General features: G+C 39.0%; 2 protein-coding genes across 3 annotated transcripts; one reads left to right on the top strand and one right to left on the bottom strand.

Moving 5' to 3' along the window:
- Nucleotides 1-42,697: 42,697 nt before the first annotated feature.
- Nucleotides 42,698-121,033, bottom strand: NUBPL (NUBP iron-sulfur cluster assembly factor, mitochondrial; the record flags this gene model as incomplete). Its single annotated transcript, XM_084207620.1, has 11 exons — nt 42,698-43,618; nt 52,169-52,251; nt 56,051-56,171; nt 61,690-61,775; nt 72,549-72,642; nt 93,666-93,756; nt 93,847-93,886; nt 105,475-105,565; nt 116,328-116,362; nt 119,786-119,933; nt 120,893-121,033. The coding sequence occupies 11 exons, from the start codon at nt 121,031-121,033 to the stop codon at nt 43,556-43,558; spliced, it is 993 nt and encodes a 330-aa protein (XP_084063746.1). The 3' UTR covers nt 42,698-43,555.
- A 12,698-nt stretch (nt 121,034-133,731) lies between these two features.
- DTD2 (D-aminoacyl-tRNA deacylase 2) lies at nt 133,732-141,270 on the top strand (the record flags this gene model as incomplete). Of its 2 annotated transcripts, none has more annotated exons than XM_084208026.1 (3): nt 133,732-133,853; nt 138,895-138,964; nt 140,945-141,270. In XM_084208026.1, exons 1-3 carry the CDS (start codon nt 133,746-133,748, stop codon nt 141,268-141,270), a joined length of 504 nt encoding a protein of 167 aa, XP_084064152.1. In that variant the 5' UTR covers nt 133,732-133,745. The 2 variants fall into 2 exon arrangements, with proteins under 2 accessions (XP_084064152.1, XP_084064153.1); XM_084208027.1 differs by having other exon boundaries at nt 133,745-133,811.
- Between the last annotated feature and the right edge of the window lie 2,909 nt (nt 141,271-144,179).

Genomic DNA, 144,179 nt, shown 5'->3' on the forward strand with positions numbered 1-144,179 from the left:
ATGCTCATACACATTGATTGTTCTGAGACTGTTCTCAAAGAGTGAGCGTATTTATGAGCTGTTGTCTAATGAAGCTCACATGAAATTAACCAAAACCCAAAACTGATCACAAAGTTGACTTACTTTTGCAGAAGAATCTAATCTCTTTGGCCATAGCAAACTTACCATGTGTGCTGGCCAGCTTTATTTGTGTCTGAGCTGTGTGCACAGTGATCTTTTCAGAGCACAGCAGCTGCCCTGCCCTGCTGACACGTGCAATGCCCAACATGACTGTCTGTCCTGCTCTGAACGCTTCGCTGGGTTTTGATGACACAAGAGTTTATTGTGATCCTGACAGACTGTGCTGATTGTTTTGTTCTTCGCAGAGGTGAAATCTGAAACAGAAATTCTATTCTGAACCTCAGATAGATAGCGGCAAAAGATCTGTATTAAGATGTTATGTTTCACATAACTGAAGGCTGTAAAAATGAGGCTTTAGAATCCTCCTCTCAGGCATACAAATTCCTGCTTGCAGTTTTGTTTTCATTTTAGTAATCCAAACAGTTTCCAAAATAAGGACAAAGCTGGAAACAGAGTGCTTCTGTTTAACACTGTAGGACTTTTTTTTAGGCAGCTTCTTAAACAATGGCAGATATGTACATGAATATAAGGTTTCTGGACGTAACACTGCTTTATCTATCAATACTTTAACCATGAAAGCATTTGGTATGAGTGGAGAAAAGAGGAGAGACAGAGGGCATCAGGCTTTTCAGACAAGGGGCATTACACATTTTAATGCAACCAGGCTAAGGAGAGGGAAAGCTTCCCCGAGTGACAAAAATTTTTACAAAGTTCAACCTTTCGGAAATAAATTACTACTGTGCTTCACTTTAAATGACTGTGTAAATTTTACAAGGATGTTTTAAGGCACCTTGTTCTTTATTTCCTGTGGCTGTAAATGCCACTTCAAGAACCAGAAAGTAAAAAAAATTCTTGGTAATTTTGCCTAAGGAAACACTGTTTTTTATCCAGCACACCACTAGAGAAGAGTTTAGTCTTTTCTACTGTGTTTTAATAGTGCATAGGCAGGAATACATCTGTGAGGGTTTTTAAAACCAGTTTATACATTTAGAACTAGACTTGCTAAAAGTCTTCAAATGCAGATATGTCAATGAAAACACCAGTGTCACATGGACATGCAGATCCTTGATAGGTCCAGCTAAAAAAGGACAAAGCCTTCTCACTGTCCAGCAGTGCTCTGCAAAACAAGGCCAAATCCCCAGGGCCTAACAAAGCACCTCCCTTGTGGCTGGGAATCCACAGCACTGATTCCCACAGCCCCTCAGTGTGGTGGTGTGTAGCACAAGCTGCTGCTCACTTCCACATTCAGTGCGTTTCTGAAACTCCCCTGCTAAAACAGCACCCATTTCAATGTCCAGGGTAAGAATTTGCATTGCATGTAACCTATTTAACTCTCTTCTTCTGTGTATGTGTCTGAAGCAAGGCCAGGCAAGTGGAAAGAAATGCTTTTCCTTACTGAATCCATTTACAGCACTGGAAGAAGCAGAAAGCAGTTTAGCATCTAAGTTGTTTTCCAGACCCTGAAAAAGGATTTCTGTGGTGGAGACCCTGTATGCTTTCTTTCTGTTCTTAGACTACACCAGCAGCATTACTGCAGCAGAGCAGATACATCATGTACAACATAAACAGAGCACACACACAGAACAACTAACTGCACTGAAAGGAGGCAGCCTGAGAGGTATCCATTAGATACCTGCCAATAATATTAAATATATTCAATAACAACATTCATACAGTTCTTCAAGGCCTGCGTGTAGGAAAGCATTTCTAGAAACTCAGAAACCTGAATGTCTAAAATCAGGTGTGTGTGGTGATATTTATTTACAGGTTTCTTTGGTTTCTTGCAAGTTTGGAGGGCCTGCAAGGACAAAGCTGCAGCCTTGCCCAGGTCTTTAAGCAGCCTGCAGAGCAGAGGAGGGGAGAGCCCTGCCCATGCAGACCACAAAGCCACAAGACAGCTCCTGCACCCTGCCCTGACCTGCCTTTCCTCCCTCTGCAGCCCGGGAGGAGCCCTGCTGCTGTGCACAGGGAAGGAGCTGCTCCAGAGGCAGAGGGTCCTGGCAGCCCCTGCCAGCAGTACCAGGGGTACAAGGAGAGCTGGTGTCACTGCTGGGGCAGAGTGCTGTGTCTGAGCTGCTCCAGCGCTCAGGAACAGGGGCACAAGGGGAGCTGGTGTCACTGCTGGGGCAGAGTGCTGTGTCTGAGCTGCTCCAGCGCTCAGGAACAGGGGCACAAGGGGAGCTGGTGCCACTGCTGGGGACAGAGTGCGGTGTCTGAGCTGCTCCAGCTCTCAGGAACACAGGCAGGGCTTTCACCTCTTCATCCGATTTGTCTTTTCTGAGACGGGCTGAATGCAGCTGAAAAATGTGGGGTTTGGGGTTTGCATCGAGGCTAATACAGAGCTCAGCTTCTGAGAAGTCAGGATGAGGAGATTTTATCTGTACCCACACAATTCCTGCACGAGCACATACAGATATGATAGAGCATGCTGACACCAAATGTCAACATTTGGCTATTCCCCTCGTAAAGAAAACCTCTTTCAAACACACAAAATATCTTCTTTACGAGCTTTTATTTTTTTTCATTTTTTTTTATGATTCAGTTAAAGAAATTATCAAATATATTTTCTTTCCTTACTCTCTTCCTTCTCAAGTACTGTTCTTATTACCAGTGTTCCCTCATTATCAGAGGAGATATGAAGGAAGCACTGTGAATAAACAGAAGGGAATTTGGACTTCAGGACACACTTTACTGCAGGCTTTTATCATCCAATATAGTTTGCTAGAACGCATCTTTTATGCCACTGTTCCTTCCCCAAAGACATTCCTCATTACTGAATGCTACATGTTGCCCTGTTGGTCTGGAAGAAACATTTCATTAGCTACAATATCACTATAGATTGCATCTAGTTGCCATAGAAACTTTAGAGAAGAAGCTTGGGTTTAACCCTTGGAATAGACTGGATTTTTCATCCTTACAGCATTGTAACTTTAAAAGATACCATGTCTTTTATTGACCTATATTTTTCAGTATAAAAGCTGACAGCTGCTGATAATTCATATAGGGCTGATGACTGTGAAGTATTTTTATTACAATATCTACTCTTTAACTGGGACAATACATTGAGGGACAAAATTGCTGTTGACTTCTCTGCAACTGTGATTTCAACCTCAGCCACTCAAGGTCGAAGGCAGCTGTAAAAGCCACAGAGAAAACTCCTTTTACTGCTGTGTTCTGGGGTCAGAGAGAGCCAGCCAGCACATGTGGGTGCCAGGCATGGCTTTACCACAACTTCTGCTGGTCACAATTTGTTTTTCAAATGGGTGTAAGAATACTGCCTATTTCTGAGGTGCTTAGAGATCCTCAGGTGACTGTTTATGGACACTAGTTTGTCTTCTTCATAAGGATGGAGGATGCTTAAAGAGATTTTTTTTTCTTCTGCAAGTAAAAACTGCCCTTCAGCACAAAGCTACACATTAATCCATACATCAGGCTTTGCAGCTTGCTAAGCAGCAGCACTGCTACTAAAATGGGGCTTTTTTTAACCAAGACTCCTTCCCAGTGTGCACAGAGACACTAAACTTCACAGTATTTTCACACTGGAGCAATGCACTGCTGTGCTCCAGATCACACCACTTGATCTGATAGCTAAATAGCTTGCTCAGTGGAGAAACAGTTCTCTCTAAAGCTGGGGCCACAATCCCATATCTGTCTGTACTTCAGACCTGAGCAACAAAGCTTTTTTTCTTTACTGGTTTCACTCCTGTAAAATGAAAAGCCTGAATGAAGATTATGGCCCTATCCCGCTCACATAAGCGTACAGGTAAATTGTGCAGTGGATGCTATTCTCACTCAATAAAGAGTTTCTTCTGCCCTACCAGGCTACATAAAAATGTGAAAAGCCTAGTCTCCAAAAGGTCTCAAGTTCTCCATCTCCCTTTTTCTTGTGTTCTCATTTCCTCTCCTATTAGAAATACACCAACATCAACAAATGATAGTTTAAGGTTACAGCAGTGGAAGGGCCTGGCTTCCTCTCCTGCCAACATTCTTTGCAGGGTGGCTTCTGCACACTAGCACTTTTGTTCTTTTTGCTACTAGCTCCTTTCAATTTGCAAAAACTCAGACTCTAGTTACAGCTGGTTTTGTTCCGAAAGAAAAACTGGAGGGGGATGTGTGTGTTGGTGTGGGGATGGGGGAGCTTGTCCCAGGCAGTTTTGTGACTATTCTATGGCAGGGCTGTGGTGGGGGTTATATTTAGCTTGATAACAGAGGTTTTGTTATTAAGATCCTTTTAACTACATTGCACAGCCCTTACTCATGTTGGTGGACCAAGCAGTATCACTGAAGTCAATGGGCCTGTGGAGCTTTATTATTTCAAATCACATAAAGATCACTGAAATAGGAATGACCATAATGAAACACTTTCATCGTGAAGTCAATGGGTCTATTTGTACAAATGTTCACAAGCATGAATGAGAATTGCACAATTTAGGCCAATAGATACTATTTTCTGACAAGTTCAGTATCTTTTCTTGATAAAAACTCCATGAATAGCACTGCCCCACATGTGCAAACTACACAATGAACCTGGTTCTGCTCAGAATATCTAATTTGTCTCAGTAGCATTTCTCCAGAGGAATGCATTTAACTCTTTGGAGACACTATTGGATTAGGACAAATCTGATCCTTTTAGCTGATTGACTAGGGATGGTTCAAAATAAAGGATCTTCTGTCCTTGAGAAACACTGACTTTAAATAGTGCTATGTCATTTGCAGTGTCTTGCAGCTGAAGCAGTGCCTTAAAACCCTGCACCTATGGAAATTCACATGAAGGAAACAAGATCCAGTACGAGAATTCCTATTAGAGGACAATTATATAGCTTGAAATAATGAAGTACCACAGTGAAAGCCAGCCAAGGAATACAGAACTATTTGCAAGTAGCTTCATATGTAATTGGCATTCAGTGCTTTGAGGCAGGAAGACAGCTTTCTACCCAGTTGTACTTTCAGATTCAGTATTACAAACACCAGCAAACCCAGTAAGAATTCTGTAGGAGCTATCCTATTGAAGGTAGCCCCTGCATCATGAATAGGTAATTTGGCTGTGACAGCAGAACTGTAAACAGAGAGCTGCTTATCAAACATCCTACTCCGGATGAGGCAGATTCTTAGGTTGTGACAGACATGCACCTCATTTTTCCAACAGCATTTCCCATTACACACTGGATAATTCAATATACTTCCTTTCTCCTTTTCTACTGGCAGCTAGATTTCTTCCATCTCTTCTACTTTTTCCTAAAATGACAGGGCTTGAACAGAAACTCGTAGTTGCAAAAGGGAAGGACAAATGATTGCAACAGGCTTCATGTTTTGAGCAAATAACCATCTGAGAGGGACTGAGGCAGCCTCACACCTGGCCCAGCTGGAATGGGAGTGCAAGGCCCAAAGGACTGAGACTACAGAGGAGCAAGTCCTTCCACACTCGTTAAGGAGATTCCTTCCTCTGCTGGAATGTGGGACACAGTGCCCTTGTTTGCTTTGGAAAGGTAGCAGCATCAGTCCATGCAGAAAAACATGACATTATTTCTCATCTCTGACTGCAGGAGGTTCATCTAAAGAGGTCCAAACAGCATGAGGAAACCACATTGTTTCTTTCATTAGTGAGCCACAGTCTAATTCTTTGCCTGGCTGCAGTATGTCTGAGTTACTCTGGATGTGTTTGGATGTAAGAGGATGACTTAGGCTATTTTTCTGGACATCTGGTATCCTGGTTGAAGCAGATAAGAACTAAACATGATCAACTTGACTCTAAATGACTCCAACAACTAAATGTATGCACAGTAAATCTGACAATACCCAGAAGCTGGATTTATGGCACATGACATAAATGTTTTCCTTGTTGAAATCGTGGACAGAAATATGAAAGTCCCACATTTTGGAGAGAGGTATATTCTGTAGGGTGAAACTTGTAATATCTGGAAAAGTGAAAATACTCCAATGGCCTGCAGATGCCAAAGATAACTGGATCAGTATTTGTGATACTCTCTGAGTCAAACACAAAATCATTCTCTGAACCAATAGAAGTTCATCCCATTATCTCCCTGTGTCATCCTAGTAGGACAGAGCAGCGAGAACAAGCACTGTTGTGACCTTTCCCATGCTCATCCATCCCTACAAAATCACCAACAACCCTGGAGCAAGCAGTCTCACAGCCAGGCAATTGTAAGTACCTCTAGGACTGCTTCCTCTGGCTCAGCAGTTCTCTGTTTTGTCTTTGACTTGAGCCTGCTAGAAAACTGTTCAGAGCCTCAAGAACTAAATGTTATATTAATGATTAGATTAATCTGTCCTTTTACTTTCAAGATGCAGCAGAAATATCTAAGAGAAAAATCTGACCTGAAAAGTCCTTAAATTCTCACACTCAGTAGGATGTACATTTAATACTAGACAGGATTTGTGAGTTTATAAATCTGTTGTCTGCTACAACTCTAAAACTTAGCATACCTAAATTATCTAGCAGATGCATTTCTACAGCAATTCTACCTGCAGACATCCTGCCACAGAGAGACCAGATGTCATTTCTACATCAGAAGGAACATCTCTGAGCCCCAGAAGTGCAAATAGCTCTTATATAAAAAAGGAAGAACATCTGTCTAAACAATCTTACAAAAACACTACAGCATTCTAGAAAAAATAGCCCAAGAGCATGCAGCAATTACAGAATTCTCCTACAGAATACTATAGGCTATTATTTTCAAGTTACTACTGGTTGGTTTTTCTAAAACCTGCACCTTTTGAAATATACTGAAGCATCTTTTCGCAGTTCATGCTCATCCCCATCAAAGCCTGGTACCCCAAACTGTTATCAACCAAAATCAAGCCATTTGTGAAAATCAATTGCTTCTGGAATTTCTTTTTCTTCAGGATAAAATTATTTTACGTACGTGTGTATTTAAACTAACTTTAATAACAAATTGGTAGTTACCTCTAAGATATGACAGAAGAGAGCTTGCATATGGATGATGTTTGCATTGAATTTCATTTAAGAGCAATATATACACCAGTAACTCTGAGCAGGGTAGTCCAGTATCAGTTAGATGGTGATGTCCCAACTTTTATAGATTTGCAGGTGTGCTGCTGTACAGCAGAAGGCACTCAGATCTGTGCTCCCATTTCCCACACAAAATAGGGTGAGGTTTAACTAGGCATGCCCACTAAGGTGCAGGAATGAGAGTGTACAGCTGAAAACCTTCCACAGAAATGAAGTGCTTCAGAACTAGAATTGTATTACTGGTGCTAAATTGAATTAATGGAGTTTTTTCACTCAAGATATCCCCAGGTATGGAACAGGTATTTTTGTCTCACCCTACCTTTAGACTTGGACTTTGACAGCTACACAGAGCAAGTATCTCAAAAAGGAAAATTAAGAAGTTAGTAATAAATTCTGAGGTATGTAAATTCCACTAAAACGGGTATCTATGTGTATTTTCTTAGAAACTGGAAAACAAGTAGTTAAAATTGAATCCTCTTTCATTTGCCTTTTTTAAAATTCTCCTCTTATTGACTAATTTGCACAGCATAGACACCCAACTGTTGTTTGTAAATAAATGGTTAAGGGATTAGAAACATACAGCAGTCACCCTGCCAGATTTATTGATGAGTCCTCAAACACGCAAGCCCTTGTAGAAGGATTTCAGTAAACAAAAAGTATTATGTATCTATAGAGACTGAGACAAGAGCTAATTGCACTTGCCAGATTGCAAACAGCACCGTGCAGAGGAAATAAATACGTGTTTAATTTCTAAAGGTGAATTGGGTTCAACATCTCAACCATCCTGTTGCCTAGTGACTCCTGGTCCTAAGCCCACTGCTGCATGTTTCATAGAGAGAAATAGGAGCTAAAGAAAAGGGTTCACAGACATCAGCTGACAGTCCAAGCAACAACCTCAGCTTTCCAGCAAAAAACACTGCAAAGGCTGGAGCTTGAGTGCTCATGAGCTTTCTAACTTGCCATAAAGCCTCACATTTAGATCCTCTTCTAGACATCAGCATCCACGTCACATTACTCTGTCTTGCACATCATAAAAAAAATCATAAAACTGGTCAGGCCTTCTGATATTTCACAGAGTGGCTGAGCTCAGGTGAGCAGTCAGTAATCCAGAAGGAGCAATCACAGCAAGTGCCCTTGCTTTGCACTCTTCCCTCCACCACACACCATTCATATCAAGCTCTACCCAAACAGTAGACTGAGCAGATGGAAAAAAAAAATAGAAAGTAGGAGTAACTTCCACCTACTTTTCGCTACCACCTACACTAACTACCCTCTTCCTTCTCAAAGCCTTCTCTGGCTGTTTAGCAAAACTGTTTCCTGCTGCTAGAGGAGATTGAATGAAATAGTCTGAATAAAGCACTTAAATGTTCAGTGGGACAAAGAGCTTAAAAAAACAGTCTAATAGCCTTAGTAAAGACACATCCTGGGAAAAATGCGCTTCAGTTTCTCTTCTGCTAGGGATATTTTTATGCAGAAAAGCAACGTTCAAAGCAAAGTTCAACAGGTCTGTCCTGGACTACAGATGTACAGACAAGTTACGTTCACTCCGTGCCTCTACACAAGCCAAAAGAAACCACAAAAATTAATGAACAGATTAAGCAACGTCTCCAAGTTTTCCACATGGTGAAAGATTGCCCTGAAACACTGTCAGGGATGTACAATAGCCATTAGCAATCCCCCTGGAGCTTTTCCCTGCAGGGAGAACAGCTCATCCCAACCGCACCCGCGGGCTGCCCTGTCGTGACAGAGGTTCTTCTCCAAGGACATCCGTGCTGTCCCACGGTCCTTGCTCCAAGCAGCACAGAGCCTTGCTCAAACAGCTGGCAGGGGGCTGTCCTACCCTGGGTGCTGGTGAGCAGCATCCTGCAGGAGAGTCAGTGGGAGCCCACAGTGTTCACCAGATAAGCAGCCATTTCTTGGGGGGGGAAGACAAAAAATGCTTCGTTGTTCCTATTTCTTTATGATTGGGTTGAAATTATCTATTAAAATACCTACAAAGGTGAATCTTGATTCACCAGAGGGGCAAAGATTTATTCACAGTGGTAGGTTTTGTTCCACGCTTCTCCTTTCGTTGTAGGGCAAAGAACCATTGCCACTCTTGCTAAATGATGGAATTTCCTGTTCTGGTTAGTACTACAGTTAAGGCTTTAAATTACCCCTCAGCTGAATGTTTTCCTGGTTTAATTGCCAGGCTTTGGAAAGAGGCCTAGCACCCAGGCCCTGACAGGAGTGCAGCTATGCAATATCCAGCTGGCTGCAGTCCCAAAGCAGTTAGAGCAGCCTCTGAGGAGAGAGATTTACACTCCTGTGGGATGAAATACTTGGAACCTCTCTCCCAGAGCTCTACCATCCCCTGCTACCGTAACCCGCCCTTTCCAAGTGACCGGGTTTGTTTGTGAGCCTTGCCAAGCCTTGGGAGAGCTGGACGGGCAGCTGGCTGCTCTGTCAGTCTGCAAATGCTGCTGGAGGGCTGGATAATGCTGGGATCTGCCCTACATGCAGCCTTGCCTCATGCTGGCTGAAAAATGTTTGCAGCTGAGTTTCTTCGTGAGGAAGGGTGCAACCCCTTCCTCAACAGAAACAACAGTTTCTGATTTTATGTGGTTTAGACAAAGTATTCCCACTACTGCTAGTGCATAGAGCTCACTTGCTAATCTACATCCAGAGAAAAAGAATTCACTTCTTATTAGCATCAATGTGATGGCTAATGTGCATTCATTCAACTTGATTATGATGATGGTATAAAGCCCCTGTTACTCTTTTCAGACTGTTGCTTTTTAGGCACAGTGCTTAATTCTGTCCCCAGCTCATTTGATCACTGTTATTTTACTCCTAAGCTGAGACTGAGGTAATTATTAGCCACCATCTTTTATTTTTGAAAATGATCAGTAATATTAGTCTCCTTTGGCTTTTTTTTTTGCTTCTCCTGGGTTAGAAGGGGTGACAGAGAGAATCAATTATTCACATGGAAAGGCTGTAGCGTTATTCCTCTGTAGTGCATCCAGGACTGTTGTGCCAACATCACCCATGTCCTCCTGGCCATCATTGTACTGCCCCATTCCCTGAGCACTCTCCTGAGGAGTTTTCAGGGAGCTACTGGCAAAAATCTCCTGTGCAAACTGTGCTGAGTACAGACCCCAGGTATAAAACTCAGTTCCTAGTGATGTACACCCACTCCCAACCACCCCCCTGGTTTATGAGCAGCAACCTAGAAGGTCGTGGCAGCAATCCATCAGGTACAGCAACAGCCACAGTTGTTCTGGGGGCCAGTTCCATAATTTTCCTGGTGCTTGCACAGACTCTGACTATCTCCCAGAGCTGGTTTTACCAAAGAAGCTGCTTGGAGTTTATCATAGTGATAGGGCAAGAAGAGTCAACGTCAAGTGACTTAAGCCAGAAGCACCTCTGGTCTGCACATCAGTACTTACACCTGGGACTGAGACCAGATCCTCAAAGCACTACACCTGTTGTTCAGCCATGCAGCTAAGCCAGGATGCCTTCTCTCCAGCAGGCAAAAAGGAAATCTCCCAGCCCTCAGAGGGCTGGAGGCCCTTATTAAGACAATCTGACCTTGTCCTCAAAGGCAATATGAATGGAAAAGTACAGGGGTGTCAGTGCCAAGCTCCTCAGTTTGCTTGGGAAACAGCTGTAGCAGGTCAAGAAGAAAATATGTCACAGCTGCTCCAGACAGTAAATTCCTAGTGTTTCAAAGTGATGAGAAGCAGAAGATGAATGCAGGAAAACACTTTAATAATTTCACTACAAAGTTTAAGCATTACCAAAAGGACTTAACCTAATCTTTCTGACTTGGCATTGGAGGACTAATCCAGTCAGTCCAAAATGCTCCTCAGCTGAAGGCCAGGAACCAGTAGCTGAGAGTTCAAGGACACAGCTAGGAGGCAACTGCAGCCCATACAATATGCCCTGAAGATTTTGAAATAGAAGCACAGCCGTGCCTTGGATTGCTCTTTTAACCATAGGCTGCTCAGACAATTTCAAAGGATGATGGGAATGGATGCAGGGCATTCAAAAGCTCACTTTGCCACAGCCCTAATCCCAGACCTATGGACATAACAATGTCTCGAGGTGTTGCAGATTTATGTCTTTTAAAGGCTCTTACCCAAGTGATTTATTAGCCTACAAGGTTAATATATGTCACAACTGATGGCTAGGCTTTTAAAAGAAACATTTTGGGTTTAGGCATTTAAATTGCATCGAAGTTAACATCTTGGGCTTTATTAAACTGATTATCTGACATCCAAGCAAAATATGGACATGACTGAAGTAGGCTTATGGCTATCTGCCGTTTGCTGCATTTGTCTTTTCTTATGAAAAGAGACAACCAGAGATTTCTTCAAAGAACACGGGGTGTGAATAAAATAGAGGAGATCTTGTTCACCTCAAGTTGCCTTAATTGCTGAAGACACTTCTGGTGAATGTTGCCAAAGAAAATGGCACAGAAGATTACATTGAGACACAAGATGTCCCAGAGAAAATACTGACAGATGGGAACTCAAAGTTTTAGATGCGGAGCAGAAGCAAGGCAGAGGAGCGTGACTTGCTATTTGTGCATTACTGATTTTGAAAAGCAACTCATTGACTTTTTTTTTTTTTTTGCAGGCCACATTGTTGCAGGCTGTTACCCTGACCCTTGAAGAGCCGGGTAACTCAATGAAATGCCACTGCAAATTATATTTTTGTCAGCTCTCAAGAACATTGCATTCTTAAAAGAGGAACTGGCAGAGTTCAAGATGCAGTTAGTGTGGGGGAGGGCAGAAGCAGTGACCAGAAGGGAAGCATCTTGAGGCACTGGTTCCAGGGAAGAGTCTGAAAGCAAAAAGTGCACCAGAAGAGTAAAGCTCTAGGCAGTGCCTGCCAGGAGACAGACCTCTGTTGCAGAAATACTTTTTGGCTTTTTGCACCACTGAAGGAAGATGCTCTTCATTTTATCCCCTGGCTGCTCTCTCAGAGAAATAGCAATGTATAGAACAACATACATGCGTAGGAAGGAAAAACTTGGATTCCACCTTGGAATATTTCTCTTTCAGCTTTGATGCAAAGTCTTATATTTGGCAGCAACATAACTGTGATGCAGTATTTAAATCCCTTGAGAAAAGGAAAACCTCTGGACAAAGAAACAATTTCAGAAAAATTTTAGCTGTGGGCTGAGTTTACTGTTTCTCAACACCACATCAGAGGAACAAACAGTGTTCTACATTTTGCTTAGCTGGATTTAAAATGTGCATAGAGTGAATATATCCTGTATGTTCATTCCTGCTTCAGTATCACCACAGCATGCAGCTGTGGGTCAAATTACTATTAGCTGAAATACTTAGGCTGCATCAGGAAAACAAGGGAAGGATAGAAGGTGAAGCTTAGAAAGAGAGAGGTCTGTGCATGATGAAGCAGTGACCAAAACCCCACTGCACACAGAAAACACACTGAGGAAAATGAAAAGATCTACAGCTTTGGGAAAGGATGGGACAGGAGAAATGGGATAGTATGGGGAGTGGGGATCCTTTTCTGATGGTGTTTGGCTTTCATGGAGAACAGTGACCAAAGATGTATAGTCAGGGAATGCTGTATTTCTCCCAGCTAAACAAGGTGATTAAGTATAATTAATACACCCATTAAGAACAAATACAGCTGCCTATACTGAGAAGTTATGAAAGGTAGGAGTGACTCAGGCAGCAGCTCGAAGGCCGTTAATCTCATCCTTGCACAAGCCAAAATCCATGACAAATGAGCCTCCATGAAAGGGAAGCAGCTGAGCAATATGTAGTGCAATATAGACTCTAATGTTCAGTGATAAGAAAGCACAAGCATGCAGGATATACACAACTCGTGGGGAATGTCTGTGATATGATAATAAGTTTGGCAGCTCTGCACATCAGTGAAAAAAGAAGTTTCTCTTGTTTCTGTTAGAGCTTGTGCAGTTAACACATTCCTGGACTGACTGGGCAATTCATTAGGGAAATGGATATTATTTGCACGCAGCCTTTGCGCCTCAAAGCTTTTGTTATTTATTCAACTCTGATCACTTCTGAAGTAGATGGCCAAAATTCCCCACAAAGGCAGTTCCCAGCGACCCTACTGATTTGTGTGTTTCCATACTCCTTCCCTTATACTGACAAATGTCTCTTACTGTGACTTTTTGCCCTCCCTGTTACATCTAATGCAGATGAGGTCCAGAAGCTTGTACTATTAATGCAGCTCATCAAATCAGATCAATTAAGTTAACATAACCTTGCTGTCATGTGCTTTGGCACCAAGACCATTGCATCCCTCTTACAATTGAAATATGAACAGACACGGACCATGTGCACACATTTACCAGTCACAGGCTGGAATATTTCGCATTGTTCTTGCCCTTGCCTGCTATAAGCAGTACAAGCATGCAAGAGGAAAAAGGGGCATGTAAAGCATTGTTCCAGAGGCAATCTGGATTAGAGGTTTGGCTTTGACTTCTGCCCTTAACTTAAAGACAAGGTTTCATCTAGGAGATGGTTCTGAAGAAGATTAAGAAAAGTCTCTGACAGCTCTTTGATTATTGTATACCATTCTTTCATTGCAAATTGTTAAAAAACAAAGTTTAAACCAGAATGTAAATATTTGTATATCTGCAAATAATGTAAATATCTGTATATCTTTTCTATTCAGTGGCATCTACAATTGTAGGAAAACAATCTTGTGCTTATTTCACAAATCATGTCATATTTGTACAAGTTACCCCTGCTTCAAGTTAGAAAAACAATTACGAGAATATATATTGGGCAAATGTATAGACCTTTTAAAAAGTATTTATACTACGTATTTCTAATCTTTAGTCAAAGTATATCAGTGCGAGTTTCTCCTGAATTAAAAAGTTTTAGTATTTTTTTTATTCAAAGTCTAATTTTGTTTATTACTTTTTATTATGTATAACAATAGAGAAAACTCTCTGCTCAGCTTTCTCAGGTATCAAATGGGTGACAATTATGTTCCTGCAATGAACATAAAGTCTGCCAGTTTTGATGCCGCCGTCACTGTGGGCAGGATAACATGTCTGAGCCTGTTTCCATGAGACAGCAGAGAAAACTTCCCTCAATTTTCATGGCAAAGAATGAAGACTTTTGAGGATGACCCACATTGTGTGGGTGTCAGATCTTTATTCAGAAGTCTCAGAGAGTTTGAAATGGACTGATTTGGTTGGCTTGAATCAATTCATTAGCACATTTTCCAGTCAGAAGTACATACCCATAAGGTTTTTTAGGATAGGATACCTCTAGGATAATGTGACATCTTGAAGGATGCCACCTTTTTCCAGTGACCAACTAATGGTTAGCACTGCAAATATAATTCTTTAAAAATCACATGAAGCAAACATCTCATTAAGAGCACAGTGTGTGCAGCAGCTTTCTCATTTAGATCTTGTAATAGCAGCACATTATGGGGTTGTTTCCTTTGGGTTTTGTGTTTGTTTTCCGATTGCTAATGCAGGTACTAAGTCCTGCTATTGGGCCAGTGTTTGAAGAATTGGTATGCCTAAGGAGAGAGATGAGAGAATAACAGATAAGAGCACTTGGATTCATGCTGCATTATTTTAGAGAATTCCAGTCTAAAAACACAGGTGACATTGCCTAATGATTGAAGGTGGAAAGAAGATAGGCAGTTTAAGTGCAATTACTACAGGCAACATTTGTAAAAGTACAAACATTAACCTCACTTGTGGAATTTAACCCATGCTCTGTTTATCTGTTATCAGCATTCCTGTGGAGATGAGAAAGGAAAATCTCTTATTAAAATAATGAAAGCAAAAGTGAAAGCTTGGCATTGCCCACATCCACTAATCCCATCTGTGGCTCAGAAGGGGATTTTTCTGCTTATCTGGCAAAGAAACAATCAAAATTATTTTTATTAATAAAAACAAAGATGGTAGTAAAGTGGAAGCAATGTAACTCTCCTAGAGAAACAACCCCTGTCACATACTAACTCCTGCATTCTGCAAAACCCAAGAATAAGTGAAATCTACTTACAGGCACCTTAAAACATCTTCACATAGACAGCTAATTAAAAGCAGATAGTTTAACTAATCACAGCAACCAGCCTAAAGAAACACAAGATTCAAGGGAAGCTGTAAGAACATAGGAGAGTTGTAAGCCTTGGCAAACTTGGTAAAATCAGCTGTTTGCAGTAATTCATGATAAGGTCAAGAAAGCATCAATTCCAGTGAGGAAGAAAATCTCTGTATTCCCTACTGGCTCTCAGCTTGCTGGTTATGGGTTGGCAGATCCTTACAGACAGGCCAGGAGAAGCAAGTACAGATGATAACTTTCAAGTGGAGGAGTTGTTTAGGTTACTGAATGTCTCCTCTAAATGCAATCCAGTGGGTTTTTCCATCAAGTGAACTTCTCACTATCATCTCAACAGATTTATAACTTGTCTAGTCTATAAAAAGTGCTGCCATAAATAATCACAGTAAAGCAATTTTAATCCACGTTCATTCCTAGAATCTCAGCTTGTGCAAATTTTCACTGAATTTAACAGGACTTTCTTCTGGGTAAAGGTGAAGCACAGAGAGATCATATATCTGCTTAATACCAAGCCATTTTCCTTCTGGCTTTAATTGAGTGCCCATACACCTGCAGGAGCTGGATAAAGAAATGTGCTGACACACCACAGACACAAAACTCCTGAAGTGTTCCTTGGGGTTCAGGTGCCTGCAGCTGAAACCTGCCAACACACACCTCACACCTGTGCCTCAGGGCACAGAGGCTGCAGGACTGCTGTGAAACTGGGCCATTGTCTTCTGCTGTACTGTGGTACCTCCTGAGTGCACAAACAGTTCCCCAGCAGTGACACAGAGGACCATGCCCTAACTCCAGTGAAAAACCTTCTTCTCTTCACAAACATTTTTGTCTGCTCTCTATACAGAGGGGAAACCAAGGAGACTTCCTGCACAGAACTGCCATCTTCTCCAGCTGACAAGACTTTGAGTGGGAACATGGAATATCAATGTAACTGCTAGCCAGGGTGGTAGCACTCCTATTCTGCCAGGAGGAAAAAATAAAGCTTTTTTTCTGGCTCCTGACGGAAGCCATGTTTGAAACAGTAATTATATCAGCACTGAACTTTTCTGTATTGCTCCTGATTGACTTCCAAGGTGGTTCTTTTTTCCCCCATTCCTGGCATTACTGAAATTTTGTAGTATTCAAATAGGGTTCACAAGGGGGTTTTTTCCCTCTCTGCACTCAATTTTCTGTTTGGGACCCTTGCTTCCCTTTCCAGAAGTCCTAGAGGTTCTCCTGAGTCTCCACATCTCTGATGTTGACTCTCAGCCCTGTCCTGGCCTCTTCCAGCAGAACAAAGTGTGTTGATGGTTCCTTAGGAGACTCAGAACTGAGAACAGCCCCTGAGAACAGCCACTCCTGAGCACAGAAGGGCTCCATGGAGGAGCAACACTGAGTTCTCAAGGTTGTTGCAAACCTCCCAGGTTGGTAACACTGCCTGACATCATGCACTGCATTTCCATTTACTGATGCCAGGTGCAGCTTTGGGGGAACCAAGGAGGGTTGCACCATTCCTTCTGCGCTGGGAATGGCTGGAAATTGCTCCCATCCTGGATCCTTTATGTTTTCACCTTACAAGGGCATCAGAATGAAGTCTCCAGACATGACAGGGGAAACAAACTGGAAAAAACAATAGTAGTGAAGAGAAACCTATCCAAACACAGGGTTTGCACATATTAGCTCTAATGGAGAAGCCTGGAGCTGTGAGAACACATTGCATTGCCTCCTTCCTCTCTCAGTTTGTTCCTGGTTTGTTATTTTTCCTGACTGTTACTGCATCAAAGCCCTCACAGTGAAAAGGGCCTGGCATGACATGTCAGGAACAAGATTATGCCTAGGCATGAGGCTTTGATCTTGAAGATTCTTCAGCTGTGTTCAGTGCACAAAGGTGCAGCCCTGGTACACGCTAGCAATAGGAAAAGAATCCAGAGGGGAGTTTTGTCTGGTGAGTGCAGAGTTAGTGCAGGTCAGTAGTAAAGGCTGTGTGTGCAGTTTTTTTGTTGCTAATGCAGTTTTAAAACACTGAGCATATGCAGAGGAAGTCCTCACATGGTGGTAAGTTGCTGCATGCAGACTTTTTTTCCTTATCTTCCTATGTATTTTTAGATATGTACAAGAAATTAAATCCTCAGCCAGTAGGAAGTGTGAAAAGAATTTTCATTGCAATATGTGTTTGTAAACCAAATATATAGAGAAAATAAATAGATAAGAGGTAAAGAAAAATGTTCATATTTTTTGCAGACTCTTCCACATGTATTACTATCCAACTCACAGTGAGGAATTTTTCTCTACTCACTGTTTCAGTATGCTGTGCTTTCAATACTTCTTTGATCTCTTGATTTACAGCCATGGGGATGAAAACCAAACAAATACTTTTCCTTTGTTTTGTAGAACTCCTTGTTTTGCTCCATTATAAAAACTAACCTGACAGACTTTTATATCACAGACTTTAAAAAGGAGATACAGAATGTACTGTGCGAACTGTGAACTTCTCTAAGGATAGGTGATACCTTTGTGAAGTAAACAAGCACATGCCCCCCAGGGAGGTGCAGTATACTTAGGAAAGGCTGGAACCTCACAGGGAATTTTTCAGTAGCATGAGTGTGATGCTATCTGTGAGCAAAATCTGGCACATATAATCCTTTCTTTCTTCTGCTTTTTATCTTGTGGTGAAGAATGGACAGAGCCTCAACAGGTGTTTTTAGACCATCACCAAGAAATCAAACTAAAACAATAGCTACAAACCTCACTGTGCACATCACTTCAGTATTTTTGTCAAAAGCAGATGTGTACAAAGAACAATATAAGTTAAGCTTACAGGATGAGAAATTTGGTCCTGTACACTTAACTCCATAAAGGCTACTCATGTATCTTAAGTCTTAGAATAAGATTTTTAAAAGGTAAGGCATCACTCTATTTTTGCATTGGACAACTTCCACCTTTACAGTTACAGCTATAAGGTGACATTTTTTTCTAGATTAGAAAACATTTTACAAGTTTGAAAAAAAGAGAGCATAGCTGCTAGAAGTGACAGTGTGTTAATGTCGACATCTGATGAATACAAAATGCAGGGGGAATAGTTTGTTGCTGAAATACATTAGATCACAGCAGCAGCAAAATGTAGCAGTGAGACACCACCATCATCATTTCAATGTCTGTTCCATATAATTGCAGTGACTGCGAGCTAGCAGGGAAAGCTATCTGTCTTTGGGAGTCTTGTAAATGACATGCTATTTAAAACAAAACATCAGGACTCTGAAAAAAAAAACCATTCAGAGGCTCTTCAACATCTATTGAATTGTGCACAGTCTTCATGGAGCATCATAAATGCAGTTCTCAGAGGAAGTAAATGGTTGTCTGAAGACACATTGCTACCAATGCCATTAGCACAACTCATCAGCTAACAAGAGCATACACGTCTGTCTAGACACAAATGATATTAGAAGAGTAATCACTATAGATCATATTCATGTGCCAGTCCTGGAGGAGCTTTGTGTGGCTTCATTCTGTCCCTGCCCTGGCCAGAACATCCCTGCTCACAGGTAGTGTCAGCCACACAAGCTTTGCATGAGCAGCAGAGCTCCTGCTGTCCAGACCTGGTGAAGTGTCTGTCTGGTGCAGATAGAGAGCTCATTGCCAAACCAAAGCTTTAAAATGCTAAGGAAATAGCTCCTTGTCTCTCCTTCTCCCATGACACTACACACCATGTTTAAAAGATTAGCTTAGATTAAACACACACGTTTTTGAGAGGTGAACAAAAAGGACATGATTTTCATTCAAGCTGTTAAAACTCCGGTCAAATACAGGAGCACAAATATTTGGTTTTATATATAATGTTCTGTTACCATAATGCTCCATCAATCAACATCATCAAGCAATGCATTCTGCTTGAAATTCATGTATATGTTTAATTCCCTTCTTAAATTTTGTTTGCCTTCTGTAAAAATTCTGCCCTTTTCATTAAGAATCCCAAAATCACATGGCACCTTGGTGAAAAAGTTTTTGATTTCATCTGTTATTTTGCCACTTTTTTCCCTTTCATCTGTGCTCTATTGTGAATGTGATCTCTATTTAGTGATCATGAACATAATTTTGGCCCATTTTCTTAATTTTGTTATGCAAGGGATATCATCCATCTAGAGTACATTTGTCTTGCCTTGCCATATAATGTAGCAGATTCAGAAGTGGAAATAGTCCAAGTCTCCTATTGAAATTGAACCTCTAATAGGGCAGTAGGGCACTACCTTTTTTCTATCAAAAGCACATTATAGAAACAGCAAAGATTCAGGAAAATTCAAATTTATTGAGGACCAGATTCATTGCCAATTTTTTTATGACTTTGAGCTTAGCCTATGGACAGGACCCTTGGAAGACTAAAAAGCAAAAACCTAGAGATAGAAATTATGGTACTCAAGCAACTTTATGTAACCAACAAGTTGAAAGAAGACTTAAATTTCTTTTGCTCAAAAAAGAGAAACATTTGTCTCAGTATCTGAGACACTGTAATGGTTTTGGATACTCAGTCTGTGAAATGTCTGCCACAAAGTCTGGTAAGTCACATGCCCATCCCGCTACAGCTTAGAAAAATACATTATATCATGTCTGTGCACCTTCAAACATTGTGCCAAGTATGTTAATATGTAATAATGGTTCTAGTGATTATTTGTTCGAGCCCAGCTTTGTGTGACAGCAGACTGAGGTAATGCCTTGTGAATATGGAACACGAATCGTGCACAAGCAGTGCCATTGCCAAGTCTTAGCTGTCCATGAACAGCTACAGTCAGAGCACATTTCATAATAGCCTCCTGTCAGTTTTGGTTTGAAAAACACAAATACCATCTTATAATACATGGAATTATTTTTGCCTTTCTTTTTTTATTTAGAACTCACCAATTTTTTTTTCCCCCCAGAATTTTTTTCAGTAGTATTTTGAGAAGTAAAATATTTACAGTTGAAAGACTTATTTTCACTTAAATCATATAGCTTTGTAAATAAGTATGACACAATTTAGTAACATTTCCATAATAGGGCTGGAGCACAAGCAGATGATTTTGATACCTACCTTCTTAACGTCCAGAGGGTGAATATTTTGAGTTACAACAGAGAACAGTAGAGAGCAATAGAAGTTTCTATACAAATTATGCTTGTTTATTCCAACTGTGGAAAGATAACCCTACAGTTCAAACACACCACAGTGCTTGGGGTGATTTTGTGTCTACTGAGTCACCGCAACAGAAGAAAAAGAAGAAAATGTTTGGAAAACAGACTGGCTCCTCAGAAAACTTCTTCATGCACAGCTGCTGATGGGTAACTGTATTTTGCCCTCAACTGAGACTCACAAAGATGGATGGAAAAAATTTGCTCTTACAATCTACATTTTATAGAAGAGAAGAGAAAAAGGTTACTGTAGGTGGCTAAACAAATCCAAATTAAATTAACACGCGTTAAATAACATTTTCTTTGGGACAATTCACGAACAATTCTCAAAATGCACCATTGCTGTGTTATCCAGATCACAGCATCCCATTCAGAAGGAGATAAGCCAAGGTATCCAGTCCCACATGGAAGTCTGAGATCTGGGAACAGAACTCAGAAAAGCTGGAAGCACAGAGTCTGCCCTCAGTGTATCTGCCGTCACAGGAGCCAGTCTGCGATGTCACACGGCCATGGGGCATTTGTCACACGGCCAAACGACTCTGCCTTTAGTAGGGAAGGAGAAGCAGGACAGCCCTTCAGCTCAGCACCAGTGCAGGGTCAAGGGGACATGGCCCAGCTCCAGTCAAGAGCTCACTAAGGTACCAGTGCTGTGACTCCGTCAGGATGCTCGCTCCAGCGCCATCCAGAACAGGCACAAGCAGCAGAGAGAGCTCTTGTGAGGACAGGAAGTTTAAAGAAATCAAACTTTGACTGCCACCAATACATTTCATATGCTTCTGAAAAGCGAACTCCACCTGTTCAAACTGTCAGCTGCTAAACTCCTGCCATTTTAGGATATTATTCTTTTAATATCCTCATTACTACCTCAGAAAGAGACTGCATCTGTTCCCAGATCCGAACTTAACATATCCCACAGTTTTCTCCCTCTCCTGCATTTAAGAGTCTAGACAACTATGTATATACTCACCACCCAGAACAGTATCCTCTTAAACCACTAGGATTTTTCCATAACAGGAGAGACATTAACAATAAAAATAATAAAAAAAAAAGGTTCCAGGCAGGCAGATTTTGAGTACTGCAGTAATCTTTTATTGGCAGGCAGCACAAAACATCATGCACTAAACTTGAGAGTGAGCATTGAGTCTGCCCCCAATGGCATTGATCTCATTATCAAACACACAAAGCTGCTTCTGGCTCAGAGCCAGCACAAGCTGCACAACATGTTCCCAAAGTTATTTAGTACATCACAGACCAGAGAGTAGACAAAGATGGACAATGCTGTACTCGCCTTCACATCAAACACCAGATTTCAGGCACCCCAGGTGAAAACAGCTTCATTACAGATCATTTATTTCTAAGCAGCATAAGTATATCCAGAGGAAAGAAAAAGATTCTTTTTTCAGTGTTGGTAAAGAGCTCATGGGTTTGTCACCTTCAGAGATTTCAAGTAAACAGAAGCAACTGAGCTGCCAAAGCTCCTCTCCTCATTTGTGTCCCTAAAATTAGTATAGGCATACCAGAGTCTGGTGCTACATAATAGTCCTGCTGGGCTCCTGCTATCACACAAAATGCCAAGGAGGACTTCACTGCAGACCTCATCACTAGTGCAGCTTCCAGCCCTCTGGTAATTAGAATCCCAGCTCCACAAACAACTCCAGTGCCACCACAATAACCTCAAAAGCAGTGGCTCACTCTCAGCCTACCAACAGGCACCACAGCTGAGGGCACCTGCTGACATCCTGACACTTTCTACCTTTGCCTGGACATGCTGGGCTTTCCCTGTTCCCACATGGATTTTCACAGTTTTCTGACATCTCAAGAGAGAAGAAAAGTGAAATGTGAGAATAATGACAGAAAAATGAAGACTGATACAATCTGGAAGATAAAAGAAGCCTCCAAGTTTATCCTGCGGCTTTGCTGCACAGTGAAAGAGTCTTCTCTTCTGTAGTGCTGCTGCCTGATCTCAGTTCCTAGAATCTCCTTTGAAATGATAAATCACATCATCAGTCCCAAGCAACAACATGCAGCAAAGCTGGACCTTAACCAGTGCACACAAAAGACCCCTCCACTGCAGAGATCACACGTAGCTCAGTAACTCTGAGTTCTGCCAACTCTGGCTCTGCCAAACCTGTGTCCTCTTGTGCATTTGAACTCCTGTGTAGTCATATATTCACACATCTCACACACCTGTGATCTCATGCATCTCTTCAGAATGCTTAAATTAAAAGTGGTGCTGATCCCCTCATCTCTCTGTATCATAAGCTCTTCACCATTTTCCAGAAAAGAAGGAAACATACTCCAAAGTGTAACGTTAGGGCACAGAGGAATGGATCTAAAATGAAGGTGGAGCAAAATCAGAAAAGGGCTGGGTGAGATACAATTAGGAAGAAACATCCCAGGCAAGAAGAGTGTATGTCTATAAATAGATTATTAGTAAAAAGACGACCAAGATAAGAGTTGGTTTGATGGTCACAGGGGAGAAAGCTGCCAGTAGATATATAAGAGGCCAAAGAATTGAATTCATGGAAGGAGTTTGCTACCACTAGTAGTAGCAACAACAGATGGGTTAATACAGCTGCCTGGAAGAGCAAAGAAGACAGAAGAGAGTGGCTGGATGTTTTCAGTCCAGCTGGCCAGGCTAATTTCATCATGGGATACTCGAAGGAATAGGTGATACAGCGTCATGAGCATTAGCAGTTCTCTCTCAGAACTCAAATATCAAATGATGAGGTCTAGGAAAAGGGAAAAACAGTGATAAAATGCTCTTATTTAAAAGAGGTGAAGGGAGGGGCTAGGGAATTTCAGACCAGTGTAAGTACTGTAGCAGCAGCAGGGTTTTGTATCTTAGACACTGTAGAGATACACACCAGAAAGGGTTCATAGGGAGACACAATGAATTTCATAAAGATAAAGGATGTAATACATAAAAAATTCTCAGAGATGGTTTCAGGAGGAAAAACCTTTTAATGCGGTCAGGAAAAGCAGCAAATAAACAAACTACTTCAAAGATCTTAGAAGAGGAAGCAGGAGAGGGAGAGAGAGAGATGAGTAAAAGCCAATAATGGATTTGTGAAGAACAAGTCATGCCAAGGTATTGTAATTTCCTTCTTTGTCAAAGAAGCAGGCATGGCAATAGAAAAGAATAAGAGCACATCATCTTGACTTATCAAGGCTTTTGACACTGTCTCTTGTGATATTCCCTAGCACAAATAGGCTAGGGAAATACAGCCTAGATGATGCTATTGGAAGATGGGTACAGAACTAGTTGGGGAAAAGCCTATACCTTGAAACCCAGCAGAATGTCACTGTCAGAGTGGAGGACACAGAGACTGGCTAGTGAGATCTGAGCACTCTGGTTTCACCTCAGGTCTCCTCCTGCTGAATAATTTTCTGGGCAGCCTGAACACGGGAAGGTGAATTTATTGCACCCACAGGTGACAGAACTCTACCAGGGCACAGGCTGTTTGGGGAGCAGAGTGAATCAGACCTGAACACAACCAGCCCACCTGGCTAGCACACCCCAGCCATCACTGCAAACACCAGGTCCTCCCTGAAGGGCTCAGCAAGGCCTTCTGAGCAAAATGTGGGGAGGGATGGGGGGGACAACAGAGCTGATTTACGTGTTTGAGGTCACTTTAGGTTCAAGGAAAGCTGTAAAACACATGGAATGCATTTCAGAAAGGTAGGTGTTGAGAAAAGAGATAGGAAAAAAAAATGAAAGTGGAAAAATCAACCAAATTATTGAAATGACTGCTACTTATAGTGGTCATTTTTCCTGTCCTATCCCAGCCAAGAGGTATGATGGAGCTCTTCTTTAGAAACTGAATAGCAAAGAATAGACTGCAGACAAACACAGCTTATTTGCTCTTATCTATGCAAAATCATAGAGACATTATTTTTAAAATATTTTTGTCCAGTAAAGGATAAAACCTAGCCTCTGTTCACTGAGCAAGCAAGCTTTGCTCACTAGTAGTTCGGCTAAATTTTAAAAGTGGAACAACACAGAAGGAATTCCACTTAAACTTGGGCAGGGACGCTTATCTTTAAAGTACACATTATCTAATTATGATTAAATAATTTACCTGCAGCATTCACCCCCAGAAGCCACTGCCTCCCACAAATGAGCAGTGAACATCAGTAAAACAGACACGTGCATTTTGCACTGGATTTGGTGAAGCAAATGAAGGAAGCTAATGAAGTCTCCTGCCTCAAGATTGCTTTTACTGTTCACATCCAGTTGAGTTTACAGCACAGCAGCGAGCAAAGGGCATAACAAAAGACTTCCACATGGGCAATTTGAAAATGTAATTGGTTGAAGTCATTGTCAGTGCCAACAGGGGCACAAGTTTATGGGACAATTGGTAACAGAACACAAATACTACTTGTGTGAAAACTACTGTGCATTTAACTACATGGAAATTAGCGTGTAGTGGCAGGCTGACAACACAGTGAGCACCATATCATTACAAGATTATAGCCTTCTGAACCACAAGGCAAGAATACAGGTTATATGCTAATTAGTTTTGGATCCTCTAAAGGTAATTACATGGTAATCTCCACGTAGTTACATGGTGTTTAATAGGAAACCCTATTAACTAATCATATAATTAAAGAGTAATTGCAAGATACTCCTTCCTTGTGACAACCATGGTGGCCAGATAAATTAAAAGTGATAGAACTTCACAGCATAACCTGTTCCTGTCACCAGACCTCAGGGCAGTATCATGCCTCTCAAGACACTGAAATAGATGGGAAAATGCACCAAAAGTCAGGGTGCTTGACCTTCATTCAATACACAGAAAAGAGCACCCAGAACCACTGTTTGTTTCCACAAAATTACTAGGAAGGGAACCTCAGCATATTCTTGGTTTTTTTGGTTTTTTCCTCACATGATTTTCTTCTTTCCTTTTTCTCCCTATTTTTGTCAAGAATTTCAGTTTCTGTAGCTTCTCAGTCACACCCTGTCTTTTCTCTCAGCATATTTAAGACATATGGAGTCAACTCTTCGCTCCATTACCTTCACTTCTTTTCCCCTTTTCTTCCTCTAACAAACTTTTCAGTACTTTTTCTACTTTTTTTTTAATGTGAAAGCTCCATCGACTCTTTACTTTTTTCTTTCCCCTCTCCTGCTTTCTTCTCCTAGGGCTCTCATTGTTTCCTCTCCTTTTTGCAGAGGATACTGCCATGCAACCGATAAATAAAGTCATTGAACCTCTCCCCTCAGACTTCCTGAAGCCAGGACTGCAGCCAGGGAGGCTCCTCCACCTTTGTTCCATGATCCAGGCACCTTTTCTGCCTGGCTCCTGCAGAAGGTGCTCACTGCTGCCACGCTCTTTTCTCCAGGCTGACACTTAGACAACCTTCCTAGCGCTTCCTGAGAGGTCACACCAGTGAACACAGGGAAGGCTGCACAGCACAGCCAGCTGGAAAGAGCTGGACAAGCAGTGCAATTCCAAAACGCCTCTCACGTGAACTACTTCAGCTGCAAAAATGGCTTCATTCCAGAGGAGACTGAAAAATTGGAATTTCCCACAAGAGAGCATTAAAAATCCAGTAAATCAAAACACTTCATTCTTGTTTTCACCTTTTTTTTTTCTTTTAATTCTGCCTTTTATCTTGTACCAACTAAAATCAGAGTTATATAATAGAATAACCTACAGCACTGGATGCTGTTCCATCCTCAGAGCAGTGAACAAAATAAAGATGGGCATGAATTCCTAAGAGAAGGGAAGGAAAGCTCCTGCAAGCTTCACAATGGTAGAAGCCCACACCAAGGTAAGAAAACTATGGGTGAGTACAATGCCACAGGAACACTGAGACAGGATTAAAATCCTGTCCACAAAATCAGAGTAGGCAAAAGAGAGCAGAAGTGATCATCAGTGGTGTGAGTCAACGCAACAAATGCTCTAGTCTCACCTTCCATTTTTTTAATGTCACATTTGTTCACTGCTTTTTATACAGGTCTGGAGCTGGATTTATGGAACAATAAGCAAGGAGCCTGGGGAGTCTGCTGTGATCCCAGAACTGCCCACTGCAGCCATAAGAGTGAGTTGTGCCGGGGAGAAGAGACCAGGTAAGCGCATGAAAATACATCAACCTGGTCTTTTTACTATGCCCAGCTTCTCTGACACCTTGGTGGGAAGGTACATCTGCTTCTGTCCTCCCACATGAGGGGGTTTGAAGATCAGGTCCATTGTGCCAGTGAACCAGTGATGCTAGGAAGTGCCATTCCTTTCAGTAAACTTGGCCCACAACCTCTAACTGTGCAGCTCCTAGCAGGGAAAATGCAGTACCTGAAAAGTTTGAAGGTAGAGGTAACATCTCTAGTTAGACCAGCTGGCAGAGCTGGAAAGGCTGGCCAAGCTTTTGGCTTCCCTCAGTTCTACAGCAACATCAGAATGGTGACTTCATACTTGTGCTTCTGTTTCTTGAATGGCTGTTCCTCGATCAGTTTTTCCCAGCTGACACCCTGAGACACTCCCTCCACCTGCAAACTTCACCTGGCTTATATTGCTGGTCTGCCACAAGCAGAGGCAGCCTCACCTTGCCCTGCCAGCTCCCAGATCTGAGACAGCTGGATGTGCAGGTTGGTACCAGTCAGGCCCAGCAGAACCCCCTGGGCACACCCTGCTGTGAATTACAGTCACAGGGCAAGGGGCTGGGTTTGTTGAGGGTACCACACTGATGGCATTGCACTGTTAGCACGACTAATTACACCACCTGCCCTAACTACAGAATCTGGGGGGCTTACATTTCTCTTTCAGCTAAGCTTACCTATATTTCAGTCCTACACCTGGTATAATCCTTCAAAATACAGGTTTAGAGGGCACTGAGCAGCTAAAGAGAAGGGGAGGAAAGTGGGAAAATACCTGCTTTCATGGCCACTGCTACCTTGGCATTGGAGGGGAAGGGAGGCAGTGGGCAAACCATACAGAGCCCTCCCCAGTCTCAGGCAGGTTTTCCTTCCCAATCTCTGAGAACCTCAGGGTTGTTGAGAAAGAAGAAAACAAAAGCCTGTGTCGGGATAGTTCCCTGAAAGGGAATGTGACACTGAAAAATGATGTCTGATTGTGAGGTGTTGTGGCAGTGAAAGGAGTCTGCTGGGCCAGCACAGTCACAGCCCAGCTGTTCCCACGTGCCCAGCATGGCATGGGCAGCCTGCTCACCAACATCCCCAGAGCAGGGAACTACCAGCAGCTGGACTTGGCTTCCAGGTTAGCCACTGCTGACTCCAATGTCTGCACAATTAAGTAAAGCTAAGCAGGAAGCACGAGTAGCTCACAGCATTACTTCAATTTGAGATAACAAAGACTTATTAATTAAGAACAGCAATTACTCCAGTAAAAGAGGTTATGAACTCCTTTTTTCACTATAGAAGTCTGGGTACAAGCCTGCGTGCTGTGCTGACATTGACACTTTCCAGAAAGGCAATTCCATTTTATTAGCATACAGAAATAAGTTTCCAAAGCAGATTGTGGCTCAGTGCAAGACACTGGAGTGCAGAGATTATTCTCTCCATCACTGCTTCTCTTTCCATGAGCACTGGGAGCATTATGACCCAGTCTCACAACACCCATTTCAGCCCCAAAGTTGTGACATTGGTGACTCCTTTCTCCTCACCCTGTGTAGCTCTGGGTCACTGCTTTAGCAGCTGTGGAGCTGTTGGAAAGCACCTCAGGCTATTATTCCAGATGCAGCTTGGGAGGGAGCAGAAGAGAGGAGCAGCACGGCTCCTCACAGGCACAGAGCATGTCATTCTCTGAGCTCCCAAAACAACTTTTACCCACTGATCTGAATAATTTCAAATACCCATTATCTCATCATTTATTAAATAAATAAAATCTCCAGAAACCCTGGGGATACTGTGACTAAGGAGCAGCCAGCAGCTGGAGAAATGAAACAAGTAAGGTCAGAACCAGGTGCACAAATGTCAAATGGAAACCTGCTGGAGATTTGGAAAACTGGTGCTTTTCTAGTCTGTGAGAAGGCTCAGTCACCCTGGGATCTCAGGCTGGAAGGGACGTACATATGAAGGGCACAAGCACCTGAGGATGAACTCTGAGAACTGCACTGAACTTAAGATCACTCTGAGTCAATATCAGCTCTTGATTTTTTGTTTTCACCTTCATTTTCATTTGCCTAGAGAGGCAGCCACATTAAGAAATATGTGGTTTAAAATATTCACCTTTTTGAGACACGTACCTGCTGCATTTTAGCCACTCTGACCTCTTTTTCCCCCCTAGAAAAAACGTCAGAAAAGGCCAGTGATGACTGAATTCTGTCTTTATAGCATCAGCTGGTGCCAGCTGAAGTCTGTGAGAGCTGCTTGAAAGGTGTCACAGGAGAGGAACCTTATGGTATCTGAAGTCATCTGTTTTCAAGCTGTATAAAAGTGTTTTTGCTCTTCACAGTCATTTCTCAATTCTTACTCAGCTTTAATGATCCCAAATTGTGCAAATACACCAAGAACTCACACCGTCAGCTCCTTTGTCACCCACTCACATCCCTCTTTTGACAATCCTCCCTCTGCAATGCTGCATAAATCAGCAGGTTAGAGAAGATACTTCAGGATTTAAAACTTTCCATGCATTCACACTGTGCAGAAGAATCAATACTCAGCAAATGTCCAGGCGCCCTGACAGGCCATATGCAGACTGTGCCAACTTGGTAATTATCATTTCTTTAGTAGATATGCCATGCACATAAGGAGGTGTATCATGCATGAAAGCATACTGGAAACAAAGAGGCTGTAACTTCCCCATCAAAGCTCCAAGTCACAAGGAAGTAACCTCGAAACACAAATCCAGGAAGTGAAAATGTAAACTCTATGAAATGTAAGAAACCACATCTCAGCATGGAAAAGAAAAAAGTATTGCTAACAGACATCAGAAAAACCTGGATGAAAGGACTGCAGGCTAAGGCCATTGTTCTAATGCAAAATCATAAAGCAAATCTAGGTACTGGTTTTGACTCTTTAAATTATTCACAGGATTGGGTTCCCTGTTCAGCATTCACTGTCTCATTGTATTGCAAAGGTCAGGGAAAATATCTCTTCAAAGTTTTGTCCACTACCTGGTTTCCTGACCGAAAATATAGGTATCTATACAGCAGATATAAAGGAAAAAAAAAAAATCAAACTCAAAGGTATCGTCTAATTTCTCTGAAAAAAGTATGTGCTTATTAGTAAGCTACAAAGCAAACAGATGCAGAAGTCACTTTCAATGTGTTGTTGAAGGTGTTTATGCCAATGAGACAAGCAGAAGAATTTTTAGATTACTGTTTGCATGAGATAAATACTAAAATAAGGGCATACTAAGCAACTTTGGACTAGAAGTGATGGATTGTTCCCTATTGTTCTGAAAGAACATCTGGCAGTATTTGTTCATACGCACTTAAGGTGACCTTTCCTCACTAGAAGTGATTTCCACTCCCAGTTTCCAAACCAACTGCTTGACAGCCCCTTGTTCTATAATAATTACATGAGTCACACCTAGATAGCTGAGTTGATATAAACAACATCATTTTAATAGAAGGAGTATCCTAATTGTTATATGAAAACAACATTAAATCACCAACTTATTTCTTCTTTTACTATCTCTTGCATATGAGAAAGAGTAACTGAGCATTCAACCCACAGGAGTCCACTGTGGTAATGGTAGTGAGAAAAGGAGCCAAAGGAATAGAAAAATAGAACTCTTCAAAAGTGGTGAGTTTTAGCCTTGATTTACTTGTTTCAGCTGAAGAAGGTATCTCTGACCTTACAGTTCTTTTGGAAGTACATTTTGTTCCCCAAGACAAACCCAGGGTTGGCAGGGGGAGTGGGAGGGACAGCAGAAACTTGTGCCCCACGCGGGGCAGGCAGTGACACCAGCGATGCCCCCGTGCTGGATGCACAGCCAGGCCTGTATGCAGAGTAAATGTGACAGCACAGAGGCTTCAGGTGGAGCACTCCCAGGCACATGCACAAATAAATGTACCAGGTACTGTGTCCTTACACAAAAGCAGCTCCACAACTGCCTTGCTGCCGTGTGTATGCTGGAATCACAGGCACAGAGCGATCCGGGCTGAAAAATCTTCCCATTTTGGTAGCATGGTTTGCATTCCTTCTTACAGACAGCTTTACATCCCTTCACAGGCATTCTGTTAGTTCAGACCTGCTCTTTCCCTGGAGCAGAGATTCTTTGGTATGCCAAATTAGAGTACGTGGGTATTTTCAGTAGAAACACTATACCTCCACGATATGCAGGCACCAAGCATTCAGGATGCAAATGAAGATTACATCTCTGTACAAACTGTATTCAAGGCAATCATACTGGAGAGCAAGATAATTCCAGCCCCTTTGTCTGTTTTTTTAACATTATAAAGTTGGGCTAAAGCCCAATTCTCCTCCTCTGAATGCCAATTACCTGAGCCAAGCCGTGATCCGTGCCATCTCCTTGTATTTCATTTTAGCAATATAACAGAGAGGATTTCTCAGCCAGGAGTTTCCTTGCCTCTGCTGCTAACATTTGTGACAAACTTATTTGGTTTGTAGCTCTCAGAGGAAGACCCCAGGGGCATCTAAGCCAGCCACCTCCAAACTGGACAAAAAGAACAGAGGGTGCAAGGCAGATCTCTTATTCAGTGCCTTACCATGCCACACCAGGTGTGCTTTACAAAGGGGGAGGAGGATTGCTCTCCTCTCTTTTCCTTTTCAAACTCACACTATTAATATAAAGTGGGTCAAAATAAGGTTATAAATGTACATTGTACTGTTTCATGAAATGTAAACTGCAAGCTTGTAGAAGAGGATGTACATAAATAAAGTCATAATCAATTTGTTGGATTTAGAAGCAACTATACATGGTATATATGCTATTACTATACACTTAGAAAAAGATCTGAGGTAACTGCACATCTATTTTTTTTGCCATAGGATTTTAAATTAACACATATAATTTTAACAATGGCCAGGCATACAATACACCAAAATTTAGAATAAAAATCCTTAAGAAATAAGATGCAATTCATTCCAGTTTGAAAATCATAGCCTTCATATTACCAATCCTGTTTTGAAAATGTAAAGAAAGTGCATATATATTTTAAAAGAACACATAAATGTCTTGAAAAAAGCTTATCTTAACATATTGTATGGGTAAGCATATAAATATGAAATTACCAAGGAACATAAGTTTCTTGGCATCTGTCATGCAGATTAAGCCAAGAAAAATAAAGGTATTTCCTGGTAAAGAACAAAATTAATGGAATTGACCTCAAATGACTATACTGCTTTGGTTGGTACATTCTGAAAGTCTTCACCCAAATGCTGTCAGTTCCAAAACCTCCTGCTATTTAGAACTTAAGACCTAGCTCAATGCTCTCTGTTGAACAACTGAGGCATTTAAAGAAAACAGAAAAAGTAAGAACCAGGGATGTTTGTATGAGTTTTTCTTTTTTAATGAAAGCAGAAGTCAATGAAAAGGAAGTAATTGACCTTTTCATGGGGAAAATTTTTCCTGAACAAAAATCTTCATGTCTCATGTACCTGCCTCTCTGTGAATGCAGTTTACATGCTTTGTATGGTAAGCTACAAAAAAGCACTCTAGCAAATTTCTAAGAAATATAATCTGATTTTTAAAATCCTATTCCTATCAGAGATTATCAAGAGATAAACTGCTATGTGTTACTTGATTCTGTTACAGCCATTTAAACAATCTCTTGATGGAGCAGAAGAAGCAGGCAATGGTAGTCACCCCTCCACAAAACTGTTTGCACTGAAGAGTTCAGCCCTGTGACTTTGATGTTAAAAAGGTGACTCTACATGACACAACTGCTCAAAAGCATAACTCTGATTCCTAAGGTGCTTGCAGTGCAGAACAAATCTTACAGGCAAAATCCCTGCCCCCAAGTCACTTACTTCCTTTTATATTAATAAAGGCTGTTCTTTCATCCCCTAATGGAGTAGTGATATTAAAGTTATGAAAGGGAACATATCGTTTGGGGAAGTTATGTTGAGAAGGATGATTCTCACAGTCATTGTGAGAAAAAAGTCACATTTCTCTTTGTAAGGGAATAACTAGGTCAGATGCCTAGCCTAAAGATTTACTGCATTAGTTACATGTGTGAGAGCTTCCCTGTACAACCACAACTTTGCACTTTTGCTGTCCCTCTTCCTTGCCTCCTAATGAAAAACATGCAGCTATTGGGACATTTTTCTTTAAAAAACCCAGCAGTTAGTTTGCAAACACACACACACTTCTGTGTATCTCTGTATTTCTGCATGCTCCCAGTACTCAGCTTTGCATGCAGAACTTCACTCCCTGTTGAAACTGTCACCACATTCCACCTGGATCCAGTGTCCATACCTGACACACACACCTTGCACCGTTTCCATGGAAGGGGCAGGAAGTGCTGGGTGGGACACAAAGGGATCTGTAACACCTGGATTTGATTTACAACTTCCATGGCATTAAACAGTGAGACCCACATGGAGGCAGCAGGGCTGGGCCATGCCCTCCCCATGGGCTCTGGGAGATGAGTCTGGCACAGCCTGACACTGAGCACCAGGGCTGTGGCCCATTCCCACAAGCTAATGTCTCCCAGGGGATCACTTGGTTAGGAAAATTTCTCATACCAAGAAAGCCTAGGAAAAGCATCTCCATTTTATAGCTCTTCCTCAGTGAGCTAAGGAGGCTGATTTTTCCCTTTCAAGAGGAGGTCTTGTGTTTGGAGCACAAGGGAAGGGGCTGGTCAAGGTGCACACAACAAACACCAAGATGCCCACAATGTCTTGCAGTCCATATGAGCAACCCTTCAGCAGGACCACCCCCAGGAGTGAGGAGCCAGCACTGCCCACACACACTCTGTGTGGAGCTAGAAATACATTTCAACTGCACCTGACCCTCTGAAGGCAGTGTGATCTTCTGGTGTCAGATCACTCCAGATTGCTTACACCAAAACAACAGCAGAAGAAAACAAAATGACAAGCACTGGTAATGAGCAGCTAATACAAGCTCCTGGATGAAGGCTTTGACAGAATTTCTGCTCTTGTGGAACCTCTGCTTCACAAAACTATCTTCCAGTGTAGCTCATTAAAAGAGCAAAAATGCTCCAAACAGCCTTCAAGGAAGCAAGGCTTAAAGCAGGCAGGCAGAGGTTTCCTGGGTGAGAGGATGGATCAGTACAACTGCAATGCATGCCTCCCCCATGCACACACAGAGCTGTGCACCTCGGGCTGCAGGTCAGTCAATGACTTCTGGACCATGCGCCAAAATAAACTCCCAGATGTCTTGTGGGAAAAAATCCCTGGAGGTTAAAATTCAGGAGTTTCAAGGGCTGAACCAGATAGGTTGTGTACAGTCATAACAAAACAAAAAAAAAAAAAAAATCGATCTTAACCAAAATGAAACAATCCCCTGGAAGAGTTTGGCATTTATTGCTAGGAAACTTCACTGCTGCTGTCTAGTCAAGCTGTTAACTGACCCTCTACAGGAATAGAGTGATCCAGTTCTCCCCAACACATCACAGGAGTGAAATTAATTATTTTTTACAACTAGGGATTAGTAATAATTGTATTTCTAATTTGCAGAGACATCACTACTAAGAGCTTGGCTCTAAGATATAGGCAATTTACCTTCTCTTTGCTAATATGCAAACAACAAAGCTACCTCTCTGCAAATCATTTGACCCCTTCTGCTCCACAGATGCCAGGCTCTATTATTTTATATTTTACTAGCACTAAGAGAGCAGAGGTTGTAGAAAATATGCATTGCATAGGGCACATAAGAAACTATGAAACTGTATCATAAACAATTTTCTGAGTTTTCCTTCTTAGTTGAACATATTAAACACTGCTGCTTTTTAAAAGAAAACAGTTCTTTTAAAGATTATTAGTTCACTTTGAAAATAACTTGAAGATCAACAGAAAATTAGAAACATCTTCACATTTTGCTCCAGACCATGCTTGACAACTGCAGATTAGATTAGTAAAGCTTTATTCAAAACCTAAGAGTTACTTAGAGAGAAACCAAACAAATGCGTACTTCTATTTTTGCAGTTGAACACCAGAGGAAATCAGGAGAAGAGTCACAGCACACGTCACAGTTGAGATAGCCACAATACACAGAGTATCACCACACAATTTCAGAAGGCTTTAAGCATTCAGCCATGCAGATTAACACCAAAACTCACCAGAAGGCTTCAGGCACCTGCCCATGCAGACATCACAACACTCCAGAAGGCTGCAGGCATCTGCCCTTCTTGTTCTTCAGCCCAGCCTTTCATACCCTGCTGTTGATGCATGGCACCTGTGTGCCTCTGCTCCCTTTGGGGTTGGTCAGTGCCCCTGGGCACTCCCTGGCTCATTGCTGTCAGTGCTGCTCACCTGCTGCTCACAGCTGTGCCCACTGGGGATGGGGCTGGCCCAGCCCCACTCCAAATCACCACCAACTGTGTGCCTACAGAGAGGTACTGATTCCAAGATGAACCTGCTTCTGGCCATGGCCAAGCTGTCAGTAACAGTGGTAGCACTTCTAGGATGATGTATTTAAGAAGGGGAAAAAAAGTTATTGAGCAGAAGCAAATTGAAGCCAGAGAACAGAGGAGAATATGTGACAGAACAACTCTGCAGACACCAAGGCCAGTGAAGGAGGGGCAGGAGATGCTCCAGATACCGAAGCAGAGATTCCCTTGCAGGGAGAATTCCCCTGCAGGGAGAGATTCCCTGTGAGGAAGACCACGGTAAGGCATCTGTGACCCTGTCGCCCACGGACACCCAGGGTGGAGCAGAGATCACCTGCAAACTGTGGAGGACCCCAGGCAGGAGCAGGTGACCCTGCGGGAAGCCCAGGCTGGAGGAGGCTCCTGGCAGGACCTGTGGTGCCATGGAGGATCCACACTGGAACAGTCTGCTCCCACATGGAAGGGACTCCCACTGGAGCAGTTCATGAAAAGCTGCAGTCTGTGGGAAGGACTCACTTTGGAGAAGTTTGTGGATTACTGCCTGTCTCCTGCTGGAGCAGGTGAAGAGTGTGTGGAGTTCTCTCCCTTATGAGGAAAGAGCAATAGAGACAACGTGAGGAACTGACTGGAGCTCCCATTCCCAGCCATCCGACGTGGCTGCTGGGGAGAAGGTAGAGAATTCAGGAGTGAAGTTGAAGAGGGGAAGGAAGAATGAAAAATGCTTTAAGATTTGGGTGCATTTCTCACCATCTTATGCTGATTTGATTGGTAATAAATTCAACTAATTTTGACAAGTTGAGTCTGTTCTGCCCATGACTGTAACCACTGAGCCATCTCTCCCTTTTCTTGAGTCACAAGCCTTCCATTTTATTTTCTCTCCTGTTTCCTGTTCAAATATAGCATGGCAGGCAATTTCCTCATACCACTTTGCTGACCCTTAGCTGTCTCTGTGTCCCAAAAGGCCCAAATAAGCCCTCAATGAGAGGGGACAGCTCTGCCACACTCTCCCAGTGCCCATGCAGAGTTCTTTCCAAAGCAGTAGAGTCACAAGGGTAAGGTGTCATTTCCAGAGGTCATTCTCAGTGAAGGATTTTATCTTGGGAACAGTAACACTTGGGAATTAGAGGGTGAGGCCCTGCCTACAAAGAATGCATCATTACTCAAATGCAAAGCAAGTCAAAGCAGAGATCAGAGCCTGTAACAACTGCAAGGTCTGCTCCAGGTGCAGAACACGAAGACAGCTCCCGAGGATCACACACAGCAACTGTCCCACCAACAGCACAGCAGCAACTCCCAAACACTGCCCAGCACCAGCCCTGGCAGGGACATTGTACAGCCTGATAAGGAACATCAACACACCACGGAGTAAATAGATGCCTGTTTTCCCAGGGAGAGTAGATAGCAACACGAAGAACAAACACTTCACTGAGTCACTTCCTGTGTCAGCAAACCTACAGTCTAAAGGTTCAATGCTGACACAGTTCAGGGTGTGACTTTTCTGAACTGCAAATGACAGAATAGCCTGGAGTTCACGCAAGAGGCAAAAATTGCTCTTTGAATGCTGCTGGCTCCTCCAGAGCCAAGAACAGCAAGAACATGCTGCATCTAGAACCTGGGTTCAGCAGGTATATTTTCATGATCCTTAACCATGACCATTAATCCACGTGGTTTTCAATTCTAAGGATTGTATTTTATCTGCCACAGTTCTTTATTTTTTCCATGCCAATGACACTAAGGTTAAATAAAGAAATTCATATCCTCAAAGAAAAAGAGCTTCATGTTGCTTGTGGGTTTGTATTCTCAAAGTATGATTAGCAACTGGTTACAAGAGCTCCAATCTGACTATCCAAAATTATGCCCAACTGGTACCTTTCCTTTTGGTGATTGTAGTTCATAAAAGCTAAACAAAAAATAAAGAACAACCCTATAACTGACCATTTTGTTTTAAAGAAGAAGGTATAATCTCATATCAAAGCATGAAATTCCCTCCAGGAGCCCTGGTACATAAATCTTTTTGTCTTTATCTGAGGAACCAACATTAGTGAAGTGCTGGCAATGGAAATGTGAAACCTTTCTTACAGAAAAAAAATCACTGGAATAGAATGAAACCTCAAGTTACTGCCTGTTAAGCTCAGGTACAATAATTCAGCAAGGCACTCAAAATTTTCCTGACACACCTATGTGTAGGGTGAAGTGCTTTGCAGAGATTATAGATCTTGTTATTGCACTCACCTTCAGCTCCTGTGGTAAAGACAGCTAAAACAGCCAACTTTAATAAACCATCACCCTGGGATGGCACATTATCCTATGTGAAACAGACTGACCAAGAACTGAGACATCCCATCCCTCAAGGAAGATTCTCTATCAACTGTCTTCAACTATTCACTTTTGAATACATTTTTCAGCTGCTTCCCTAAATTACAGAAATAGTGTCCCGATGCTCTGCTGAGTCCTGTCACCTCTCTGAAGCACCAGGACCAACACAACCCCAGGGTGCCAGGCATCCCAGCTGATATGGGATGTACTTTTCTGTACTTTTCCGGCAGAAGTGGGAAAGATACATTTCCTGTTTTATTTCTGATCATATCATGTTTTATTTCCTTTCACAGGCCAGTCACATTTACCAGCTAATTAGACATCCCCTGCTTTGCCCTGACCCATCTGCCTTTCCTAAAAATGCAACTCTGCTTCTAATTTTTGCTGTGCCAAACAAATTCCCATTGCTTCCTGGCATGAGGTCATTCCAGGCAAATACTGGTACGTCATCTCTCTTCCCTCCTGTCACCTGCTACTGCAGATTCATACTTAGGATTCTGTAGACAGGCACTGATGGAGAATAATACATAACTTCTCTGAGTCATACTCTTTGTGAAAATGGCAGACCTTTTCAGGCAGTGGAAAGCAATCCATTTCAACAGCAGAGACCTTGTCCAAACTTCTTAAATACCATTAGTTTCTTAGAAAAACATATTTTAAAAAAATCTATAAATGGAAGTATTTTAAATAAATTTTCCTCTGGAGAGTGATGTTTTCAATGTTCACGAGCTGCAAGCTCTAAATCATTAACAGGCATTTTATCAGCAGTTTCATTTTGTTTTAATGAAGATGTATATCCCATCAGGGTAACAAAATCAACCATTCACTGAGACAGTGACTATAATTTCCCATATTAACCCTACAAGGAAGAAAGTATTCAGCATCAAAGAGCTCTGTTGTTTCTTTCTCTAGAGGAGTAACTTTTTGGGTGCATTACCAATAGGCAAGGAAAACTGTTTGAAAAAGGGAAGTTTATTTACACTGTCAAGAAATTAAGACAGAAGTGAAGTAGCACTGTCTGGGTTAGTAAGAAATGCCTTTTTCAAAAAGTGCTAACAGGCTACAACTCACAGATTTTCTAAAAGCTTAGGATATGAATGTATTACAAAAGAGATGCCAGTAGTGCTGGCACTCATAAACAAATGTGGGGTTGGTTTTCAAAGCCGAGGTGTATTTTCCCAGCCTTTTAACACTTGTTTTAGAAACTAACTCTCTAAAATAGCCATTGGGCCCCATTATCCTGCAGAGGGAAGTGTGGAGTGCAAACCCAAAACCTCCTGACTCCATCTGAAATGTAATTAATTAGAGGCCTCAAGGTACCACAGACAAAAACCCATTTATATGGAAATTCCTCCTCTAAAAACAGGCATGTAGAAACTTCCAGTTCAGCAAATAAGTCAATGTGGAAACTCATCCTTGCCTGTCTGACCAGCTACAGATTCATCTCACATCACTCTCAAATGCCTACTGTTGAGCAGAAGAGTGCTCAGGCTCCTGAACTTCACTTAGCACTTTAATGAGATAAAAAATATTTGCAACATTTACACAGTGGACAAACATCCCAAAATTACAACTACTGAATGTGGGTTTGGCTAAAAAAGATAGTTTCCCACCCTGTTTATTCTTCCTAAATATGCAGCAAAACTGGGCTTTAAAAATATATTACAGCATTTCATCCATAACTTTTTGGGGGGAAAAAATTGTCCCTAAAAGTAAAAAGTATCATTAGAAAGTCATAAGCTAACTTTTCAGAAAAAGTAACCAGAAGTTTGCTATTTTGAAAACAGGCCTTGTTTAGTAACAGGATGCATACATGGGGTAGGCAAGTGTGGGGAGTCTCCTGCCTTTCTCCCAAAGAAAAGAAAAAACCTCTGGATCACAGGAAATAACACAAATTTTAGAAAATCCCAGTGGTATGAGGGAAAACACTTCAAATAAATCTGTAAGCCCTCAAAACAATGTTAAAGGACAGCAGATGTTCTTCCCCCCCACCAGCTTGTTCAGAGACTCACACACTCCCTAGAAGTCCTTTATTTGCATTGATTAAAGTGGGTATTCAGATCCAGACTCACACAAATGGAGAAAGTGAGACAAATAGGTGCATAAGGAAGGACAGGCTGTGCCCATCCTCTCTGAATACACAAAGATAATGGAAAAATACAGACCTTTGAATACACTTTTTCTTCAGATTTTAGTAGCTTTATAATGTAAAACAGAGCCAAAAAAAAAAAGGCACATCTTAAATTTAGGCTGAAAACTACTTAGGGAATTCATTTTTTCTTTTGCTGCTTTGTGATATGTGGCTGACAAACCAATGCCTTGGCTGAAACGCTGCCAAAATAAAATGTAATCATCACTGTAACTCCTGCCATTATACGTCAATTCTGAAATTAAATCAGCAATTCAGATTCACCTTATGGTAAATTGTTCTTAAGTAGGAGGCTTTCCCCCAGCCATCTCCACCAGGAAGGATTTCTGTTAAATAAAAATGACAACAACAACATGGGCCCAGATGTGGGCATGAGGAAAAAAACGATACGTGGGTATCAAAATCCAAATGCAAAATGCCAGAGCTTTATCTCAAATTTGTAAGCATCTAAAATGCCAGGCACTAAATTAAGAATTTATAATTTTATTCATAGCCTCATTAGTTAAAAGCAATCAATAAGGCTGGGAATAAGGATCAAAGAAAGCCCAGCTCAAAAAATAAAAAAAAAATCAGCTGTGATTAGCACTTCTTTACTTCCTCCACAAGCAACACAGCTTTATCAGGAGTGATGAACACCCCATGATGGTCCTGAGCAAAGACTAAGCCAGGTGACTGAAGACCTCTCCCAAGTTTAGGAGCTATGGATTTGAATCTTCATAACCAATGCTGGGTGTAGAACAAGTTTCTTGTGTCTTGGACAACTCCTGCATACCATGCAGGAAAACAAGCATGGAGATGCTATCCCCAGCAGCACCTGGAAGGACAAGAGCAGCTCCTGTGACTTGGGCAGCAGGGTACTGAGCTCACGTGTCAGCGTCAGGACTGGGGAGCTCTGAAAGCAGCTTTGTGTGTAAGCACCAAACTCCCAAAATGTAAATGGTCACATAAGGGTCAGTCAAAGTGAAAGCCACACTTCTTATGGGGAAGATGTTAAAGGGGGTTTCATTTGCTGAACTGGATCTAAGTGAGTCCAACTGTATGAAAACAATTCAGAATTACAGGAGGTGTTTCCTTAATACACTGAAAATGACCTGCTTCTGCCACTTCTCCTCTGCATTATTATTTCATAACCACGATCAGAGCAACTTAACAGGTGGTAGTTTGAATTCTAATTGAATTAGTAGACAAAAAGTAACCTGCAAACTACTTTTTTCTCATAACTTCAAATAACAGACTTTTTCTGTTGTGAGGATCTAGCACCTAAGTATTGCAGAAACCATGGTCTCAAATGCTTAACAATTCATTAGTTGAACATAAAGTATAAAATTTATAGCAAAATACTTTACTAGCACAAACAATTCTATACCCTCTTTCAGTTTAATTTTCATTAAAACAAAAAACTCCTGAGAGCCTAGAAAGGCACTGTGTTAAGAAACAGCCCATAGGCTCCTCACCCAAGAAACTGCAGGGATAATCTGCAAACACAAGAACTGTGGTCACTACACAAAGGGCTGTGTTGTGAACACAGAACTATGTCTGACAGCAATGCAGAAGGGTCTTGGGAGCCTTGGGAATCTTGCTGCTAACCTACACAGGAGATAAACTGGGACTGATAATTGCCCCTGTCCCCATTCCTGCCTGTTTGGTCCTGTGTCTCCCTAGCCTTCCTCTTTCTTTCTCTTTCCCCCTCTGTGGGATTTTCCAGTGTGCAACTCACAGTGCTACAGACTTCAGTAATCCTGTGCTGGTAACCCAGGAGCACAGTAACTCTCCCTTTCTGGTGAGCAAAGAGCATCTACCCATACAGCTTGGAAAAGCCAGGGCCTCCTGCTGGCATTAGCATTTTTAGATCAAAAACATATTAGCACACTAGGAAATATCAATTAGAATAAAGTGAAATATTGGAGCTGAAAAGAGCAAACAGCACCGTGTGTCATGTCTATAATTTATATTAATAATCTACAGTTAAATACCACCTTCTGCTAAATCTCCAACCAATCCAACCAACTCCCCCATTCAACAACTTACATCAATGATTTTATGAATACAACTTCAAATGTAGTATGTTGACTGGAATTCATTACTGTGTATTTAATAGTGTACTATATAATAAAAAAATACAAATATGTATTTCCATAACATTAAGAAGCAATAACACTTTGCCAGTGCCCTTCATTTACTTAGCAGAAGAAGGTCTAGGAAACAGTTTTTCACTCATGAGAATGAGGAAAATCAAGCAAGTATGTTCTCAATTTAAATTTAGGTTGACTGTTGGAATCCTTACACACAATTTTCAGCCTGGCATAGAAACTATGCTTAATCATTATAACATAGTTTCTTGACAAAGGCATTCAAAATAATTCTGCAGCTGAAAGTTTCAGCAGAGCAAAACAACAGTACTTAATTAAAAGGGGAAAAAAGGTTAAAAAAAGTAAAATAAAAGAAAACTTGAAAGCAAATTTCATCCTTCAACTAACCCAAGAAATAATAAGAAACAAAAGGGGGGCTGAACAACCACCTATCTGTATACTGACTGTTCACCCAGGCTCAACATGAACTGGCTGTCAGACATTCAAAAACTTTTTAACAGAATGAGAATTACAAATATGAACACTCAGATTATATCACTGTCTTTTGCTAAGTAACAGTCAGAAATCCCAGTTGTTCCACTGAAATGTAAGATTACACTAGCCAAAACCACCACAGGATTATTTACAGACATGTATACCAACAATTATGCTATGCAAAGCAAAGCTAAAAAATATGTAGGGACAAAACTTAATTTAAAAAAAATGTTATCAATAAAGTATGAACACTAAGCAGTGATCATAGAGAGAACACTAGGCCAGCTTTAAGTTTTGTAAAATATATCAGACAACTGAAAGGAACTGAGTATTTTGTCAATTCCACACACCACAATAATATGCTACTGAAAAAGTTGACCTTGACCACTGATATAAGATTTTATGAGGGAAGGTGCAGGGAAGGAGGTTCAGAGATTGATTTGATGTAAAAAATCAACGGTTTTGGACTACATAAATTACGTAGTTAGAAAATCACCTAAGTTTGAAATTCAACTCATCACTTGTATCTAGATTTTTCATCTAAACTCTGGGTGAGAATTTTACTTAAATATTCATAATGTAAATGCACACCATTTTTTTATGTTGTATCACTTCAATAAGAAAAAACTACATCCAAAATCCTGACTAAGGACTTGGAAAACAGGGAAAAACCTGGTCTCTCAGAGGTCAACAACAGAACTCCCTAGTGTGGTTAACTTCACTCTCTGGAAGGGTTACGATGTATGTTTAAGATACGGATACTTGACTGTGTAGATGGAAAAGCCTAAATGTCAACTCCAAGATCTAATTGTAAATGAAAACTCACTCCCTGAAGGCATAATCTTTCACTTCCACACACCAACACAGAGATCACAGGCAATGAAAAAATAAACAGAAGGCCACGCAGTTTGAAGACCAAATATTTCTTTACTTCAAAAATACATCTTTATATTCAAATTCCAACTTGCTGCGCTGTAGTAGGAATATGCAATCATAAATTTAATTTATCTTGATCATTTGCATTCTGTGGCAAACTGAGCTCAGGAAAAACATCTGGTTTTCAGTGAAGACCTCTGTTACCTTGTCTTCTGTCTGGGTTCATTATAATGTAAAAGAGTGGAGAAATAAGCCCCAGGGTCACGTAATCCATTCTCCACTGAACTGTGAATTGCCTCACGATCGAACTTTATCCAATAACGAATGAATTTGTTCATCATCCATCACAAGAACTCTTCAGAGTGTATGTGGAATTTTTTAATCTTCTTTTAAGATGAACACAGAAAAGTACAGCAGTTACAGAACTGATTTTGCTTCTTAAAATCTTGCAGAACTTAAGGTCAGTTTGATATCTAACCATGTAAAAATCTGAAAAAAAACTGAAGGAAATTAGAATATTGAAAATCCTGCTTAAAAATTAAATTTATGTCTTGGCATACCATCGTTCTCCTTGCATGGAGAGGCTGTTTTTCATTCTTGACTTTAAAATAGGGCACATGGAAAAAATGTACTTCGTCCCTTCTTGCTTGATGATGTTACAATTCAGCAGTTAAATACTGTCTATCATCATTTGCAAACTTGAATCCTTTTGGGCATGGCCAAACAATGATGTGAAAAACAGTAATTATCACAATCATAATTTAACCTCTGGTAAATTAATTCCTAAAGAAGTTCTCAGAACTAACATATGGCCTCCATGTATTTAGGCAACAGGACTCTTCTGCACTGGCTGCATCAAAGGTCACTCTTTTGCTAAATTTCAGTGGCAAATGCTTCAAGCAGGAGGTACTGGTAGTCTTCTTAATATTTCCATAGCTATCTTTTGATAGGCTTTAGCCTGCAAAAACAGAAACATACATTGAGCACTCCATTGTCTATAGAAAGGAATATTTCACAACCAACTAGGAATTTGTTGTTTTACACACAAAGAGAAAATCAAATATGTTTAAATAAATGGGTTAAATTTAGCCTATGTTTGGGAAAAACAATGCACTAAAAGATTAGGCAAAGAATTATAGCTACTATTAATTATAAACTTCCCTCATCCTGACAACCAGGATGCACAGGATAGAGAACATGAGAAAACAACAGCATTTAAAAAATTTTTTGGAAACAATTAATTCATTACAGGCTAAACTATCACTATGGAATTTCCTATTCACACCTTTCCAAGAGACTGAAGAAGGTCTTGGAAAGGATTAATTCCACAACACTGAAATCCACAGTTAAATCTCTCTTTCACACCAACCTGTGGCATATGGTCAGACACCTTGCACAGAACTGCAGACTATGGAGAGCAACCCAAGTAAGGATACCTATGTTACCATCTCTAAAAACCATGACACAGCTAGGGCCATGATCAGTCCACCATCAATTATTAACAAATCTAATGTCAAGGAACTTTTATAAAAGCACTGTATGAAGTCCAACACAGAACAAACCCCAAAATTAAACCAAATTATTCCTGTACCAAGCTCAGCAAGTTGTAGTCAAAAGGAAATATCTTTTAAAAATCTCAAAGATTTATACAAGAATGCATAATTAAAATAGTATTTTTGTTTGTATATATATACACACTGCACATTGTTCCAGAGGTTGATTACTTCCATTGTTAAAATGTAGCCCTTCCTATTATTTGAATTTGTCATACTTCAGATTCCAGCTGGTTCCTCACATTCTCTGTCAAGTACAAAGCAAAGTCCCCTAACTGAGCTTGCTCTTCTGCAAGATAGTGACCAACCTATTCCATCTTCTCCAGTAAGTCTGCATACACAGACCACACTGACAACCCCTCCTGCTCTCCTCGAACACATCTCCACAATAATCCCTACCACACTCATTTCTCCTGTCTCCTCCAGGATGGCTCTAACCATGAATTAGTCCTTGTATCCCTGATGAGCCTTTAAAGCAGCAAACAAAATGACACATGCCAGAGGCCAGAGCTTGGGAGGCAGGAAGAGAAGGTCTGTCACACCAGGGCCACCAGCACTCACTGTCACTGCTTTGAACAAGGTGTCAGCCTTTTGCAGGGCCATGCACTGCTCATGTCTGTCTTCTCTTTTTTAGGGATTGCTCCTGGCTTGTAGGATTTTCTTTTCTGGCCTTCTCACCCTCTACACCTCATAGTCTCCGTGCTCACATCCCCTCAAACTAAAGCCAGAAAATTTTCTGAGTTTGTAAGGAATGCAGACAGTAAGACAGTATTGTTTTCTCTCACGTACATGACTTTGGGGCAAGAATGACAGAATTAATTTAAAACTTAATTCACAATCAGGAATTTCAAACTTCTGTGGCTACAGTTGCAGTGCAGTTGGGAAACAGCCTGGGTGCAACATCCACCTCACTCAGCTGTTAATGCCCTGGGTGGTCCCGCTACCCCCCAGCTAAGCACTTGCCCAGACAAGATAATGGACCCACCTGAAGTGAGGTGACTGAAGTCAAGCTGCCCTTGCAGTTCAGTATTTGACTAACTGGTGTAGGAGCACTCCGGGTGGGAATTTCAAACTACCCAGAACAGTCCCACAGGCAGCTCCCACTTTGCACAGACCAATTCATGTGTTTTAATGGGTCAATTAACAACCTGCATACAATACCTAGCCCCTTCTAAAGATTGCCCAGGCTGCTTGCCTGCTCCAGAGTTGACCAAATTGTACACAGAACTATAAATTCACCATAAGCAGACACAACTGCTTGTATAAATGTTACCTTATGTCAGGAGCCCAATAAATTTAGATACTTTTCCCACAAAATGCTGTTAATGAGCGTCTGAACAGCACGTCCCCAATGTACACTGACCCTCATTTGCCAAGCAGCTGATCATCACTTTGCAACAGGAGGCTCCTGATGCAGCTCTTTGTGGCCAGCATTCCAGCATTACTAGACACTCTGTAGTGTCTTGACTGCTGACCTTTGGGTTTTTTGTTTTCCTGGATCACTACTCTGTCTTTTGAACAGACCAGTATCTCATATGTGTCTTACAGAACTCTACCAGTCACCTGGCTTTGGCAAAATTTGAGCCTTGGTTTCCTGTCTTTGAACAAATCATTTAGCCATGAGTGAGGACCTGTCTATCAATCAACATACCTGAAAGGTCTAAATGGAATCTTGGTGACATGCACTACATAAACACAACCCTATGTCTATTGAACAGCTTTTCCTACGCGTGATCTTTTCAACGTGCCATCCATAGACAGAGAGCACAGCTCAGTTCAGCTGTTTAATCCATCATTACCAAGCAAAAGAAGCTGGGAGGCAAATGAAAATGAACAGGGTTTACTATTTCCTTTCTGGGTGGAAAGCCAGCAGAGAAAGAATAAAGGATCAGTTCTTATTCCTCACCCATAACCTTTTTCATTTTAATAGGAGAAAAGCAAACTTCTCAGGTCAATTGCTCCCCTCATGTTTGAAAGCTCTAAATGAATGGTTTATAGATTTTCTGAAAACTATTTTTTTGCTGACAGACAACTTTCTATTTAACAACAACATATCAATTGTCATTCCTCCCACTTCATGAGGATGAAGAAGCACACAGGAAGACAGAATGCCCTAAACCCAGACCAGACTTGTTTATTATGAAAACTGCCTAGATGGGATCTGAGAGCAGCACTAAGACAGGCAGAGGTAGAGGTGGAAGGTGATGCTCACAGAGTAAAAAAAAAAAACAACTGGGAAACAGCCAGGTGAGACACTGCTCACCTCTCAAACAGTGGCAGTGCCAGAAGGGCACAGTTCTTAAGACCTCAAGGGGACAGCTGATAATGAAGTGATAGATGGTGGAGTAGGAAACAGAGAACCTGTAAAGAAGTTCAGCAGGAAATGGAGTGAGAAGTCCAACTTAGCATAAATAATCAGAACATCCTGATTCATCACTCTGTAACGGATCTGTATTATCATGGCCTAATACATGTTGGGTAGATTTAAACTGGAGGACTTTTTACTAGCTCATCTAATTAAGCCCTACAGTAATCCTAGGGAAATATTAGCCTTTCAGTTATGGCATTTCATTCTCCCTAAAAATCTTACCCGTGAGGGAAGTATGCATCATTGCTAAGATTACTGCAGACTGTACAGACTGTAAGATTACTGCAGACTGCACAGGTCACGGCTGACTCTGCCCTGTTGTCATGGATTGGACTGGGGACTGGTGTCGCCTGACCTGCTGGTTTGCTTTCACTGGAGTGCAGATCTTAGCCTGCCAACAGCTCACTACAGTGCCTGCCAGTATCTGGTGACAGTGGCACACAAACACAGAACTCATCTTACAATCAACAAAGTAAAAGCAGGTAGGAGCTGATATCACATTTTCCTTCACTCAAACCGCTGCATACAAACAACTTCAGACCAGCAACTCAGAAACACACACTGATCCCATTACTCAGTTACAGGCCTCATACACCATAGGATACAAATCCCAGTACTGACATGGTTTCTAATGTCTGTTTCTCATTACAAGACTCCAGGACTATTAAGCTGCTTTATCCAGCCCAGCAATCCAAAGGAGTATCTGCGCAAGTCCTGACTGCCTGGAATATCAAATGCTGTGGATGCTAGTATACCTGTAAAGAAGGAAAAGGAATCTAAACCTGCTCCACTGACCTTTTAGGGTTTACAATTGCTGAAGGAAACTAGCCACCATGAGCAACTAATCAAACAGTGACTATCACAAGGACAAATACCAGTCTTAGCTACCATCTACATGAAAATAAGCATAGCCAGCCTGTCATTGATAACTTTGATTCTTAGCACTCTGCACAACCATGTTCCATTTGCTAGTTCAATCACTTTTTTTTTTTTAAATAGCTTTATTTTCCATGGAAATTGCTTGCTACTTTGACACAACTCCAGCCCTCAGTGCATCACTGGAGCTGCCTTCCAATGTCTGTATTTTACTACAGTCAACTCAGAAGGCGCTAAAAACATGATGACAAATGCAGCATTAAATAAGTCTACTTCAGATATAAGCTTCATGCCACCCACCAGAGCAATTCTTGGTTGCTACAAGAGGTCCAGAGACTATCCCACTCTGTCCCTCCTCTGGGCAGCTCCACCATAAGATTCTTCTTTGCATGTACTGGCAACTCTTGCCAAATGACAATGAAGTCTCAAGTCAGAAATGCAAATTTACTGAGACAGTAAAAGTCAATCCATACATTGTAACATGAAATGGAGGAGATGAGTAAAATGCCAAACTAAAATCTCAAAGAAAAATCCTCAGAGCTCATAGGAAACTTCCTATTAATCCTATTTATCAGCAGTTGCAACAGCTAAACCATTCTTAGGGGCAGCCCCAGCAGGGTAATACTGCTAACCCAAGGTGCCCTTATAACTAAATACACCTCCTGCCCAAAAAACATGGCTAAGTACAACAGTGCAAATCAAATGCAGTATAGTAACATCCTTCCAACAGACTATCCTACAATCGGCATTTTCTTCAGCAGACAGAACCAGAAATGAGGGTCTGATGATGCATTGTACTGTCTACACCCTGAATGAAGGATTTGAACCTACATGTACCAAATGCTACTGTGATGATTCAAAGGAAGCTTTGATGATAAGGGTATATAATAAATCATACCATGCAGCCTTCTTTAGGATTTGCTTTTCTCTTAAAAATATCACACCCTGGATTGGCCACTCATTAAATGAAATTACTGATGACAATTAAACCACAAAACAGGATTCTATGACTTTTTGCTACCAGTACTTAAATTTTTCTCCAACTACTTCTTGCAATCTTTAAAAGGCTGAATGTTTTTATCCTACTTATATATCCCCCTTTCATGAGCATTCTACAGAAAAAGTGTTTCTGAACACAAATTTAAATTATCTCTTTGGATGACACCACAGCAAGCAAGGTTTGTAACATTCTGATTTAATTGAAAAGGGATTATTAACCAGACTTATTTTGCTCTGTTCCATCAGACTGCTGATGCCTTGTGCCCCTGCTTTCCACTTGACTGGGCTTTTTCTCTTCTCTTATAAATCAGTGTGCAATTTACTGGACTCAAAATCCTTCACCTGTGTGTACAGGATGTGAATGGACATACTGGCACACCAAATGTATTTTGTACTTGTTTGAGGTGGGTGTTTGGTGCTCCATAAACACAGACAGCCAGTCTGTTCTGCCAAGGTATTGATAAATCCACTGTGCCATCCAGGCTGTGATATACCCAAAGTTTCTAGCAGGAATTCCTCCCAAGATAACCACCAACTGCTCCGTAAGTCTCTAGGCTTTATGCTTATAGAAGGAAGAGCTCTCAGGAACCTCTATTTATCTTTCTCCCAGTATGATGGAGAGTTCATCAGGCATTTAAGCAGCTCCTTTGATGGAAGAATAATTCTACTGCAATTAATCATGTTCTAGATCTCTTGCTGTGCCTCTAGTCCTCTTACCTGCAAGCTTCAGGATGCCCCTTCCAAACACCTGTTTTGCTGCTGGCTCCTTTCCCATGGTCCATAAGAACATCCAGTACATCTGAGCATGATCAATTTCACCTGATTTCAGTGATTCCTCATTAGTTTTCCCTATTCTACCTTTTCCCCTGCCTTTTTTCCCCAATTCTACCATTTTAGCAGCATTCCTGATTTTAGTTTACCAGCTTTTGCTGTCCAGTGACTCTTGCATCTGTCTGAGTGAGCAAAAAAATGGAGCCTTGGCCAGCAAACCCACCTCCACAGTCTGATGGAGGAGAAAAATGCCCAATTAATCTCCAGAACCGTCTCACTCCAGAAAGTAAGCCCTGACTGTTGATTAAAGAAATTATAAGCTTGTTGTAGAGAATCTTGGGTCACTCCCAGCTGCTGCGTTAGGCTGACCAAGCAAATACAGCAGCATTCCATTCCTACATCACAAAGTTTTATCAATGAAGAGTATTAAGAAAAAGCCACAATTTAAACAACTAAGCTGACAGAAGCACTAACACAGACAATATTATACCAAGAGCAAAATAATTTTAGCAGCACTGTTACTTCTGCCAGGGGACTGCCTCAAGCTTCACCAAAAGATAACTCACTCCAGCCATCAAACCTTCCTATCCTTTAGCTATATTGTCAATACTTTCCATAAGCAGATTAGTCTTGTGTATTCAGTGCCTTCCCTGAGGGAAGAACTTTCTAAGTTCACACATGTTCCATTCTACAAGCAATTTCCTTTTTTTACTTCTTAGTAATTTCCTTGTCATTTGTGAAAAGGAAACCCCTTTTCCACCGACTACATCTAAGCTTTAAAATAATAAATTTAGACAAGTTTGCTCAGACATTTTGAAATCCTAGTGTAAAGTCAGAGGTAAACTTTTATATATCTGCAAGGCAAGATGAGCCCCATGGCAGATGTGTAAGCAAAAATGTATTAACTGACATATTTTAGAAAGCATTTTATTCTAGGCTTGAAAGAGCTCCAAAGGTGTGACAACATGCTGGGTTTCTAAGAAGTCAATCACCATCCCTATTCCCTACCGTTTGAATCTGCTAGGTATTATTTCAGGTCTATGATTCTGTATTTGATTTGTAAGTGTGTCCTAACAAAATCAGCATAGAATTTTGTATGAAAATCCCCTGCAATTTAAGCGACAAGAGCAGAGAAATTCAGTAGACATTGTTCTCAATCTGAAAAGTTGTTAATGCATGAATAGCCACAATTTCAGTTTATTTGAGAAACATGGTGATGACTGTCATGCATTAAAGATTAGAATCTGACCTTATACGCCCTCTCCCACCATCAGTTATGTGCTGAGAATTTTATTTTTCTTTGAAAATATAAGAGAATGATATTTTTTCTATCTTTAAAATGAGAAGAAAACCAGGGATGAAGGAAAATTTTTCATTCTACAGAGATTTGTGACATTTCTAAAAAACACATTCTCTGAGGAGAACTATTATCTCACAGACACAAAGGCAGAGAAGGATATTAAGAGTTTTCCCCAGAGTCACACATATTTGTCAATCTTTATTCCTCTGCATATTTAACTTAATTGCCACAAATGGTGATTATAACCCACCCTTTTGTTATCAAGAACATAGTTAAAGGAGGAACAGATGGCAACACAACAGACTTTCTTGCCTTTTTATTTTCAGAATGCTATCCCATACATGTCTGAATTCTTTGCTCAATAGTCCAGCAGGCTACAGACTCTTGGTTATCACAGATTTCAGATACTGTGAGCCTTCCACTTTAGTTTCCCAGCTGTTTTACTTCAGCTTTGACCAAAGCCATACATCCATTCAAACCTTCACACTGCTGATCAAACTTCCCAGAGAGAAGCTACTATATGGATTATAGGGATTCTTTTTCAGATAGACCTGGGATCAAGGCACCATGGGCCTTGCCCAAACCTAGCAAAAACATGGCATTCAATTAGAAGTCAACACGTCATAGTCAATGCTACTCTTTGTTTCAAAACAAAATTACAATTTTAAGATGTCACTGTTCTTCCAGAATCCTGTTCAGCATGCTAATAACACTGGATTAACAATGTTAACGCTCTCCTCCTCCCTTTTTTTCCTTCTAAAATACTGGGAAAGAAAAAAACACATTTCAGCATGTGCCTAGCAATCCTGATAAAAAAAGCTACTAATATTCAAATGTTCCATAGGTACAGTCTACCTTATTGTGAATTGATTCTACTATCTGTTATCAGTATTATTAATTTTTTTCACTATACATCTTTACCTCTAAGCAGCAGTGAAGAGTGGGGCTGCATTATGCCATATACTGTGTACAGCATCCTGCCCTACAGAGCCTGGCAGACAAAGTCTAGCAGAGAAACAACATAGCAGACAGGGAAATCTTACTCTATCAGCAATAATAAAATTCTTTATGTGCAACTACTTTTCTTTACAGATTTGCGTATTTGACTCCCACCACCTCACCAACTTGCATTTTCCACTGACAATAGAATGTTATGGTAAATACACTGAAAAAAACCATTTCCTCTTGTGTGCAAATTGCTCCACTTCCTGATGAAAACAACCCAGGTACTGACAATATGAAGTTTTGTTCCAAACATCTTTAGGTAAGACCTTTTGACAGTTTCCAGGCTCAGCTACCAAAGGCTTAACTGACAGTTTTAGAGGACCTACATTAACTGCAAAGTCTCATGAGGCTTGACACTGACCTTCCTCCTCTTAGCATGCCAGGACCTGGATCAAATCTTCTCTATTCTGAATGATTCAGCCTAATTAAACAAAACCAAACCCACAGAAGCAGAACAGATGACTAGCATTACAAAATCAAGGGTCTGAGTTACTTGCTGCTACTACCTTCTTTTACTGTATTTCCTTACTTCTTTCAAAACCCCATTTTTTTCCAAACAGCAATAAGAAGCAGCACTCTCCCTTCACTTTCAGAGGAGAGCTCTCTGTTGTTCTAAGTGCAGTGCACCAAACTTACAGCATCACTTTGAGGCTGAGAGATCACAACAGGCTGTCCTGAATCACACGTCTCCCGTATACTGATGTGCAGTGGAACGTCTCCTGCATCAAAAATACCAAGACACACACATGTGAAGACCTAGTATTTCTTAAATGTTTCTTTAAAGTAACCCTAAAGCAACTTGAAATCTAATTCCCATTCAGTATACTCTTTGAATTGCTTTAGCTCCAAAAATTAGCATTTAAAATTAAAATTGTCTGTGGTATGGTTTCATTACATCCATAATGAATAATGCCAAATATATTTTGGATATCTCATTCTCTGAATAGAAAGGACCATGCTTTAGTCATTTATTAGAGAAGGAAGGGCTTTTTGCCTCAAACACAGAAAAATACAGGCTGAGATACAAATTATTTTGTTTACATGAAATAAATTGCCTGAGTGTTAGGCAACTGTTCATCATGCAACTTACTGCTCAGCCCATCTCCTCACTGTAAGTTCTTTTCAGGGCTGTTTTAAGATTTTAATCACTATTCAAAGACTTCTTTGAATACTTAATTTCCAAATAATAGCATTTGTTATTGTCCTTATTAGGCCCTGGATCCAATTAAAAGGTGGACAACTATTCAGTTCATTCTTCTTTCCAACAGAAATCTTCTTTATATTCTGCTTTTATAATGAGCAGGGAACTGCCAGAGAGGAAAAGAACATTCTAAAAGAGAATCAATTAGCAGCCCTGTTCCATTCTGAGACACACTTTCTGCAACACAGATTTCATCACTACAAAAAACTCGGAGATTCCTATGTTTACTGCTAGATAAATAATTTTGAAGTGAACTGAAGACCAACTTTCTTTTATTGGAAAACATAGCTACATTTTACATTATGGATAGATGAAGACAGAACAGCCTACCTTAGTTCAATCCTGACACATTAGAAATCATGTAAGTTTAATTCATACACTTTAGCACCCTGATTTAACTCAAATCGAGGCCATTGTAAATTACTGAGACTCAATGCATTCAGAAAATGAAAGAGTTTTAAAAACTGTATGAAAATTGACAAAGTTTAAGAAATAAAAAAAACCCAAACCCAAAGCAAGTAGGAATACAAACAAAAACAAACAAGTAGTAAAACACAAAAGCAGTGGCTCCAGGATTAGTGCGTTGAATCTTTGAACAACCTTGTTATTATTTAGGATAATTACAGTCCATTTCCTTCAATTTTTTTTTTTATTTATTTCAGTCATGAATACATTTAGGTATAATAGTCTGCTCATGTATTCATTTTTAAAAAAAATCAGGGAGTCCTCTGAAAGTTTTCTAACCATAAACATTCTTAATTGAATAACAGTAATTTGTAAATCTCCCTGACATTCACTTCTCTTATTTTACATTAAGGCTAATCTTCTCTTTTTTCCTTAGGATGTTTTGTTAACGAAAAAATACTTCAATATCAGCTTAATAATAATCTCCAATAATTACAAAATAGCAGCCTCTCCCTTCTCCTCCTCAGACTTATAAACATGTGCTGGAACTCCAGGAGCATACAGGACTTAGTAAGAACAGAAGTGCAGTCAGAACATAAAGAAAAATACATTTTACTTTTTAAAAACCAAACATTTATAATTTAAACAGAAGACATCAAAACCATCTGCATAACTGTTTGGGTGGTAAGAGTTTGAGGAAGATAAAACTTTTGCACTATTCTTCACTACCCAATGTGATGGGAACTAAACATCTTAAGTTTTTCTGATATTAACAACTACTGTTTTTCTGGCAGTAATTGCTGATGATCAGGAACCAGACAGTGTTAAAAAAGTCAGGAATTGCAGCGGTCAGGATGGTACACACAGAAAATATCATCTCAGTATCATGTATACCAATGGCATAGCTTTCGGGTCACAGTTACAGCCCTCGAACTTCAGGAAAAAAATTTCAGAGACAGGGAGAGAAAAATCAGCAGCACAAAGTCTCTCCACAAACCTTGTCACATATTTGTTTACAGAACAGTAAAAATATAAGACAATCAGAAGTATACAAAATACCAGACTTCACTTGAAAGTCTCCTGGCAACTGCTAATTGTCTTCTGTCATAAACAAAAATAAGGTGCTCAGTCATACTAATGACAGCCAAGTCTGAGCAAGCGGAAGGACCACACTTTTCAATCCTGCACACTGTTAACTTGCAGAATTTGTCAGATGACAACAGTGTGACAAACATCTTGTTGGGTTTCCAAGAAGGACTAGGTGCTTATTGAAACAAACAAAACAGCCATAGGTGTCAGAAAATATACGCAAAATAAACTTAGAATTACTAATTTTAAATATATGCACTTTAGAGATATAGATGTAAAAATATGTTCTCAAGATTTTGGGGCAGAATTCAAGTAAGACTGAGATAAAACTTCCGTTTGGGATGGATTACTGTAAAATCCGTAAGCAGTAATTCCTACGATGCCATATGGTATTATTATGTAATGGTCATCCCTGGAAGGAGGAGCATTCTAATCAGATCAAGTACTGTAACCCAAAATTTAGCCCTTGGGGCATTATTCTTCATCTTTGTCTGGTTTTGCAATGACAGCTTGAAGTTAAACTTCACTCTGCTTTGTTTTCTACATCTCATCTATGCCCTGCTAAATCTCTACATCTCTCACATCACTCCTAATTAAATCCAATCACAATCAGTTCTGCACTCTTAGGAAATAACAAAAACCACCTATGGGACCAATGCCATGGTACATCACTTGCGCCTGCGTATCTAAATTCACGTTTGATTCAACTGCTTGCAGAGCATTTGCATCCATCCACATAACCCAGGGCTGTAGAAGTCCCCTTGGGCTCTGATCACAACTCATTACATATTCAGGAAGCTGAAAGATAGCCCAAAAGCATGTCTTTAATTATGTGTTGCCTTGCTATCTCAAGTCTATGTCAGACCTTGATGTTTCTGTGTTGATCTTTCTAAGTGAGCTTCCTGGTTCTTTTTAATGAATTAGCTATGGAAAATCATTGAGATAATTAGAGTAATACATGGAAACACATCATTAGCACATGCAATTACCCCATTTACCAACTTAATTACGCTGTGTTATATTCTCTACTTACAGTGCAGGTTGAACCATGCCTTTTTAAATCAGTAATGTATATTTTAAAGATCTGTGTAGATTTCAGCCTACAGGCATGACAGATAGCTTAATCATAGCTAATCACAGAATGATTTCAGTTAGAAGGGACCTTAAAAACCATTTAGCTCCAAACCTCCTTCTGTGGACAGGGACACCTTCAAGCAGAGCAGGTATCTCAGAGCCCCATCCTCTAGACAACCTGCGCCAGTCCCTCACAGTAAAGAATTTCTTTCTAATATCTAATCGAAATCTACCCTCCTTCAGTTTAAAGTAATTCTCCATTGCCCTGTCATTGCCTGCCTCTGTAAAAAGTCTCCAGCTTTCAGACCCATTTACATACCAGAAGGCTGCTATAAAGCCTCCGCTGAGTCAATATTTAAGCAAAAGTAATTTAAACAAAATAAATGAGAAAACATTTATTGCTATTATTAGACAGAGTTTAGGTCCGTCCTAAGTTAAACAGAACTCCTGGTTATTTGTAATAGTCAAGCACATAATGAATTTCAGGTAATATAGCACATTGATATTAAAACAATTCATGTTCTGGATTGTTTATAAATACAAGATGCAATTCAAGAATTTTCATATGCAGTCAACATCACCACTACAAGACTGACAGGGAACAGATCATACTACTTATTAGTTCCATTTTATCTGAAAACAGTCTGAATCCAAAGTCATCTAGGATTATGCAGTTTCATCATTCAGTTAATGCTTCATGCACACCATTAGATTTTTCTTTAAAAATAAAACCATTTCCATATTCTTACCCAAAATATCCAATCCAAGAGTTTTTGCCAGATCTTTTACGCCATCATTTCCAAAAATATGTGTCTCATGCTTACATTTGGGACATTGGAAAACACTCATATTTTGAACTAGTCCTAAAACCTGTCAAAGGAAAGGAAAGGAAAGATTGCTCAAACGAAGCACTGGTATTTCCATAATAATCTCTGATAATATAGAATAGATTATCTACTAAGAACCAACACAGAGTGGTTATTTAAAAGAGGAATCAGACTCATTAATATCATTATCAGCTCTTATTAGTCATCTCAGTGGCACCATCATCTGTGCATTATTGCAATTTCTTCACATTTATGCCTCTTGAAAACTACCAGCCTTATTTGCAACAAAAAGTATTTCTTGCACAAACCTAACTTGCCAAGAACTCCCCCTGCCAGTATTTCATTTTCAAACTGAATACTGGAAGAATTTTCATGCTGCGTTTTACAGTTTTGTCCTTTGCGGTTTCAGGAAAATGAAAATAAAAACATACCATTACAAGAAATTACACAATCAGACATGCTTTTAAGGTATTTTTATAAGTTATCCTGTAGGGAAATGTTTTCAAAAGAACCAGATTTGTTACTCTTCTGCAGAGCAGAAACAGATTTTAAAGATCAAACAATAGAAATAATTATGTGAAACTAAGAGGCAAAATCCACAGCATAAAAATCTAACACACACATCCTGGGTATCCTTCCATTGATGCCAGGCTTTCAACGTAAAATCTAACACACACATCCTGGGTATCCTTCCATTGATGCCAGGCTTTCAACGTCATCCTTATAAAACACGTCAAATAAAAATTTGCCAAGTCATTCACACAAAAAATCTTCCCTCACAATGTGAAATAACGATAATAATCTCATTTTATTCACATAGTAAACAAAACTCTACATTGAGGAGAGCAAAATTTCCAGAAGTGATGAAAACAGTGTTCAAATGCTACAGGGTGGAAGTTTCTATCCACCTGCTAAGGAACAGATCATCTGCTTTAAGAGATGCAATGTTAAAACACTTCACTTTCAGATTTGTATATTACCTAGATATGTCACATACACTGTAGCTGAGTTTTAGAATACACCATTTATATTGCTATTTACTTTGTAGTATTTTATACTTCTACATTTCCCTGAACCTTCTAGTTTTGTGCTTGAACAAGGTGGTCTCTAGTTATTAGAGAAGAAACATATCCACTATGCTAATGAAGCATATCTAGGAGGAAACAGCAGTGTTCAGTGTGACCAACAAATACATTTAATTTAAAGTGAATGTACAACTTCTGGCACTGAACTTAAAATAAAAAAGTATGTCATTTACAATATCATAATAAAAGTTTCCTTAGCTATAAGTTGAAATTTATCAAAAGATGGTCACCTGTTTTTTCTATACCACCATAAAGTATATTTGCTACATTTTCCTTTACTTATGTAAAACTCTCAGATGGTTTAAAGCAAGGAACATTTTAAGAAACAATATGCTTAAAACAAAAATTACCTACTTCCAATTTAACACCTCAAACTGACTTTTCCCTCTTTTCTACTCTCTCCCAGGGACTGTCAGAGAAGCAAGTGGAACAAGATTCTATTTACTGGCACATTATTGCAGGTAATTTTATCATCTAGTTCTTACATTAGTAGAGACATGAAATACTACATATCCAAGGGTATAAGGTGCAGGGACAGTAAAAAGGGACCTGTAGAGCCACAGCCTTCTACGGATGACCTCTAAGCAGGCATTCATCCTGCTCTCTCCTAAAGTCAAGTCATGGAGTTTTTACTCAGTTGGTGAACTGAAAAACACTGAAAGGTGTATTTTTGACAAAAGAAAAATATTATTTTCACCAGGATGTATGGAGGCCATTTTTGAAAGTACATGGGGAAAAAAGAAGTAATTTGAAATTTACACTTTAATTCATTTTCAGCTATCTTGGGGTTTGAACTTTCTGTTGTCTTCAAAGTACTCATACAACATTTATGATTCAGCAAATTTATCATCAAAGAAAAATTTATATAGACTACTATTGTTTTGTGACTAGCTAAGCATCATTACAGCTGTTTTGTTCGTATTTTAATAACCTAGTAACTAAGAAGTCCTTCAGCCAATACAAAAGCAAATGCTGAGATACAGCCATATCTCCAATGCTAGATGAGTTTTAGAGGCCTTACACACTCTCTTTTTTTGTTTCCATTTAAACAAAATTACTAAAAGGAAATGACATTTTAGCATTACAGAATAATTTTAATTTTTCTGTGTTGGTGATGTCTGTCAGCCAATAAATAGCGAATATTTAATAATATATAATTTATTCATCTGGAATATGAAGATGCCACTTAAAAATACTAAGTATAATATAGAATATTTCCAAATACAAAACTTTAATGCTGAAGTGTATTTTTACCATGCATATTTCTGCACATATATTTAGAGAAGGGAGCTCCTTATGACCTTCAGAGCTTTTAAATCTACAAAGTAATAGGTCTGGCTAATGAAGTCAGTCATAACCTTCATTTTCCTGCTCAAATAACAGACTTGTAATAGTTTCAAAGCATCTGTTACTGTCTACACAAACTATTTCATAAGTGTGGGTGAATTCTATTCTAGTTCTTGTTGAGCTTGGCAAACTTGGCTCTGGAATGACATGAAAACTTGTATGCAGCACAATACAGGAGCTAACCTATGGCAGCAGCATGGAGCTGCATTCCATTTAGTCTAATCATTATTTTAAATGGCAAAGAGGCATCTGGCAAGAAATAACAGGAAATGAAGAACCCTTTCATTAGGAGTTATCTGCACACAGTTTCTGAATGTTTACATACTTCTTGTGCTCAGCTAACCTTTTGGTTACACAATAAATCACACTTAAATCCAAATATACAACCTCCTAAGTTCAAGAAAATACAGTGATGAAATGAAAGCTCTCTGTATTTACATTAGGAGACAATTCCTGAGAAACCCACTGCAGTCACTGATTGTACTTAAGGACAGATGGTGCTGAGGTCTGACTGCAGTCTGATGGGGACTGAAGTGATCAGGGTCACAACTCCTCTGCCATCAGCTTCCTGTGTCAGTCAGACACTTTGGATAGAAATGCTTCAAGTCAACATGCACAATACTTCTGTCTTCCTACCTTTCATCCTGTAATGAGCAATTTCTGTCTCTAATATCTGCTCCCAACGTGAAACCATAATCGTGGCTGGTTACTCTGGATGCTTCAGAAATACCAGTAAGAATTCAGCCAAATAAGCCATTTTAGTGCAACTCAGAAGGAAATACATAGCTGAGTTTATTTAAGCAGTTTTTTGAAACCTACAAAATCCACAACATAACCTTCCAATTCAAGGAAACTTCCAGAAAAATTGCAGATTTAACTAAAACTCTTTTCTTTCAGGGATGACTGATAAGATGATCAATAATGAACTGAACTCAGGTTCAACAGGAGGAAATAAGGCAGTTTTTCTCCTAAATACTCAAAATTATTCACTTTGAATCACCCTTAGGAACGCAAGAAAACACTGGCCAAACTCACATAACAGACAAGAATCTTGAAACCTGTGATAGGAGTCAGCAACACTTTGCAAATTCCTTCTTCACTGCAAGTGTAGGTGTGCTCCACCACACAAGAGATGTCACTGCTCTTTTAGCAGCTATGCCCTTATTTTGCCCTGTAAACCTGGTCTTAATGCTGACTCTCCTTGCCAGATTTTCATTAGCTCCTTCTGTCATTCCACTTCAATTTCAATAAAGGACAAGCAACATTAACAGCAGTGACTTTACTGTGGTAATACAACACGTGTCATCTGAGCCTTGGATAACTAGTAACAGTGGGTGTGAGGGCAAGGTGGAATATATAGGACATGGGAGAGACCACAGTTCACTAAATACAAAAAGCATACTCAGAGTTGAGCAACTTATAGCCTCTCTGCTTCTTTGAAAAGTCAGCTCTTTGCAAGCACTTTCTGAAAGATGAAAGATTTTGGGGTTAGAAATTTGAAGATCAGTTAAATATGTAATCAGGATAGGTAATTTTAACACAGACATGCAGATTCCACCTCCTGGACATAAACCTCAGGTCTGAAGTTGTCCATGAAAAATGATGTCACTTCACTTTCTTTAGATCCTCATATGTAGTTGACATTTAGAAATGGAGTGCATAGGCAGAAGCTGCCTAAAATTCAAGCAACTGACATATTTGTACACATGTACATACAGGGCAGAATAAAATGAAGCAGGGTAGAATAAAATAAAGCAGGGTAATGAAAAAGGTACGGACTGATAACTGGCTCGAGCACATTCAAACACAACATGTGGTGTAGCAGCTTTATTGTGACTTCTCACTTGATTTGACAAGATCTGGTAATTCCAATGAACCAAAACAGATCATACTTAGTATCTTAGCTTCCACTACTCAAATCAGTATTAGCCAAGTCTATCCTACAATGCATGATTTTCTTGGAGGCCATTCTCTTCAAAGGACATTGAACCGAACTGTTTTAGAAAGAAATCTTGGTAATTCCTCATTAAAACAAAATTTAAATTGAAGAAAACAATTTTACATCATTTCAGCAGACCCAGACAAAATAAAAAAAAGTATTCTGTATGTTATTCCTCTTGTTTTCCTTCTGGCAGCAAATGATAAATGTTACAATGCTTTCATTTTGATGCAAATATGCTTAAAAAATAGTTAGCAATAAGAAATTCATCAAAGTATTTCTTTTGTTAAGCCATCCTGTAAATTAAAAAAGGGAAAGCATTCACTTCAACTTTCTGTTGCATTTTTTTTAATTAGGAAAACACTAGCTACAAAAATACCTCCATTCTTAAGAAAGAGTAGAAGTGACCTTCACACAGGTAAACAAGAAAACATCTTTTTTTCCTTACAGCTTATGATAAGGAGGCATTTCAAATCATATTCTTTCATCAACTGCCCATTTAAAAATGAATCTCAACATAAACATATTCTAGACTAGTACATTCAGTTACTTAGCAACTTGTAGCATCCAGAGAAAATATCAAGTCAAGGATATTAGCCTGTTTAATATTTTCTCCTAATTGTGGATATTCTTAAATTTCTCATTTCTCAAACAAGTAAGCTAAGATATAAGCTATAAACCTCATGAAAAACAATCACTGGACAGCCTTCTACTTGTCATGATAGTTACAGAGCCCTTCAAATGGCAAGTAACTAGATATAAGCATGTTTCCACAAAAAATTGAGTTTGCTTCTTAAAAAAGTATCAATAAATGATTTTTCCCCATGTCATGAAATTTGAAGCCCCAAGAGAGACAGTGCTGAAGAGGACATGTAATGAGGACACAACAGTATAACTCAAAGGCATGCATTACTTCCTAAGATATTCTGTTCAGCAATCTCATCCATTCCACATGATCAAACAAACAGATTTAAAACAAGTCATTTATTATTATGGCTTCAGCCTGAGAAAATTCTCTCCCTCCTGTCTAACCAAGTTCCTGATATAGATATAAGATGGATTCTAGGCCTTTTAACAAGAATTTTTAAATTCAAGTGATTTCTGAATGTTCACCTATTGCTGCATATGGAATTTTTTTTTACATTTTGGAAAAAGAAAAATTTACTGGTGCTTTTCATGTAGAGACTTACAGGAACATGGACTTTTCTAAACATTTCAGCTCCTCTGTGTGCATCCAATAAAGCCACGTCTTGTGGAGTGGAGACAATCACAGCTCCTGGGAAAACATGAAATTCCATTAAAATGTATATTATTAATTATTCTGCTAAATATTTTAAATATTTAGTACATGCTACTAAATTCACAGTAGTCACACAGTTATATGCTTTTAAGGAAAAAATTATGCCAAGTTTCTTTTATTATACAATGATCAAAATAACTGAGATATGAAGTGATAAAATATTTTAGATATGTTCATCCTGATTTTTCTACATAGAAACCATTTATACTTTCTAAATGAGAAAAATTATCTAGTACCATGCAACCATCCACACGCTGACAGATTGCAGAGGTGGTACTCTGGGAATATCTACCCAGTAACAATCCCATGCCATAATTATATTTGAAAGTTTTAAATTTAACAATAAGCCTTGTTCTAAAACCAGGAGGCAGCTGCTTGTAGTCAGACTGTTGTTTTCCAGACCTGCTACACTTTCTTGAACCATGGCACACTAGACACCAGTGCATTTGTCTAAGCAATACCACAAAAGGAAGAGGCCAACTGATGCACACAACACTTGCACTAGGTTTGAATAAAGTGTTGCTCACTGTTCAGACAAGGCTCCAGGTTACCTGATAATTAGTACTCCTGAGAGTTATTAAGCATACAAAACAGCCAGAGCTCCTTGTGTAAGTTCCATTCTAAAGTAAAGTATGCCTACAGGTTACTATTCCATACTGTTATTACTTTTTGATTAATACAGCATGAAAAACCAACACACACATCAGAATATTCTACATCACTTCACAAAGAGCATCTTTTCCCAGATGCTCAGGGATTTCAAATGTTATTTCCTCAAAATTGCAACAAAAAACTGTTCGTGCTTGTCCCTATTTTATAGAAATGTACTGTACAAGGGAGCATTACTGGTCAATTGATTAGCTTTGGTTTCACATTGAGCATCTAGTGTCAGAAGTCTCTAATACAAGAAGATTTCTGTAGAGTCACATTATGCCAACCACACCCAAGAAATTTATGTCAAACTTCACACTAACAGCAATTGCAACAGAGAATTCTAGATGCTTGAGACAGCTTCCTACTGGGCCTGCAGCTCCCAATCTTCTCTGTACATGGCAAAGGAAGAGGTGGGTAGATTTCCAGAGGCGTGGAACCCTGGCATCGCAGGCAGGGACCAGAGCACCGGGAGCCCTGGCATTGTGAGAGCACTCCTGGCTCTGGCAGCACTGGGGCAGGAGCCCTGCCCCTACACCATCCTCCTGCTGCCAGGTGGGATCCTGCCTGCTGACAGCCAGCCGATTCCAAACACCGCCTGAGAGCGCGTCTCAATGTTTTCAGCCAGCGTTCTTAACCTCTAATTTGTGACAGAAAAATACAATCTGGCACCTCACTCCTGAAAAGCTGCCAATCTCTGCCTTACACAGTGTTACACACAAGTCCAAAAACTGAATGGCACATGTAACGTACCAAGCAAATGCAATTTCCCTATTTGCTCAAACTCTGGCATCCAAATAATTTGCTGATATTCCCAAACCAACCTGTGTTCAATGGCATCACAAAGAATAATGTGTCAGCTTTTCAGTTACACTGAAATCACCTTAGCTCCTCATTGCACCAAACGCGGGGTTACTTTACAAGCAGCACTGAAATGCAGGGTCAATTCCACAAAATGAATGCACCTTTCCCTAAAAGCACAGGCCACAAGTAAATCATTTAGACTCAGTGTCCTTGAGATTTTTGCATATTTATAAAACAAAAATCTTTCAATACTTGAAAAAAATGCTCATTACTGCTTTCTTTCCAAGCAAAATGAGAAATATGTGCCTTGTGTGTATACGCACTTTTATTCACACTCTTCTCTGAAGATGCTGGCTCAGCATTCCCTGGATCTTCACACAGAACCTAATATGCAGTCAAAAAGACTGAAGTCTACATTTTCTGGTTCATTATTAATTGTTCTAAGAATCTAGTAATTGGCATGGCATGAAGGACAGACTATGCACAACAAAAACACCCACCAGAACCACAAGCAGCTTAACAGAGAGGTATTTTTTACTAACAAATTCTCATCCAAAGGGAAAAAACCAAAAATGCCAAAATGACCCAACAGCACTGTCTGGGCTGCCACAAGCACCAACTGTCTGTACAAAAAACCTCTGGCTCCTGAAATACACGAGTTAAAATTATGCTTGTGGACAATTTCCATAGCTTCTTCCATAGAAAGAAAGCCAACATGCTCAAGAAGCTGCTGTTGAGGGTGTAATAGTTGTTTCTCTCCTATTTTGCTTTTTACTCTGAGCTAATTACAGGCAAAATTTATTTACAGCCAGCTTGTACTGACTTACACCAACACCCTATAAAGCAAGTATCTTCTCTCTTTCTCTGGTACATCTGCTACTCCAACAAACCCAACCTGAAGTTCAAGAATTCAAATTATTTGCAGCATTATTTCCTTTAATAGCAACCAAATATTGCAAATGAGACTTTTCATGCTGCTCCCCTCCCTGAATAAGTTTGCATATGTTTAATACAGAAAATGATTCAAATGATAAGCAAGAAAGGACGCAGCCTACACTTTCCTTGCTATCTTGGCTCTGCACAGTTAACGGCTATATCAAACAGTAAAGAGCTATTTTGATCAAAAAAGGAACAAAATATGATGGAATTCATGCACACAGTATGTCTCTTGAAGCAATACATGCAATGTTTAAAGAAGTGTCTGAATGAGACAAACTGAGGCTGACAAATTGAACAGAGAAGCTGCAGAAACTATAATACTGATCACATCACACACTGAAACATTCTAAAAATTCTGTGTTTGCACTTGTGTGCAGAAAAATAATTTCTGTGCCTTAAGCATACTAAGGATATCTGAGTAGAGTGCATTTGTTTAACTGACCTATCTACTTACTCATGCATTGCATTTTTTTTAAATTTCTATGTATTTCCTTTGACAAAAAGCTGATGTGTGTTCACTGAATCACACAGAATCTGTGAATGGGTCAGGCTGGAAGGCACCACTGCAGGTCACCCAGTTCAATCTCCCTGCTCAAGCAGGGTCCCTTAGAGTATGTTACTAAGGATTCTGTCCAGATGACTTTGAGTACTCGCTGTGATGGAGGCTCCACAACCTCTCTGGGCAGCCTGTTCCAGGGTTCAATGACATGCACATTAAAGAAGTTCCTATTTATGTTCAGGTGGAATTTCCTGTACATCAATTTCTGCCCACTTCCTCTTTTCCTACTCCTCAGTACCAGCAAGAAGAGCCCAGATCCTTCTTGACACTCTGCCTTCAGTTATCTATATACATTGATAAGATCTCCTCTCAGCCTTCTCCAGGCTAAAGCCCCTGGTCCCTCATAAGTGACATGGTGCTATCCCCTACTCTTTGCCCTTTGCTGGTCTACCTACAGGAGCTCCATGACTCCTTTGTACTGAGGGATCCAGAACCGGACTCGCACTCCAAAAGAGACTGCATTAGTAAAAACTATGTTAACTGTATTTTTAATCCTTAGGACACATTATATACAGAGATAGAACTAACAATACTCTGTAACACTGATGTTTGCCTTTCTGTTTCAACCCCAGGTCCTTAATCCTCAGTAAAAGAAAGATGTGCCTACACAGCACATTACTGGTACTCTTCTGGTAGAGTGGTGCTCAGCAAATTACAAGCACTCAAACAGCCTATAATTTCTGGGTATAGAAAATATCACCTATATTCACTGCATCATTAAGGCTTGCACTAAATGCTTGGAGTTACAAAGCATAAGGTGAAATCTCACCAAACCTTAGCTATAGTCAATATGTACCCAAGCAAAAAACACAGAGCTGTAGAAAGCAGCTTATCAGCAGCAGTGTAGAAGGTCTACCTTAAGATGAAAAGGATGCCCCTAATATATTCTTTCTCCCCTCCAGTGTTTTCACAGACAGATTTCAGAATCAGGCTACATGTCTCTCATCCAAGAGTAAGGTTCCCACTACACACAACTATTAGACCATGTCTTAATCCAGCCTCTTAGCAAACAGTGCCACCTCAAAAGCTGTGAAGTATAACTGACCTGAGAGACTGGCAAGAGCTCTGGAGGATAAAAACACAGAATAATCGTATGTGCTGACAGCCACTGAACACTCTTAGCAAGGAACCACATTCAGGTCTCAGTAAAGCTGTAGATGGCCTGATCTGACCACACCACTCATGCACTTCTTGTAGTTTTTGCTACCTTTCCCACTGCATTAAATTCAAACTTCTAGATGATGTCTTCCTGATTAACCTGACTCTTTTCTACCGTGGATCTCTTCAGAGCCCCTCTGACCTTCTGTTAAATTTGTCCCTTCATAGATAAAATTTGCCTGCAATTAGAGACACATCTTTGCACTTTAAGATGCAGAAAAAAATCTTGCAAGAACAAGGACTTCTGTCTTTGCTGTATTTTCAACTGGCAACAATTAGAGATAAACTAACATTAGAAAATGGTTCATCTTCTAGGACAAACCTTATAAAGAAGTTCCTTTAGCTTCTGTGTGTGGCATCTCATAACAAACTTTAAAAGCAACTTAAAAGAGCCACAAGTATGATTTTGCATTACAGGATCCTCACTTCAACCTCATAATATAGCTCAGAACTGTTCCAAAGGCTAGATCCTGGCTGCATCACACCTCCAGCCTGCTTGCTACCTTCCTCTTGGCTGTGTCATTGAACAACTGCTCAGACAGGGAATGTTTCCAACAGCCACACATCCTCTTCTGCCCAAGAACTAGCAGGTCATAAAAGATCAGGATGCTACCAACATGCCCACATGAAAAGAGAACAGAAATCTTGAATCAATATTCGTCCTCCTGCTCAGTGGAACTGTCAGCTGGATAAAGCTGTCACCCTAAAGCCAAACTGCCCTTATCTATATTGATCAGTAAGTATTATATCATCCATTACACACCAGATCACGTGAGGAAGGGTGTGTAAGGACAACTCTCACTGTGGTAAAATGTTTGGTTTTGGTCATGGCAAACCAAACTCATGTCACACTACCGCAATTTACAATGAAGTATTTATTTAGTGAAGTGAAAACACTGAAAATATTTATAATAACATCTGTGAACAAGCACTATCTGCAAAGTACAGGCCTCAAACAAAAAGCTAATTCCTCACAGACAACACTGCCACTTGGCACTTTCTCGGTGATCTGAATTAGCATTTTTCTGCTCAACTCCATTCCACCTGCTTTCAAGGGCATTTGCCAATCATGTCTAGATTATTATGAGAACTGCACTAAGCAGGAGCAAAGTCTAAACAGTCTCTCTGACAAATGAATACGATTTTTTTTTAAATGAGAGGTCCAAATCCAAAGAGGAGAACTGTGTAAAAGAGTGATTCCACTGCAGAAAAAAGACAACAGTGAGATTACTTCAAAATCAGCTCCCCAAACCATTCTGTTGTTCACTTTTTTCCCCCTGGAGATGGGGATGGTAAGGAGCAGATTTGAACATTTACCTTTTTTTTTTCAGAAGAAATAGCTAGAGGATAAAATACAATACCATTATTCATATGGATTTCTCTCACCTTTAGCAATTGTCAGCTGAACACTAGGCTAGTTTACTCTTCCTATTCAGAATAATTGGTCTAAAAACTAACAAGGCAATTGCAGCTGATCTAGTACTTAGCATACATTCAGCCACTGTTGCCAGACCTCAGAAAGCTCAGTTTTGCAAAGCCTCTATTCTTCATCATTCTTTTCCTGAATACCTAAAAACTATTTTTCAGAAACAATAAAATTGAAAGAACTTGCACGGAATACACTACCAATTCAGCTTCAACAGGCAATGTGTGTTAAATCAAATTCCATGAGACAAGAATGAAATTTAAATTCATACTGAAAAAGTGTGAGGTATTAATGTGTAAACTCATACTATATTTTGGCCTCTAAATTAAGTTTACAGAGTCTACTGAGTCTGACAGTTCATAATGAAGCACCAGGAGTGTCCAAAGCTAAGATAACCCTGACAATAATTTGCATTTGTCAATTCCATTTATTTTGACAACAGAAGCAGACTATTTCAACATGCAAATTATATTTGGATAAATACAAAGAACTGTTTTAAAATCCCCACTGGTGCAACTCTGGGTTTTTTTCTGTTTTTCAATCTATCCTAAACCCACTTGCCTTTCCCTTCCTGCAGCTATCTAAAACATCAAAATACAGCATGAAATGAAGAGTAAATCTACATCAAAATCTGATATTAAAAATACTTGCCATTCAGAATTAGATCAAGTAAAATTTACTATTACCCAAGCAGCTCCCATAAAACAGCTTCCAAAATTTACTGCAGAAACTAATTATGTACCTTCACCATAGAAGGAGAAAGCAAGCTCAGAAACAGAGGAAAACATTATATATTACTGTTAAAGCAAAAGGAAAGATCAGATGATTGCATCTGTGGTGTGCACCAAAGTAAGAGACGTGCAACAAGGGGTAAACAAACACACAAAGAGCAATGACAGAATACAGATACACTTCTTAAACTGTATGCTACACACAATTTGTTCTGCAGCACTGGGCTTTTTTTGATCATTTCTCTTCAGAAAAGACAAGAGAACAGCACCATACTCAGCTTTCAATTTCACATAACTTCAAAAGTCGCCCTTATAGAAGTCACAATTCTTTTCCATGCTAAATTATGCACAGTTGTATCAAATATCAACAGTATTTTTTTTAAGCTGATTTTAAAATCTCCATTTACTTTTTTTAATGTTCATTTCTGAAGAGACATCACCTGCAATTCCCTGTTCTCAATATGTTATTACATATTGAGCCAAGATCTGGTTCTGTTCAGTCCCACACACTGCTATAAAATAGTTGTGCACAAGACTACACCCTGGTCTGTGTGACACTGCCACAAATATGAGTAAATAATTTGGTCTGCAAGTTTGGTGTGTCGCATGACAAAGAATTCAAAAATGCCAAACGTCTTCAAGTTGGTGGCATCCCTTTACCTTCTTCCATTCAATGTACGTTGATTAGAAACAGGATTTTTAATGTTTAACCAGTAGAGACAAAAATATGCACTTTGGTTTTATTTAAAATAACCTATCAAATCACTGCTGCAAAAGAAATCCTATTAATTACAATTCTTTGAAAATTCATATTTGAACTAATAAAAATTCCTTTAATAAATATTTCAGCCCTACCTGAAAAAGGCATTCAGGAGATAATTAAGACATACATATTGCTGAAAGATGCAAACATTCAGAAAAATTACACCATTTCTAGGATAAGGCAATTAAAAAATAGTACAAACTCTGTGTTATGCTGATTTTAAACATGAGAGGTGACAAAAGTAATTTCCTGTATGACTAGTAATGACAATGCTTCTGCTTTTACAGAACTTGAGAAACAAAATAGTATTCACATTGCTTTCACTTTGCTTATCTTGACTAATTGTCTTTCTGATTCCTATTAACAACCTTTTCAGAGGTTATTATTACAAAGAGTATAATATATGCTTTGGACAGGGAAAATGTTACTTTCAGAAGGTGGGAAAATTAAGAGCACTGAAATAAAACCTAAAGTCTTCTACCTTTCTGTCTCCTTTACAAACAGTCAGTTGAATACTCATTACTGTAATTATTAAAAGATTGCTCAGTAAGATGTGAAATTATTTGTTAGTCTCAGTCAGCTTCCCACTGGGAGGATGTATACTTCTAATGGTTTTCACTGCTATGGCATCTCAACATCCAAAGAAAAGGGTGATATGACAAACCTTCAAATGGAACAATTCCAGTATTAACCTGGAGCTGGTTCTGCCAGCTGAGACAAGATCAGTCTCTAGAGCTGTCAAGCTGTCACACTTCACTAACACTGACTCCACGAAAAGGTTAATAAGGAGAGGGCAGCAGGCAGCCTAATCTCATGGTCAGCCCCTACAATGCAGCTTCTCCACCAGGCAGAAATGCTTGCGCAGGGCTCGGAGACTGAGATGCTCTTGAATAGAGATGCTCTTGCTGCTTCCCACACAGCCCTCCCATTCTGAAGGGAGAGAATAATAAACTGCTCTCCCAGTCTTTACAGAGGCTAATTATCCATCTCCAATAATATTTATTAAATTTATGCCTCCTTCAGCTAAATGATCAAACAAATCCACCGAGTCAGATTTCTCAATTTAGCAACTAGGTAATGCAAAGGAATCACAAGCCTTATCTTTCATAACATCATTAGTTCACACTATATCTTGATAGCAAACATAATAACATCAGTTGAAACCCTGTTTTTAAAATGTTTAAAAAGCTGGAAAATGTGTAAAGACATTTCTAATTTTGCCAAGCATGCATTCTCAATACATGCTAAAGAACCTATTTCTGGAAGTTTTGTTCATGCAAAAGATAGAACAAAAAACAAAGAAGTAAGGAAGCAGAACTCAATACAGATTAAATAACAATGGACACGAACAAAGCCATTTTCTCCAGACTGACCCTGGATTTCTATTTGGAAAGCAAACTTGCATCTGAAGAAAGCAGTGGTGTTTATGCAGAAATGGGTACCACATTTTCAAGCTATTATAACGTTCCTCATCTACAAGTTTGTTGAAGAATGACTGCAACACGAGCAAAGTTAGAGATGATTAAAGAATAATACACTAAATAAGATGTGTTTCCCTGTAAGGTGACTAAGACTAATAAAACCAAAAGTCACAGTGGTTTCCTTTTCCACCTTCTTCCAAAGGAAAAGCACCCACACAAAACTGCTGCTCCAGTCAAGGTTGCCTGAGGCTGACAGTCTCTTTAAGAGACTGGAATTATAAGACTGACTACTGGAATTATAAGACATATCTTGTTGAGTTGTTCTTACACCTGCTAGGTATTCCTCCAGTCTCCTTTTGACTCAAGAAAGCTACGGGATCTGTGATGCAGGAAAAGAAACAAGTCCTGGAAAATTCATACCCAATATCATTTCACATATCCTAGCAGTGTCTCTTATGCTCAGATGTTGCAAAGCTACAGTTTTTCATGCCTCATCTGGGCAAACCTGCCACAAACAAAACATCTTCACCAGTGTTCTTTCTCCCACTCACAGAAAATTCTGTAAGTGGCTGGCAATAATATATGCGTGCAGGTTTTGTAAATTTATTTAGAGGCAAAGTTAAAATATTCTACACTGTCTATCCCTAGGAAGCCACAGATTAATAATGAAAGAATCGTAATGCAAATAGTGTATCTCACATATGCATGAATGCAAATCAAAGAACAACTTTCATAAAAATTAGATAATGCACTTTAAATTTACTAAACTAAGATACATATGTTGTATCTGAGGAAAAACAGAGAAATTATTCCACTAATACCATGACTGTTCAAGGCATCTTCAAAGGATAAATAAAGAATAAGAAAACCAGAAAGGGAACAGAGTTGCACACCACCAAATACTTTCTGTACCAAAGTAAAAGACAGAGTGCTTAGAAAATACAAATAGAATTGCAAAAACCAACACAATTCTGTACACTGCTCCAAAGACATGATCATCAAGATCTGTAACATTTTCTTCTATGCCCCTGAAAGGAAAGAAGCTGAAGAAAATAAAGCATGCTAAACAATGTGATAGATTCTTTGAGAGAAGAGACAGAAAGCAAGTAATGAGCAAAACAAGAAAGAAGAAGAAAGAAGAATCAAGAAGTTCAAGCTCTAATACACAAAAATTCAACCTTCCAGTGAGGATGAAAAATGGCCACAACAAACAAGAGAAAACTCTTCCTAAATCATGAATTCATCAAGCCAGTAAGAACACAGGGAATTACCTATCTTATCACTCCTTGTCTGCTGTGTTTGTCTTCTTCAAAAGAAGAATGCCTTGTTTTTTTTAAACTGCAACAGTCAACTTCAGCATGGTCAACAAAACCAACTAATGGGAAACAGAAATGTAAAGTGATGCTATCACTCCTAATTTTATGAAGCTAGGATTGATGAAAAAATAAGCTGAACTGAAGAATTGTAGGAACAAAGTGAAGCCATTTCAGAATTCAAACAAAAATCAGCAAAATTTAGAAGACACACAGGATTAAAATAATTTCAATCACCTCTCCTCCCAGAGGACCCAGTGCACCACCATAAACATTCACATTCCTGAAAGCAGTGCAGAGTTCTGTGGGGAAAGGGCACAACAATCCCTTGAAAATCAAGAGTCTAATGACTGTTTCTATGTTAAATCAGGACATTTAGGTGCACTGTAGTCAAGAGAAATTATCAATAGCCACTGTACTTTAAAAAGCCCCTAATAAAGCCACAACCCTTTAACTGCATCATTTTACTGCCCTTATGTAGCTTATTCAATTAATTTCTACTTTAGCAAAAAGTTATATGACAGAGTCATGTTTTACCTCATTGTTTAAAACCTTGGGAGTTAAAGGCCTTCCTGCTTTGCTACTGACACATGGAACCTACTAGGTACCATATCTAAGAAAATGGGTATGAAATCACCCTTTTATTTCGTTCTCTTCACTATGTAGTAGGTACAGAGAAGGAAATTTTGCACTACAAAACTCAGCAGGTTTTGGCAAGACTGTCCTTCCTTCGAGAGTTAGCTTACAGCTGACTTCTCCATCTTTTCAAAACTTCTCTTAAAAGAAAGCAGCCCAACTGTAATGCTAACACGTTAAAAATCACTGAAAATGTTTCCAACACCACACAACTAATAAAACAATTTCTCAGCACGCTGGAAAGAAAAATAAAAGTAATTTTTGACTGGTGTTTTAAAATAAGATTTTTCTAAAGCTACTGAACCTAATGAACTACAAATCTCTAAAGCAGTCAAGCAATATACATACCTGCAATTGGAATATTCTGTGATACTGACAGCTGTACATCCCCAGTGCCAGGTGGCATGTCAATCACTAAATAGTCCAGCTGACCCCAGTCAACCTAGAAGACAACAATATAAACATATGTGGAGATTTACACGCTTTTATTTAGGGCACTTTGTGGTTTAGTGCAGTCCTTGTTTCTTGTAATGTAAACAAGTGGACCAAGGACCTCTAAAAGAATAATACTGAGACGCCCTCTTAGTCACACTTTCAGCAGAGGATCAAGACCTTATTTTCCTGAGACAATCTTTGCTGATCACTCAAAACTATGAATGCAACTTTATAATGAACTTCATTGGCATAATCATTATTTAATTATTTCCCCCCCAAAAAAATTAGCAATAACTTAAGATGTTTACTTTAAGCTGCTTAATCATGGGTTAGAAGCAAATGTTAGGTAAAATTCAGGCTAAAAATGAGGGGTTTGTGCAACAAATATCACTTAGGAGTTATTTCTATTAATTTAAGACTACTTTCCTTCCTTCTTATCACTTGTTGGAACTATGTAGTTTATTAACTACATACATATTTAGCTTTTCTTTCTGTTTTGTTGTTATGAGGTTAGAGCTATCAGTACTGGATTTTTTTCATAGGAAAAAGAGGTGTTGGGAGAAAAGAAAAATAAAGAAACAGAACACCCCAGATCCGTTAAATTAAAATCACCAGCTATAATTATACAGAGTGACAACATTCTTAAGATTCCAAAATTTAAAAAGTTTAATGGCTGCTAGACATCAAATGAGAGCATCCATTAAAGATATTAGACTCCACTATGAGAATGCTGTGATTACTTACATTTTTTTACTAGGACAGATTTTCCAGGAGAGCCAAAAAAATCTCCCTAAAGCACAGTGCACTGAGATAAATGCTCTCTTAGTGAGAACAGAAATGATCCTAGGCCTATTCTATATAATGGAGCATATAGTATAAATATAGTGTGTATATATATAGTACTACATATAATGGAGTTCTCTATACTTTATCTAAACATTTCCCAACAGACATAATGGAGTTATATGTTATGCTTCTGATTCATAAAACATATGCAAGATACAACTGTATGAGCTGCTTTAAAACAGGAAAACGCCAAACTAGAACATTGTATTTTATACATTTCCTCAAGTGTCATTTTAACAGCAAAAAATAATCAACATTTTGCCAGTCCCCAAGTTATTGCATGGAATGAATACTAGACCCTGTCAGGGCAATACTCATTCATTTTCATTGAGTTCTTGTATGGATGATGATCTTCTAGGGAAGCACATCCTACATGAAATCCAGATCACTAACTCACTAACCCACTAAGCACTCCAGTGAGAAATGGAACTTTTCAAGGCAGACTAAGGAAGAAGGAAGATTTCAGAGCATTTAGGAGAGAATAAGAATGGAAAAGGTTAGCTGAAAAGTCTAACTTTGGGTGTCGAAATCAGGGACTCTCAGGCACATCTCCCTTTTCTCATTTTCTATACAAAGGCTGCAGGAACACTAAACCATGCCTAAGACAGTCTAGCTAAACAGGAAATGCCACTTGTTAACCACAGCAAATGCTGCATTTTTTCACATTTGATATTGATCTATGTCATTTATAATATCCACATTTTGTCAAAAAAAATCCATACATCTAGCAGACTAAAATCAATTACCATTCATAACCATATTGAGACTACATATCTCCAAAGAAAAACTACATATATGTGCAAAAATATACATACTGAAACAATCATGGGTAGAGAAACCATTTTATTTAACAAAAAAGTCTGGTTTTCACTCTGGTTTTCTTGAGTAATCTTGCACCAGATAAATGCCAGTGCCGATTAACGCCTCCTTGTCTAGTAAAAACTACTCTGCTCACATGAAGGCATGAACTTCAAATTTCTATGTTTCTTAATTACAAATCAACCATTTTAAAGGTGACAAATTGAAATTATATAGATGTAGTAGTTTAAAACGTGAATAAAGCCCCATTCCTTGAAGATTTGCAACGAAACACACAGACCTTCTGTAAGTAATGTGCATAAATCTCAATATGCAAAATCCAAATCTTTCATAATAATCAGAACCATTCTGAAATGCTAAGTAGCTATAGGCAGCTTTAGTTTTTAAAAAGGATTAATGGATTAATTCAAAATGCCTCCTCCCCCCCATCTTCATGAAGCTTGATTCTGGCATCTTTTGTTAAGTCCATATATATATATACAATGTATAATACCATTCCAGTAATCATATTCTCGTTCCTTAAATGCTTCTATAAAATAGAATCAATAAACCTATTTTGCTTTCTGCCTTGCTGCAAGATGCAGTCTGGAAACACATCTATGAGTGACACAGCACTACTATCACTCTAACACAGTTTCTAAACAATTTCTCTGCCAAAAACACTTGGTTCTTGGATATATTCTTGGACAAAAAGCTTGGATATTTGGTAGTTTTCAGCCCTTTTCTCCAGGAGCTCACATTCAAGTCCTTTTAGGTACAGCACTGCCTTATGGAGTAGTACAAAACAATCTAAATCCCACCCTTATCAGAGAGAACTGGAAAGGAGAATGTTTTCTCCTCAAGCTAAAAGCTGTCTGCTTTTGCATATAATTGAAGCTAACTTTAAGCTGGCTCCTCTTGTGAAACAAACTGACTTTCTGGGCTTGACCTAGAGCTTTTCTTTTCAGCCTTTCCAAAGGTTTTGCTCCTCCTCCAACCTCTTCAAGCACTAGTCTCCTTCATCAAGTTGCATGTGATCAAGCATTACAGTTGTGCAACACTACTGGAGGTGACAGCAAACACCAGCAGCTCAAAGCCTTTCCTAGACATTCAGATCTGTGAGGATAGACAAAGTTTTGCTCAAGAAGTTACTTTCAGAATTTACCCCATATTGTAGTAGGAGAGAAAGGGTACAGAAATCAGAGGGCACCAGAGCTTTCTGCCTCAAACTTCCTTAGTAAGTGACCTCAAAACATCCAACATGCACTTTCTGGTTTGTCCTACAAATAATGATTTTTTAATAAAGTTATAAACCTTTGAAAACTGAAGTTAATAAAGGAGTCTTAAGCACATGATGAATCTCATGGTAAATCTCATTGCTAGGCAACAGGAAAAATACTCTGTTAACACATAGCGTAATTAAATTATAACACTTTATTTAATTTATGGCAGTGTAAACATCTTATTTCACATATTTCCTTCAAATTCATGGATTGAAAACAAAAAAGAATGAGCTGCCTATCAAATTAAGTGTAGTCTGTTTTAATTCTTACAAATTTGAGCACAGAAAAATGGAGAAGCTATACCATTCCAGCAGGAGTGGAGAGGACATCTTGCCACTGTGTACAGTAGGCAGCAGACAGGATTTTGTCACACAAGTTCAGAAAAAGCCATAGCAAGGTGCCAAGGTCCCTAAGTACTGAATATATAAGAGAACCACTCTCCACAAACCTCTCTGAGCCACGCCACTGCTGGTGGTGCTGAACTGGTGACAGTCAGGTGGCAAACTAGATTGGAAAACCATTGCTAATCAAAACTAACCATGCTTTTTATTTTGAATGCAGTCAAGTAATTATCCTCAAAATTTTATTTTCCTCTTTTTCATTTGTAACTCAGGGCAAGAAGGGAGACCTGCACCAAGACGATACAGCCAAAATTTCTGGAAAGAACTGAGCTACTCTATTTGCCTAGTAGAGAGCAGTAGTGGACATATAGATTTGCTCAGACTTGGGCTGGGGAATGCTGCACGTAACCCCATTTCTCACCGTGGACTTCCTCTTATTTGCTTCTATTCTGCAAGGATTGAATGTCATTCAGCTGCTCCTCCATTACCCTCCCACGGGAACACAGCAGTAGGAAGATCTTTTATTAAACACATTATTGAATGTAATTTGGACAAATAGTTATAGAAGTGTACACTGTATTTAACGGAAGAAGAAATTCCAGGTCTGTCACTAAACTGCGGCATCGTAGAAAGAAAGAGGGGAAAGACACTTTTAATTAAATTTAGAACTGGAACATAAATCAGAAGTGGCTTTTTGAAATCTACTTTTGCCATAATTCAACATTATTAAAATGGAACAAATAATCGGGCTGTGCTATAAAACACTAATTTGAATGTAAATCCTGTTTATATGCAACAATTTACCAATTGTTTACCAATTGAGGACCACTGTCCTCATGTTCTCAATGAGTTCCAAGAAGTGTGTGTGTATGCAAATGTAGTTTCACACAGGAAAATGAGCTCAGATTAACAGCACATTACAGTCAACGAGTTCCCTCTGCAAGCAATAGGCAGACAGGACTACAAAAGCCTGCCTTGTAGCATCTGAAATCTGTCAGCACCTTTGTATGTACAGGGTGTTAATGTCTTTGCCCCTCTAATGTATACAGTGTGTAAAACATTTCAAAGCATAGAAATGTAATTGCGTTTTCCTTAAGCACAGCATTCATCTTTTTTTAAAAAGGTTTAACTTGACATTTATTGTTAAGCAAAGTAATTAAGTGCCATGTGCTTCTGTGTATTTTCCCTTGCTCAGAAACCCCAGGAATGCTTCTATGTAAATTACTTTAATCAATCATTCTGTTTATGTGACAATCCATAATCAAAATACCAGATATGCATTTTGAGTAGGGGTTCTAAATAGCAAGTTAAACCCAAGGTAGAACACAGAGATATAGATGACATTTCTGCTGAGGAATGAAGCCTGAGCATCCTCTGTGCATGAGGCAGAAATGATAAAGCATTAGAACAGAAGAGGGATTGCTACTTATGACTTTGAAGTAATCCTCATGTTTGGTTGTTTGGTAAATAACAGAAGATATTATTTATTTGTTCGTATTAAGAGGAATACATGCAGAGTTACAATCAAGCATCATGCAGGTGCAGACTTGGCAGCAGCCAGGCAAACTGAACACCAGTATCAGAGAAACAGCAAGAGCTACAGTGCAGGCAGTTTAAGTTCTATTCCTGCCAGATCCTCCTCTCCTAACTGCTTTGTGTGTATGTTAATGATTTAATGCAGACAAACAGCTGAACAAAGTAAAGGTAAGAAATTGTGTTCCTAGGTGAAGATTTATATACCAATTCACATGTACTTATGTGTTAAGATAAAACATGCATTTAAAATAAAAACCATGCATTTTAAGATATAATAATTCCTTGAAAATAATATGGTAAAACAATAATATGATAAAATAATTCTTTGAAAAATTACTTACAAAATGCTGCTTAGACACACACAAACATTAGGAACAAGTAAATAGTTTCACAGTGTAAACAAACAGATAATCTAGGAACAGCATAATGAAACATGGCATTTTAATCTAATTTTTTAATGTACTTTCAGAAGTATTTGATAAAGAAAGGAGACATTCCCCAGACATAATCCAGAAGATTTTAGCCCCTACAGAAACCTTCTCTTTGGTAGTATCACAACAGGATATGCCACAGTGCTTAACACAACTGGACACTTTCTCAACAAACACAACTGCCCCTTTGACTTGTCCTCTGATGCTCAACCAATCTCAAAGCCTTGCAATATAACACCATGAAAAACAGATGCACTGCAACAGTTCAAATTCCTCTAAGGTATTTATGAGCAGTCTGCTGTGCCAAGTTCAGAGAGAAACTGAGGTGAACCGTAAGAACAGTTTGCTACAAAGACATCCACAAGGAGAAGGAAATCCTCCTAGTCTTTTGCTATACAGGTCAAGAGTAACTTTTAGAAGTATCTAGGAAGAATGCCCAACTGCTGCTCAATTCAACAACTGGAACAGAAACTGGCCTCCTCCTCTTCCTCTCTGTTGGCTTTTAATAATGTTAAGAGCTGAAGGCAAACACTGTAACCTGAAGTTTTCTGTCACCTTCATTTGTATAACCAACAAAACACCTGCCAGAAAGCAACAATAAAGAGGTTATTCTCTGTGTGGTGTTCCAGGAGACAGGAAGGCACTCAACACCAAGCTTCTCCAGGAAGCCCAGCCAACATCGTATCAGCTTGAAGGGAGGATGTGGGGCAGTCTGGAAAGCCCATAAGAGCCAGGGGATAATGTCTGAGGCTGACTGACAAGGAATGATTCTGATGAAGACTGTCTCAGCACTACCACATATTCCTCCTCTAGGTTCAAGCTGTTACTACAAAGAGCTTTTGTGAGCTGTGATTCCCATTTTACAGTCTGCTCTCTAAAAGATGATAGTTTGGAAAGCAAACTTCTATTACGCTGTCTTGAGATTGATCAAGGGTCTGTTGCTCTCTCTGCCCTTGAACCACAGTCTGCAATACATAATTTGCAGAAACTTTTCTTCAGAAACACACCATGGAGTTGTTTTCCCAGGTTCTACAGTACAGAATTGCCTATAGTTCAGCTGCTGAATAATGACAACAGGAAAAGAAATACAGAATAAGCAAGTGTCTATTCCTACATCCTTTTACAATAAAACTAAGCACAAAAGTTAGGTAAAGGTCAACAAGAAGAAACTGGGCTAGCATCACATCTTCTAATCTAATTAAACTAATCACCAGGTTGACACAGCTATGTTAAAAACCACAAATTCTCTTTGAGTTCTCCTACTAACACAGAAAGGCAAAATCACTGTTTAGCTATCAAACCCAAAGCAAAATAACACATTTTTAAGGCAGTATTATCAGGACCCAACTTAAGCTCATAAAATTTACATAAGCTGTCTGAATCAGGTTTTCCATAAAACAAAAACAGAAGGAAATATTATAAGTATTGGCAACAAATATCAAAAGGCAGAAGCTTAATAAGCCCACTCCCCACATGTATTTCAGCCTATACTTCTGTAATGATGTTAAAAGCTGATATAGAATTTAAGACTGAATACCTAAACTATGCAATGGAAAGCCATGTTCCTAAATTGCTTTGTACGTTATTTAACTTCCTTAAGCTGCTTGAGAAGTAAATAGAATTTTCTTCTTAAGTTTCAGTTCATTTTTTGGCATAAGAAAAAAAAAATTTATAAATTCCTTACTGAGGTACCAACAGACTACTGTAGGTGCCATTTAATGAAGATCACTGAAACAATGATTTTAAATCAGCACTTAAACTAAAAATCATTAGATTAAAAATGTCAGAGTATTCTGTTTCTCAACTACAATGCACAATTCTTTTCTTGTACAGAAAAGGGAACTTCTACAGAGGCCAGTCTAAGGCCTTCTGAAAAAGGATTACTGAAGAAAGTAACACGATAGGTGTTATTCAAGAAACTTAAAATGCTGCTGAAGAAAACCCTCCAGTAATACCATAAATAGTGCAACATAAAAACTAAAATAGAATCAATTAGATGTAGACCACTGAACAGAGGCCAAAAGAGAGTAAATTTCAATATAGAACTTAATTTTCTGCCTGGTGAGAAGTTATCAGGTTTTAAAGTAACTAGCCTTGAGTTGAAACATGAATTTTAAATTTAAAAATGCTCATTTTATTTTTTTTAAAACAATCTGTTTTTTACCAATATAGATTTAAATTTGTCCTCCAAAATTTCTGTAATTAAATTCACCAGTATATCTTCAGCAGTCACCGAATTCAAAAAAGTCACTCCTTGCAAATGAAGTCAGTGTTGGAGCATCTGCTTGAATTATGTCAAAGCATAAAAATCAATACTTCCAACAAGAAGTAACAACAAGGCTGCACAAAATATAGAACCTTTCAGCTCTACAGGAAGATTGAAGAAGATGAAAGAATGTGAGAAAAGAATGTAAGCAAGAGTATGTATAAGAGTGAATAGAGCAGATTCATGACCACGGGACTGTGACTCTGAAGCTGGTGTATGTTCTCTGTCAAAAATCTGCCTTTAGGTCAGAAAGGTGCAAGAAAAATTGCATATACATTGTCCTTACAAACAGTAGAACACAGAAAGGGCATTAATGACACAGACAAGATGTAAAAACAAAACCAAATTTTAAAACTATACATATTTTGCAGTCCCACACATACCATAGCCACAATTTAAAGATGTGCTGAGTGCCATATTTCTGGCTAAGTAAGAACGTTTACTATGAATTAGACAACAGATAATCTATTAAAGTGTGAAATTATAGACTGCCAAAATAATTGCTATGCCCACAGAACCATGTTTTTGCATTCACTAGTGTCTTCAGTTATGAATCTGCAACAATAAAAGTGTTACTTGTATTCTAAACCTAATTAAAATAATTTGCTGATGGTGCTGATACCATGAGTCTCAGGGACATCCAGAGATTAGTGCCAAGCAATGGAGAGTCTTCATATTTTTATTCACTTCCTGGCTTTTTCTTTAGCTCCAGTTCTTATTTAATAGTTTTTTATACAGAATAAAAAATCTAGTAAAAAAAAATTTAAATGAGTGTTGCGTATAAGAGCTGGATTCCAAAGGAGAACATAATCTTTCTTTTAAAAGATACTATTGATGGAGCAAAACACACTAAGAAGTGAAACATCTTCTACAGCTTCATGAATAGTACAGAAAAGCAGTTTTTCCTTTGTTAGGAAGGGGGAGGGGGGAAAAAGCCCTATGACACTAATCTCTGGTACCTTAAGCACAATTACTTTACGTTTGTGTCAATCACTTGGGATGTGAGAAATAATCACTTTCTACAAAGAATACTGGTACAAAACCTGCTGCTATTCTTGGATATCTGCAGCTATTTTCTGGGAGCAAAAGAGATATGGGAGGATGGTTTGAGTGAAGGATCAATCTGTCAGCTTCCAACAGACAGAATGCAAGCTGGATTATTAAAAATAAAAGAAACAACTCTGTGCAATCAGTTTAACATATATTAATTCAATATTAATTTTTAAAATCTGTTTATACAGTTACACTCATAATTATTTAATAACTAAAATTAATGTGTAATGCTAAATAATGTGTCAAAGTTCAGTCAATATTCCAAGGTAACGAGGTTCCACTCCTATTTTGATCAAAAAGATGAAAAAGAATGGCTGAAAAATGGAAAAAAAAACACGCTCAAAAAGCAGCTTTGGTGAGCTCCACCTACACATTCTCCCAAACATCCTGACTGCTCAGGAAAGGAAATAGAAAATCTCCATTGAGCATAAAATTTCAACCTGAAGCCAATTTGGGATCCATTAATTATACACACATTTGTGGGAAGAAGAAAGTCTTACAAGTCCAATGTAGCAGGCAATCTCTAAACGCACCTGCCACCGGCAACACTGAACCCAACAAAAAGCTGAGCACATGTGGCCATTAAAAAACAGAAGAATCAAACAAAAAACAAAATTGCAAAGCCTGTCACTCTACTGTTATAACAGCAACTGCTTAATATCACAATTAGACATGAGAGAACCTACCTAAAAATGGGAAGATCTCATTTTCATTTCCCAGTCAGGAGGTATTTAGCTGGATAAAACCGTGAAGCAAAAATGCAAAAGCCACAGAAGCCACCATGATCCTATACAAGGCTGGCAGCTAAGGTATTCACCTAGAAAGCTAAAGCTGAATCTCCTGCACAGACCTGGTCATGCTCCCCCTGCCCTCAGGAATCCTGCACCTCTGGCTGTAGTGCAGAGGGTTATGACTGCTGCATGGGACTGCAGGGCACTCTCCAGGATAGCAGCTAATACAGCCTTAAATGCTAAACTGTTAACACAACCAAACTTGTACCTCACACCTCCAGGCTTCCAAGGCTGTTATTATGAACAGAGAATAAGCCTGTAAAGTTCAGCTAAAAGAAGGAGCTTGGCATATAACAGAAGATGCTCACTTTTGGCTTTAAATCTTCACTCCACACAGATGTCCAAGAAGGTTACGTTCAGGTGCTGAAACCCAGGACAGAAACAGAAAGTGAGCCCACAGGCACTTCCTTACAGCCCTCTCATTCAACATCCTCAGCACCACTTCACTCCACTAGGCAAACCTACTCCCACTGACTCACACCATCAATTTCCACTTATTCCACAGCAAGCTCTAAACTTCAGCACTCCAAGATACAGCACCTATTCTGCTATGGCACTGCCAAAGTGTCTGAAGGTACCTCCAGGTGGGCAAAGTAATCCCTCAGTAACACTGAGAATGGTAAGTGATGGATCCTCACCGCTCCAGGCATCAGTGACTCCAGGCTAAGCTTTGGTTTAACTTCTCACTCCTGCAGGCAGGGCACCAGCCTCTTAAGAACAGCACAGCCATGACCACATCCCTTTTTGCATCTAACCTACAGCAGCTAAAAGCAAAGAACAAACCCTCTTATTAGTGGAGAAGAACAAAGTACAAGAGTAGCATTAGGTGTCTCCTATTTTTTTGAAGAAGTTTACATAAATAATGGAAGTTTCACTTAGAAAAGAAAACAAGCAAAGCCTTCTCTTTCCTTCACTCCTCTACCACCACTATTCCTGTTCAGCAAACACTTCAAATCATGCTTAAATCATTACTTCTGTCCAAGAATGATGTTGAATGCCATTTAGGCGCAAAGTTCTAAACTTTGCTGCAGAGAAACCTTAAGCCACTTTCCTTTAAAACCTTAAGGGGAAAAAATAAAAAATCTAACCCCAGCACAGCCATTTTGAGACATTATGAGCTCTCGGCCATTTCTTCCTGTCTAGTCAACAAACCCAGCAAAACAGTTGCATGTTTTACATTTGTTTTGTTTTATGCAAAGGAGAGAGACACATGCATACCTGTGTAATATGTGTGAGAGATGAGACTACTGGAAGCAGAGCAAAGAAAACACTCTCCCAGCCTGTTCCCACAGCAGCAGTAACTGCACAGTCATAACCATGACAGCTGAGGAACCAGGCCAAGAAATGTTTGCTGTAAATACACTCTCACTATGCTGTTAGGCTTTTTTTTTTTTTTGCCTTTTTTTTAATCCTCAAAGACATTTAAAGTACATTTACTGCAAATGCTTCCAGTTCAGCAGTAAGATGTTGGCTAATGTTTTTGGGTTTTTCTGGTTTTCTTAACACTTCTCTCTATGATTGTCAATTCCTTTCAGCAACTATAATCCCTTTTCATATCAGCTGCTAATGCAAGCCAATAAAGCAACAGGGAGCTGTATGGATACTGCTTCATTAAGGGAAGAAAGGCAAGAGAACAGGTTCTGTAGCTTCAGCTGGAAACAAAAAGAATCAAGCCCATAATCCTTCAGTCACACCCACCCCAAAAAACACAGGAACATGCAAATCAAAGGGTGACAATAGAAGTACTCTAACTGGGGGACAGAGGAGTGGAAAGAAAGAGCTTTCTGTCACCTTCCACATTTCTGGCTACAGTACAGCTCTGCATCAACATTCTGGGGTCCAGGAAGTACCATAATTTTCTTTAATATGTACATACTGATTGGGACTGGTTAAGGCAGATCTCTCTGGACAGACAGGACCTTTCAAGGTGATTAACAAATGGGCAAATTAGTGAAGATTATACAAATTCCTGTAGCAAGCTTTTGTAAACATCAACATCACAGCTGAACCACTAGTGTAGAGATTTCCATTGATGTAAGTTGGTTCAGAAGGAGAAGAAACTAGTTTATTTGTCCTTTAGTCTCAGCAAAATCAACATAAGAGAAAATGAGTATAAGAATTTTAAAAACATTTTTTGTAAGGTATGAATGGGTCATCTTATCTTGCCCTTGAAACAGTTTCTTTAATTTCAGTGATAAAACAAGAGAATGAAACTTGACCTTCCTTGATTTAAAGGAAAGCTTATTTAAAGACGTAAGAAAAATCTCACAAGCATTCGGAGTTATTGTTTACCATCTTTCAGCCGTAAATGCAGTCTTAGTAGCATATCTTGGTACAGTTTTAGTCAGTCACTATTTATTTCTGAGTGTTGTTCCTCTTTTTAAAATACCTCCAGTAGCAAAGGACCTTTCTAAACAGAACAAATACATAATACCAATGATTTTCTTTAGGGATGAAATGTCCGGATCTTTTCATTCTCATACTCTAGATCACAAAAATAAAATAGAAAAGCTTTCCAACTCCCTAAAGATGCAACCGCTCCTATTGCTTTGATTAACTTTTCCCTTTTGCCAAAACTATGAGGTGGCAGACTTTAGCCTGATCTAACCATCTCTATTCTACCTCAGGCTGAGGCATCTCAAAACAGAAGAAATAAACAGGACAAGTATTTTTGTAATTGTGGAAAAGCTGGCAAATTTCCCACTCTAGTGACACTGTAAGTAAGTGTACTGTATTTTAGAATTACACGCTGCAAATATGCAAAAAACTACAATCTTTGTTGTTTCTAATATAAGCATATACATATAGCAGCTTTGTTTAGTTCTATGAAATGTAAACTGTAAATATTTGCTACAGACTATCTGCCTCCATTACTTGGAGATAAAATGGATAAACACATGAAGATTGTGAAACACATGTCAGTTTTGAAATTAGCAAGTATCCTAAGATGGATGGATATTTGCCAAAACACAAAACACAGAAAGAGGCATACAGTACTGATCTGCACTAAGCATGTACATTTCTGCTACATATCTTCTGCTGATACACAAACAAGTGTGCATAGACTCTTACATTTGTACTAGAACACGAAAAGACTACAAAAGTTTGAAAAACAAAGAGCTATTAATGCTTCTTATCCCTTTTGCTAAAATTTCCCATTGCACCATCTCACTCTTTTCCTGTCTTGAAAATTTAGTGCCATAATACAAGTTAAATGCCTTCAATGCTCATCCCTTGATAGAGCTCCCTTCCTAAACCAAAATGTGTTAAAAATAAAATCCACACCAAAAAAATCATCTGGCTTCACAGCAGTGCTCCTTATTCACTTGCTCTTTACATTTACAATAAGAATAATTTTCAGCATTGATTCACTATTACTATTCTGGGCATCCTTTCAATTCGCTGAAAATAAAGCTACAAAAAAAATCAGAGCCATCAAATTTTTATTGTCTTCCTCCTGACCCAATATGTACCATTCTAATTCCCATTTCATTACTCCCTCCCATCCACCAATACTGTCTCATTTTGTACCAACAGGACAGTTTTTGCCCACACGATAATAATTTCATCTCTGACATTTACCATGTGAGTAACGAAACACAGCAAAAGGGTACTTTCTGCCAATTTGTTTAACTAAGGCATCTAAAGGATGACAAGTTCTTGCTATCCTTAAAATCCAAATTTGCACCTATTACCTTAAGACATTGCCAAAGAGTGTGGAGATACATCCAGGAAGAGAAAATAATCCCTCAAATAGTACCACTGGCAATGACAAGTGATGTATTCCCACCACCCCAGTATGCAATAGCTCCAGGCTAGGCTTTGGTTTAAATTTCCATTCCTGCAGGCAGGGCACCAACCACTGAGGCACTCCAATATTCAGTGCAGCAATACCAACATCCCTTTTTGCATCTAAGCTACAGCAGCTAGAAAAAAAGAACAGACCCCTTTGTCAGTGGGGAAAAAAAAAAAAAGAAGAGCAGCATTGGGTTTCTCCTGTAGCCCACATTTTGAAACTTTCCATATAAATAAATACCACCAGTATTCCTGTTTAGAAAACACTTTAAAACACAGCAGCCTTCAGCTCATGTCTCCATGGTCCACTCCAGGGCTCATTCCTGCTTGCCTTTCATCTAAAAAATCTGACTAGAAAGATTTACTCTATTTGCATTTTTAAGATGACTTTTGCTACCATCTTTGAATTTTTCTTTGTCAAATTAGAATTTAAATTACTCAGGGCTGACACTGATGGCAAGATTCAACAAAGAAAGAAATAAAATCAGTGTATGGTTCTCCATGTACTACAGAGAATGGCCAGATCTCTTAGTCTGAGTTTCATACAGGTCTGCATCCTAGACAGTAAGCTACTAAAACTAATGCAAAAAAATTGCCAGAAGTCTTGAGCAAAACTTCTTTATGACATCCCTACTCAGTTCTTAGTGCCTGAGAACACATCAATGCGTGCTTCAAACCTCTCCTAGATTAAGGCACTTCCATAAAAACAGGAGATATGATAGGAAAACAAAATATGCATTTCTTCTATTTTTTTCATAGTTCATAGAAAGGATGCTCATTCAAGAAATAAAGCCTATTTGGGTTTGACTTTTCTGTCTCCACCTCAGCACCTCAACAGTCTAAAGAGACAAATGCTACTGAGGAAAGGATGGTCTCAGTCATTATGTTCATTTGACTGCAACACTTAATGGTATGACTCCCTCACTTAGTGATTAAGGCAGTCATATTAGAGAGACACCTACATTCAGTTTAGGTTTTGACTGACTGCTCTAACCAATGATTTCTGTGATAGGCAGAACCATTTTCTTCTCTCTGAGCGTTAATGGAGTTACAGACCGACAGTCAATTAGGCAGTGGAATGCCAATTTTAGAACTAATCCCAGATTCACAGAACAGCTTAGGCTTGAAGGACCTCAGGGACCTCTGCCTGCACAAAGCAGAAACAACTTAGAGCAGGTTACTCAGTTTCTTGCCCAGCTGAGTTCTTAATATCTTCCAGAAAAAGAGCTTCGAGAATCTCTCCTGGCAACCTGCTCTGACATGCAATTGCTTCAGCTGTAAAAAACCAAACCACCAACACCCCCTCACATTTCTTACTATGTATTGCAACACATACATTCATTACATCTTGTGCTATTAGTGAGCATGTCCACAAAGAATCTACTTTCATCTTCTCTGTATGTATCCATTAGGTAGTTCAAGACAGCAGTTCACGTCTCTGTGAACTGTCTCAAAATAAAAGAAACGCAGTTCCTCAGTGTCTCTTTGCACATTATACGCTTAACACCCCAGTATCACCTTGATGGCTCTTTGCTGGAGAATATAAAGGCAAGGCAGCATGTATAATCAAAAGCTAAGCAATTGCATGTGCATCTGCAGAAGAGATTTAAGTTCTGAAGAACACCAGTTATGGTGAATGCCAGTGATACATTTACACTGATCTCATTTACACAGGCATCCTTAACAGATATATGTCATTCATAGGAACAGACAGTGAGAACCAGGAACATAAAATGTACTGTGCTCAAAAGAGAAAAGGTTTATAAATTTTTTTGTAAATACAAAAAAGTATCAAAGAAAAATGTTGATATTTATTTGGAAGTTGTAAATACTAGTCTTTGTATGTCTCTGCATCTCTCACACAAAATGATAACTCGCTACAGTGGTGCACACTACATAAACATAGAACAAAATTTCTGTGGTCCCAAAAATATAAGGCAAAAGACAATACATGGTCACAAACAGAAGCCAAAGGACAACTCCTAGGAAACCATACTAACCAACCAGACAGATGGCTCAACATGTAGTACTTTACTTCAGTGACTATGTTCTCGTTGTTTCCTGCTACAAATCAAATCCACATTGTTCCTCCTAATGTGGAAAGCTTTCCCCTAGTTTTTCCATTGTTCTGTTTACAAGAAATGCATTTATACACACAGACACATAAGGCAGCGCAAAGCTGAAGATTTACAGGCTGAAGAATTTCTAAGACAAGAGTGTTATGCACACACATGCCAAACAAGATTGGACTGGTATCTACAGACACCAAATACAGAACATCCTGCTGCCTAGAACATGCACAGTAGAACAGCCAATGGCAGTTGATAGCTATTTTAGCAGGTATAAATACATTTGCTCTCAATACCTTACCTATTTTTGTCTTCTCAAGGGCAGCATTAACATATAGCTAAATAAACCACACCTAAAGAAATTCTGTCCCCAGACCATACTTGCAACCTATACAATGTAAATGGTGGAAAGGAGGATACCAATAACTACATGCACACTTCTCAGACAGTAGCAACTCCATGTAGGAATTTACTAAGTAAAGTCACTCAAACAAAAATAGTATTGAATATCTATAATCTCCTCTATAGAGATGAGTCATTTCAGACTGATCAGAAACCCAAAACAATATAGCCTCCATAGTATTTGCTGTCCAAAAATTAAATACTACTATTTTCAAGTTACCTTAATCCCAAATCTTTAAACATGAGTCTTTACTGTTCTAGTCACAGAATGCTTGCTTTTACGGCAGCTTTCTCATAGGAGCTCTTGAAATAACCCAAACCTCATAACCCATAGTCTGCTCAATATTTTAAAGATTATTTATCCATTTGCCTGTATCTTCCCTATTCCCTACAACATATGTGTGCAAGCTTTGGCTGCAGTAGAGTTAATTTTCTTCACAGTGACAACATTACATACTCTATAACTGCCTATGTATGGTAACTGAGCATCACAGAATTATGCTACAAAAAAGATCCAAGTACATATAAATACATTCACATACTCCATTATATAATTGCTACCATCACTATCTCTGGCAGGTGCTGGCTTTGAAAGAAAGTAGCACACACAGTTCTCATTGCTAGCCAAATTTTCAAAATTATGTACAGCTTAAATAATCACAAACTGATTTCAAATTTTTTAAAGTATAAGGCTGAATCTTTAGACTACAGTCCTATTAAGTCCTGGCTTAGCTAATAAAATAACATTGATCCTTCTTCTGTTTAATTTATGGTTTTCAACATGAATTTACAGGGGATAAAGCTTGTCCAAGCATCAAAATGCAAGGCTCCACCTCCTTTTGCTGATAATGGCTATGCATTGGAAGTTTTATTTAATTTGCCTTCGGCTAACTTCCCTGTATCCTTCCTTTCTAATTGTATCCATCCCAGTGAAGCTTTGTTTTATTTTAATTTTCTTTCAACACCTACCTTGACTAAAACAGAGGCTAAAGTGGTGCTAAACTAAGCAGCAAGAAAGAGTTTGAGGAATTACAATTTGATGATAATCAGAGCATTTTAGGCACTCATTATAATTAAGCCATTGCAGGAAAAACTTCCATCTTTCTGGGAACATGGCTTCAGCCTTATCAAGTACATCAAAGGAACCTTTAGCATTCACAAATACTTAGCAGCACTGAGGCTCTGCTTTATAGCCATATTATACCAAAGATGCAAAAAATACTCTGGGTACTCTTGAAAACTATGATAAGGAAGAAATACAAGAGTCCTCCCTCTTAAGATCTGACTAGCCTGCAAAAACATAGGTCAAAATATCATGTCAGGGTAAGAAATCCTATTAAGGGTGTTCATCAACCTGAGATACATGCCTTGAAGAAAGAGCAGACTTCTAGGGTAGTTTCAAGGGGACTGTTTACACAAAACAGAATTGCTGTTATCTATAATCCGTGTTGTGTAGGCAACCCTTGCTTCCAGTAGTGATACAACTTTATCTATTGATAGGACAAAGATACAAGGAGAATATTACATAATAAAATACGCACTTGCATTTTATCTGCAGTCCCATGCTTATTTGATATTTTTTAAAAAGAGAAGCAGACTTGTGTGCAGAATATTGATTTTTTTTTTCTTTCTTTGCTGATAGTTCAACTAGGTAACACACATAGAATAAGATAGTAAGTCCAAGATCAGTGCCACTTCCTTTCTCAGAGCCTTTTGGCAGAATAATTGCCATAACACATTCCAAGACATAGAGTGGGTTTGTATCTGCACCCTTCTAATTGCTCCTTTGCCATCAACTGTTAAGATGTCCTAAGACAGTAAAGAGATTGAACTTTGCTAGAAATGCTAGATATCTTGCCATATGGAGTGTATGGGACAATGGTAATGGTATTTGAAATGCCTGCTGAAAAAGCAGTTCAAATCAGAGAGCAAGTTTGGCTTGCCTTGTCTTTTTTTTTTTTTTTAATAATCATTTTATTTCTAAGGTTCTTAGGTACCTACTTGATACTTATTTCAACACCTTTTCAGACACATTGTTGGTCAAGTGCAGGCTTTAGGCAACTCTCAAAAAATATTGTATCTTTACTGTGCTTAGCCTAAAGGTTAATCATAAGTAAGTCCCACAACAAATACAGCAAGATGATGAGTTTTGAGGTAGGTTGTTTAATCTGAACCAAGCACCATCACACTGAGTCAAGATACACAGAGTAAAGGAACAAAGTAAATGGGACCAGACAAAAGAGTGAGTAGGCAGCTTCTCAAGTGAAGTGAAAACTGCAGAGAAAAAGCCCAGTGCCATGGATGACCCTGGAGAGCTATGAAAGCTTCCTTACCTGGACTGTAATTATACCTTCAGAGAAAATAGAAATCTTTTAAAACGTCAACTAAAAAAACCACTCTCTTCTATCTCACTCACCTACAGGCAAGCAAGATTCAAAAGATGTGTAAACAGAGGTGAAAGACTTTTTACATGAAGATAACCGTGACAGGGAAATAAGTGTCAAAACCCAGATAAGTGATAGACCATCCTGAAGTGTAAATGGACCTACAGTACATCTTAGCATGTTAACAAAGAAGTCACTTCTCAGCCACAACAAAATTTTGGGCAATTTCAAGACATATAAACTAGAGATATATTTAACAGAAATAGTTATGCATATGTTTATAAAGATCAAATGTTCCATTACTGTTTGCAATTCACTTTCACTACACATGAAATATAATTTCCTTCTGCATTTCATCTTGCTCTTTCTGTAGCTTAAGATCATCACTTTCCTTCTTTTCTATTGACCAATTATTCTGTTATAGAACCAATATGCTCTATATTTTCATTTATATACTGATTTGATACACATACATCAATATATAGGTAATATAAGTAATACAGCATCCTAAACTGTTTACTTTGTTTGGTATTATAAGGTACATTTCCTCCAAATTCTGCTAAAGGAGAGTAGTATGCATTGCAGAAAACCACCTTGCTCATGAGATATGCATTACCAGAGAAACACCAAGCACTCACCACCCACCACTTCACTATTATTCCTGTTATCTACCAGTCTGACACCATTCAATAAACCTGTATTACAAAGAGTGAGATCACATGCAGTTAAGTATATACAAAAAGCATTATGTACATATTTAACAAATACATTTTTAAAAGTAAGGATTCCATAATTTTTTTTAAGTTCCTAGTGTAAGACAAGCATTGAAACACTCATTACAGGCACTCATTTATGAGTTAACAAGTTCCCATTACAGAATTTGGAAACTAAGCAATTCAAATGCTTTACTGCAGTATCAGAAGCATGATAAACTCTGGGAAACAGATTTGTTCATATGGAAAAAAAGAAAACGCATCCAAAATTATTCACAGAGTGAACGCACAGTCTTGATGCTATCAAACAATTAAAAAACCTCTCCACCATCTAATAGTAAACACAAATAGGAAATATCACCAGTGCTTTTAGGGAAAAAGTCCAGGAACATCAATGTTTTCTATCAGGCTGAATTAACTATTTTAAGAACTTTGTATTTTACCATCTTGTCTGAATGCACAGGAACTTTGTACACTTACATTATACTACAAATCTAGATTAGGGAGCTAATTTAAACAGTTTCTATGCAGCTAATGACATAAGCTACTTCTTAAGAATATGGTTTTAGAAAGTTAAATACCAGCAAAAATATTTTATTCTTGGAAGCAACTTTAGCCTGTTAAACAGGAGGTAATAGCTAAGACCAGCCAGAACAGATAGAGAAAACAAGAATTTTTGAAGTCCCCAAAAGATCACAAAACTACTTCTAATCTAAAATAGACCAACAGTATCTTTAAAAGGATCATCACACGCTGTGGTTCTCTCTTGTTTAGGTGTCCAAAGTTATTAAACTATTGGTCCTACAGTTAACAATTCTTGAGAATGGCTGGTTACTGCAGAAGGGAGATTACAGTTTTTACAAACAAAATAGCACATCTCAGTCTGGAACATGCACTCTTTTCCTTTCTTAAAGCCACTTGGACGTCAGACAGACCTGCTCATTTTCCCTGTGATCTGCGAGCTTCTCTTCAAAGGAAGAGGTGCAAACTTTTCCAGCTCAGATTTAAGACTAACCTGGTAATCATGCAGAAGCAAAATGCATGTGGGCAGGAGAAATTTAGCCATAAAGCCTTCCTCCTTCACAGCTTAGGTTTCACTGCCAGGGAAATCAGTGATGCCCTGAGCATTAATGGACTTGTCTCGTTCCCACAGCATGGCTGGCCAGCATGTAAGTGCGCTGGTTGCTAGGGAGCAGCGAGCTCATTACACAGCATCACCATCACCCTGCACAAGGATGCTGGCACACGCTCCACATCTGGGACACTACGGACTGAGGAACAGCACTGCAGTGCCTGCCAGCCTCCAGTCTCCCAGGGCACAGCATGCCAATACAGCAGGTGCTAACTTTAGTTCTACCTACAAGGTTTTACGTTCTAGTTTCCTGAGCCAGCCAGCACAACACAGCACACAAAGAGGTCAGAATGGTCTCCACAGCTATTGGCATGGATAGCCTTTACTTTTAAAGGTTAATTCTAGACAAAGATGCTCTTCCTGAAATTTTGGCAGAGGTACAGTTTCCATCACCAGAGAAGTAAGTGCCACTATTCTAAAATCTGTGCTAAAGGACACTTCAGTAAAAATGGGAAAAGGCTGGAAAAAATATTCTTTTCAGTCGTTAAAGAAGTACATTATTTGGAAGCATTTAAAGAAGACCAACAGAAACCTTGTGATCTCCAGGCTGTACACAGTAGATACCTACAATGGATGTCATCTGTGAACAACCTGGGTCACTTCAAAGTCTAAACATGCAACCTTAATGCATCTTTTCATCTATTTGTCTCATTAGTGCTCCACAGATCTCTTCAAAATAAAAGAAAAATCTGCCACAGAATAAAAAAAGTCATCCCGCTTCTACATGCCAGAAGATTTATTAACTAACAATCTATCTGCATTACACAGAGATTGTAGCTAACGATTTTCCTGTACCTGTCACTTCAAATGCCGTCCAAGAATTCTTAGTGCTGGTGAATTAAGAAGCACATAAGGGAATACAGCTGCAGATATGCATAGATACCTATACATTCAAATCCTTAGGCAACTTCAAAATGCCTTTTTTTTAACAATTGCATAAAGAAACAAAAAAAGAATGAGATGGAAGGCAAATTGGGGTAATTCACTCATCAAAGGCACAGAACAACAGCTCTGAGGGGAATAGGTAAAAACAAAAGCATCAACTTTCCCACTTACCTGAATTTAAGAAGACCAATACACAAAAATGCTCACCACTAACATGAAATAATATCATAGACACTCATGTATCAGTTAAATGCATTTCAAAATAAGTGATTACTTTGAAGAAGAAATACATAACTAAGCCTTACCTGTCTCAACAATTTTTCAACAGCTGACATTACCATGAGCCCCCTCCACACAACCGGGGCAGTCTCTTCTATCAAGAAACCCATAGACATGCTGAAACAACAAACCAAAAACTTGAGCTTTACAGCACAATACCAAGTACATCTGAAAAGGAGTTTGATTTAAATAAAAACACATGCTCACCATGCGATTCCATAGTTCTTAAGGGGCCTCATTAGATTTTCTAAAACAAAAGCAAACAAGGGGGTTTTTTTTGGAGAGGAGATGGTTTTTGGGTATTTTGGGGTTTTTTTTAAAGAAATAAGCTTACACATTTTTAATCTTTTAAGAACAATTTTCCCTCTCTATTTAAACATTGTTTATTTTTCCCCCTCATCCCTTCATTAAATGTATGGATTTATCTATTCAGCCCAAGAATCTGACTCCACTTTTCCTCAGGTTGTAACATTTTACTAATACTACTCATCTTTTGCCAGAATAGCAATCTATTTGCCCATAAAATAATGTCATTTTGTGCTGCCAAAATCAATCTATTTTTATGAAATCCCTATGCTGGAAGGCATAGGTTCCCTCTCCGGAATCACTAAAAGCTGAGTCATTTATACTGGAACAAAACCAAAGTCATACATAATGGTGAGATTTTAATTCATATTTTTTAATCTATCCTATTCACTAATCTCATGAATCGCAAGAGTACTTCCACTGACATACCAGAGATTTGGGGAATTTGTCGTCTTCTGTTAAACCTGCTACAGAAACCCCAGAGCAGAGATACCAAATAAGCTATCCCTAAACTATACCATTGTCAACAGCTCCAGGTAATTAGTCCCAGATTTCTTCAGGTTGATAGAAATTTGCAGGACTTCTAAAATTTCTGTAGGTACAAAAGGTGCTTATTTGAAAGTTGCAGATGTATTGTCCTTGTCATATGTCTTATTCCTATGCCCTCCAGTGTCAAGAATAAAAAGCAGGGAAGAAATATTGTAATGGTCCTACTAGCAAAGGGGCATGCAAGCAGAAAGCAAACAAAACAATAAAAAAGAAGGCATTCAAAACAAACTCTCACAAAAGCCAAAACTCTTCCTTGCTGTTTCTACCATCTAAATCTACACCTTATCTCAAAATGGCACACACACTCACAGAAAAGAACAAATGGCATTTTATTTGGTCTGGCTGATATCTTGGAAGAGCATGCACAGACAGGGACTAAAACAGGAAGAATACTTTAAACAACGGAAAATATACTAGAATGCAGAATTTGACAGAAATCCTTGATGCACCCGAAGTAGAATACATAAAGAGAGTAAAATAAAAACAATGTGAGTAAAATAAAAACAGTGCATTCAAAGCTGAACTCCAAATTCAGACAAAATAACAACCAAGAGCATACAAATTAAACAGCTAAACTCTACAGATGAAAGCTTTCAAGCAATCAAGTAAGTGAGCATTCAAGCCATGTAATTTTGTAGAAATATGGTGGAGAATAAATTGGATGTTTTGGTTTACAAATCAAAAAGAACAAAACACGAAGACAAACAAATCACTTGTATGACTATTGCATTCAGGAATGAGCTGGGAGCTATTACTGAAAAAGAGATTGACTTGGACTGACACACTGCACCAGTGCATACAGCTCTTCTTGACTTGTGCAGCTCTTCAGTGTTGAGTCAGGACTTACTTTGGTGGCATTATACTGTCTCTACTACATTTCTAGTAATTACAGTATTACTTCTCCCCCTGCAGTAAGACAGTTTAGTTATGAAGAGGCTGATGACACTGGAATATCAGCCTATAGCCTAGGCAATGTTTTGGTGTCCTGATAAACATGATAATAACCACCACAAGTTAAAATACTGTTAGAAGTATTGAGAGAAATTACTACATATTTACCTAAGAGAGTGGTTAAAAAAAGAAGAAATAGGAAAAATGTATTTGCAACAGTATATACCACTGCAGACTCAAGGTTTCCTTCATTTTTTATAATGAAACAGGGACAATTTTAAGACAAAACAAAACAAAAAGGGGAGGCCAAGCTCTGACTATCCATCATGAGGCTCAGGAACTGGATAGTAAGATGAATAGAAAAGATGCATCATTCTGGGAAGTTCACCAAAATACTAAGCCACTTCTCAGTTCAGTCCAACTGCTCTACACTATGTGAGTCAAACATACAGAGACATCTCAACATCCACTACTTGCATGGACAATTTCTTCTGCACAGAGACCAGGTACACAGGCTGAGCTCACACACCTCCCAACATCTCCCTCTCCTCACAAAACAGGAGAGTTGCTGTGAGTAGATACACACTGACCTACAGAGCAGCAAAAGGGGCCTCTGGTTTTAAAAACACATGCATGGTTTATTTCTCAACAGCAGAGTTTCCTTTTATTAAAACTGCATCTTATTTTCTTTGGTTAACAACAAGGATTATAAAATGCTCTGAGCAGCAAGATTTAATCAAATTTATACAATGCAGAGGAACAATTCACAACTTGCTGTATATTCTGGCTATAATGTTCTGCATATTTTCAAAGTAATACAAAATACTGCAAAGCTCCCCACTGTTTGCCTACTGCTAAAAATCATTCTTAAGACTAATCTCAAATCTAAAGTGCTTCAGTGGGCATTGGTAATCACCCTTGTCTCATCAAAAGCAACAGGCCTTCCTTTCCTTTCACTGTGGGTCTCATGAAGATTTCCTAAAACATAACATGTAAAGAAAATTTAGCTTAATGAGATCTCAGTAACATCTCTAATTCCCATAGCTTTTGGAGTACGCTTTTCTGTTATCAGAAGCCTACCATACAGCTCCAAAAATTTAACACACAACAAAACAGGTTTCTTAAAATCACAAAGCACAGCAATACCATACCACCAATGCCAAGAGATAAATAAAACCACCTAGCTTGCAATTTTCCAGTAGGCTTGACGGCCCTAAGTAAAAGACTGCGCTGTTTTCTCTGAATATACAAAATCAGATCAGTAAGATCAAAGTAGCACCAATGACCTGCCAGTAAATGCCTTTTCTGATAGAATACAAGTAGGGCACTAGAAAAGGCAGATGTGCAAATTCATGAAAGCATTATAGCAGATTGCTGATTAAGAGTTCTGGGACTGGTCTGAAGATTGAATTGTTACTCACATGGGGAAGAGTAACACTGACGTAATGAAGATGGATGTTCATTACATCAATGAAGACGCATTTTGTAATTGTTTTTTACTAAGCTTTCTCTCCCCAAACAAATCCAGCCTTGGAAACAGATTACCCTAACAAGATAACTGAGTTACTGCACGTTTTCTCTAAGAAGACTGACATAGCTGTTCAATGATGGCCAGGGTCACAGGGTCAGTAGAGCACAGAAGGTGTGTCCAGAACTACATTACATATATATAACTATATATCTGTATGTATATGTTTTTGGCTGGAGTTCAGTTACATTTCTTCACAGTAGCTTGCATGGTGATATGTTTTGGACTTGTGATGAAAACAGTGCCAAAAACTGTTCTGCTTCTCATGCCACCCCACCAGCAAGCAGGCCGGGAGTACACAAGAAGCTGGGAGGGGACACAGCCAGAACATATGACCACAACTGACCAAAGGGAGATCCCACACCACATGGCCTCATGCTTAGCATATAAGCTGGGAAGACAAAAAAGAAATGGGAGTACATTCAATATTATGGTGTCTGTCTTCCCAAATAACAGCTACATGTGATGGAGCCCAGGGTTAAGCAACAAAGAGCCATTCCAACTCTTGGCTTAGTTTTTGGAAGTGGTCTGTTGAGCAATACATTAGCACAAGCAAAAGCTTATGCTCAGTCTTACCTCACCAGGTAAGTAAAGAATGTTATTGCACAAGATTGTGATGTTGTGCTACACCTCCTTAGAAGGCATTATATTGCTTACAAAAAACAAAGGCAGCTTATAATGATTAAATATCAATGCAGTGGATCATGCAATACCCTAGCAAATGTATTTTGAGCTCACCGGCTCAGCAAGCACAAATGCAGAAAAGTTGCTCTGAGTTTTCAAGAATCTGAACTAAGGAGAAAATTGGGGTTTCTGGGAACAGGCAAACGGATGGAAGGAAGACATTGGGCAGGAAGAGTAAAAAAACAGTTGGGCTTTACTTGTGTAAACATAGATGTCTCCTGCCACTCTGGATGCCTTAGGGAGTGGGATTTGCACATGGCTAGCAGATTTGGCAGAGGGCATAGGGAGGGACATACCTTCTGAAGGGGCACCTAGAAGCCTGACACCATACTCCAGGCATGTTTAAAGTAGTACTGGTTTCCTAAGCAAAGGCAAGTGAATTTCACCCACAGAATGGTAAAGAGGAAAGAAATGCCACAGAGGGGAGAGGAATGAATAACAAAAGGGCCCCACGGTACCTTGAAATAAAACAATGACACCAATCCATGAAAGAGGGTAAAGGATGCTGTCACCAAAAGGTTAGTAAAAGTCATAAATTTTAAATCCTTGCTTTAACTGTAATCATTGTTTTAACTGCTTATGCCAGAAGCCTAGAATATTCTATGGCAACTGACAGACTAATTGAGACTTCAGGCTTGATTTCACACTGTGTTGCAAGTTTATTTGCAGGATTGCCCCAGAAATACTACAATTTGTATTTTAAGCTTGAAGAGCTCCACACAAGGAAGGCTGTGATTGCCCATTACATCGTGCACTAATAGTGTTATCTAACCACAGAGACATCCCAAATACTTAACCAAAGCAAACTAGTAATGAGACTTAAAGAGCATAATTCCATGCTCACCATTCAATTTGATGAAATATGTGCATAATGAAATGCAACTTTTCCCAAGAGATTTGATTCTCATATTTAGAGGGTCTACCAGTCCCATTACCTGAGAAGTTATTACACTTTTTTTCCTCTTGACAGACTGCAGAGGAAACAAAGCTCTGTAAAAGCTTTTTCATTAACAGAACAGTTTTGCAGATATGACTTCAGCAGTACTACCTAAAAGCAAAAAAACTAATTGCTTGCTGGAAGACTGTACTTCAAAAGCAAATCCGGCAGAAGTAAAGAGCACAGTGATTTAGAAACATCTTTGTTACATTTTAAAGCAGCACTGACTTGTTAGGTTTAAAACACAGGGCTAGTTTTAAGCATCATGCCATTACCTTCCATAAAAAATGTTTTCCTTACGATTGCTAAAATAACCCACATTTTGAAATGCCCTTAGATCCCCAAGGAGAAAAAAATTTTATTTATAGTGGATCAAAAGATTTATTAGACTAATTTAGGCAGGTTCTTTCAGTTCATTATATCCACAAGGAATGAAACAGACTAACCCAACATTCAGTTTAACAGGACAGACATCTGTCCTGACACACAGAAACCTCTGGGAAAGCTCCTGTCATTTGAAGCAATGACTTGCTGTTGTGACAGGGGGACTGCCCTGGTCAGTCACATAACAGGGTGCCAGACAGCAGAGCAGAACAAGGAGCAGCAGGAACCCCAGGGGCAGAGATGCATCAGCTTTAATTTAAGACCCAACTTCAAAAAAACATTCCAGCTAACTAGGGATTTCATTGCTTTCAAAGCAAAACTACAGAAGTCAATGCAATTGTGTCAATTCAGCCTTTTAAAGTTCAATACTGTAAAATACTGCAATCAAGACACCCCCCCCCCCAAAAAAAAAAAAAAAAAGGGAAATTTAGGTGAAAAAACATGGGAGGGAAAAAAAAGCTGTCAAAGGATTACATGTAATTATGCTAATTGTGGCCAAGATGGAGTTATTCTTTTCCTTAGTAGCTGGTATGGGGCTGTGTTTTGGATTTCTGATAAAAACAGTGTCAATAACAGAGGTGTTTTTGTATTGCTAAGCAGTGCTTACACAGTCCATGTCTTTGCTGCTTGTCACCCCAACCCACCAGCAAAGCAGGCTGGGGGTGCACAAGGAACTGGGAGGGGATACAATCAGAAGAGCTGATCTCAAGTTAAAAAAGGGATGTCCCACACCATATGGTATCACAATCAATATATAAATCATTATGACCATCAACTAAAGCAAAGGGAAAGAGATGCTAGCTTTTAAACTCTTATTGTCACTTTTGGCCTCTGGGCTCTACAGGGAAACAATCAAACCACTTCTTTTTCCTGTTTTTGATCTATTCTGTTTCATTTCTCTATTATGAAAAGCCACTACATTCTCTGCAGAGAAGGAAAGAGAGACTACAGCAAGAAGCCCATGGAGGAAAAAAAAAGCACAGAAGCAAAACTGCAAGGTAAAAACAGTGAGAAAATTCAGAATTAGTTGCACTCCTTCCATTTTTCTTCTAGCAGAGAAATGGAAACATTTATTCCTCTGAAATAAGCAAAAAGGTAAATATGTTCAGTCTACAAAAGCATGATTTATTTCTTTTGTTTACAAATGTATAATGAAAAGAGTATCTATGATGTTCCTACAACAAAGCCATTTTGCAATTTAATTCCAGTTTTTATACCAGTTGAACTAAAAAAACATTTGTATCTCTAAGAGTAAACTTTATAATATAGTAAGTATCTGCTAGCCACACTTCAAATCAAATAATCTGGAATTACTGCACCACAGGATTAACAAAATAAAGAGTAATACAAATCTGCCTTCAAGTACTTCAAATGTATTATTTCAGGTTACAGTGTTTCAGTAATTTATACTGGAATGGCATTTGGTAAAATTTGATTTGCCATTTATCCAAAAAGACTGGTCTCAGTAAGAAGCTTTAATTACTACACTACATTTCTCATCTTATACTCTTTGTAATTGTATGAATTTATTTATAATTAAGAATAAAATTTTAATAAATTAATTCCCTAGAGGTTTTTTTCCTTTTAAACAGCAGCTAACAACTGTATGCCTATAAATAATTACTTGCAGAATTGTGTATCTGCCATCTCCTTTCCCTTCCAAGGTCTTTGATTTTCTCCACAAGTCAACTCAACAATAGCTGGACTAATCCACCTTGCAGTTTATTGTTACAGGTTTGAGGGCAACAGTCAAGGTCCAGAATAGAATATTAAACATTCAAGTAGTCTTCTCATTTACAACTACTTGATCACATTTGAAAAGGCCTCCAAAATACAACCCACAATTAATTACAATACTCTCATTAATTATTTTGTCACATGTAAGACACATGGGACTGCTGTACTCCCACCATCCAGATAAACTGGGGTAAGACATCACCAAAAGTTAAACACAGGGTTTCAGTTCAGGCTACTTTCAAAACAGAATCAATGAAACATATTAGACTATAGACAATCTAAAAATCACCTCCTCACCAATCAAGATCTGGTATTGGCCTCAAATATTTTTTTTTTTTAAGAATCAAATGTAGGGGTTTTAAAAAATTTATCACGATGCAGTTCCACTGATAAAGCATGATAAATACAACTTCGAGACTTCAAGCCTTACCTTTAAAGTTAAATCCTTAGCAAACATCACGAAATTTCTTCAATCATTATGCTACATAATATTTTGTCTATTTCACTAGTCCACTCCAAATTTTCTTTTTATGAGTCTCAAATGAATGTGCCACAATCCCTTAATACTATTCCAGCAGAGATCTTTAAACAGTCACAACTATTTTAAATTTTCACATTCTGAGAGTCTGCTATCACAGTCTTAAGATATGCAAATGTAACCCAGTGAAAAAATTCAGGTGTCGATTTCTATAGTTCCTGCAATTTTATTAGATTCAATGGGGCAGCCACAAACACTGTTAGCTTTCTCTAAGAAATTACATTTTATCCTAAATTGTGAAAACAGATGTCTACTACTGATCTTCTGAATATACTATTTTATTAAGAAATGAAAGACACTGAAGCTATGATAAAATGGCAATAAAGTTTTGAAATACTAAGAGCAGAGTCACCTGTCAAAGATTTACGCACCAAAACCTTCGTAATAAAACTAAATAAAGAAACTTTATCTATCTAGAAAAATGGCAAATGTTTCTGGCAATATAATAGTTTTTAGTCTCTGACATCTAGTTTAAATAGCAGATTTAAAAGGAAAAAAATGAAATCATGCAATTCAGTAAGCCAGAAAACTGCTTTTAACTAAATTACTTAGGGAAAGAATAAAAGTAATACTTTTGTAACTTATACTATTAGCATTGCCCTGCATATATATTGTAGCTGATGGTAATATTAATTCCATAGTTAGATAATCCTCCATTAGCTAATTAAATTCAGTGGTGAACTTATTAACCAACATTTCCCTGACCATTTAAAGTACTTTGAATGACAGCTTATTAAATGTTAGCAGACTTTGCAATGTACTACAGTTTGCAAAATTAAATTAATGCAGCATCTTCCATTTATACAGACTCCTCACTAAGAACTCCCAATTCATTTTGAATGCTTAAATTATGGCATGACCATAATAATTTCTATTCAGAAGTAATAACTCCTGCATGGACTTATTTTGTGTGGTACTGGGCATCCATAATCCCTTTTCATATGAGAAAGGAAACAGAAATCAAAGATTGCAGAAGCACTCAGAACCTCCCAGGATTACTCTACAGATTCATTTTCAAATCCATGCCTCACCCTGAAGGAAGCAGTAAGACTTTAAACTTTTTTTTGATTGCTATGTTATGAAAAATGTCTTTAACTAACTTATTGTTATGTAGACATAGTTTATGCATTTCTATAACAAAGAAATGCCTGGGCTCTCTCAGTTGCTACGCAGTATTTCTTCAGAGTTTGTTTTACTCTTGAAAATATAGTAAGAAACCAGATGATAACAGTAAACCTCATTATAGCAAAACACAACAGTCATACATGTTTTTATATCAATATATTTATATACACCTCTATATGTACCATATATATATATACACACACACCTATGATTGATCATTTCTTTGCAAGCTTATTCCATCTGTCACTCATTAGAGGAATCCTTGATTAAACTTTTAATTAAAGTTTCCTCTGTCATTCCTACTTCGCAATTAAACCATCTTCTCTTGCTGTTACTTATCAGTTTCATCAACTCAATAGTTAAAAATACACAGAGTAGTGAACAGAATCCCTGAAATACAAATTCTGTCTTGTTATTCATACCAAATTGCTGTCTTTCTCAGCAGACTTGTGTCATCTGTCAAGCTTTTGAAATATACAATTCATTTTTCTGTCTGTTAAAAAAAAAGGTATGTTCTTTAAATCCTGATATTTACTTGTGCATTCCACATAGAACTAGAAAGAATATATTTCAGTGATCAAAATGTTAGTGTTTACAAGACAACAGCAGAAGTTTCAGTTCAGGGAAATCTTCCAATTTTTTTCTATTACATTGAATTCTGCACTTCTAACAATGCTTGAATCATGTTAAGACAAGGCTTACAGTGAATTCTATTCAGCTGTTTACCAGAAATATCTGAATACAGTCTTAAGTTCTAGCAATCCTATCAAGTTGATTTGTACAACCATAAGAAATAGACTGGGCAATTTCTTTTTAATTTGTGGGTCAAGACATGGATTTAAATTAGGTATGGATTGATAAAATACATAGCAAAATGACCAAGGAATTCTAAATTACCTAATCCATTTTTCAGACAGCAAGGAAAAATTTGGGAGAAAAAAGTCAGCATCACATAAAAATGAAAAGAGATTTGAACACCACAACATAGTCCCTTTTGTGTTCATATTGCACAATGCACTTCAAACACAAAATTCATAGCAAAAAAATCTGTTATGGGAAAACACAGCCTGTATGACATACATCCTCAATGGAGTTCAAAGTACCACTGAATGCAAGAATACTTCCATTTGTATTGGGAATTCAAATACTACTGATGATACATGAAAAGGCTCAGTTATTTATTTATTTATCACTCAGCAGCCTTTTGACTTCAAAAGATATAACAAAAATCCAACAAATAAAACGAAGTACTCTCCTACTCTCTTAGGAATTTATCTAAATAAAACCTGCATTCGTAAGCTTAAATGTAGAAAGTATTCAATTTGATAGCTATCTGTACAAGCACATGCAGTGCATCAGTACATGGAAATACATTACTTTTTCTTTATCCAGTGTATATGGCATAATCATAAGGAGACAGAATTTTACTTATATCAGAAATCCTAAGTTGGCCACATTAAATCTTCAGAGGCTGATACTGCAAGCTTAATAACAAACCTTTAAAGATACAGGCACTGTTTCACTCTGCATGCTTTATACCATGTGAGAACACATAGATCAACAACCATAATACCCATATACACACACACAAATTAAGATGAGTTACAAATGAACATTCTACAACAACACTAGAGTAGATATAGAAGGATGGAACACATCTCCTGTGAGGAAAGACTGAGAGCATCATGGATATTCAGCCTAGATAAAGGAAACCTCCAGGGAGACCCCACTGAAGCCTTTTAGTACTTAGAGGGGACTTGTAAGAAAGATGGGGACAAACATTTTAACAGGGCCTGTCGCAATAGGACAAGAAGTAGTGGTTTTAAATTAGAAGAGGGTAGGTTCACACTAAATATAAGGAAGAAATTTTTTTACAATGAAGCTAGTGAAATGCTGAAACAGATTGCGAAGGGTGGTAGTAGATATTAAACACTCAAGATCAGGACATCTGAGTAATCTTATCTAGTTGAAGATGCCCCTGATCATTGCAGGAGGGTTGGACTAGATGACCTTCAAAGGCTCCTTTCAACCCAAACCTTTCTATGATAAAAAAAGAGAGATCATGGCATGAAAAGAAGCAGAAGGAATATTTAACTTTCCCATTACCCAGCGATTGCTGCCCACAAACATTGCAGTTGATTACTGCACTGAAGCCCTTCCATACCCTGTTTGAACTGGTAGATGTCCCTGATCCCTCCCTAACAACACACATGGCCAGTCTGTACTTTCTTCAGAAGGATCCAATGCATCAACCAGCTGCTACAGTGCGTGATTAGTTTTGTATGTGGTTACATGTTTTTATTTTTTTTGGTTACATGCCCTCTCTCACAGGATAATCAAAAGAAGGTATTACAAAAACTGCATCACCCCAGTGTCCTTACCACCCTAAAAAACCACACTGCCTTACACTCAAACATCATATGAACAGGGTATCAAGATAAAGCCATTCTTCACTTTCATCCTTGGTTGGCCTGGGTGAAAGTTAAACTTCTGAAAGGTAAAGAGACTTGATGGGATCTTTCTGCTTTGGGTCACCTTATTTTTTTGAAGACTGCACTACCTGAATTTATGTTTCCCCAGAATTCTTCCCAGCAAAAGGAAAATTAGGAGTTTTATCTACTGTCTTCACCTTCTGGCAGGGAAGTGACCAGCACTGTGTTCCTAAATGCACAACTTCAAATATAAATGAGTGAAGTGTCATGGCACATTTGGCTTGAGAGAAATCAACAGAATCATTTTAATGACATTTCAAACAAGCTACAGTAATGATCCTTCTCTTACTGTTTTTTTTTTTAGTGTCTCTTTCCCTAGATTAGTGGGTTTTGTTCTTTAACTGAAAGTTATCTATTGTAGGATATTATATAACAATTTTAAAACTACTGATAAATAACCTTCCCTTCCCTAGAGTCTCTAGTAAAAATCCATGAGACTGAATGGACCAATATTAACAAAAAATAGGACTCTGAATATGCTCCTAGTTGTACATGGCAGCTTTCAAAGTAACCTCAATAACAGAAACAAATAAATAAATACATAGATACACTCAGTCTTCATCTTCTGTTGGCATCCCTTCTGTGCACACCAAGGAGGCACCCATGAGTGGACCATGCTCATCCCTATACAGAAAGGACAGCAAGAAAAAACCCTTCCACTTACTTGGTGTTAACTCTGGGTTTCCTTTTAAGTTCATCATCTTTGGAATTGAAGGTCCATATATGTCTGCATCAAGCAAACCAACTTCTTTCGCCTGTGAAAGTAAAAGTGAAAAAGAAGTGAAAGGAAGTCATTGTCAAAATGTCCTCAACAAAATTCAATACTGCTTAAAGAAATAAAAATAAGACCTTAATTTGAGACATAAGTTATCACTGTTTCATTCCTCTCTAAATAGCAATTGAAGAATGAAACATAACAATGACTACAAGTTGGGTCAGTTGCCTTGACAAGAGCTAGATTCTCCACACAGAGAATACTTACTTGTACAGTTTCTTACTTAAATTGTAGACCACAGACTATATATTAAGCATTATAACCAACATTCTCTCTATTCCATGCACTTTTATACAAAACTAACACCTTAACATTTTAAACAAGGTATTAAATTGCATTGTTACAAAAAATTTTTAAAATTAAAAACCAAAAAAAAACCCGAACAAAACACTCACAAACAAAAAACTCAAAAAAAGAAAAAACTGGAGGTTTGTAAATACATGCATATGAATGCAATTAAAATCATACTAGTGATTAGAAAGAATGTGAAAACTGTAAAAAACATATTTTTATCTTCCATTTAAGTGGCCAGAGTACACATTTGCAGACATCTTGAAGAGACTGAATGCAAGTCTCTGAAGCTAGTTAAGCAGGCATAACATTTTAATCAAATACATTTACACAAAATGTAAATGTATGCTAAAAATGGGCTTATTCAACTACATATGGTACATTAGGCAATAAACTTTAAATAAAAATTATTTCAGCTATGTAGTCTAGACTTACAAAACTCTTTTCCTGTATTTTTTTTAAAAGATACACATACATATTTTGTGGAAAATAAACTATTTTTCTACAGATGGCAAGACATAGCACCAATTACTAAGTTCTGCAAATTAAGTAGTAAAGAGCACGCCCTTTAAAGTGCTGAATGTCAAGTTTCTCTAATATAGAAAGCTAACTGTATTCAACATTTTGCAAAATTGCAAACAAGTGTGTTTAAGAGCTTGTTTGAAAGGTTAAAGCAGCAAGAGGAGCTTTTCCAACAGTCAAATCAGACTTCCACTGTCAGTGTTTCCAAGTGTGTACTTCATTTTTCGGATGATGCTTTCCTAATTTGGTATCTTATATTAAGTCATTTTGCTATCACAATTTTGATGGGAAAGATAAAAAGATAAGAAAAAGCATTATCATACTTGACCTACTATGTACTTGACAAAAATAAGGTTTTACTGCAAAAATCAACCAAATTTTGATTCAGTTATTCAATATACTTTTTATTAGCAAAACAGAGCAAGGCATATATAATTATACAGATTACTTAACGAAGATGTTTTAAACACTTTCTTTATGATGTCTTGTGAAAACTATTAGACAAAAGTTCAGGAGTTACTGTAACAAATTCTTCTTCTTGCCTTGTTGAAAGCTGCAATTTCAAAAACATTTAAAAGACCCATATTTATGTTAGACTCTGAAGACACAGAAAACAAACTACTAAAGCTTCTTTGTTCTTGTACAAAATGCGTATTTTAACAGATTAGAAAGATTCATGACTCAGTCCCTGTGTCAGCAGCTAATCAAACCCATCAAAACATCATCTGCAGTCTGTTCCACCTAATTCCTTCCCAAATGAAAGCAAGTAATTACTAAAAAACCCACACAGTGTGTTAAACCTGATTACATACTTCCCCTGAATTTCTTGAGGATTTTCCCCCTCATGCAAGGACTCTGACTATTGATTGACTACAATGATCTCACAACTCACCAGAGTTTCACTTTCAGACTAAAGGGACTTAAAGATTTAAGATGACCTAAATTAATTAGAATGACTTTATGACCTTCTGGACACATAATCAGGTATTCACCATTACAGGCCACTCATTCCTAGGAGTCAGCAGCACTGCCTTTTCTGTATCTATATTATACAAGCTAAGTGTACAAAATTTCCTGAATGAAAGAATAAATAGATCTACACTGGAGAGGATCATCCTATAGGACTTTACAAATACAGCTACTACTTTAAATTACCAAGCTAATATAATAAACCTGACCATTTCTTTAAAAAACTTACACACTTCTTCAAAAGTAAGAAAACTGCCTGTTTCTGACATGCCCTGCTTTTCATGGATATGGATATGGTTCAATAAAATTGTTGTCTTCAAACAGAAGACAAGACAGAATCTCAAGTTTCTACGATTTATGTTAACAAAAGCACAACTATTCCTGTAAGCCTGGTGCTTTCTACAGGATTATAGGAAAAAAGTCTTTGAGAAATCTTTAAATCACTGACAAAACCTCACTTAAGATAGCCTAAGGCAGGTTTTTTTTCCTTACCAAGCAATTCAACATGTTAGGTAAGTAGAGTTCACGATGCCTAGCAGCAGCAGCAGTTTACACAGAAAGCACTGGCCCGATAAGCCATGGTTTTCTTTCTCCCAAATATCCCTGCTTTTGCTGTATGTAAACATCCCCAGAATGCCAATAACCCTTTACTCAAGGTTTAATTATCTCAGAAAAGTATTATGGCAGCTACCAAGGGATTTTTTAAGACATGCACAGTACAGTCCAGATCATTTCTTCCAGCATTTAAAACGTTTTAAATCCCCAAGAGAAGAAATAATATGCACACACCTGGATGCTACCACATGAAACTGTTAATCAGAATTACCAGATACTTCTCATGCTGTGTGAAATATAATCCAGCTGCATGAGTTACAATAATTTAAAAATTAAATTACATTTTAATAAATTGGTTTTTTCCCCCATACAACCTAACCTTGTATAAAACAGCACATCTTTCAAAGCATTGTATTAAAACAAATCCTAAGAAAACAACATAACATCACACAAGGTAAAGAAAACCATCTGGGCAGAAGGAATACATTATGGAGAATCAAAAGCACAACCAAAAAGGCAATTTAGGAAAAAAAGGAGGAGGGAAAAAAGCGCTAATATTCTTCTTATGTCCTCTGACATTATTTTGAGATACATATAGTTTTCATACCAATGGTGCATCTTTTTATTCTTAAACAATACTCATTGCACAGATAGAAATGCAATACTTGAAGCACATCCAAGCACCTAGAAGTCTTCCTGCTCCTAAATGTTTTTCAGAGCGCAGCACACACCACTGCTATAGCCTCCCTTGGCACTCTGGCAGGAAAAGGACTCAGAAAGCACAACTCCACCACTTCCTCATGGCTGTATTTTCTCCTTATAAACATTCTCTCCTGCGCTATTAAACAAACAGCATTCCGTCTCTCCAGATGGCATAGCAATAACCAAGTTCAAAACAGCTGTTCTCAAGTTAACATTTGTCCTTTTCCTTTCACCTGCCCAACTGTGAAAGAAAGTTTGAATCAATCTTCAAGTTCAGTACACTTGGAAAATATTTTCTAAAGACCTTAGTTTTGGTTGCCTTACTGCAAGTTCTGCAGTTTAAGCACTAAAGATGCAAGTGACAATGTAACCATACCCATATGATTTAATCATGGTCACTGGAAGCTACTTGGAAAAAATATACAAACACATGCAGTATCATTGACTTCTTCATGCAGCATAAGATCCTTATCAAAATGCCATCAGGCAGAGACCATGAAATCAGAAATAAATATATTGTCAGCACATGAAAATACAGAAGTACTCCTATGTCAGCAAAAGCTCTACTTAAAAATTCACAAACATTTACCCTCCTATCAACACTTTTAAGGTTCCCCTACTGTAGGTAAACAGTCTCTAGTACAGGCTAACAACTGATAGGATTTCCTATTTTTGCAGTACTGGTACTATCACAGTCTCATCTGATCACTGGTGACCTCAAGAACATAAAAAACATTTACAGAATAAAGAACTATAACTACTCTTCATCTTCTACTTTTATATCATTGACTAAGTAATTCTTTCTACTTCACTACCATTAATCTTCTCAGCAAAATTTTAATCTGCCCATTAGACCTTTCTAAAGATTTCTGACAAACATTCTTCATGAGGTACTATAAGTTACATAATCACTGCAGCTCTTAACCCATTAAAAATACAGTGAAGTTTTCATTCTAATTTAGAAACTTCTCTCACCTACGTGAAGAATCAAAAACTAGTTTTCACAGTTACCAGGTACAGATTCTATATTTACAAGAAAACCAAATGCTACATCAATATTTTGATATTCTTGAAGATATCCCTGAGAGATGAGAATTCTACAGCTTTATTTTGTGCAGTGTACAAATTACAGGCACAGATAACCTCACTAAACAGATCCTTCCCTTTACCTTCTCCAGCAAGATTCTCTACGTAATTTAATTTCAGCTTAGTCCTTGAACCTGGCCACTGCCTTGTGAGTAATTGAGATTTGGAAGAAAGCAGTATTCTAAATTAATGATTTTCAAGCTCTAAACTTAGCTGTAATTCTTTTGGGGGAAAGAACTGAAATGAAGCTGTTGAAGGCCAAAGTCCTGGCAGACAGAGGTCATGTAAAAAACTAATAAATTTTGCCTCCTTTTCCTTATGAAGATTAGAAAGTATTGAATTGCTATTTTGCTTGTTCTCTTAGGCAAATGTTACTGTACAAAATCCTTGTTCAGGTGGCATAAATTAATGCTAATGAAAAAATAATCCATATCTTTCCTCCTCTTGGCTCTTTGAGGAGATCTTTAAGAACTGTTGTGTCCCTCCCTACACTTTCTATATGTAGGTTCCCTTTTCTGTTTTTCAGGGAATATTGAAATCAATTAGATTTTTCAGCAACAAATTTTGAACCAAATGCAACCAGTTCCATTCACATATCACAAAGGACCCCTCCACACAATTCTGTGTGCAGCGGACAATCCAGTGATATCACTTTTTTCCAAGTTGCCAAATGTTTTATTGAGGAACAGACCTAATTAAAGACTAATAAAAAGAACAGTTCACAAAGAGCTTCTATAAATAGCTGTTAATCAACACAGCCAGTGTTACTGCTAAACATCCAAAGACTCTTTGACAGCATTAATTTCATTTTTGCTCATATTTTCTGAGACTTTTTCCCATACTTGGCAGGGTATATGTATCCCCACCGGATACTAGTAGATCATCTTTTACTTTGAAGTCAACTCTGCCAACCACCAGTGTTCCCTGGTGTCTAGCCTGGGAGGGATAAAGGCACAGGTTAATGAGCTGTTATTGTTCTATACAGTGATGAATTTCCTACACTAGAAGTGCTGCAGTCCATTCCAGAGACAGAAATTCCAGCTTTGCTAAGTGAAGATGCCAGTAACTTTAAAGCTGGTTCTCTTAATCCACCACCAGGACTCTCAATTTACCCTTTTAATGTCATTATAGACTTAGAGCTAATCCCAAAGTGCAAGCAGCAACACATAGGACAAAAGAGAACTTCAAAATCAGGATAGGCTATGGATTCCTCATTTGACATACTGACACAATGAATAGCCATCTTTTAATCCTTAATTCTCTAACTCTTTCAGCTGCAAGCTATTTAAGTGCCTAGCTGTAAATTGGATTAAAGCCAAAAACGTACCACTGTAGTTTCTTCACTCTATCCTAGAAATGCAAACTTGCTTTAAACACTCAGTCTGTACTGGTTTAAAAGCATTTTTCCTTTATATGAAGTGTTTTCAATTTTCTGCCAAACACAGGATTCTCCAGCACTTCTTTTCCACAACAGGCTGCACTAGCTCCTACTCAATGTTCTTAACAATTGTATACCAGTAATTCAACCTTGTTTGGCCTTTCTGCACATTATCCATCCTGCTGAAGAAAAAAAAATCAATATAGAATCATTTGGAAAATAAAATTACCAAAACAGAACCCCCAGCATTACCACATCTCTGTAAGATGCCTCTCCACTTTCACAGCATGTCAAATAATTATAAAAAAGGGTCCGCCTTTCACACCAGTCTCTCTGGTATCTTTCAGTTACTTGAAGACTAAGGATAGTTAAAAACTTCAGGTAGTTAACTTCAAAACAGACCAAAAAAAAGGAAATTTTCTTCAAATTAAGCATATAGTTATCTGATTTAAGTAATATATTTTAGAAGGTCTATTTTAAATATATTTTTAATTTTATTCATTTTTATTTGAAAAACAGCAAAATGTTTAAAGCTTTATTATCTCATTTTTTTTCAATTGATCTAGTAGCTATGTTATTGCAAATAAAGCAAATCAATTCTAACTGGCATCTCCAGCTTTACTGAAACTTTTCAGCATTAAGAAACAAGCATGAAGGCCTTAGCTACAGTGATTAAATTCTTCTGATTCTCTACGCAACAGAGTTAAAGGTGCCTAGAAATCAAACCCAAACAATTAGAAAAGCTGCACAGGAAGAGGACAAAACAAGTCAAAACTTGTCTTCATGCTACGCTTACTCAGTGAAGGATCCCGTTATTGTCTAAATTCTTCTAGATTTGTTTTCTCACATGGAATTTCTTCCTTACCAGCAAGAAATGTATATGCATGGTAAAGCTATTTATGAATGCAGCAGATATTAGCCTGGGGAGAAATGGTTTAATTACACAAGCCAAATGTTAAAAAAAAATTTTAAAAAAATTTAAAAAATAAGTAACCTGGGTGGTTTTTGAGTAGTTTCAAAATGTGTGGGTTGTGATTAAATACACGGTTAGAAGAAATTAAAATTAATTGTATTACCACAGTAGTGAGTTGACACGATGAGCCGGGTCCTACCTACACCATCACTAGGCTGTACCTTACTATATAGGCATGAGAATTAAACCTCTTCCCCGCCTGCGCTGACACCGGTCAGACACCCAGGCGGGATTTCTCCCTCCGCAGCAGAGCGGAGCAGTGCGCGGCGGGCACGGCGGCGGCGGGGACCAGGCTGCAGCGAGCGGGGTCACGGCGGCGGGCGAGCGGGGGGCACGGCGGCGGGCCCAGGCTGCAGCGGCGGGGCACGGCGGCGGGGGAGCGGGGGGCACGGCGGCGGGGGAGCGGGGGGCACGGCGGCGGGGGAGCGGGGGGCACGGCGGTGGACACGGCGCGCCCCGCCCGCCCCGCCCCGCCGCGCCCGCGGCCCGCGCGCCCCCTGCCGGCCCGCCGCCGCCATCCCCGCGCTGCGCAGCGAACCGGGGGGGCTTGGCTGGGCGAAACGGGGAAATCCGCTCCCCCGCAGAAAAATCACCCTTCGCGCATTTCACGTTTTGGTCCCGGTCTGCGCCACCACCCAGTAACCGCCCGGAGCTGCGCCAGAGTACGGAAAACTGCTGCCTTTCACCATGTGCCCCCAGTACTGCAGGCAGAAGCCACTCGCTTATGAGTACATGCTAACTTGGTCCATATGGTTTTGCTTCCTCCTCTGTCCTTCGCAACACAAAAAAACATTTCATCCTATAGTGAGAATGTAAATCTTCCCGAAGGAAAAGGCGAGCCAAAGGAAATCTGACTGGGGAGCTTGCCTCATAGTGACAGCACAAGCATGCAGCCTCCCAACTGGATTTGTGCCATCCTTAGTCATGCACAGCTGGTGTTTGCTCACTAAAATACTCTGTTCATAAACAAGCAATCCCTACCCTATTATTGCTGCCATCTATTAATTCAACTTGTTTCTACTACAATAAATTGTCTCTGGCCGGGCAGCTTTCATAAATAGTCATTCTAGTCTGAATATGAATTGTCCTGGCACAAAACCCAAAAATTCTTCCCAAGTGCTCCTAGGGGAGCACAACTGACTGCTGGTACATCAAAAGAATGAAAAGAATCAGCTGTCAAACTAAGCAAGCAATTAACAATAGATCACGAGGGTAAAATTTTAAGTTATCTCTTAACACAAAAATATTTATAGATTTATAGATGTATAGATTTATAGGCCTTGGTACAGGCCCAAGAGCTTATATATTTCTTAACTAATCCACCTACAACAGGTAACCCAGGGAACCAAAAAAACTAATATTGCTAGGAAGGCAAAAGAGGCTGCCCTGCTTGTCTTCCCTGGCTCTGAATCAAAAAACAAAACCAACCAACCAAAAAAAACAAAACAAAAAAAAATCCACCAAACTACTCTGTCTTGGACATGGTATCTAGGCATCTAAATGAACTTCTGTCTTGAATTATTTACTCTGTAACCATGAGGTAAAAATATGCAAAGCAGACTGAGTGCCAGCATGCAAGACTTTGAACTCTCAAATTCTAATCCCAGCTCTGCCAACAACACTGTGTGACCATGACAATGTCCAAGGCTCTGCTGATGGCTTAGTATTTCAGGCCATCACTACCATAACTGAAAAAGCTGCCATGTTAAAAAAAAAAATTAAAATACATATATCAGTAGAAGCAGTGGGGGTTTTGTTCAGTTTTTTAACTACAGAAAGTCGATTTTTAAAAGATAGAAGGATGTTTTCTTTTATCAAGAAGACAAAAAATCCTTTACACTTTGACTTGTAATCTTCTAACTTATGATAGACCAAACAACAAGATGTCACAGCTGTTACTGAAAGCAGCAAGAATCTACTCTAATCCAATCTCCTCTTAGAGGAGAGCATCTTTCACAAATCTCCCTCACCAGAAAACAGTTGTTCTCAATAGTCTGTAACCTGTTTTATCTTAGAAAAAGAACACCAGTGACAAGGATAGAACTTGTAACACAGACTAATGAAGGAAGCACAGACCTTTATAGTCACGGTGACCCATTTCCCTCCACAAGTCCTTTCTTTCCTCCTTTATGCAGTACATCAAGTTCAAGATCAGTTTCTACCAATTTGTGTTTTGTTTATAAGAGACATAAGGGCAGCTAATGAAGTTGCAGGGGCCTCCTGAAGCTCTGATCTACTAACAGTCATTACTGCTTCTTCTGAAAGACACGAATTTACAATAGCAATGAAGGAAACAAAAACCATGGCAAGGTGAGGCACAATCAATAGTCACTACATGTAAAATAAAGGCATCCATTGCTGCATACCTGAGGACAAAGGAATTCACTATAAAACACAGCAGGAGGCACCAATGGACTCTGAAAAACAACCTCCTTATTTACTTCATTCACCATTACAAAACTGAAAGTTGCAATGATTTCTAGAATTCAGAGCAGGGGACAGTTCCAGTCTGCAACAAGGGCACAGAGAGTCTAATTTTAAAATCTTATTTCACAAAATTAATGAACTGAAATCAATGCGAGTACACAAATGAACAAACCAACAACTTCAAGCCCAAAGGTTAAACATAAACATGATGCATGCCATAATTATCTTAAGGAAAAAAAAACCACAGAAGAAAAAAAATATATTAACGCATGAACCAACAAGACAGTTGTTTATTTAATCCACCTTCATTTCATACTTTCTAACTTGTAACTACATCAATGCACCATTTCACCACAGTAACAGCTTGCTAACCAGTTCACACAATTCACAGCTATTTCATCAATTTCAGCTGCTCTTCACTGATTAACATCCACCAGATGCTGGCCTCCAACTTCACACACCACCACATAATTGTAACATCAGAACTCCTAATAAAGGGCATAATCCCAAAACTTGTGTATGTCAGAATTACTAAGAGATAATTTATCAAAATCTATTTTAAATGCATAAAAACTGCATGTTTGAGAAGCATCAGACACCATCTTAAAAGCACATAAACTGGTACAGAAAGTTATGTGCAACTGGTTGACATGGTTTCCATGGAGCTATTCAACGACCATCCCACGACACAGATCACATTGCTGATTTTTTTTTTTTTTTGCAAAAGTATTAGAGCAAATGCCATGCTTTAAAGTTGATTAGAAGGAACCATTTAAGCAGTTTTGCTTTTCAAGATGACAGATTTTTCTCTGAGATCCAATTATTCCAACAGCCTATTTAAAACACAGAATTAAAGACTGTGAAATAAGAAGATCAGATGCCATCACAAAGAGTAAACATCTCATATAACAGCTTTAAACACTCTTCATATTAAATGTGACTGAGTTTATGGAAATATTTTTAAATCTTTTACAAAATTCCTCCAGGAAGCTTGCAGATTGCATGTAGCCCTCACCCCTATCTGTTGTTTTTTGTTTTACTTGTCTTTTAGAACAAGAAGATGCTACATGTGCCTGATTCAAGTACTTGAGTACACTTTGTATTTAGTGTTATATGAGTACAAAGCCTGCATCATAAACCTTCCCACTGCAAAGTGGGTTTGCTTCTGAGTTTATCTGTGTGGCAAAAATGTGCACAATGGAACTACTCCCAGTCTACAGCAGCAGGTGGACATAATAAACACCTGTGGTTTTTACTCTTGAATGGTTTCTACCATCTATTTATAGTCCAGGCAACAGTTTTAGTAATACGGAGCTGGCAAATCACTCAACAAATGGTATTTCTAAGCTTTAGGAAAGATACATAGTTTTTGGGGTCTTTTGCCTTAGCTGTTTATAAAGTATTTTTATACCTAATTTCTCCAGAAACAGTAAATCTGTGGAGCTGTTAAAAAAAAAAATGTTTTGGACACTATTCAGCACGAACTCCTGTTTTTTTCAAGTCAGTTTCCTGAAGTGACAGAACTATTTATTGTCTCAAACATGCAGAAGCATTCTCTATGACATCTATACATCCTTCCAGAATTGCAGTTCAACTCAGTGACACACCAGGGAAAGGACAGAGCCAAACACAGAAGCAGGATGAGATCTACTAAGTTGTTCATGGTATTGATAAAACATAAACAAACTGACAGAAACTCAAAAGCCCACCAAAAACAAATTAGAAATTAACTAAATAAAAACATTAATTACATTAAATGTATGTGACTGCCCTCAGCAGTAACCATTTTATTTATGACACACATTTCACATTAAGGCTGATAATTAAACGTTCACCTACCGAATCACTTGCTGCTAGGGCGAGGGCTATATTTACTGTAAGAAAGAAGAGGAGGAAAAACAAAAAGATTAAGTGCAGGAAAACTTAATTCCTAAACATTGAGAATGCTATCACTGCTAACAAGAGAAAATATAAATAGAACACATTTAATAATGACATCATCTCTTGGTTCTCAGCTTCTCGCATCTCTACAACATTTGCAGTTTAGGTGACAGCAGCACCTACATTTCAGTCCATGTCTGTTAACCAGCAAACAAACTCAAACTAATCTGCAAAACCTTGAAGACCTGCAGTTTCTAGAGGACACTGCAAAATAATACAGCCTCAGTATTTTGCCAAAGAGTAACATTACAAAAAATTTTTGGAAGTACCCACTTTTGAAAGTGGACACCATACTATAAAACTAAGTTACTACCATCAGTAATCTCCACCACATTCCCCAGTGGTGAAGGTTATGAACTTTCATAAAACTAGAAATTAGGTAAGCATTGATATAACAAGTGACCAAAAAGATGATCATATCCTTTTTTTTGATTTCTTGTCATATATTGAATAGAGATGTTTTCTGGAAGAAGGTGTAATGCATGCTTTTCACTGGATTTTTATGTCATAAAACAAAGTCACATCTACCTGAAAGCATCTGTAACTAAAAAAAAAAAACCCAAAACAGACAAAGAGAGATGAAGCAAATAAAAAGTCTGTTTGTTTAAAGCTTTTACATTTCCATCAGTACTTAACTCTCATAAACAACATGTGCAAATGGTATCTTTAATAGCTCACCAGCTTCAGTGATGTTGGGAAACCTCCTAGAAGCTTTGGTATAGAAAATAGAAGCAACAAAAACTAATCAAACTATTTAAAAATGCATTCAAAAATATTGTTCCAGTAACATAATTTCTTCTAATCATTGACTACAGTGATTCCAGAAGACAAAAAAGGCACTGAAAGCAACAGAGACTACAACATGAAAGCCATATGCAATAAACAGGATGAGTTATTCAAGAGGTCAGGGAATGATCCTGACAAATTTGACCAGAATGCAGACACTCTTTTCCTGAAATGGAGATCCAGAGCAACTGAAACACAACTCTACTGGAGAAAACAAAAACAAAACAAGAAAAAAAAGCATTGACAGGTCTTCTGACTCCTGTGGTGCTTTAGGAATGAGAAGTGCTTACTGGTGGTGTTTTAGGAATGAGAGGTGCTTACTGGTCACCCTTCTTTTCAATTCCTGCTCTCAAAATGCATCAGCAGAATGGTCAACAAACATGTCTCCCACAAATCTCAAGTAAGAACATAATTTTAAGTACATAATTCAGTAATGATGCAATGCAATACTTTTGTTTATACAACTCATCTGACATTCAGTTATTCATCTGAGCGATGAAATTTATTCTCATTGTAGTAAACAAGAATATACATTTCCTTCGCAATATTACAAATTAAAATATTAATTTTAAAAGGCTGTCCATTACAGATACATGTAAATGCTTCATTTGCATTTCCAATATCTTATTTAATGCTTGTTGAACCCTGATTTTTTATTTTTAAATGCACAGGAATGAACTCCCAGCTGTAAGCATTATTTATACACGTGTTAAATTTTTTATGCAGAAATTGCACACAGATGCCAGCTACAAGAACTTAAATTCAGATACTTATTTGCAAACATGAGTAATAATCTGTATTTGCTTTTCAAATTTTGCAAATTGTGAATTGATGAACAGGTATTTGGTAAACTGTCAATTTTGTAAACTGCCATTTTGTAAACTGTCACTTGATGAACAGGTATTTGGTATTTTTAGTAAGCTGCAACAACCAGTCCATGTATTATAATGATATACCTTTTGAGGGTTAAGAAACACAAGTTTTAACTGTTTTGCACATCTCTGTACAGGTAGGTGTATCCTATGTATAGGACAGACAATAGCTAAATAGAAAAAAAAAACTTTTTAAGAACAGTTACTTTTAGTACAGATATCATATTAATCTGTTCTAGAAATTATTAGACAATAGTCTGTTTCAAGCATGGCTGAAATACAAACCCCAAAATTATACACTGAGCTACATCCATGTGTTATTCACAACACATGGAGATGAACAGCAGACATCCTTCAATTAAAGGATGACTCTTTTCCAGTCTAGATGCTAAGAAAGAGATCTTGAAACACATTTCTAACACTTTACAGAGATCTTTTCCAAGAACTTTACTTTCAGTGTCATAGTGTCATAGGATGGTTTGGGATGGAAGCAACCCTAAGAATGACCCAGCTCCAAACCCCCGCCATGGACAGGGACACCTTCCAGTGGACAAGGTGTCCAAAATCCATCTAACCTGGCCTTGAATACTTCCAGGGATGGGACAACCACCCCCCTTGTCTGGGCAATCTGTTCCAGTGCCTCACCACCATCACAGTATAGAATTTCTTCCTAGCAGCTAGTATACATCTCTCCACTTCTGGTTTAGAACTATTCACCCTTGTCCTATCAGCCCACGTAAAAAGTCACACTCCTTCCTTTTTGTAAGCTGCCTTTAATTACTGGAAGATTCTTTAAGAGTCTCCCTGAAGCCTTCCTTCTCTAGGCTAAACAACCCCAACTCTCTCGGCCTGCCTTCATGGCAGAGGTGCTCCAACCCTCTGATCGTTTGTGGACTTGTTGGACACACTCTCACCTCACAGGTCCTTCTTATGCTGGGGGACCCAGTGCAGCCATCCGGCCAATTCCTAATCCACCAAGTGCTTCCCTCAATCATTGTAAGAAGGCACAACAAATGTTTTTTTGCACACATTGGCACAACAAATATTTTTCCATTCGGTCATCTGTTTAAGTTCAAGTCAATTTCTGCAGTACTGCTAATTCATGTACTATCTCATTCTACCACCTAGGAACAGGTGGTAGAGAAAAAATTACAGAACAATTAATTCAAAACCTATATGGTAGAGTTGAGAGAAGAGTTCAAGGTACTTCACAAGGCTCTGATCAATTTGCGTGGTTTGTAAGTACTGTTTCACTTTTTCTTTATAAAACACCTTCATAAGTAGTCGAGAAAATTGAACAGAGTCCTGATCTGGAAACTTTCTAAATATTAGTATCTTCTACAGAGAAAGGCACTGTAGAGGCACACCTAAGCAGACAGGGAAGGAGGAACAGTGTCACTGCACTAACATTTGATCCCTTTCACCTCAGCCTACATCACCTCTTAAGATGCCTCGATGCCTCAGGATAGTGCTGCACTATTACAAAAATATGATTTCAAAGCTTAATTCACCCCTAAGTTAAAGCCAAGATTTCTGTATCCAAGTATATTCTCAATGGCTGCAACAGGACTTGTCAGAGAGGAAGGGCAGTGTTATGTCCAACCACAGGGTAATGACACAAGCACCTAAATATTCCATACAAAATACTAGAAAATGTGCAAAGGAAATGATTAAAAAAAAAATAAAAAGAAATCTTACCTGCTGTTGTTGATTTTCCAACTCCTCCTTTTCCAGAAGCCACAACCACCACCTGCTTAACTCCTTCTATGGGCTTCTGCTTCGGCAGCCCTCGTGACAGGATCCGAGCACGTCTGTCCCTCAGAGCCTCATCCCCAGAGCTTGAGGACTAACAAAACCAAAAAGCAAGTGAATGCATGTGCACCAACCCGCAGTTCTCACAGAGAAAGCTGACAGGAGGGAAACTACACGCACACTGAGAAATTTCCACCACTTGTCTAGAAAAACATTCTGCACAGGGGCTCTCCCAAAGGGAGTCTGCTTCACAGGCAGGCAAGGACTGGGCCAACTTAAAATAACACCAGTCACATATTTTTTTGACAAATATTTGAATATGCTTGATCTTAACAGTCAAAGAAAAAAATTGCGTTGAACAAATCAAAACACCGCTTAAAAGTCGGAAGCTTTGTGAAACAGACCAGACTTGGCGGTCCTTTCTGTACAGGTGTTTCAGGCACACCAAATACAGCAAGAGCGAAGGAGCAGGAGCCCGAGGCGCTGGGGGCAGGCGGTGCGGGCAGGCGCTGCCCGAGGGCTGTCGCTGCCCTGAGCCGTGCCACAGGCACCGCACATGGGCGGGCGCTGCAGCGCGCCCCGCTCCGCTGCTCCTGCCGCGGCAGAGCCACACGCGGGGACCCACGGCTGGACGGCCGGAGCGGCCGAGCCGAGCATCCCGGCAGGCAGCGTCCCACCTGCTCCCGGCTGGCACAGTGGTACCGCCACGGGCGCCTAGCGCCGCGCACTGCTCCCACGGAGCTCACGCGAGTCCGAGTAAAAAGCGGGCAGAGCCCGTCCATCTTCCTCTGCCGGCCCGGCGCTGCCCCAGACCGGCCCCCGCCGCCAATGTCTGCAGCGAGCGCATCCCCTCCTGCAGGGACTGTGTTGCTGAACAGGCTGCCGCAGGACACGGTCCGTCAGGGCACCCGCGCACGGACACGCCGTCCCGCCTGCCGCCCCACGGCAGCCCCGCAGGCACGGGGACAGCCCAGCCCGGCCCTCGCCCGCCCCGTTCCGCTCCCCTCCCGCCCCGGCGGCCGCGGCGCACGGCGCGGCTCCCGCCTCACTCACCGCGGAGCCGGCGGACGGAGCGGCGCAAGCGGCGGGCGCGCAGCCCGGGCCGCCCCACCGCGCCGCCGGAGCCCTCCCGCCGCCGGCGCCGGGCAGGAGGCGGGCGGCGCGCAGCGCCCAGCGCCAGGCAGCGCCTCCCATGCCCGCTGCCGCCCCGGGCGCGCTGAGATGGCGCCGTGCGGCCGCGCCTCGGCCCGCCCCCCGCGCCGCGCCGCGCTCCGCCCGCCGGCGGGGCTGGCGCTGGGGGGCCCGGCAGCCCCGGGAGCGGCGCGCAGCGTGCGGAGCTGAGCGTGGCGCCGAGAGCTGCCGCGGCTCCGGAGCTGCGGGAAGCCATCCGCGCCCTCCCGCCGAGCGCGCCGAGCAGCGGCACTGGGAAGCAGCAGCAGCACGGAGAGCAGATCCCTGCCGCTGTCTGTAAGGAACCCGGGGCCGCGGGATCAGCACCGAGTGACCGCACGCATTGCAAACTGCCTCGGGCTAATTCCCCATTATGCTGCAATTGACCCCGCAGAGGCTCGTTCTGGCGCTGTCTGCAGTGTTCCTTCACCTCCTCGGTGCCTTCTGAATTCTTATCTTGGCCCGCAAAATGGTTGGGCAAGAGCTCGGTCCCGTCTTGGTTCGTGTCCTCAGCAAATATTACAAACACATCCCATTTCCTGGATCATTACGTGAAAGAACAAAGAGACCTGTAGCCGAGACAGATGCCACCTGTGGAGGGGTTTTTTTTGCTTATTTTGATTTGGATTTTTTGGTTGGTTGGGTTTTTTTAATAATACTAAAGCACAGACTCACAGAATTAGTCAAGTTTCATCATCTGGTCCAAGCTTCTTGCTCAGACAGGGTCATTCTAGAGCACATAGCGCAAGATTACATCCAGATGGTTCTTAAATATTTCCAGTGAGGGAGACTCCACAGCCTCTCTTAGAAATCTGTTCCACTGCTAGGTCACCTGCATGATAAATTTGTTCTTCCTCAAATTCAGGTGGAGCTTCCTGTGCATCAGTTTCTACCCATTGCCTCTTGTCCTAATATTTGGCATTGATCATTGTTGTGGTGATAGTTTTTATCTTCCATCCAGTTTACCCTCACGCAGTTCCTTATGTCATGTGAGATTTGCTTAAAGGTTTAAACACACATGATTTCCTGCTTCTCTCCCATCTGCAAGCCTTGTAACCACCTTGTGGAAGGAAATTAGATTAGTTTGCCATGATTTGCTCTTAAAATTCCATGAATAGTTCTTATTCAGCCAAGTGATATTATAGAAATAATTCAGATCTTAGCAATTTCTGGTCATTAGTTTGCAAATATAAAATACAGTGTAGACAGAGTCTTTTGTTGGTTTCGGTCATAATATGTAATGGATCAGAGGATTTTACATCAGTTTAAAGTGTTATTATAATAAACATTTCCTCTCTTTCACAGTGAGCAGAATTTTCACCATTTTAAATGTTTCTTTTTAAATTATATTATTAAAAGTTCTAATCAGGCATTTTGCTAAACACCACCATTTCCAAAGGCACGTTCCAGTGCTCAGCTACAACACATAAATTACAATGCTGAAAATAGGGGTTTTTTCCTAACCTTGAAGGGATTCTCATTCAGCCTACATTTTTGATGTACCCACATGAGCATGTTTTGCCTATCTACAGACACCTGTATTTTGCATGTCCACAGACACCTGAAGAGGTCAAATCCTTTCCCAATCCTTTACCCTACTGTCAAACTAAACTGAAAAAGAATCCTGAAAACTAACAAGCTGCTTTGCTTTGAAACTGTGATACAGACTCTAGGGCTTTTTTTTCACTGCCTCTGGAAATGATATTACCTTTTGCATTGCAGGAAATGTGCATAATTATTTATCCTACCTGGAGCAGTTGGAGGCCGTGTTAAAGTGCAAGATACCGTGCACATCACATCAATGCAGCTGATACTGTGGGATCATGGCTAGGCACCCACTTGAGATATGGGTCGCTTCAAGGCCTTTACAGAGAAAAGAACATGGTGAAAATGTACAATTCACTTCTTCATTTTGAGAATAGCTCCAACACTGACAATAATATGCAAATATTTTTGTGGGGTTTTGTAAAGCTGATCTAGCACAAGCTAAAATTAAGCCAACAATCCCCGATATTTTTAGTTTTAATAATTTATTCTAGCACTTGTTTCTTAACTACCCTGTTAGCAGGGTAGCTAACATGGCAGTAGGTTGTATTGAATATGAGTATGAAATGTTGTATTTGGTTATTAGAAAGGGAATTAATTTGCTCAGCAATACAGCAGGCATTTTCAAAATGCCTTGACTCTAGTGGAATACACTGCAGTTTGATTGGGTACTGTTTCTATCTCTGTTGTGAAGACAGTTTTATGTATTGCACCCTTCTCACAATTTCTCTTGGCTTCCCATTTAAATTTTAACATTTGAAAATATTGTTCTATGTTGTTTAACTGGTATATTATTGCACAACACAACATACAGTGGTAAAATATACATCTAGGAAAATGCAACCAAAAATTAACAAAATTTTTACTGTCAGACATGAGTCTTGATGGAAACTGCAGGTAATCTCAGCATCTTTCAGAAAAGTCCACTTCAGACTTTTCAAAAGTGTAACAAAACAAAAGACGCAATATTTAACTTTAATGCAAATTGATAATGTTTTCTCTGAGTAAATGTAGGAAAATGTTTCATAGACTCTAAATTGCTATTCAACCTGAACAACAACATGATAAAAATAGAACTGATTTTTGCGGGAAATTAGATTGTCTTGTGTTTAAATATATTCTTTCTCTACCCAAAATCAATTAAGAGTATGCAGGTATAGCTAGGAAAGGTTTCTTGCCAGAATAACTCCAAAATTTAAAAATGAAATAACATTTGAAAAATGATTGGTAGATAATTAGGTTGGTTTGTGTGCAGAAGGATGTAAGTGACTTTAAAAAAAAAAACTATCCATTCTATTCCTGGTTGTCTGCATAGTACCACATTAATAATATGATAACTGCAAACTCTTTCTCTTATAAGCCATTTATTTCAGACACAATTTGAAATAGAAAGTATATTAAAGAATGGCAAAAGAAAGATTCTTCAGAACCAAGGGGTCATTTAGCTTCATGACCAGGCCTGCAACCTTTGGCCACAGAGGTACACCACTGCATACTAGGATGAGTGTGTGTGGCATGGGAGTCTCAGATTCCAGGATTTTTTCCCCCCTGGCAGATTGGCCTGGTACTTTAAGGTAAATAAGGTAAAAATGATGATTTTAATCTCTTTTTGTCATGTGGTGATAATTATTTGGTTCAGGGCTCTGCCCTGGCTAATGAGCCTTGGGCTCTTAGCATTACCTCTTGGTTCAGCCACTTTTGCCTCACTGTGTCTCAGGATAGCTGGCACTTCCTCCCTTTGGCAGCTCTGAGACCATGCTAGAGCATGCTCTTGCCAAAACAGCATTCTCCTGTGGGGCTGACAAACTGTATCAGGCTGCAGAATAATCCAAGCCAAAATGCCTACTGGTGTGAGTTCTTTGTTTTATCTTTGCTGTGCTCCTCATGGAAGTTAAACCAGCTTCCACATTGCTTTACTTAATGCTGAAACACTGGGCCACAGTGGCATACCTGGGGGTAACAGGCTCCAGATATATCAGTAAGGCACATCTCAAAAATGTGTAAATAGGAATTTCAGGCATTAGAGGAGAAAACAACTGCAGGCATATACGAGGAGAGTCCTTCTGTGTTGTGATATTACCTGTCATTCACTGGAATTTTTCTTCCAAAGTCTTTTTCCTGCTAGGCTTAGACCAAGGTCAACATTACTGACATCACTGCATGGAAGCAGTTATACCCACTTGTTGCAAAGTAAATTTGGCTCAAGGGATTTTAACAGATTCTGATTTCAAATACCCATTCAAAACAAGACAGGTTTACCTGGGTTTTCTTAAACTAGGAAATACAAAATATTTCCTAGTTTAAGAAGAAATTTCTCTTTATTATGTATGGCAGTACTTGAAAAGGCAATATCTTTAACAAGCACGAAGAAAACACACAAGAAACAGTAAAAATTGAATAATTTTTCTTTATCATGTGTACATGTATACACATGTGCAATAGTATTCCCAATAAATATAAGACCACATATGTAGCTTCATCCTATGTGAAAGCTTTGCTAAATCTAAAACTGAAAAGAAATTTCTTCTTTCATTCAGTTTCACTAAAGGAGGAAGAAGGTCTCGAAGAACTGATACCAATATAGTTTATATATTGCTTTCCTGTGGAATTTTAAACAATGCAGTCTTTCACAGTCAAGAAGAGATAAAAACCTTATTTAAATTGTTATTTGACTCTTCTGAAGTCAGTCATCAAGTTCTTCAGGTTAACATGCTTTCTATAATAACAATCGCATCACAGTGAAGATGCAGCTTATATTACAGCAATTTTTCCAACCTTTAGGGAGTGGTGCAGAAAATGAAAGGGTTTTTTTGTTGAATATGCCCCTCTGTAACAAAGCCACATAATTTTTCTTAGGTACCTTATATATTACCTTATATATAGAGATAGTCCCTGCATGAATGGAATTAACACAAATTAACAGTATTTCCACATCTGAAGATAAAAACAAAGGTTTTGAAACCATTCCTAATGTTTGCCATATATTGTACCAACATTGAAGGAAGACTGGCATGTTCTCTCTTTTCTTCTTTCCTATATTTTTTTTCAGTAATGAAAATAAATTGCTATTATAAGAGTCTCAGGGGCAGAGAGAGTCCTGTTGCTTTAGACAGTGTACAAATACAGAATAAAGAAAAGATGGTGACTTTCCTAAAAGCTTCAGTAAACACTACAGATGAGTTTTATAGTTTCAGTCTCTGAAATTATTTTAATTCTGCTCTTCATTCATTTTTCTCAGTAACAAGGTTGTTTTACAGGAAACATTTGTGTTAACGTCAGAACCCTGAGCCTAAACAAGTTTTAAGTAGCAAATCAATCTTATTTGATCAATGATGCTGATTGAAACATTATATCAATTTTTACTGGGTTTTGTGTAATTATTTTTTAAATCTGGTTACTGTTCTAAACCAGTTCAGTTTTGCTCCATAGCCATTCAATACTTATCTCATAAATCCCTGCAGTGGCAGTGATATTTCAGAAGGCACCAATAAACTTGGGGCGTGTAGGGACCCCTTACACAATTCTGACAACCTTACACCATTATAGCAGCCTGCTCCAGAGGTTTGTGCCAGGACCAATCTCAGCTGAAAATAACAGTGACCCAAGAACACTCCTCATTGTCAGTGCCCCCTGCTCCAGAGGTTTGTGCCAGGACCAATCTCAGCTGAAAATGACTGTGACCCAAGAACACTCCTCGTTGTCAGTGCCCCTTCTATGAACAGTGTCATGTGGAACTGCAGGGCGCTCTATCCTGCAAAGCCAGAGCACTGATTCTTGGAACACAATCCTCTGGTTCATCCTCAGCTGTGAATTTAAGTAACTCTTCACGGTTTTACACTGAGCCAGAGGTTCTTAACTGCTGAACCAGGAACAGAATATTTTTCTTAGTGAGCAAGCTCTAGCCAAAACTATGTCAGGGAGTAAAGATGAGTTGCAATAGCCGAGAGTATTTCCTGCTGTTGATTCTTAATACAGATGTAGCCTAGAGGTTCACCTGAAACTGAGCTGAATCATTCTCCAAGCTCCAGACTGCATTATTTAGATCTGTGTTTTCTGTAACAGGACCTAGAATTTGTCATATGTGCAGCAATTTATCTATGGGCACCAAAATGAAGGATTTTTTAATCTGGATGTGCTCCTCACTGGGACTGTTACTATGAAGACCTGATTATTTTTTGCCCTATGGGCAACAGAGTATCCAAGGAAAGATTAAACATCTGTAATTGATATTAAAATATCCTAAGTTAAGAGTAATTGTTTTATTCTGTTAATCATAAAAATGTAAGCCTCCAGCAGTTCCAAGAATTATCTGTGAAATAAAAAGCTCTGTAAGAAAATGTTATACCAAATATTATTTTTCTATTCTTTTATAACTTCAAATATTGAAGATAAAGTGTTTCACTTCCATTCTGTAGCAGCAATTTAGCATCTTTTGTAAAAGAAAGAAACTGTGACTCTTTGGCAGCTTAAAAAAAAACATAAACCAATCAAAGAATATGTGAAAAATCCTATCATTGCAATCCTTCTGAGCTATCTAGTAATACATTAGTAGTATCATCTTAAATGAATTCAGAAACATGCATTAAAAAAATTGGTGCTTTGAGAAAGTGTGAAAATTAAAAATTAAAAAACAATTTTTGACACTGCTCTTTGAAACATATTAATCTACACTGGAAGTCATAGCAGGAAGCCACATAATTTCTTGACATGTTTATTATCTTATTTGACTCCATGAATATTCATTAGAATTTACAATCTTTTATTATTTAGCTCACTGTATTAAACATTTGCTTTTTCCTCCCAAGATCACATTTTATGTACGTGGGTTAAAATAATGAAAGGTGTGTGTATGTGTGTATATATATATATATATATATATATATATAAAATGAAAGGATTTTTTTTAACTATTGTATTACTGAAAGAAACCATCAGTAACCAAAGGCTGATGGTAAATAAAAGTCTTACAGTTGCCATTTGTTCTAAGGGAAATGAGTTCCCAAAACATAATTTTAAGAAAAGCCCATAGATCAACATCATTGTATCAGTGTATGATGTTGCACTATGGCAAAGTGAGGTATCAATTTGTGTGGCAATGCAGTATTTTTTCATTGAAGGGAATAAAATGCCAAAATCTGTCAATCCCTGCTTGGCTTGCTGTGCTCTGGCAATTTTGCTGAAATATGCTGTGAAAGAGGTTGCTGTGTTCTGGAGACAACAGCTCCAGCAACTCATGAATGGCAGACCAAGCATATAATTAGTGCCTCCTCAAACTCACAAATTTTATCATGATGTATGGCAAATAGCACTTGGGCTGACTTCAGAGGTTTGCCATTCAGAGAATTTCCTAATGACCTATCATTTGTGTGCATGCTTCCCTGACTAGCTATGGATCAGTATGCCTGGGGGGAAAAAAATGATAGGAGCTGTGACTCAAGGAGAAAGCTTTTGGCCTGAAGCTGTGGTGAGTTTTACTTTGAAAGTCATCCATATAAATGAAAAAAAATTGACATGCAGCCTTATTATGCCTGCATACTCAACAGTAACTGGAGGCAAGGAGTCCTCCAGGTACAGAGAGAATAATAAATGACTCTCATAGCATTTGTGAAAGGAACAGAAAAAGCCACATCTCATTTCATGTCCATTTTTAATAACGTGAGGCTTTATGTCAATACTCTGAGGTTGCACATGGCATCTAGTGAAAACATGGAAGCTCAGGTTTCAGATCCTAGAAGATATTGACGCATCTTTGTCTATAGCAACATCCTCATGTTATCATCAAAATTTGTCACTGAAGATGAAAAAAAAAAAAGGGATTAAATAACACAACCCCATTCTGTAGTACTAATTACTATTGCAAAAGTGTTTATAAGGTGAAGAGAGCAGTGATGAAGCAATACATGGGTAGAACAGACTTTAATTCCTTTACATGGGACGGGTAGAGGAGTATGATGCAGCAGACCAACCCTGATGGTAGGAAAATAAAGAAGGTAGGAGCTGTGCTCTATTGTGCCTGTTCTAAATACCTCCTCCATCAGGAGTAACCCAGTTTGCAACACCATCTACATCAGCCAGGCATAGGTTAGCTCAGAGTCTTGAAGCAAACCATATCCCCACCTGCCAGAGCAGTGCCAGGCTCTGAACTTGTGTGGTCAGCAGCTCCATACAGAGCACAGGAAGCTGAAGCTGGCTTTGACTGGTCAAGAGTGGCCTGGGGGACTGCTGTTTGCTCAGGGATGGCAAACAGCTTGTACAGCTGTTGACTGTCACTGAGCTATTACTCCCACCCTGTTTGCTCCAGGCCCTCTGACCATGAGGCTATGCTTTTCTAGCTCAGGGCTGGGTGCTGCTTCCCTCACCATTGAGTCAGTACTGTCCTGCACCCAAATTGTTTTCATGTGCTCCTGCTGTGTAGAACCCAGATTCCAAAATCAAGAGATCAGGGAACCAAGACATATGACATTTATACACCTGCAGGGATCCACCCAGATCTGGCAATACCATTCCTAATGGTAAGGCAGAAAACTGCTGACCTTTGAGGGACTCCTCATGGAGTCAGCTTCATGACTTTGTTCAGCCTCCCTCTGAATTCCAGAATTAAGAGTGAGGTGTTGAAACTCAAGAGTGGCTCTGCACAAGAAAGAGCAAAATGGGCATATGGGATCAGCTCCATTCCATGAAAATAAAGAAACATATTGCTTCTAAGCAGTCCACCGTGTTACAGTGAGACCCCATGGCACAAACTGCAGGTAGGTCACCCCCACTGCTCTGTTGATTCCACTGGAGCACCATACAGAAGTCCTTTTAACATCAATGCCTGTCAATCATACAAAGATTTGGTTCAGGAGACACCCAAGCAGGAAAAAAACAGAGTAGCTAAATGTCACAGGCCCAATGAGAAATAAACTGACTAACACTGTTCTTACTTCCTTTAGGCAATCACAGTAAGCAAGCAGATTGTGTGTCTTTTATCTGGCTACGTTTTTCCCCTAATAGATGCAAATTTCTGCTTGTCACAATAAAAACCAGTAATTGTATCTGACACAGCTTTCACATTGAATCTGTTATTTTTTTTCAGAAGTTTAATTAACTTTTTATTGCTATAACACATTTCAGTGTCTGTTTTGTAATTGTATGAAGGACTAAACAAAACACTAATCTATTTTTAATTGTGTATTAAATTTTTATTGCTTTCTTTAAACACAACTAGCAGATAAAATCAACTGCTCAAATCACAGAACTGTACTTCCACAACAAGAATACCAGCTTTCACTGCAAACAATTCTGACATTTGTGGGGACACTAAATTGAAGAGCTAAAAATGTGGACCAATTCTGATACTACAGAACTGGAGTTGAAGAAGCCATAACCTTCCTCAGAGGTATGTTACAAAGCACAAAGATAAAAACTACAGTACCAGCTTCCTTTATCAACTTCCCCCAGAAGTCTGCAATGGTTCTTTCAAATGCTGAACAGACCTGGGGGGGCAGTTTGGAAGGTAGAGTGGATGATAGCCTTCATTCTGTCTCTTCTCTGGGAGAGCTGTTTCTGGTAGCTCTGCATAGGCATTGTGCCATACTTGTGGTCTTTGACAGGACTGCTCATTTCTGCTGTCTGACTTGTACTAGGGAAGTTCTTCATGCCCTCTTTGCTTTTCTTATTTAAATACCTCTGGAGGAAGGAGGATGATGGTTGGGAGGCAGACATGCTCCTGACCTCTGGACAGTACTTTGAGTAAGTCAGTACTAAATACAGTCATCATAACATGTCTAAGAAGTAAAATGATTCTGACACCACCAGCTAATCCTCTCTGCACCCACACCGCTGTTGAGCAGTACCTTGTCTCTTCCAGCTAATCAGCATTTCAGCTAACATTTCTGAGGCTGCAGTAGGCTTAATTGGGTCTTGAACTAGACTGCGAGATAGACTACAAAAAATAATCACCAAATATAGGAGCCAGAGAACCCATTTGTGCTATTTTTGATAAGGCAAGTAGCTCACAAAGAGAAACAAAATAAGTAAATTGGGAGAAAAAGAGAAGAAAAGGAGGTAATTCTCCATCAGAAAGTGAAGCATTTGACTCAGTTCAAGATGTATGATCATAAATATCCCTTCAGAAACAAATCGCACTAACATTCTGAGCTGTTCTGTGGCAGTTTAAACACCTAGGACTAAAGACATATCTTTGTTTATTTCTTTGATGATTGACCTATTGTCAAATTAAAATTGTACTTTATTTCAACATGAATCCTATTTTAGAAATTATTTTGTGGAATATCTTTACCTTGTGATAGAAATTTGCAATTCATTGTTGCAAATTCTACTTTCCAGGCAATTCTCTGATGATGAGTCTTTTAACAGCAATCTTTAACAGCTGGCACAGTCTGTCTCACCCTTCACACCAATAGTAGCTCCCACCCAGGATTCTTTACTAAACGATTCTAAGTGATTGAAATTTTTTGGTTTGTTGTGCAAGGGAAGAATTCCAAATTTGGCAATGGAGAAAATGAAATGTTATCTAAGTCTTCCCTTGACGCCTGGAGCCTTTCAGCTCCATCTGTCCCAAAGGAGGTAGTTCTACCAAGATATAACCCTTGCCAGCAACCTACTTTGTATCTTTGCTATCTAAGCACTGCTGCACCTTTGTATTGTTTCTCTTCAAAACAGATAGGGGCAACTTTGTCGATGTGTCAGCTCCATGAAAGACCACTGCTCATGTTTCAGACACCACAGACCAAGGAAAACCATCCCAGATACATCTTGTCCCTTCAAAGGTGCAGTCAACTCCCGCCACTGCCAAATGGTATGCAACACCAAACTTAATAATAACAACAAAACCCCCCCCCAAAAAAATCCCATCCCCAGGGAAGAATTCAACCACTTGAGATCATTTGGTACTGAAAGACAAGGAGAAAGCTGAGTCCCCACACAGGCAGAGTTTCCTTCCAGCATCCACCCACCTCTTGAAAAATGATTTGTTCCAAATATGCATAGAATCACAGTATATCCTGAGTTGGAAGGGACCCATCAGGACCTTCAAGTCTAACTCCTGGCCCTGCACAGGACACCTCAAGAATCACACCATGTGCCTGAGAGTGTTGTCCAAACGCTTCCTCACGTTAGATACTTAACCATTACCACAAAGGGTAAGGAAAAACACACCTCCTCTGCAATTTGTGAGACTGCCATCTGCCCCTCTGAAAGAGAAATGATCTGAAAATAACCAGAAATGTCTTCTGGGTGCCATTCTCAAAATACCTACTTTCAGATCTAGTGACAACAAGCAGAGAGGATACAGGAAATATTCTGGGACAACTGTCAAATCCAGAACATGCAGAAAAAATGTCTTTATATAGTACCTGATAAAAATACCAATATATTTTATGCATGGATATATGCTTTAGACGTCAGGAGGTGTTGTTTTTTTTTTAATATAAAATCCACAGTCAAATCCAAATCCATGCCTAAAATTTATCCAACAAATTTACTATCATTCCTTGGCCTAAAAAGAGAGGCCCTTAATCTAACAATAAGCCAGTAAGATTCAAGAAATTCAAGGTGCAACAGAATTACTTGGCTTCCCAAGGAGAGTACAACATAATTCCACCAAGAATCCACACATAAACAATGTTGTAATACTCTTTTTTTCTATGCAATGTTTCACAGGCATTTGTATTGAAACTTGCACATGAAAAAATGTCCTCCATCAAACCCTGGTGTAAGTAATGGCACAGCACCAAATAACAATCAATATCCTTATATATTGATAGCCCTCTATAATCTGCTTATTTTAATTTGCTCAGACTGTAGCAAAATCCATTTTCCTTAACAATCAATTTATATTGCAAATCTATATGGAAAACCCTCTCATTTAAAATGGATTTCTACCTCATTAAACTCTTCTTAATGAGTCTGGGGATACAGCTTTCAAGTAGATGAACAGAAGGTACTTTAAATAAAATTAGCCGAGTTTGAATAAAAGCATATTGTACAGCGAAGAAAAAATGAGCTACTTCACACACTAAATTGCACTAGGTAGTTACCTAGTGCAATTTCCTGTTCTTCCAGGAAGGTTTGCTTTGGGAAGAACAACCTCACTGAATACACATCAAGAATCTTCTTTTAAGATGACAGACAGAAGTTGAATATATCCCTATGTGTAACACTGATTATTCAGAAGTGCATATTGGCCATTGCTGTTCAATAGGATCTTTGGTAATCTCACTCTATGATAGACTAAAATTCAGCTTCTTACTCACACTGCTATATATTAACTTTTTTTTATTTAAAAAAACCCAATATTTTTAAACACAATTGTAAAAGTGAAATCTTCAGTCATAAAATGAATTTGCAGACAGATACTGAATTCTACATCATTCTATCCTGACTTGAATGAATGCAGTATTTTTCAAAACTTGTCTCTGTCAGAATTCATGTATGGGAGAAAGACACAACTCTTCCAGTTTTGGAGCAGTTCAAGGAGTATCAGGGTACATAGCCAAAAACCTGGAAGATAATAAAAGAACCACTTGCAATATTTTAAACTTTCCCATTAGCAGTGGGAGCTCATTTCAAAACTATGCACTTCTTTTTCCAGACGATTTGGATCACTAGATACCCAGATTCCTTTTAAGTGCATTTTCTGATCCCTCTGCTCCAATGCAGTATCATTGAAGAGAAACACGCCAACTCGATAGACTGATCTCAGCCACCTGAAACACAAACAAGTAATGAACAGAAGAAATAACAAACAATATGCACATTTTCTTTTCCACGCATAAACTATACAGCATGCTGCTCTTATCACAAGCACGTAACATTTCCCCAGCAGAAGACAAGGAGATCTTTCATTTCTCATCAAAATAAGAAAGCAAAGCCCGCTTCCTGCTACCTATTGGGGCATCGGTAAGCAGAGCTGTAGAAATACTTTATTTAATTCTGCTCCAAAGCTTGTATTCAGCGCCTCCACAGAGAGGGCGGACCATAAGCCCCCGTTTAACCATCCGCACAAGGTCCCGCTCACGCTCCCCGCCGCCCGTGACCCGCGGGCCCCAGCCGGTGCCGGTGCCGGTGCCGGTGCCGGTGCCGGTGCCGGTGCCGGTGCCGGTGCCGGTGCCGGTGCCGGTGCCGGTGCCGGTGCCGGTGCCGGAACAGCGTGACCCGGCCCCGCCCTCAGCGCTGCGGGTTCACCATGGCGGCGGCGCGGCCGGCGCGGGCCCGGGCCCTGCTGCAGCAGAGCGTCTCCGCTCGCCTGCAAGTGCGGCCGCCCGAGAGCGGCTCCGAGGCGCAGTGGGTGGAGGTAACGTGGGCAGCGGGCCGCCCTCCGCCCTCGGCATCGCCCCTTCTCCCCGCGGAGCGGGGCCGAGCGGGGCGGCCGGCGGGAAAGCGCTCGGAGCCGTGCGCGCGTGCGCCGGCGGGGAGAGGGTGAGCGGGAGTTTGGACGTCTGAGGGGAACAGCCTGGGCTCCTTTTCCGGGCTGCGCTGCGCTTCGGGCCCTTCCAGCCTCGTCTCGTTTCACCGCAGAGCGCTCTCCTCGTCCCCTGCTTATCAGCAAAGGTTGCGATCAGCCCCTTCGGCAAAGGGACAAGCGGCAGGAGGCGCACAGCGCTTTCTCTCTGCTGCTTCTTCTCTCTCCCTGTGGTCCACAGAGTCCTCCGCAGGCAGAAGTCTCTTCAGGAGTATGACTGCTCCACGACCACACGCTTCCCTTCTAACTGTGTTGTTCCTTCTTTTCTTAAATACACTCAACAGAAACACTACAGCCTTGGCTGGTGGGCTCAGCTGTCGGCTTTGTTGTGAGATAGTGTTAACTTGGAGAAGAAAGGCCAGGTAGCGCAGTGGGACTATGGTAGCACTAGTTCTGATGTTGTTTGGTTTGTTTTTTTCCAGAACACTAGCTAAAAATGAAATTTAGCATTTAGAATTTAGACCACCATTCACGTTAAGGAAAACACTGTATTTTCCCCCTTTTCCTCTCACAGTCTTCTCCTTGGGCAGGTAGGTAGGTCTGCAGACTCTTCCCTCGATGTGCTGTGCATGCATTTCGCTCTTTACCTAAGCACCAAGGCTGCCCTTTGGAATGCACTGACCTGCTGTAGTTGTCATTGCTTGTGAGTTACCTACACTAGAACGACTCATTTCTTCCATTGTCAACTATTTAGCCCATGGGTTTTTTGGTTTTGTCTTTTATCCTGTGTAAAGACTTACAACAGAAGGGGCTTAATACAGTCAATAAACTTTAAAATGTAAAAGCTGGTTAAAAGGTTTGTGCATTCATTCAGGATCGTCTGAAAAGAGTACACTCTTTGCCTTTCACATTAGCCTTAAAACATTTCTCTCTTTGTTCAGAAGCGGCAGGTGGATCCAGCAGAACTAGTTTCTGCAGTATGGTCTGGGAAGCCAGAATGTTTTTCTGCGAGGAAGCAGGTGTGATCTCACAGATACTGTTTCACAGATGTAGCGTGTCTGTGTATACTGCATTGTTAGCCTGTCAGTATAAGGTTAATTACAATAAAATTCACTTAGCCTGGCATAAATTAACTATAGGAGAAATAATATATTTCTAGCTTGCTAATCATAGAAGTAATTATAGATCTAGTAAAGAAAAGTAGAAATGTAATTTTGCTGTCTTTCTTTTAAACTATTTTAAAAGGTACATGTGGTTGAGAGATATGAATAACTTTGCTGCAAGGAGGTTATGTAGTTTATCTCTCTAATTTGCAAAATCACTAGGAAGGTAATAGATACCACTAAAGGAGTCTGAAAGAGATTTAGGTGGTCTCCAGCAGATATTTTTCAGACATGAACCTTACTAGTATTTGTTATGGGTACTTCGAAATCTTTCTCAGGTACCTGGGGCTTTTTAAGAGAAGTGTGTTTTAACGAGAACTAGTCACCATGCAGAAAAAAAGCCAATTGGAAGTTCTTTTTTTTTTTTTTTCTCTAGTACAACTACTTTAGAGGTTATTAGAAGGAAATTTTGCTGCTGACATTTTCTGGTAGGGTACTTTTATTCCCTATTTTTGCATGTCAGTGCAAAATGAAAAAAAGAGTCCAGACATCATCAACTATTATTTACATCAACCAGTGTGTTCCTGATGTTTCATGGCCAATTGCAAGTAGGACCTCACATTGAGACATTTCTAGCATAGTATAAGTGGCATATTATGTAGATGGCTTTGAGTAGCTTCTGAGCTGTAAGAGACCCCCGTGAAGTACTTTAGGAACTTCAGAGCAGATGCTCTTTACCTTCAAAAATGTTAGGAGTGTATTTTATACATGAATCTCTGCCTTCATTGTGTTTTCATGATTGAGTTTTTTGGCCTGTTCAGGGTAACTGCACATAGCATGTCTTGTTTATGGGGAATTTTGTTTATATACCCTCCATAAAGGTTTAGGTATACAGCAAAATGGGAAGAAAAAAAGAATTCTTGTAAAGGTAGGGGTGAAATTAGGTACGCTTTAGTGTAGTTCATAACTGTGGGAGAAGAGAAACATAAAATGAACATTCAGCTAAAAAGTGTACGTGCCTTACACTTCATGCAAGGAAAACTGTCTTTTCTTTATCTTATTTCCCTTGATTTGTTTTCTGGTTACTATGGCAAAAAGAGGTGCAGAATACCAGGCACAGACTTGTTCTGTGACCTGTGGCAGATGATGTAATCTCTCTGCTGCACTAAATATAAGAAATATGAAGAAATCTTCCCAGAGGGTAGAAAATCTGAACTTGAAATGGAAATGTCACAGAATAATTTATGTAAGGTAGTTTCACAAACTGACTTTCTAAGAATTAAAAAGTATTTCTGATTTTATTATCCATTGCATTTTCTTAGAGGAAAAATCAGTAAAAAGTATAGATAATATTTTGCAGAATATATTTCAGTTTTGCTAATGAAATCCTGAAAAATACAGATGAATGTATTTAGTCAGGAGGGTGAGAAAGGAGTCAGTTGTCTTTTCCTGCAAAAGAGCTAAAAAGCAGCATTTGGAGACTGTGTTGCTAAGGCTGTCTATATGGCATTGGGGCTGGGTACTTCAGCCTTTCATGATCTGGTTCAGCAGGTTGCCTGATCTGATGATTACATAAGACGCTGTATAATAAATGCCAGTGTTGCGCAGTATCTTGCTTTGCTGCTTTATTTATGTAGGCATTTTACTGCTCACAGTAGATCCACATAGAGCACAGCTTTCCTCTCTGGTCACTGAGTAGGTTCCTTGCAGTGGCTGTTTACACACCAGCATGTTGCATTTATGATTTTCTTATTTGTGTTATTTTGCTCGAATTTTTGTGCATTAAATAGAGGTCTGAGGAGCAGTCAGCTAGGCTTTGATAGGTTACAGAGGACCTGCAGCAATGGCAATGGTTTTGCTTTGGTTCAGAAAGTTTACACATTACATTGACAATCAGCAAAAGTCTTAGGACACTCAGAAGATTGGTGTAAAGTCAGACTGACACATGTTATTATTAGCTTTGGTCTTGTAATTGCATTCAAATTTACATCTTCTATTCAATTAAGAAAACTAAAGAATAAAGCAAGACTTAACAAGGGGTTGAAACATGGCTGTACGTATTGAACCACAGTTTTCAGTCATAGCTGAAACCATAAGTTTCCTCTTACAAGTAGTTGTGTAGCTTTCAACTTTATCATGGTTGTAAAGTGTTCTAGAAGAACATAAACATGCAGTATAAATAGAAGCATCCTCTATCAGCTTTAACTTGTCTCTGAATTAATTGTTTTCTCATTTAACCTCCCATCCCTCTAATTTTCTTCAATATGTGGGTCTCATCTTGTGATAGTTTTTATTCAAAAACAAACATCAAATAAGGGCAGAGGCTAGAAAAATCATGATTTGTTTTACTTTATCCGTCTGGCCTTAGGACTTGCAGGGTCACCACTTACTTTTTTGTGTCTTTAAAATGAGCTGCTTGCAGAATATTGTTACTGCTGTGAGACTGTACCAAAAAAAGTGTTTTGAAAGAAGCCATTTAAAGCTTTTGAAAGTTCTCAGCATGTGACATTTTGGCTACAAAGGGCCAAAGGGCTCTTTTTTCAGAAGTTAGTCACTAGAAAAATAGTTGAGAAGGCATAGCTTTTCTCAGTCATTGCCTTGAGCATTTTGTTTAATCTCTGCAATAACAAAGGGACAAAATCTCATGTGTATAGCTAAGATTTCTTCACCAAAAACCTTTTTAATTTGGGGCAAAAGCAAATAGAGGAATTTTTTTTTTTAATACTTTTTAGAAACTACTCACATTTTCAATCCTTTTGCTTTGATAGCATTAATAACTCCTTCCTGTCCCAATCTATTTAACATCTCTTCGGTGGTATTTCACAAGTTGACATATATGTTTCCTCCAACAAAATTAAAAAGATACTTATTCTTCACAAGGCAGTGGGGAGGTTTTTTTATATACTGTCTGTGGATCCTGCCTGCCTGTGGATGCTTTGGGATTTTTCCCAGAGAAGTTAAGCCATGCAGGTATACTTGTGCGTGAGACATAGTTGCTGCTGGCTGCACAGCCTATCAGTTTGGCTTAATAAAGCATGGGTTGTTGCACGTGCATTCCTTATGGACTAACCAAGAGAGCAGAAAGGCTACACAGGAGTTTCCTTGTGCTTTCTCCTCAGTAGAGGCCTAATTCTTCCCTCAAATACATAGTTCTTACAAGTAGTTGCTCTGAATGCTAAAGACATGGCATATCCTTTACTTTATACCAATCAGCTGAAAAGGTCCATTTTGCCAGTTAGATTTTACCCAGGCTTATAAATAGTATTTTGAACAATTTTATAATATTCTGAACAACTTCACAGTTGTGGGTCATCATATTTAAATATTTAATTAACAGACTCTGTGGTTTTTTCAGAATTATATTGTACTAGATTGCTTTCACAATCAAAATAAAATTCAGTTCTTTGACAAGTCCTGTGGTGTTTTTCGTGTTTTGTAATTGGAAATAATATCATAGTTCATACTGAAAATTGATTTTAGCTGTCCATTTGATGGGAAAAAAGCTTTAATTATTTCTTATGCTGGATTTAATTATACTAATTCATCTTGTCACCTGTCTATGTTAGTACTGTACACTCTACATTCCAGCTAAATTTGGCTTCATGTAGAGCTAACAAATTGTCTTAATTGTATGTAGAAGCATTTTGCAGATAATGAATATATATTTTATCTTCCACAGTGTGGTGCGTAAACTCCATGTCTGAAGCTCTACTAAATTACTAAAGCTACTCTTTGTTATGTGTTTTTGTCATTTTTTATACTGTTTTAATGATAAGCATGCATCGTAGATAATGAGAAACATTGACATAGTTTTCTGTAATCTTTTGTAGATCCAGAGAGGGCTTGTTATCTACATATGCTTCTTCAAAGGTGCTGATGAGGATCTTGTCCCAAAAATTGGTATGATATAATCCATATACATTATTGTATGGTTTGAAAAGGAAGAAAAGTAGTGGAGCAGAGAAGGTAGCAGCCATTTGGATAAGCCATGAGATGGCATTATTCCAACTCAGTTACCTGGCTGAAAGAACAGTTTGATCGGTCTTGTTTCTTTTGACAGTTGTCTATGCCTCTTTGTTTGTCTATTCATGATCAACGTAGAAAACAAATTCCCCTGATAACATTCTGGCAAACAAAGAAAATGCTGCACCTGCTGTTTAACATATTACATGTGTCGGGTAGAAAGTGCAGTCCAGGACAGAACTCAATTTTATATAGTTCATGGCCTTGAATTGATAAGTGTTTTACCACTGATCTCACTGTATGTGCAGGATATTTAAAATCATAGCCAGCAGAGGGAGTTGTATGGATAATGAAACAGTGTCTTTCCCATCTCACTTCAGTGGTGCTTACATACACTGTTAGCATGTGCAGTTAACTTCTGGTTCAGAAGCAATTACAGCAATTCTTGTCTTCTCCATATGCACTTTGACATTTACATTGAAGCAGAGACGATGCTGTGGATGAGATCAAATAGTAGCAATTTCTGTCTTTACCCAGTGCTGTTTTGGCTTGATTTTGTTTGTTTTTGTTTTTGTTGTTCTGTTTTGGTGGTTTGGTTTTTTGTTTTGTTTTGTTTTTTTACATTTATGTAATTTCTTCTCCCTCCTTTCCTCCATCAGTAGCACTGGTTCCCCTGGGAAATTCTGTGATGCTGCTTATTCCAGATAAAAGTGCCCCTTTTCTGTGGCTGGCTGATACTAGTGATTTGGCTAAAGATTGTGTTACAATATTTCACTCTTTCAGTCTGTTTCAAGCTACTGGCTGAGACCAGCAGTGCACAAGTACAGGTGTTATTAAAAATGCTGAGAGCAACTCCTGAGGGGGGTTCTCTCTAGGTGTTGGAGAGCACAGTCCTTTTGTGATGCCAAATATTTATTATATAGAAATTTATTGTGTGCTAGTGAGAGTTCCATGAGAATGTTGCATGAGAATAATTACTTTTCATCTGTGGGGTAGCTAAAACAGGCTGGAAGAAGAAAGTTCTGTTTCCTATCAGGAGATTAATCTAGGACCATCCTTCTTGAGTGCCTCTCTTAGAGAATATTGTTTCCTAAATACATTTTGAATCTGTTTAAGTGTGTGGGTTTGGTTCCTGAATCACAACTCAGCTATTTTTGCTTCTAACAACATTAAACATTTATGTTTAGGGTTTGGAGGCATGACTAGTATCCTCCCAGATTTTACAGAATTGGGTAATGATTTGATTTGTTACAGAAACATCAGAAAATCTAAAGTTAGTAAATGCATTGATTTTATTTGCAAGTCTATATGCTCTGGCTTGTAAGCCAAATTGCATCTGACCTTCCCTGCCTACCTCCTGTCTCAAGTGACAAACTGGTAGCTGCATGTCTCGAAGTGGAGCACTGAAGGACGCTTGCTCTACTTGAGACCAAACCGTGGAGCTGTGCCTTCAGCTCAGATCAGTGCTGGGTCCTGCTGCAAACTCCTGCAACCAGAATGAAAAGAGAGTCAGGGCAGAACACTTTCCAAAGTGAGGATGGTGTGTCCTACAATGTAGAGTGTTGTGCAAATGCTACCTATTTGAGTATCAAGCAATTAAAGAAGGCTCACTAATTGCATCCTGGGTTCTTTTGGGGTTGTCCAACTAGAATCAACTTTAGGATTTTAGATAGCCAATCACTTCCCCCAAAAATAGAACTTTAGACATATAATATTAATATCCTTCACATTCCTCACAATACTCAGACATATTAGTTAGCTAAGTGTTTATTAATTGTCCATATTTCAGTTCATTAATAAACAATCAAACAATCTCTTTTACTCAGTGGTTTGTCAGAATATTTTTTGGATCTTGTTTATGGTGTTGTGTTTAATTCACTTCAGCAGTACTAACTCTTATTTTATTTTTATTTGCAGTCGATACATTGTTGAACATTAAATTAAGTGAAAATGAAAACGGCGAGTTTGTCTCTGTTCTTGATTTACCAGGCGATGTACTCATCATACCACAAGCTACCCTAGGTGGTAAACCAAAGGGAAGAAAGATGCAGTACCATGCAAACATTGAAAAAGAAAAAGGGTTGGAACTTTATTCTCAGTTTGTGACTTTGTGTGAAAGAGAACTGGCTGCCAATGCCAAATGCATGGAAGCTGGTGTTCTTGTCAAGCATGGCACATATGGAAACCGGCAGGTGTTAAAACTGGATACAAATGGACCTTACACTCACCTGATCGAATTTTGAAAAAATAAAATGTATCATGAATACAATACTTGTGTCTTATGTTTGGTTTGGTTTGTTTTTTTTTTCTTCTGAGCATTAATGTGCTTGAATGCCTTGGGAGATAGTTTAAAAAAGGCTTTCACTCATCTGTACTGGTTTTGTCAATCCCATTGAATAGGAGGATGCCTGAGACTGCCTTGCTATAATGAGTATGTTTTTTGCTCATATGCATGTGAAATGTGGTCAAAATATTTGTTAATATTGATCCAATAATTCAAAATGTTTATCAACAAAAATGGGATAATGCAATAATATTTTTACTCAAAAATAATGAAAGAAATATTACATGTATAGCTTGAAGAAGTGGTTTATAGATAAAACAGTAAAAAAGTACTTTAGATGTACTTAGATCAATTTTTACCTCTATGTTTTCTATCTATACAATGGCAATGCTTTGTAACTAACTGATATATTGAAAACAAATTCACTGAATTTTACCCTCTTCGAGAGTAAGTACTAAATAAGAAAGTCCATCCCCCTCAACCGGAGTGTATGAGGGTGGGATACTTAAGGCAGTGCAGGACTGATCATGGGCTTTGCAGGGAAGAATAAGTGAGGCACACCTAGAAACCAGCAGTATCACTGAATTGCTTGCTTGAAGTTTGCATTCTGAAATCTCTGATGTGTTTTGATGGGCTGCCTGCTATAGCTTGGTCCATGTCCTTGTTACTGTGGTCTTGCTGTCTACTCAATTCTTTCAAAATAGAGCCTCAGGAAAAGAACAGAAACATTCAAATGAAAACAAAAATAAAGATGGTACAATGTACGCTGCCATCTCATTGTTCCCTCTGCCCCCATTGCTTCCTTCCAGCTTTTTGTCCACTGAAGCTGCTAGGCAGCAACTAGCTTTCCTTTTATAGGCAGTGTTGGTACATTTGGGGCTCCCTTCCCAGCTGACCCCCTATGCAGATCTGTTACAAACATTATTAACAGATGGTGCTAAGAAGATATCATGGGAAATTCTGTCTGGAAAAGGCAATAAGAACAGAACAGCTCTATTAAAATGTGGCAAATTCAAAACTGATACAAATGTGTTCATCCTGTGAATCAAGTTTCTCTTGTTAATGCAGCATTATAGTTCAGAAGGGTTCAAAGTGAAATCAGACATTTATATGATTTGCAGCAATTATCCAGAATTGCCATTTGAATAAGAAACTGTTCTGGAAGAAATGTAAAACCTTATGATTAGTGAGGATGGCAGCTTGCACAATCCTAAATTGTAGGCCAATAGTTATAAATACTCTGTCCTTATCTTCATTTTGTACAAAACATTGAATGTATAATCTGTAGGCTCAAACTATGCCATGAGATTTACATTTTTTAACAGATAAGTAAATTACAGTTTTGATAAGAGAGTAATGATTCTTTTTTTTCAGGTTAGCATAATATATGCTTAATAATTATGAAACAAATAAGGATATTGAATTCCTGGCAACTGATATTCTCACAGTTGAAAACAACCATTTACACAAATGGCCTGGAAATATTAGCTATTAGGACCCAAATGACATATTTATTCATTAATAATTAACAGTTATGACAGACACAGTATGAGTCATGTTCGAAGTTCCTACTAGCAACATTTAAATAATATTGTCCTGATGCAAATGACTAATACAAAATCATTATGATCTGTGTGCTTGAAAAAACATTGTAATTTCTCTTTCTGTTGGAGGTCAAATCCTAAAAAGTGCTGAGTAATACCACTTTTCACAGACCTTACAGGAATTGTGGGTATTTAGTGTATCTCAAGAATTGATTCTTTGAGGCATAATACAAAGTCTGCATCTTTTAATTTACTTCCTGTCTCCAGAAAGATCTTCAGCAGCCTGGCAATTATATTTAAAGAACTCTAAGGTTTCTAAGAGGGATAAGCTTGAAAATGTTTAGTGAAAAACAGACTTCAAACCAAACTCCATCTCATAGCATCTGTCATATAAAGCACATAAAAACTAATGTACATTTCAGCAGTTCTTACGACCAGACAGAACTCTGAAATTTTTGTAAAAAGGTGGATATTTATGTATTATTGGCCCATTTCTGATTGATTTGTGTATCCATCTTGGAATACTGATTTCTGCCATCCTCTGCTCCAGGGATTGGCAGCTTGTTGAATGCCGTTCCTTTTGTACTGCTTTATTTATATCTACTATTGATTCACAATCCATTTACTGAAGGAAGCCATTTCTGAATAACATGCTGGACCTTACTGATAAAAAAATTGATTAAAATTACTTTTTCTAAGCCAAGTGCTTATTCCCTTCAACCATTAATATATGCTTTAAACAGATGACCTGACTGCTTTAAATAGCTTTTTGTAATGACTAGACAAAAACTCATATAATTGTCCTGTTCTATACTTAGAGAATATCTATTAGAAGATGCTTAATATTCCCCACTTCCTTGAAATAACCTATAAAGTGAGGAGTTGTCCTTATGCTGTCTCCAATTCAACTGCCAGGCAGGAATTTGCAATATCAGGTTTTTGTGACCTTGTTTGCAGTGCACACACCCAGTGTGTTGAAGCTGAGCATAGGTGGACTATGAACTGGGCTCATAAACACTCACTAATGAGTTCAGGGGCAATAGCCAGTTTTCTAGTCAGCAGTATTCCTGCTTCCTTCCCATGCCCCTTCTGGAAATTCCCATGCTAGTCAGCAGTACTCCTGCTTCCTTCCCATGCTGCTACATAGAGTATGCAACATAGGAATTTACAACATACAAATACTAATCCAGAAGTGGAAATTAATAAACAGCATGTAGCCCAGTAATACTTGCAACTGTATTGCTACTGCTTGTGACAGTCCACAGGCCTTGTCCCAAGTGTTCCAAGAGCTCAGGATGGAGCCTAATCACAGAAACTTTCCTCA

The sequence above is a fragment of the Fringilla coelebs genome (genome assembly GCF_963513975.1).
Source record: "Fringilla coelebs genome assembly, chromosome: 6".
In the NCBI taxonomy this organism is placed as follows: domain Eukaryota; kingdom Metazoa; phylum Chordata; class Aves; order Passeriformes; family Fringillidae; genus Fringilla; species Fringilla coelebs.